The 138,927-nt window shown below is 45.7% G+C and overlaps 4 protein-coding genes and 1 long non-coding RNA gene across 5 annotated transcripts in view; 3 read left to right on the top strand and 2 right to left on the bottom strand.

Annotated features, from left to right (window-relative positions):
• Positions 1-43,661: 43,661 nt before the first annotated feature.
• On the bottom strand, positions 43,662-46,617 carry LOC140723953 (zinc-binding protein A33-like). Its single transcript, XM_073038490.1, has 5 exons — positions 46,587-46,617; positions 45,527-45,858; positions 44,770-44,865; positions 44,111-44,344; positions 43,662-43,756 (listed from the first exon to the last, which is right to left on the bottom strand). Exons 1-5 carry the CDS (start codon positions 46,615-46,617, stop codon positions 43,730-43,732), a joined length of 720 nt encoding a protein of 239 aa, XP_072894591.1. The 3' UTR covers positions 43,662-43,729.
• A 24,349-nt stretch (positions 46,618-70,966) lies between these two features.
• LOC140723952 (uncharacterized) lies at positions 70,967-76,747 on the top strand. Its single transcript, XM_073038489.1, has 3 exons — positions 70,967-71,199; positions 71,481-72,286; positions 76,715-76,747. The coding sequence occupies exons 2-3, from the start codon at positions 71,648-71,650 to the stop codon at positions 76,745-76,747; spliced, it is 672 nt and encodes a 223-aa protein (XP_072894590.1). The 5' UTR covers positions 70,967-71,199; positions 71,481-71,647.
• Positions 76,748-77,650: 903 nt separating this feature from the next.
• Positions 77,651-83,023, top strand: LOC140723960 (uncharacterized). The gene is made up of 2 exons (XR_012098016.1): positions 77,651-77,740; positions 82,810-83,023. It is a non-coding gene; the product is annotated as an uncharacterized lncRNA (long non-coding RNA).
• An 11,297-nt stretch (positions 83,024-94,320) lies between these two features.
• LOC140723951 (nuclear factor 7, ovary-like) lies at positions 94,321-124,403 on the bottom strand. Its single transcript, XM_073038488.1, has 6 exons — positions 124,380-124,403; positions 118,114-118,347; positions 113,063-113,085; positions 112,857-112,975; positions 105,675-106,046; positions 94,321-94,349 (listed from the first exon to the last, which is right to left on the bottom strand). The coding sequence occupies exons 1-6, from the start codon at positions 124,401-124,403 to the stop codon at positions 94,321-94,323; spliced, it is 801 nt and encodes a 266-aa protein (XP_072894589.1).
• Positions 124,404-138,384: 13,981 nt separating this feature from the next.
• The window catches only part of LOC140723943 (E3 ubiquitin-protein ligase TRIM39-like), a 9,792-nt gene continuing 9,249 nt past the window's right edge, over positions 138,385-138,927 (top strand). Inside the window, exon 1 of the mRNA XM_073038485.1 lies at positions 138,385-138,472. Within this exon, the coding sequence (XP_072894586.1) occupies positions 138,398-138,472 (75 nt within the window). The 5' untranslated portion in view covers positions 138,385-138,397. The remainder of the gene's footprint in view (positions 138,473-138,927) is intronic.

The following is a 138,927-nucleotide window of genomic DNA, read 5'->3' as shown; positions in this document are numbered from 1 at the left end:
GGGAGTGTGTTCCCTTTTCCAGACCATGCCCGGGGACTTGTGCCACTCCTCAGGGTTATATGTGGAACCTCTCGGACAGGGACAGGGAGTGTGTTCCCCTTTCCAGACCATGCCCGGGGACTTGTGCCACTCCTCAGGGTTATATATGGAACCTCTCGGACAGGGACAGGGAGTGGGATCCCCTTTCCAGACCCTGCCCGGGGACTTGTGCCAAACCTCAGGGTTATATATGGAACCTCTTGGACAGGAACAGGGAGTGGGTTCCCCATCCCAGACCCTAACCGAGGACTTGCCTGCACTCCTCAGGGTTATATATGGAACCTCTCGGACAGGGACAGGGAGTGGGTTCCCCTTTCCAGACATTGCCGAAGACTTGTGCCACTCCTCAGGGTTATATATGGAACCTCTCGGACAGGGACAGGGAGTGTGTTCCCCTTTACAGGCCCTGCCCGGGGACCTGCCTGCACTCCTCAGGGTTATATATGGAACCTCTCAGGCAGGGACAGGGAGTGGGTTCCCCTTTCCAGACCCTGCCCGGGGACTTATGCCACTCCTCAGGGTTATATATGGAACCTCTCGGGCAGGGACAGGGAGTGGGTTCCCCTTTCCAGACCATGCCCGGGGACTTGTGCCACTCCTCAGGGTTATATATGGAACCTCTTGGACAGGAACAGGGAGTGGGTTCCCCATCCCAGACCCTAACCGGGGACTTGCCTGCACTCCTCAGGGTTATGTATGGAACCTCTCGGACAGGGACAGGGAGTGGGTTCCCCTTTCCAGACCCTGCCCGGGGACTTGTGCCACTTCTCTGGGTTATATATGGAACCTCTTGGACAGGGACAGGGAGTGGGTTCCCCTTTCCAGACCCTGCCCGGGGACTTGTGCCACTTCTCTGGGTTATATATGGAACCTCTTGGACAGGGACAGGGAGTGGGTTCCCCTTTCCAGACCCTGCCCGGGGACTTGTGCCACTCCTCAGGGATATATATGGAACCTCTCGGGCAGGGACAGGGAGTGGGTTCTCGTTTCCAGACCCTGCCCTTGGACGTGCCACTCCACAGGGTTATATATGGAACCTCTCGGACAGGGACAGGGAGTGTGTTCCCTTTTCCAGACCATGCCCGGGGACTTGTGCCACTCCTCAGGGTTATATATAGAACCTCTTGGACAGGAACAGGGAGTGGGTTCCCCATCCCAGACCCTAACCGGGGAGTTGCCTGCACTCCTCAGGGTTATATATGGAACCTCTCGGACAGGGACAGGGAGTGGGTTCCCCTTTCCAGACCCTGCCCGGGGACTTGTGCCGCTCCTCAGGGTGAAATATTGAACCTCTCGGGCAGGGACAGGGAGTGGGTTCCCCTTTCCAGACCCTGCTCGGGGACTTGTGCCAATCCTCAGGGATATATATGGAACCTCTCGAACAGGGACAGGGAGTGGGTTCCCCTTTCCAGACCTTGCCCGGGGACTTGTGCCACTCCTCAGGGTTATATATGGAACCTCTCGGGCAGGGACAGGGAGGGGTTTCCCCTTTCCAGACCCTGCCCGGGGACTTGTGCCACTACTCAGGGTTATATATGGAACCTCTCAGACAGGGACAGGGAGTGGGTTCTCGTTTCCAGACCCTGCCCTTGGACGTGCCACTCCACAGGGTTATATATGGAACCTCTCGGACAGGGACAGGGAGTGTGTTCCCCTTTCCAGACCATGCCCGGGGACTTGTGCCACTCCTCAGGGTTATATATAGAACCTCTTGGACAGGAACAGGGAGTGGGTTCCCCATCCCAGACCCTAACCGGGGAGTTGCCTGCACTCCTCAGGGTTATATATGGAACCTCTCGGACAGGGACAGGGAGTGGGTTCCCCTTTCCAGACCCTGCCCGGGGACTTGTGCCGCTCCTCAGGGTGAAATATTGAACCTCTCGGGCAGGGACAGGGAGTGGGTTCCCCTTTCCAGACCCTGCTCGGGGACTTGTGCCAATCCTCAGGGATATATATGGAACCTCTCGAACAGGGACAGGGAGTGGGTTCCCCTTTCCAGACCTTGCCCGGGGACTTGTGCCACTCCTCAGGGTTATATATGGAACCTCTCGGGCAGGGACAGGGAGGGGTTTCCCCTTTCCAGACCCTGCCCGGGGACTTGTGCCACTACTCAGGGTTATATATGGAACCTCTCAGACAGGGACAGGGAGTGGGTTCCCCTTTCCAGACCCTGACCGGGGACTTGTGCCACTCCTCAGGGATATATATGGAACCTCTCGGGCAGGGACAGGGAGTGGGTTCTCGTTTCAAGACCCTGCCCTTGGACGTGCCACTCCTCAGGGTTATATATGGAACCTCTCGGACAGGGACAGGGAGTGTGTTCCCCTTTCCAGACCATGCCCGGGGACTTGTGCCACTCCTCAGGGTTATATATAGAACCTCTTGGACAGGAACAGGGAGTGGGTTCCCCATCCCAGACCCTAACCGGGGAGTTGCCTGCACTCCTCAGGGTTATATATGGAACCTCTCGGACAGGGACAGGGAGTGGGTTCCCCTTTCCAGACATTGCCCGAAGACTTGTGCCACTCCTCAGGGTTATATATGGAACCTCTCGGACAGGGACAGGGAGTGGGTTCCCCTTTCCAGACCCTGCCCGGGGACTTGTGCCGCTCCTCAGGGTGAAATATGGAACCTCTCGGGCAGGGACAGGGAGTGGGTTCCCCTTTTCAGACCCTGCTCGGGGACTTGTGCCAATCCTCAGGGATATATATGGAACCTCTCGAACAGGGACAGGGAGTGGGTTCCCCTTTCCAGACCTTGCCCGGGGACTTGTGCCACTCCTCAGGGTTATATATGGAACCTCTCGGGCAGGGACAGGGAGGGGTTTCCCCTTTCCAGACCCTGCCCGGGGACTTGTGCCACTACTCAGAGTTATATATGGAACCTCTCAGACAGTGACAGGGAGTGGGTTCCCCTTTCCAGACCCTGCCCGGGGACTTGTGCCACTCCTCAGGGATATATATGGAACCTCTCGGGCAGGGACAGGGAGTGGGTTCTCGTTTCAAGACCCTGCCCTTGGACGTGCCACTCCTCAGGGTTATATATGGAACCTCTCGGACAGGGACAGGTAGTGTGTTCCCCTTTCCAGACCATGCCCGGGGACTTGTGCCACTCCTCAGGGTTATATATAGAACCTCTTGGACAGGAACAGGGAGTGGGTTCCCCTTTCCAGACATTGCCCGAAGACTTGTGCCACTCCTCAGGGTTATATATGGAACCTCTCGGACAGGGACAGGGAGTGGGTTCCCCTTTCCAGACCCTGCCCGGGGACTTGTGCCGCTCCTCAGGGTGAAATATGGAACCTCTCGGGCAGGGACAGGGAGTGGGTTCCCCTTTCCAGACCCTGCTCGGGGACTTGTGCCAATCCTCAGGGATATATATGGAACCTCTCGAACAGGGACGGGGAGTGGGTTCACCTTTCCAGACCTTGCCCGGGGACTTGTGCCACTCCTCAGGGTTATATATGGAACCTCTCGGGCAGGGACAGGGAGGGGTTTCCCCTTTCCAGACCCTGCCCGGGGACTTGTGCCACTCCTCAGGGTTATATATGGAACCTCTCAGACAGGGACAGGGAGTGGATTCCCCTTTCCAGATCCTGCCCGGGGACTTGTGCCACTCCTCAGGGTTATATATGGAACCTCGCGGACAGGGACAGGGAGTGGGTTCTCGTTTCCAGACCCTGCCCTTGGACGTGTCACTCCTCAGGGTTTTATTAAGAATCTCTCGGGCAGGGACAGAGAGTGGGTTCCCCTTTGCAGACCCTGCCCGGGGACTTGTGCCACTCCTCAGGGTTATATATGGAACCTCTCGGGCAGGGACAGGGAGTGGGTTCCGCTTTCCAGACCCTGCCCAGGGACTTGTGCCACTCCTCAGGGATATATATGGAACCTCTCGGGCAGGGACAGGGAGTGGGTTCCCCTTTCCCAGGCAGATGCCCGAAGGTGACCGGGAGCCACCAGAGGGGCTGATGTAATACAAGCCATGGCCCGGTGTGTCGCTGAGGTAAGGGAACCCATTTGAATGACAGCCCGACTGCTTGCGGATGTTGGTGAATTTACTCGATAACTACAGAAAAAAGGAGAGTCCCTTGCGTACTTTATAGCTCGTTTTAAGGATACGTGAGAGTCCAATGCCGGCAAACCCCTGGACAGATCAGTGTGTCCAGCTGGCAGTACAGACTTTTCTAAACTGTCTCAGACCCAAGCCTGCCCACTCCTTTAAGTTTACTAATCTCAATTCGCTGTGTCAGACCTGACCCCAAGGTGACATAAATTCTAATGTATATGGAGCGCTATTGACTCTTTAAAGGGACTGGGGAAAAGCGAGAGTGTGCACAGAGAACCGGTAGTGAGGAGATGGAGTTCGGGTCCCGACGAAGAACCCAGAACTGGTGGCAGGATCGTGCGGACGGTGCAGATGAAGAGGACACTTGGCTCAGGACAGAAACGGGGTTTGTAGAAAGAGGGGACATTGGGCCAGAGATTGTCACACTGCAATCACAGACAAGAATAATAAGCTGCAGGATGAGAGCCCAGATCACAGTGATACTCGACAGAGTACCACATTTACTCTCCACAATCCCTTTGCTCCCAGATAGGGCAGGCCAGAGGGGACGGATCACAGTGATACTCGTCAGAGTACCACATTGACTCTCCACAATCCCTTTGGTCCCGGATAGGGCAGGCCAGAGGGGACGGATCACAGTGATACTCGACAGAGTACCATATTTACTCTCCACAATCCCTTTGGTCCCAGATAGGGCAGGCCAGAGGGGACGGATCACAGAGATACTCGTCAGAGTACCACATTTACTCTCCACAATCCCTTTGGTCCCAGAAAGGGCAGGACAGAGGGGACGGATCACAGTGATACTCGACAGAGTACCACATTTACTCTCCACAATCCCTTTGGTCCCGGATAGGCCAGGCCAGAGGGGACGGATCACCGTGATACTCGACAGAGTACCACATTTACTCTCCACAATCCCTTTGGTCCCGAATATGCCAGGCCAGAGGGTACGGATCACCGTGATACTCGACAGAGTACCACATTTACTCTCCACAATCCCTTTGGTCCCGGATAGGCCAGGCCAGAGGGGACGGATCACCGTGATACTCGACAGAGTACCACATTTACTCTCTACAATCCCTTTGGTCCCGGATAGGCCAGGCCAGAGGGGACGGATCACCGTGATACTCGACAGAGTACCACATTTGCTCTCCACATTCCCTTTGGTCCCGGATAGGGCATGCCAGAGGGGACGGTGATGCAGACGGCTGTGATCAGGCTCACCACACAAGCAGGCTCTTTTCTCACTGCTGTAATCAGGTAGAAGGTACAAGAGCCTCAGGACTCGCCCCACCTGGGTCAGAAACAGTTACTACACCTCAACCATCAGGCTGTGGAACAACACAGGATAACTGCACTCACTTGCTGTCCATAAAGGTGCTCCCACATCAAATCATCGTACTGGGACTGTCTCAAAATGAGTGAAATAAGAAGTGGATTGTCTGAGACAGATCACATTCCTGTCTCAGAATTAGAGAAATACAATCTCACAGGATATTTACAGCGGAAGGGCTGGAATGATGTTTCCCATAAGGTGTGGAACCAGCGCTCACAGACTCAAAATCCGAGGACAACTCAGCAGGACTGAGATGAGGAGAAATTTCCTCACCCAGAGTGCAGTGAATCATTGCAATTGTCTCCACAGGTTTTCTAAACTGAATCGACATATCCTGGGGCTCAGCGGTGATGGAAGTTTCAGGTAAGTGGTGCTGAGGTCAAAAGTCAAGCATGTTCTGAGTGAAGGGCAGAACAGGCGCAAGGGGCTGAACGGCCGCTCGTTCTCTATTTCAGATTTTCTGAAACACGAGTTTACCTTTGCGCCTCACTGTTTCTCGGTGTGTCAGATTGAACAGGGGAGCGCTGAGAGCACCGGACATCTATCGGCAGCCGCTGCGGTTATTTCATCTTCTCGTTGTTTATTTGCATTGGCGAAGTTTGTGGTCTTCTGCACTCTGCTTGATCTTTCAGTGATCCAGATATAGTTACCATTCTGTAGCTTTGCTCTGTATGCTTGTAGGAGTTGTAGGTGGTGACTTATATGTACTCTGTTAGTTTTTGGAATAGTCGCTTGGAGAATCTGAGGTGGAGGCTTATTTAAAATTATACTTAGATATTATCCAACCAATGTTTATTTGACAAGGGTTAATTCTGATATTGAAACTAACTGTTCTTTTTGTGGTTTATATCCAGAGGATTTATTTCATCTGTTTTGGGATTGTGAATATGTTAAAACATTTTGGGTTGATGTTTGTCAATTTATAGATCAATATATTAATGTGGATTTTACTTTTTGTTTTGAAAATGTCTTATTTGGGTTTACTAATAATACCAAATCTCACAGGCATCATTTCTTTATCATAAATCTTTTGTTAATTTACAGCAAATTTTATATCCATAAATGCAATCACAGCAATAAGAAACCTTCATTTATATTTTTACGTCAGACTTCAAGCTATACGTTTATACTCTGAAAACTTCCCATAACCAGAAAGCTGTAACGTCTGTACAAATCTGTCAACGTTTTGGGTTATCTCTGTAAATGTTCCTGTTTTGTGACTTTGAACTTTGAGCCTCGGGGAACTTGCTTTGATTCTGACATCAAACTGTGACTGACATCTCCAGCTACCGGCTGCAGCCCGCCCTCGGACACAGTGATAGCCAATCAGCGACCACTACAGTGAGAATCTTGCCTCCATTGGCTGAGTAGTGTCAGTGGGCGGGACGCTGTATGGACCGAAGTTTGGAATCGGGAACGAGTGGACCCGGTGAGAGACCCGAGATTGGGAGCAGCTCCCCGGGTAAAGGCTGCAACAGCGGCCGGAGTTTTGAATCCTTCCGATGGCGGAGATGAAGATTCGGGCGGAGATTCCGTGAGATGTTTCAGCCACACAGGGGGAGCCCGGTCTTTCCCCGCCGTGGATCGGGGCCTGTTGTCCAGAGTTTCCTCCCAGACCAGTCTCCTGCTGCTGGGATACGGGAGCTGTCCCGCAGCGGCTGCCGATGGATCTCCGGTGCTGTGAGCGCTCCCCTGTGCAAAAGGACAGGCTGAAGTTCAAGGGAGAACCAGGCGCAAAGGTAAACTCGGACTTTAGAAAATAACATACAGGAGCAGGCCTTTCGGCCTTTCGCTCAGAACATGCCTGATCTTTGACCTCATCGCCACTTTCGCGCAACGTTCCCAGTATCGCAGACCCCAAAACTTGTCCTTCAAATTTAGAAACCTTGTGGTGAAAATTCCAAAGATTCACTGCCCTCTGGGTGAGGAAATTTCTCCTCATCTCAGTTCTGCTCAGGTGAACTCGGATTCTGTGACACCCCATTCCTCACCACAGCCAAAGGAAACATCATTCCTGCCTCTACCCTGTCAATACCCTGTGAGACTGTGTCTGTCTCAGTCAGACGACCTTTTATTTCTCTAATTTTGAGTCAGGCCCGGTCAATATAATCTCTCCGAGGACACTACCTCACCTCCGAAATCAATCTGGGAAATCTCTTCATTCCCTTCATCCCACAGGCTGACTCCGGGAGGGAGACCAGACCTGTGCACAGTGTTCCATGTACGCTCTCACCAGGACCCCATCTACCTTCAGAGGAGTTATTTATTCTTCTATTCAAACCTTCCTTCCCATTCAATGCTCTTCATTTAATATCGAACTCAAACAGTGAACAGACACAACACAGCCTCAGCCATGAAATTAAAGGGCAGGTGTTGCAACAGTTTGAGCTTCATACCGGGGGCCACGGAGCAAGCAGGGTGTCACAAAGGGAGGAATGTGGGAGTGTTGTATGTCTGAGCCCAGCTGTGTGTGTTTGTGAATCAGAATCAGGTTAAATAATACTGGCGTATGTGCTGAAATTTGTCAGCAGTACATTGCAATATCTAGAAATAAAAAACACAAATTACAGTAGGTATTTATAAAATTATACTTAAAATGTAGAGCAAAAAGAGAAGGAATATCCTGAGTAAGTGTTTATCGGCTCATTGTCAATTCAGAAATCTGGTGGTGGGGATGAAGCTGTTCCTGAACCAGTGAGAGTGTCTCCAGGGTCCTGTACATCCTCCTTGAGGGTAGCAATGAGAAGAGGTCATGTCCTGGGTGATGGGAGTCCTGAATGATGGATGCCATCTTTTTGTGGCATCATCTTTTGAATGTGTCCTGGATGCTGTGGAGTCCAGTGCCCATGAAGGAGCTGGCTGAGTTTACTACTTCCTGCAGCAATTTCCGATCCTGTTCCGTGGCCTCTCTACACCAGGCAGTGATGCAACCAGTTAGAATGCTCTCCACAGTACATCTGTAGAAATTTGCAAGTGTCTTTAGTGACAGACCGATTCCCCTCAATCTCCGAATGAAATATAGCCGATGTTGTGCCTTCATTGTAACTGCATCAATATGTTGGGCCCAGGATAGTTCCTCAGAGATGTTGACAGGCAGGAAATGGAAACTGCTCACCCTTTTCACTTCTGATCCCACGATGAGGACTGGTGTGTGTTCCCTCGACTTCCCCTTCCTGAATCCACAATCAATTCCTTTGTCTTCATGATGTTGAGTGCAAGGTTGTTGCTGTGACACCACTCAACTTGTTGATCTCACTCCTGTATTCCTCCTCGTCACCGTCTGAAATTCCAGCAACAATAGTTGTGTCAACAGCAAGTTTATAGATGACCCTAGACACACAGACATGATGTAGAGAGAGTAGAGCAGTGGGCTAAGCACACATCGTTGAGGTGTGACAGTGTTGATTGTCAGCAAGGAGGAGATGTTATTTCTGATCCACACAGACTGTGGTCTCCTGGTGAGGATCCAGTTGCAGAAGTAGGTACAGAGGCCCAGGTTTTGGAGCTTGTTGATTACAATTGAGGGTCTGATTGTGTTGAACGCTGAGCTATAATCATCAGCCTGACTTGTGTATTGCTATTGTCCGGGTGATCTAAGCCTGAGTGGAGAGTCAGTGAGATTGCATCTGCTGTAGGTATATTGTGGTGATTGGCAAATTGCAGTGGGTCCAGGTCCATGCACAGACAGGAGTTGATTCTAGTCATGACCAAACCCTCAAAGCTCTTCATCACAGTAGATGTGAGCACCACTGGGTGATAGTCATGGAGGCAGCTCACCCTGTTCTTTTGTTTGTGTGTGTGTGTGTGTGTGTGTGTGTGTGTGTGTGTGTGTGTGTGTGTGTGTGTGTGTGTGTGTGTGTGTGAGAGAGAGAGAGAGAGAGAGAGAGAGAGAGAGAGAGAGAGAGAGAGAGAGAGAGAGAGAGAGAGAGAATACAGAAAAGATTTACGAGAATGTTCCCTTACTCCATGTAGATGTTTGTCAAAGTTTTCGATGTCATGCTGCAGCTTTGCAAACTTCAAAGGAAGGAGGGGCACTGCCGTGCTTTCTTCGTAATTGCACTTGCAGTGCTTATAAAAAGTATGCGGTCACCTTGGAAGTTTTCATCTTTTATTGTTTTACAACATTGACAGAGTGGATTTAGGCTTGTTTTATTCACACTGATTAGCAGAAATAAAAACTCTCTTGTGTCAAAGTGAAAATAGATCACCAAAAAGTGAGAAGAAAATAATAACAAATAGAAAATCTTTGAGTGCATCAGTATTCACCCCTACATGTCAGTATTCTAAACCTTGCAATCCCATTTCACCAGTTTGAAGATTTGATTTCATTTTTACATACAGAACCTCCCCACCCCTCTGCCTACCTGCCTGTCCATTCAGTACAATCTGTATCCTTGCACATGAAGCTCCCAGCTATAATCTTCCTTCAGCCACCATTCAGTGATGCCCACAATGCCAATCTGTAACTGTGACACAAGTTCATCTCCCTTACTCCATGTATTGCTCACATTCAAATATAAAACCTTCAGTTCTGTATTCATCACCTTTTTCATTTTCTCACCCTTTTGCATTGCAACTCATCCCGCCCACTGAAATGTTGCCCGATCGTCAGCCTCTCAATGGTGGCAGTCTCACTACACACTGCCGCTGTTTGAAAACTAACAACATTCTCCTCAGCCCTATCACTCCAGTTCAGATCTGCTGCCAAATTAGTTAAAAACCTCTCGGACAGCTGTAGCAATCCTACCCGCATGGATATCAGCAGACACTGACCCTCACCCCCCACCGCCCTGAGTTCTGGTGTAAACAGTCCCTATTGTACAGGTCCTATGTTCACTAATTATCCCGGACCCTGCCCCTCCGCACCAGTTTCACAGCCACACTGTCATCTGTCAATCATCCTGTTCTTACCTTCACTGGCACGTGGCTCAGGCAGAATCGAGGCATCACTACGCTTAAGGTCTCTTTTCAGTGTTCTACGTCACTCCCTAATACGTTTGTATATCTATTGAGGACCGCACCTTTCCTACCTATGCTATTGGTCCAATATGCACCAATATTTCTGGTGGCCACAGTTGCCGGCTCCTTCTGCTCCCCTCCCCTGTGTGATCAATTGGAGACGCCTCAGAGGTCATTGAAGTAGCTGCAGACGTCCAACAGCTGCCTCGGGCCGGCTCCCCGAATTAACACCTGTTAGCCGGGGACAGACACGGCAGATAACAAAATCAAAGGGAATAAGATCTGAGCCAGCAGATAGATCTATCGGGGAAATTTCAGACAGTTTCCCCGAATAATGGTGGATGGAATCTGAATTCCTTAGCACTGGACCCCAATGAGGTGTGGAGTATGATTACTGATGCTTCTGACCCGCTAGAACATATATGTCAAACTCAAGGCCCGCGGGCCAAATCCGGCCCGCGGTGGAATTATCTTTGGCCCGGGAGATAATATCTAATTACTATTAAAGCTGGCCCCAGTAATCGAAGCACCTATGGCGTATGATAAGGCTAACGCTGAGTTTATTCAGGTACCTGGTTTTCAGGGTTTTTAGTGTTTATTCGGCAGTCTTCTTCATAAGAAACGGAATTTGTAAAGTGAAACACTTTGTAGTTATAGCAGAGACTGAGACACATGAGAGCCGGCTGAAAAAACGGAGGCAACGAAAGCTGCGTTCGCACGCGTCCGACTGATCCGGCCCGCATGAAGCTGCATTTTGCTCAATCCGGCCCGTGACCTAAAATGAGTTTGACACCCCTGCGCTAGAAAACCCCATGGTGTTCCATAATTGGCTCACACAGACTTGCCAAACTCTCCAGACCCTGCCTGGGGACTTGTGCCACTCCTCAGGGTTATATTTGGAACCTCTCGGACAGGGACAGGGAGTGGGTTCTCCTTTCCAGACCCTGCCTGGGGACTTGTGCCACTCCTCAGGGTTATATATGGAACCTCTCGGGCAGCGACAGGTAGTGGGTTCCCCTTTCCAGACCCTGCCCGGGGTCTTGTGCCACTCCTCAGGGTTATATATGGAACCTCTCGGACAGGGACAGGGAGTGGGTTCCCCTTTCCAGACCCTGACCGGGGACTTGCCTGCACTCCTCAGGGTTATATATGGAACCTCTCGGACAGGGACAGGGAGTGGGTTCCCCTTTCCCAGGCAGATGCCCGAAGGTAACCGGGAGCCACCAGAGGGGCTGATGTAATACAAGCCATGGCACGGTGGGTCGCTGAGGTAAGGGAACCCATTTGAATGACAGCCCGACTGCATGCGGATTTTGGTGAATTTACACGATAACTACAGAAAAAAGGAGAATCGCTTGCGTACTTTATAGCTCATTTTAAGGATACGTGAGAGTCCAATGCCGGCAAACCCCTGGACAGATCAGTATGTCCAGCTGGCAGTGCAGACTTTTCTAAACTGTCTCAGACCCAAGCCTGCCCACTCCTTTAAGTTAACTAATCTCAATTCGCTGTGTCAGACCTGGCCCCAGGGTGACATCAATTCTGATGCATAGGGAGAGCAATTGACTCTTTAAAGGGACTGGGGAAAAGCGAGAGTGTGCACAGAGAACCGGTAGTGAGGAGATGGAGTTCGGGTCCCGACGAAGAACCCAGAATGGGTGGCAGGATCGTGCGGACGGTGCAGATGAAGAGGACACTTCACTAAGGACACAAACGGGGTTTGTAGAAAGAGGGGACATTGGGCCAGAGATTGCCGCACTGCAATCACAGACAAGAATAATAAGAGGCAGGAAGTGACCCGGGATCACAGTAATACTCGACAGAGTACCACATTTACTCTCCACGATCCCTTTGGTCCCGGATAGCGCAGGCCAGAGGGGACGGTGATACAGGCGGCTGTGATCAGGCTCACCACACAGGCAGGCTCTTTTCTCACTGCTGTAATCAGGTAGAAGGTACGAGGGCCTCAGGACTCGCCCCACCAGGGTCAGGAACAGTTACTACCCCTCAACCATCAGTCTGTGGAACAATATAGGATAACTGCACTCACTTGCTATCCATAGGGATGCTCCCACAACAAATCATCGTACTGGGACTGTCTCAAAATGAGTGAAATAAGAGGTGGTTTGACTGAGACAGATCGCATTCCTGTCTCAGAATTAGAGAAATACAATCTCACAGGATATTTACAGCGGAAGGGCTGGAATGATGTTTCCCATAAGGTGTGGAACCAGCACTCACAGACTCAAAATCCGAGGACAACTCAGCAGGACTGTGATGAAGAGAAATTTCCTCACCCAGAGTGCAGTGAATCATTGCAATTATCTCCACAAGGTTTCTAAATTGAATAGACATATCCTGGGGCTCAGCGGTGATGGGAAGTTGCAGGGAAGTGGTGCTGAGGTCAAAAGTCTAGCATGTTCTGAGTGAGGGGCAGAAGAGGCGCAGGGGACCGAACGGCCACGGCTGCTATATTTCTTTTTTTCTGAAACAAGAGTTTACCTTTGCGCCTTCCTGTTTCTTGGCCTTTCGGATTGAACGGGGCGAGCTAAGAGATGGTTCAGCCACACAGGGGGTGCCCGGTCTTTCACAGCCGTGGATGGGGCCTATTTTCCGGAGTTTTCTCCCAGTCCTGTCTCCTGCTGCTGGGATACGGGAGCTGGCCCGCAGCGGCTGCCGATGGATCTCCGGTGCTGTGAGCGCTCCCCTGTGCAAAAGGACAGACTGAAGGTCAAGGGAGAACCAGGCGCAAAGGTAAACTCGGGCTTTAGAAAAAAGAAACAGGAGCAGGCCATTCGGCCCTTTGTGTCTGTTCTGCCTTTCACTCAGAACATGCCTGATCTTTGACCTCAGCGCCACTTTCGCGCAACGTTCCCAGCATCGCAGAGTCCCAAAACTTGTCCTTCGAATTCAGAAACCTTGTGGAGAAAATTCCAAAGATTCGCTGCCCTCTGGGTGAGGAAATTTCTCCTCATCTCAGACGTGCTGAGGTGAACTCGGATTCTGTGACCCCCGTTCCTCACCACAGCCAAAGGAAACATCATTCCTGCCTCTACCCTGTCAATACCCTGTGAGACTGTGTCTGTCTCAGTCAGACGGCCTTTTATTTCTCTAATTTTGAGACAGGCCTTGCCAGTACAATCTCCGAGGACACTACCTCACCTCCTAAATCATTCTGGGAAATCTCTTCATTCCCTTCATCCCACAGGCTGACTCCGGGAGGGAGACCAGACCTGTGCACAGTGTTCCATGTACACTCTCACTAGGACCCCATATACCTTCAGAGGAGATCTTTATTCTTCTATTCAAACCTTCCTTCCCATTCAATGCTCTTCATTTAATATCGAACTCAAACAGTGAACAGACACAACACAGCCTCAGCCATGAATTTAAAGGGCAGGTGTTGCAACAGTTTGAGCTTCATACCGGGGGCCACGGAGCAAGCAGGGTGTCACAAAGGGAGGAATGTGGGAGTGTTGTATGTCTGAGCCCAGCTGTGAGTGTTTGTGTATCAGAATCAGGTTTAATATCACCCGCATATGTGGTGTAATTTGTTCCTTAGTGTCTGCAGTACATAGTAATAAAAACTATAAATTACAACAAGTATTTATAAAATTAAATTTGAAATGTCGTGCAAAACGTGAGGGAAAATACTGAGGAAATGTTCTTGAGTTCATTGTCCATTCGGAAATCTGATGGTGGAGGGAAGAAGCTGTTCCTGAACCAGTGATTGTGTCTCCAGGGTCCTGTACATCCTCCTTGATGGTAGCAATGAGACGAAGGCATGTCTTGGGTGATGGGGGTCCTTAATGATGGATGCCACCTTTTTGTGGCATCATCTTTTGAATGTGTCCTGGATGCTGTGGAGTCCAGTGCCCATGAAGGAGCTGGCTGAGTTTACAACTTTCTGCAGCATTTTCCGATCCTGTGCAGTGGCCTCTCCACACCAGGCAGTGATGCAACCAGTTAGAATGCTCTCCACAGTACATCTGTAGAAATTTGCTAGTGTCTTTAGTGACAGACCGATTCTCCTCAATCTCCGAATGAAATATAGCCGATGTTGTGCCTTCATTGTAACTGCATCAATATGTTGGGCCCAGGATAGTTCCTCAGAGATGTTGACAGGCAGGAAATGGAAACTGCTCACCCTTTTCACTTCTGATCCCACGATGAGGACTGGTGTGTGTTCCCTCGACTTCCCCTTCCTGTTTCCACAATCAATTCCTTTGTCTTCATGATGTTGAGTGGAAGGTTGTTGTTGTGTCACCACTCAACTTGCTGATCTATCTCAGTCCTGTACTCCTCCTCATCACCATCTGAAATTCCAGCAACAATAGTTGTGTCATTGGCAAGTTTATAGATGAGCCTAGACACACAGACGTGGTGTAGAGAGAGTAGAGCAGTGGGCTGAGCACGCATCGTTGAGGTGTGCCAGTGTTGATTGTCAGCAAGGAGGAGATGTTATTTCTGATCCACACAGACTGGGGTCTCCTGGTGAGGATCCAGTTGCAGAAGGAGGTACAGAGGCCCAGGTTTTGGAGCTTGTTGATTACAATTGAGGGTCTGATTGTGTTGAACGCTGAGCTGTAATCAGCAGCCTGACTTGTGTATTGCTATTGACCTGGTGATCGAAGGCCGAGTGTGAGCCAGTGAGAATTGTTGGCAGATTGTGGCGATTGTCAAATTGCAATGGGTCCCTGCACACAGACAGGAGTTGATTGACCATGACCAACCCCTCAAAGCACTTCATCACAGAAGTGAGCGACACTGGGCGATAGTCGTTGAGGCAGGTCTCCCTGGTAATTTTGGGCACTGGTATGATTGTCGACATTTTTAAGTGTGTTGGTGTGTGTGTGTCTGTGTCTGTGTGTGTGTGTCTACGTGTGTTCGCACGCTTGCGCAGAGAGACAGAGTATTTGAGGCTTTCCAGTTCAATTCAGTAATATTTCCAGTAATTGGTGTGCCTCGAAAGACGGGTCGCAGTGTTGGGCCGACCATTCAGATCAGAACAAAATAATTTACCCAGCAGAGTGAGCTCACAACCCGCTCTTGTGTTTCAGAGTTATTTACAAATTGAAATGTACAATTTAAAATGTGCAAAATAAATTTATTATCAAAGTATAGGCACATCACCATGTATAATCCGGGGATTTGATTATATTGTAAATTCTGTAATCTCAAGAACCATTATAAGATGAATGAAAGATCGCCCCCAACAGGACAAACAAAACAACCATGTGCAAAAGACAACAAAATTCAAATATAAAAGAAATAAAACTAATAAACAACCCAGAAATAAACATCAAGAACATGAGATGAAGAGCTGTTGATTGTGTCCATTGTTTGTGGGAATAGCAAAGTTTAAGGATCTGGTCTCAATTTAGAAAATTTTTTGGTTTAGCGAATTTTTTATCATCATCTCCCATTCTCCTTTAATTTTTGTTTTATCCCTTTCATGACTGACAAAGTCTTTAAGGATCCGGATGAACTACGTATTAAGTGTTTTTGGAACTTGTTTATCTCAGGATCTCTTGCATCATTTGAGCAATTGTCAAATAAATTTGCACTCCCAAAATCACATTTTTACAGATACCTTCAAATTAGAGATTTTCTACATTTCCAATTAGCTACTTTTCCTATAGGTCCTGATAACAATTTACTGGACGATCTTTTAAATTTAAAACCTTTTCTTAATGGTTCTATTACCGGTATCTATAACTTGTTGATTGATTCTAGACAAGACTTTTTAGATAAAATATAAAAGCTTGGGAGGATGACCTAAATTGACAGATTTCTGATGATAGATGGAATAAAATTCTTAAACGGGTTAATAAATCATCTTTCTGTGCTCGTCATTCTCTTCTACAATTTAAAGTGGTTCATAGAGCTTACATTTCTAAACAGAAGGTCTCCAGTTTTTACCCGAATGTTTCTCCACTTAGTAATAAATGCAACTCTGCTGATGCCTCTTTAATTCATATGTTTTGGTTTTGCCAAATTTTCATAATTGAAAAGTTTTGGTGGGAAGTATTTCATACCTTCTCTCAACTTTTTAGGGTCCAATTTGACCCAAATCCCCTTACTGCCTTGTTTGGTATTATTGCAAATGAAGTTAGAACTTTAAATACCCCTAACCTACAGGTTTTAGTTTCCACCTCTCTTTTAGCAAGAAGATCAATCTTGCTTAAATTGAAGGAGTCTACCCCTCCTACACATCTTCAATAGCTGCATGATATTATGTCGTATTTAAATTTAGAAAAGATCCGCTGCTCAGTCTTAAATTCGAAACAATCTTTTAATGATATTTGGGGACTTTTCCTAAATTACTTTTCCAATTTATAAATATTTTTATCTTCTCTTCTTAAGTGAATATGTTTTTTTTCCTAATTGTCATCCATCAGCTTTTTTCTTTGGTAGTTGGAAGGGGGTTGAATTTTTTTATATATAAAAAAAATCTTTTATGATGTCTGACCTATCTTTAAGTTTTTGATTACAGAGTGGTATACCTTTATGTGTTATGCTATAACATTTTGATCAATTTTATTACAATATATGAATGTACACAAATTATGTTGAGATGTATCTATGTGTTGCACTCTGTAAATCTTTTTTTTCTGAATAAAAATATTGTAAAAAGAAAGAAGGACCTGTTGGTTGAGTGTAATAACTGTTCCTGAACCTGGGGTTGAGGCTCCTGAGGCTCATGCACCTTCTTCCTGATGGCAGCATTGAGAAGAGAGCATGGCCTGGGTGGTGGGGGTCCTTGATGGTGGATGCTGATTTCCTGCGACAGCACTCCACAGCGATGTGCTCAGTTGTGAGGAGAGTTTTACCCGTGATGTGAAGGGCCATATCTACTATGATGAGCTGGGCCATACTACTGAGGACAGACAGTTCCTGCTTTCTTGTAATTGCACTTGTGTCCCGGGCTCGGGACAGATCCTCTGAAATGTTAACACTGTGGAATTTAAAGTTGCTGAACGTCTCCACCTTTGAGCCCCGATGAGGATTGCCTCATGGGTTCCTGTTTCCTCCTCCAAAGTCCAGAACCAGTTCATTGCTCTTGCTCTCATTGAATGAGAGGCTGCTCTTGGACCATAAGACCATGAGAGACAGAAGCAGAATTGGGCCATTTGGCCCATCAAAACTGCTCTGCCACTTCATCATGGTAAATCCATTTTTCCTCCCAGCCCCATTTTCCTGCCTTCGCCGCGTATCCTTTCATGCCCTGACCGATCTAAAGTCCATCAGCCTCTGCCTTAGCAAAAGGAAAAGCAGCATCCGTCATCAGGGCAAGATGAGGTGAGTCACCTCCCACTCCATACCATCCATTTCTGTCCCTCCCCCCTCCCCACTCTCTTGCCTACAAAGCTCACTTTCACTCCTTACCATTACCTACCCAGGACTGTATAAAGTGCACAAAACAGTGAAGGCATTACAATAAATAATAAACAGGTCAGTAGGGCAAGGTGTCAGTCCAGGCTCTGACTATTGAGGACTCTGATAGCTTGAGGGAAGAAACTGTTACATAGTCTGGTCGTGAGAGCCCGAATGCTTCGGAGCCTTTTCACAGACGGCAGGAAGGAGAAGAGTTTGTATGAGGGGTGCGTGGGGTCCTTCATGATGCTATTTGCTTTGCGGATGCAGCGTGTAGTATAAATGTCCGTAATGGCAGGAAGAGAGACCCCGATGATCTTCTCAGCTGACCTCATATCCGCTGCAGGGTCTTGCGATCCGAGATGGTGCAATTTCCGAACCAGGTCGTGATGCAGCTGCTCAGGATGCTCTCAATACAACCCCTGTAGAATGTGATGAGGATGGGGGGGTGGGGGGGGGGGGTGGGGGTGGGAGATGGACTTTCCTCAGCCTTCGCAGAAAGTAGAGACGCTACTGGGCTTTCTTTGCTATGGAGCTGGTGTTGAGGGACCAGGTGAGATTCTCCGCCAGGTGAAGAAATTTGGTGCTCTTAACGATCTCTACCGAGGAGCCGTCGATGTTCAGTGGGGAGTGGTCGCTCCGTGCCCTCCTGAAGTCAACAACCATCTCTTTCGTTTTGCTCACATTCAGAGACAGGTTGTTGGCTCTGCACCAGTCCGTTCGCTGCTGCACCTCCTCTCTGTAAGCTGACTCGTCGTTCTTGCTGATGAGACCCACCACGGTCGTGTCATCGGCGAACTGGATGATATGTTTCGAGCTGTGTGTTGCAGCACGGTCGTGGGACAGCAGAGTGAACAGCAGTGGACTCAGCACGCAGCCCTGAGGGGCCCCCGTGCTCAGTGTGATGGTGTTGGAGATGCTGCCTCCCGATTCGGACTGACTGAGGTCTCCCAGTCAGGAAGTCTAGGATCCAGTTGCAGAGTGAGGTGTTCAGGCCCAGCAGGCTCAGCTACTGTATGAGGTTAGTGGTGGTGCTGGGAAATCCCCAGAGTCAAAATGGTTGGTGATGGTGTGGGAGACGATGTCCTGGTGTTCCTTACTGGGGTCCTGTTCGAGGGGTAAGTAAAAGGAGGTGTCCGAGAGTGGGCGATAGGCCTCAGCAAGGTAGGGGTCAGTCCGACAGACTACTACAGCACCTCCCCTATCTGCGGGTTTGATGGTGAGGTTAAGATTAGAGCAGTGTGAGTGGAGAGTCCAACGTTCAGAAAGAGTGAGGCTGGAATTTGAGAGAGGACTGTTGAAGACGGTTGATGTCCCATAAACAGACTTTGTTGGATCCTGTTCAAATTCCTGTGGCTCCTTTGTGCCCCTTCCGAGGTCAGCACATCTTTTCTTGGATATGGGGCCGGAAACTGCTCACAATGCTCCAAGTGAGGCCTCTTTGTAAAGCCTCACCAATGCATCCTTGCTTTTCCTCTCGAAGTGAATGTCAACATCACAGAGAACTTCCTCAACATCGACTCAACCCACAAATTATCCTTCAGGGAATCCTACACGAGGATTCAGAAGGCCCTTTAATTTCTAATGTTTTTTAATTTTTTTTTCCAGTTACAAAACAGTCTACCCTTTTATTTCTTCTACCAAAGTACACGACTATGCCGTCCCGAAATTCATTCCTTCATCCATTGATGTCTTCTGTAAATCTTTCTACAGGAAAGAAACAGCAATTTGTGTCCGGGAATTCTCAAACACAACACACCTCTGTCCGGATATTTAAGGAGTGACCAGATATTTCCATTGAAACACCGATATATCAGTTGTTGATCCTTGGGGATGAAGTAGTGTCTCATCTCAGCCGGAAACGTGACTGAAATATTTTCGATGTCACTCAGTGAAATCCACTGGAACCGGGCGCTGAGAACACAAGTAACAGAAGTAAGGCTGTTTACAAGAAGGGGATGAGCGGTCTCCATTTTCTAAGGAAGCCGAAATCCTTGAATGTGTCAGGCAGGATGCTGGAGATGTTTTACCAGTCTGTTGTAGCGACTGCAGTTTTCTTTGCCGCTTTACGTTGGGGGAGCAGCATCGATGCAAAATAAACCCATCAGAAAGGTTGGAACCGTCCTTGGCCACAACCGGGGCTCTTTGGAGTGAGTGGTGGAGAGGAGTGGTGTCACTAAACAAATGGACACCCATTACGGACAATCGGGCACATCCTCTCCATGAGCAACTGCACAGGCAGCGGAGCACCCTTTCGAACAGACTCACTCAGCACCACTGTCACAAGGATCGTTACAGAAGCTCTTTCCTATCAGCTGTAATAACCACATACAACAGTCCATCTGCTAACCGGCCACCCACAGCTCCAATCTCTTCATTAAATTTGCCGACAGCACCACATTGATTGGCCCAATCTCAAACAATAATGAGGTGGCCTGCAGGGAAGAAGTCATCTCTCTGACACAATGGTGTCGAGAAAACAACCTCTCCTTCAATGTCGGAAAATCAAGGGAGCTGGTTGTGGATTACAGGAATGGAGACGGGCTAACCCCTAGTGACAACAATGGATCTGGGGTTGAGAGGGTAAACAGCTTTAAGTTCCTCGGGATCCTCATCACTGAGGACCTCACGTGGTCTGTACACTCAAGCTGTGCGGTGAAAAAGGCACAACAGCGCCTCTTACACCTCAAACGGTTGAGGAAGTTTGGTATGGGCCCTCAAATCCTAAGGGGCGCATGCGCATTCCTGGAACTTTCGATGGCGGACAGGGAGGTTTCTCTACGTGAGGGCTTCTGGGTAAAGAGGCAGCCATGGCCGTTAGTACCAGCGTTGCCCTGTACAGTCGAAGGAAGTGTGAGCGGATGTATCTCCCAAACACTATCGAGCTCGAACTATGTACATCCGAGGATTATGAACTCTGAACAAAAATATAGTTACCAGTTTATCTCAGTTGAAGAGTTTACCTTCCATTTAGATTCAGATTCAGATTCAGTTTATTGTCATTTAGAAACCACCAATGCAATGCAGTTAAAACATGAGACAACGTTTTGTGGGATATCACAAAAGCACATGACAAAACAGACTACACCAGAAAATCCACTTAACGTTTGGCAATCCCCAATCCAGAGTCCGGAGAGGCTGCTGCTTATTAATATCGCACTACGATTTTAACGAGTACCCCGGAAAGGAGCTCCAAAGCCACCAGACAAAACAAGACCAAAAACTAAAGCTTCAAGACCTGCAGAAAACCATATAATTACAACATATTACAACAGAGCAAACAATAGCATAATTGATTAAAAAAAAGACCATGGGCACAGCAAAAATAGTCCAAAGATGTTAAAAGACGATAAGATCGAAAAGAAACCACCACACAGTTTCCACAAGCCCTCAGGGTCCCGATAGACTTGTCATCCCACGCAGGCGGCAGATGGACGTCCACGGCACCGCCGGACCCAGCCTCGCAGACACAGCACACAGTGAAAGCGCCCCGACCGCTGCGGACTCCGAGTCCGTCGAACTAGTAAAAATGTCAATTAGTGCTGTATGGAATTAAAACCTTCCGTCAGATTTAGTTCTCTCTGGGTAAGTAACGATATGAAACACCTTTGCCTCGATGACAAGTGACTTTTGGCTCTCAGGTCACAAAGGTGCCGCACTCAAATGAGAATAACCACTGCCCTCCATTGGCATTGCCATCGATGGGTTCATCACTGTCAATCAGCAGGGGGTGGGGGGGGGGTGCGATCCAAGAAATTAGTAAATCTCCAGGATCACACATGCAGTAACAAGTGCTCTTTGTAGTATTGTGGAACATGACCAGAACTTGAAATAATGTCAAAGGACAGAGACAAATTGAGCCAAGTCATAGATTGATTGAAGTCAGAAACAGCCCATTCTCACACAGACAGGAATACAGTCAGAGAATTTGATGGTCAGTCAGAGTATCTGTTCCGTGCCTTGTTAGAAGATGAGTGCACATAGAAGCATAGAAATCTGCAATATATTACAGGCCCTTCGGCCCACAGTGTTGGGTCGTCCATGTAACCTGTTCTAGAAACTGCCTTGGATTTCCCAACCACATTACACTCAGTTTTTCTAAGCTCCATGTACATATCGAAGAGACTCTATGGTATCTGCCTCTACCATCATCGCTGGCAGTGCATTCCATGCACCGACTACCCTCCGTGTGAAAAACATACCTTTGACATTCCTATTGACTCTACTTCCAAGCACCTTAAAACTATGCCTCTCATGTAAACATGTAAAATTATGAAAGGATTAGATAAGATAGAGGCAGGAAAGTTGTTTCCAATGGTAGATGAGACTAGAACTAGAGGACGTTGCCTCAAGATTCGGGGGATGTGGGTTGGAGATGAGTAGTAACTGTTTTTCCTAGAGGGTGCTGAATCTGTGGATCTGTCCACTCCTTCATTGGACAGATTTACCTCAGTAAATATATTTCAGACAAGGTTGGGTAGATTTTGGCATAGTAGGGGAATTAAGGGTTATGGGGAAAAGGCAGGGAAGAGGAGATGAGTCCATTGCCAGATCAGCCATGATCTTATTAAATGGCGGAGCAGGATCGATGGACCAGATAGCCTACTCCTGCTCCTATTTCTTACGTTCTCACCACAGACTAAAATCTCTCCTGAAATATTGTCCTTCACCCATTGATGTATTTTGCAAATATTTTTACAGGTTTGAAATGACAGAACACTTGTGCACGGGAATCTCAAACACAACACATCAGTTTTGCTGACTCTGTCTGGATATTTAAGGAGTGACCAAATATTTTCTTTGCAACACCAACACATCTGTTGTCGTTCCATGGAGATGAAGAATTATCTCATACCGGCTGGTAATGTGTTCTGTCTCTGAAATCAAGATTTCTGTTTTAACTCAGTGAAATCCACTGGAACCGGGGTGCTGAAAACACACCAGCATTTGTTCACTGGAGATCAGTTCTTCAACTGCATTCAAAACTTCAAAACTACAAGGGATTCAAAACTTCTGACTTTCTGAATTGCCAGAGAATTGATCGTAGTCAGGTATCATTCTCCTTCTCTCAGTGTGGGAAGGGATTCACTCACAGCCTCGCTGCAGACACGCTAGTGAGTTCACCGTGGGGAGAGGCCATTCACCTGCTCTGTGTGTGGGAGGGGAACTACTCAGTCATCCAGCCTGAAGATACATCAGCAAGTTCACACCAGTGTGAGATGCTTCACCTGTTGTGCAAGCGGGAAGTCATTTTGTTATTAATGCTAAAGATATATCCTAAAATTTACCAGTGAGAGGACATTGACCTGCTCGGACAGTGGGAAGAGATTCACTCACTCGTCCACACTACATAGACAGAAGTGAGTTCACACTGGGGAGAGGCCATTCACCTGCTCAGACTGTGGGAAAGGATTCATGCAGTCAAATCACCTGCTACAACATCAACGTTCACACTGGGGAGAGACCATTCACCTGCTCAGACTGTGGGAGGGGATTCATTCAGAATTCTCAGCTACTGACACACCAGCTAGTTCACACTGGGGAGAAGCCGTTCACCTGCCCTGAATGTGGGAAGGTATTCAGTCGTTCATCTCAACTCTTGATACACCATCAAATTCACACTGGGGAGAAACCATTCACGTGCTCTGAATGTGGGAAGGGATTCACCCATTCAGCTCAACTGAAGGAACATGAGCGACTTCACGCTGGGGAATGGCCATCAGCTGCTCTGAATGTGGGAAGGGATTGATTGAGTCAGCTCAACTCAAGAAACATCAGCCTCTTCACACTGGGAAGAAGCCATTTACCTGTTCTGAATGTCAGAAGGTTTTCACTTGGCAATCTCAACTGATTGAACATCAGCGAGTTCACACTGGGGAGAAGCCATTCATCTGCGCTGAATGTGGTAAGGGATTCACTCGGTCATCTCATCTGAAGGAACATCAGAATCTTCACACTCGGTAGAGGCTGTTCACACACTCTGAATGTGGGAAAGGATTCGTTCGGTCATCTCAGCTGAAGGTACATCAGCGAGTTCACAATGGGGAGAAACCTTTCATCTGCTCTGAATGTGGGAAGGGATTCACTCGGTCATCTGACTTTAAAATACATCAGCGAATTCACACAGGGGTATGCCATTCACCTGTTCTGAATGTGGGGAAGGATTCTCTCAGACATCTCAGTTAAGACGATAAGATATAAGAGCAGAAATAGACCATTTGGCCTTTCAAATTTGGCCTGCTCCGCCATTCAATCATGGACTGATCCAATTCTTCCATTCATCCCCACTCCCCTGTCTTCTCCCCAAACCCTTTGATACCCTGGCTAATCAGGAACCTATCTCTCTCTGCCTTAAATGCACCCAATGACTTGGCCTCCACAGTTGCTTGTGGCAAGTATTTCCACAAATATACCACCCTCTGACTAAAGTAAGTTCTCCTCATCTCTATTCTAAATGGATGTCATTCAGTCCTGAAGTCGTGCCCTCTTGTCATAGACTCCCCTACCATGGGAAATAACTTCGCCATATCTAATCTGTTCAGGGCTTTCAACATTCGGAAAGGTTCAATGAGATCCCCCCCCCCCCGCCCCGACCCCCACCATTCTCCTGAACTCCAGGGAATACAGCTCAAGAGAAGCCAGATGCTCCTCAAATCATTCTTGTGAATCTTCTCTGAACCCTCTCCAATGTCATTATATCCTTTCCAAAATAAGGAGTCCGAAACTGCACACAATTGTCCAAACGTGATCTCGAGTGTCTTATAACCATATAACCATATAACAATCACAGCACGGAAACAGGCCATCTCGGCCCTCCTAGTCCGTGCCGAACTCTTAATCTCATCTAGTCCCACCTACCCACACTCAGCCCATCACCCTCCACTCCTTTCCTGTCCATATACCTATCCAATTTTACCTTAAATGACACAACTGAACTGGCCTCTACTACTTCTACAGGAAGCTCATTCCACACAGCTATCACTCTCTGAGTAAAGAAATACCCCCTCGTGTTTCCCTTAAACTTTTGCCCCCTAACTCTCAAATCATGTCCTCTCGTTTGAATCTCCCCTACTCTCAATGGAAACAGCCTATTCACGTCAATTCTATCTATCCCTCTCAAAATTTTAAATACCTCGATCAAATCCCCCCTCAACCTTCTACGCTCCAATGAATAGAGACCTAACTTGTTCAACCTTTCTCTGTAACTTAAGTGCTGAAACCCATGTAACATCCTAGTAAATCGTCTCTGCACTCTCTCTAATTTATTGATATCTTTCCTATAATTCGGTGACCAGAACTGTACACAATATTCCAAATTTGGCCTTACAAATGCCTTGTACAATTTTAACATTACATCCCAACTTCTGTACTCAATGTTCTGATTTATAAAGGCCAGCGTTCCAAAAGCCTTCTTCACCACCCTATCTACATGAGACTCCACCTTCAGGGAACTATGCACTGTTATTCCTAGATCTCTCTGTTCCACTGCATTCCTCAATGCCCTACCATTTACCCTGTATGTTCTATTTGGATTATTCCTGCCAAAATGTAGAACCTCACACTTCTCAGCATTAAACTCCATCTGCCAATGTTCAGCCCATTCTTCTAACCGGCATATATCTCCCTGCAAGCTTTGAAAACCCACCTCATTATCCACAACACCTCCTACCTCAGTATCATCGGCATACTTACTAATCCAATTTACCACCCCATCATCCAGATCATTTATGTATATTACAAACAACATTGGGCTCAAAACGGATCCCTGAGGCACCCCGCTAGTCACCGGCCTCCATCCCGATAAACAATTATCCACCACTACTCTCTGGCATCTCCCATCTAGCCACTGTTGAATCCATTTTATTACTCCAGCATTAATACCTAACGACTGAACCTTCTTAACTAACCTTCCATGTGGAACTTTGTCAAAGGCCTTGCTGAAGTCCATATAGACTACATCCACTGCCTTACCCTCGTCAACATTCAAAACTTCTTCAAAAAATTCAATAAGGTTTGTCAAACATGACCTTCCACGCACAAATCCATGCTGGCTACTCCTAATCAGATCCTGTCTATCCAGATTATTATAAATACTATCTCTAAGAATACTTTCCATTACTTTACCCACCAGGGATGTCAAACTGACAGGTCTATAATTGCTAGGCTTACTTCTAGAATCCTTTTTAAACAATAGAACCACATGAGCAATACGCCAATCCTCCGGCACAATCCCCGTTTCTAATGACATCTGAAAGATCTCCGTCAGAGCTCCTGCTATCTCTACACAAACTTCCCTCAAGGTCCTGGGGAAAGCGCCAGTACTTCCACCTCTTTAATTGTCATAGGTTCCATAACTTCCTTACTTGTTTCCCACACCTTACACAATTCAATATCCTTCTCCTTAGTGAATACCGAAGAGAAGAAATCGTTCAAAATCTCTCCCATCTCCCTCGGCTCCACACATAGCTGACCACCCTGATTCTCTAAGGGACCAATTTTATCCCTCACTATCCTCTTGCTTTTAATATAGAATTGTAGAAACCTTTCGAATTTACTTCCACCTTATTTGCCAAACCAAACTCGTATCTTCTTTTAGCTTTTCTAATCTCTTTCTTAGGATTCCTTTTACATTCTTTATATTCCTCGAGCAATTCCTTTACTCCATGCTGCCTATATCTATTGTAGACATCCCTCTTTTTCCGAACCAAGTTTCTAATATCCCTTGAAAACCATGGCGCTTTCAAACCTTTAACCTTTCCTTTCAACCTAACAGGAACATAAAGATTCTGTACCCTCATAATTTCACCCTTAAATGACCTCCATTTCTCTATTACATCCTTCCCATAAATCAACTTGATCCAATCCACTCTCTCTAAATCCCTTCGCATCTCCTCAAAGTTAGCCTTTCTCCAATCAAAAATCTCAACTCTAGGCCCAGTCCTGTCCTTCTCCATAATTATATTGAAGCTAATGCTATTGTGATCACTGGACCCGAAGTGCTCCCCAACACATACATCTGTCAGCTGACCTATCGCATTCCCTAACAGGAGATCCAACACTGCCCCATCTCTAGTCGGTACTTCTATGTATTGTTGCAAAAAACTATCCTGCACCCATTTCACAAACTCTAAACCATCCAGCCCTTTTACCTCAACAGGCCCTTATAGAACCTCAACATCACATCTGTGCTCTTATATTCTTTACTAATAGAAATGAATGCCACCATTGCATTCACCTTCTTCACCACCGACTCAACCTGGAGGTCAACCTGCAGAAGGACTTCCAAGTTCCTTTGCATCTCTGCATTTTGAATTCTCTCCCAATCTAAATAAACGTCTTCCCGTTTATTTCTTATACAAATATTCATGACCATACACTTTCCAACGTTGTATTTCATTAACTACTTCATTGCCCCTTCCCCGAAACTATCTAAACCTCTCTGCCGACACTCTGTTTCCTCAGCACTACCCGCTCCTGCACCTATCTTTGTATCGTCAGCAAATTTAGCCACAAATCCATTAATTCAATAGTCCAAGTCATTGACATACATCGTGAAAAGCAGTTGGCTAAACACCGACCACTGTGGAACTCCAGTGGTAACCGGCAGCCAGAATAGGATCCCTTTAATCCCACTCTGTTTTCTGTTGATCAGCCAATGCTCCACACATGCTCGTAACTTCCCTATAATTCCATGGCGTTTATCTTGCTAAGCAGCCTATGCAGCACCTTCCAAAGGCCCACTGAAAATCCAAGTATACTACATCTACTGCATCTGCTTTGTCTACCCAGTTGTAATCTCCTCAAACAATTGCAGTAGGTTAGTCAGGCAGGATTTTCCTTTCAGGAAACCCGCAGGCTTGTCATGTGCCTCCCGGTACTCAGTAATCTCATCCATAACAATCGATTCCAACAACTTCCGGACTCCGCCTTCCGCTTGCGGACATGTAAGACTCAGTTGCTTCTTGTCCGCCTTTAATCTCTCCCTTTTCCGATTTAAACTTTGAAATTTCAACTTTATTCAGTCGAATCTGTACAGCAATAGTTATAACTATGGCTACTTTGAAAACCACCAGGCGAAATCCGGACCCATCTAACGGAAAATCTAAAAAAGCTGACGAGTTCTCGGAAGAACCCTCTTGGGCTAAGAGATTAGAGTCTCGAAGCAGCAGTATCGGCACTGAAATAACTCAACTAAAAGAGAAATTTGAAGAAAGAATTGACTCTCTGAGCCTCGATCTTAAAGAAGTGAATCGAAATGCGGCTGACCTTTCTTCTCGTTTGGAAAAGGCTCAACAACGGAGCGTGGATTTAGAAGCTCGATCGCGTCGGAATAATATTCGAATTGTTGGATAAAAAGAGAAGTCAGAATCTGCCGACACACTGGATTATTTTGCTAAAATGTTTCAGTCTTTATTTCCGGAGGTTTATTCGCAACTCCCGGAGGTTGAATCGGCTCACAGAACCGGTGCTTTAAAATCTTTGAAGGTAAAAACAGGCATGTTGTTGTGCGTTATTTCCGTTTTAGAGACAAGGTCCGCATTGTTAAGCTTGCAAGAAGACAAAGATTATTTCAATTTCTAAGTTCAGAAGTTCGTTTTTTGAAGACTTTCCACGTGAAATTGTTAAGAAACGTGCTGCATTTGTTTCTTCTATGAAACTGGCGTATCAAAAAAAGTTCTTTCCATCGTTACAATATCCAGCCAAACTAAGACTTTTTTTGTTAAAAATTCTGGATCTTGTATTTTTGATGATGCATTGAATGCACTGTGTTATATTAACTGTTTGTCTGACGAGTCTGAAGCCTAAAGTTTGAATGATCTACAATAGTTTGATTGTCTCGTGGTGTAAAGTGGTGAGATTGGAAGACTTGATGTTTATAGAAAGTCTTTACCTTAAAATGTATTTTTATCTCTGAAAATGTCTCGTTTGGATGGTTTTAACCTCTGAAGATATAGCGGGAGAACTGTTGAAAGACTGTAGATAATTCTGAACCATCTAGAATTTTTTTCTGCAGCATTTAAATGAACCAACTGTTTTTTTCGTTCCGTATGCTTTTGTAAAGTTTTTTTAAAGTAATTACTTGGATTTTTTTTACGTTTTAGAGATAGATTGGATAACTTAAAGATGGCGATTATTTTTCTTTTGTGCAAATATTTCAATGACGACGAGTCTGAAGCCTGAAGTTTGAATGATTTATAATGGCTTGAGTGTCTCGCGGTGTAAAGACTGACGAGATTGGAAGATTTGATGGTTACATAAAATCTTTACCTTAAAATGTATTTTTATCTCTGAAAAAGACCGGTTTGCATGGTTTTAACCTCAGCAGACATAGCGGGAGAACTGTTGATAGACTGTAGATAAGTTTGAACCATCTAGAATTTTTTTCCTGCGGCATTGAAATGAATTAACTGTTTTTTTATTATTATTCTGTATGCATTAGTAAAGATCTTTTAAGTATTTATTTGGATTTCTTTATGTTTTAAAGATAGATTGGACAATTTAAAGATGGCAATTGTTTTTCTTTTGTGCAAATAATTCAAGAATTATTTTGAATGTGATTTTCTTCCTTTATCTAATATTATGAATGTTACTCTCAATTGAAGGTTGTTTGTTTTACAAGAAAAACACTATCCTTCCAAGTTAATTATGTTGAGATATATGTCGACTGTAATGAGTTTTATGGTCGGTAGAGGGAGACAGAGATGACTTTTAATTCATTTTTTTATTACTTAGGTAGGCGGAGTCTTTATCTGCATCTATCCCTTTCTTGGGGCTTGCGTCGATTGGGGCCTTGTAGTTTGGGTGGGACTTTTTTTCTTTTTTTTTCCCCATTATGGAATCCCGAAGCATACGCCAATTATTTTTTATTTTTGTTCATCTCCGCCATTTTCGACTATCCTATCCTGACATGCGTCTAACAATTGTTTTTAGATACAAAGTTCCATGATGATATCTAAACAGCTAAATGTTTTAACTTGAAATGTTCACGGTTGGAATCATCCTATTTAGCATAAGAAAACATTTCAAGTTATTAACCGATTCCAGCCTGATATAATCTTTGCTCAAGAGACGCATATTAGATTATGTGATAAAAATCGATTTTTTAAATTTTGAAAGGATCCTCAGTTTCACGCAAAATCCCAGGGTAAAACTAGAGGTGTCTCTATTTTTATTGATTCCAATATTTCTTTTAATCAAAAGGATATTATAGCTGATATTAATGGTAGATTTTTGATTGTTAAAGGAATAATTTGTAATAAAAAATGGTTTTGGTTAATATTTATGGACCAAATGTTGATGATCCCTCATTTTTAAAGCTGTTTTTGCTCTATTACCTGATTTAAATGAATATATGTTATTAATGGGTCATGATTTTAATACTTGTTTAAATCCTTTAATGGGTAAGTCATCATCCAAATACAACTCCCTAATTGTTCTGCATCACTTATTAATTCCTTTTTAATTGATTATGGTTTACTTGAGATCTGGAGGCATATGCACCCTAGTGATAGAGAATATTCTTTTTTTCTCACATGTTCATAAATTTTATTCGAGAATCGACTATTTTATAGTTGACCCTCGACTTCTATTCAATGTTCAGAAATGTGAGTATGATGCGATCACTATCTCTGATCATGCTCCTTTAAACTTAATATTTGAATTGAAAGATGTTGTTTCTACCAGACCATTTTGGCGTTTTCCAGAACATTTATTACAAAGTTCAGAATTTGTTGAGTTTATTGAAACTCAGATAAAAGAGTTTTTTTCTCTTCAATAATAAGGAAACGTCTCAGAGTGAGTAATTTGGGATACATTAAAAGCTAATTTACGTGGTCAAATTACATCGTATATAGCTAAATTGAAGAAACAAACAAGAAAGGAATTAGATAAAATCTCTAAACAAATCAAAGAATTAGATAACATCAATGCAATCTCTCCAAATGTTTCATTTAAAAGAGTAGAATTACAATCACAGTATAATTTATTACTAACATTTCCTATTGAAGGATATTTGCTTAAATTGGCAAGTCAATTTTATATTTTTGGGGATAAAAATAATAAGATCTTAGCTTCCCAATTAGGAACAGCGAGAGCTAAAATACAAATTTTAAAGATTCATAAAAATAATGGAGATATAGCAAGTAACCATGAGGATATTAATAATACTTTTCAAGATTTTTACTCTTATCTTTATAGATCTAAATTTCCTGCAGATTCCTCCAAAATGAAGGCTTTTTTTGCATAAGATTAAATTTCCACAAATTTCTTTTGAAGATCAACAGATTCCTGATGCTCCAATTACCGAGCATGAAATTGATAAAGCTATTTCATCAATGCAATCAGGTAAGGCTCCTGGAACTGATGGTTATTCGGTGGGATTTTACAAAAAAATTGAAAGATTACTTTCTCTGTATCTTTTGGAAATATTTCATGATTCCTTTGAGAAGGGTAATTTACCTTCTTTTTAATGAAGCATTTATTTCCTTAATTCTTAAAAAAGATAAAGATCCTGTTGAATGCTCATCACATAGACCTATTTCGCTATAAATGTGGATGCAAAAATTCTTTCTGAAATAATGGCTGATCACTTGGAAAATATTTTTACTAAAATCATCTCTATGGATCAAACGGGCTTTATTAAAGGCTGCTACTTTCTCTAATGTTCGGAGATCGATGAACATTATATATTCATCATTAACTAAGCAACCTTAATGTGTTATCTCTTTCTATGCAGAAAAGGCATTTGATAGAGTTGAGTGACCATATCTGATTACAGTATTAGAGGAATTTGGTTTTGGTAATAATTTTATAGATGGATTTGAATGACTTATAAGAACCCTATTGCCACGGTCATTACTAATAATTCCAGGTCTTCTTTTTTTTTTCACTTTCTCGTGGTACTAAACAGGGATGTCCATTAAGCCTTTTATTATTTAATTTTATATTGGAGCCTTTAGCCATAACATTACGTGAAGCTAAAAACATTCATAGTATCTGTATAAATGGACCCATACATAAGATTTCTCTCTATGCAGATAATCTTTTGATTTTTATTTCGAATGTTGAGGAATCAATTCCTAATCTTTTGGAAACACTTAAAGATTTTGGTAAACTTTCAGAATATAAACTTAACTTGAATAAAGTGAATTGTTTCCATTAAATGCCCTTGTTAGTTTATATAATGATATTCTTTTTATAATTGTTAATACATTTACATATTTAGGTATTATAATTACTTAAACTATAAAGATCTTTATAAAGCTAGTATAGTTCCTTTAATAGACACCGTGAAACAACTATTTTCTAGATGGAATCCACTTACACTTTCTTTAGTAAGTCGTATCCATGCTGTGAAAAAGATGATTTTACCTAGATTTTTATATATTTTCCAAAATATACCTATCTTTTTAACTAATTTTTTTTCCATCAATTTGATTCTCTTATTTCTTCCTTTATTTGGAACAAAAAGAGACCAAGAATTTAACAAGTATTATTTAGAAAAATCCAAAATAGATGGTGGACTTGCACTTCCCAATTTAAGACTATTATTGGGCTGTGAATATTAGACAATTATGTTTTTGGTTATACTTGCTCGATAACAGCCAAAAACCACTTTGAGTTGATTTGGAATTAGAAGTTGTTAAAGAATTTCATTTAACATCAATATTAGGAGCTCCATTACCTTTACAGCTCTCTAAAATTCCAAATTTAAATCTTTACCCGGTTATTAAACAATCCCGACGGATTTGGGTTCAGTTTCGGAATTTTTAAAATTTTAAACAATTTAAGTTGTCTAGTTTTTTATATCAAAACTCTTTTATTTAAACCTTCAATAACCAATACCATTTTTCTCCTATGGAGAAATAAAGCGATCTGTTATTTTACGGATTTATTTGGTGATGGTCGATTGATGACTTTTGAAGGGTTAATTAACAAATATCCTCCCGCTCATACACATTTTTTTGCAATATTTTCAGGTTAGACATTTTTTACAACAATATTTACCTAAATTTCCATATTTACAAGAATCTGATTTGTTGGATACCATTTTGAAAATGAATCCTTTAGTGAGAGGTTCCATTAGCAGAATTTATAATTACTTTTGTTACAAACAGAACCTACCACTAAAGATTAAACAAGATTGGGAGAGAGAACTTAATATGACCTTTGTTAATGAAGATTGGGTTCGAATTTTGAAAAACGTAAATTCATCTTCTATATGTGCCAACCACTGTTTAATTCAATTTAAAATGTTTCATCGTTATTATTTAACAAAGGAGAGACTATCTAAAATATTTCCTAGTATAGACAACTATTGTGATAGATGTAAAACTGAAGTAGCTACTTTGTCACATATGCTCTGGTCATGTTCTTTATTAAAATTGTTTCGGAAATCTTTATTTTCTGCAATTTCTGAAGCTCTGAAAATTAATTTACAACCTAATCAATTGACTGTTCTATTTGGATTAGTTCTACATCATATTCAGGGTATCTCATCTTCAGATCAACATGTAATTGCATTTGTTACACTACTGGCAAGAAGGGCTATTCTATTAAAATGGAAAGATATCTATCCCCCTACATTAATTGAATGGTTTTCTCAAGTAATGTTATGTCTCAGTTTGGAAAAGATTAGAAGTAGAACTTTTGAACCCCGATTCGATTTTGAGAGAAGATGGGGTTCTTTTGCCAAATATTATCAATTAATCTGAAATATTCTATATGGTTTCCTTCCAATTTTATATATATATATTATAAATATGAACAGGCGATTAATAACTATTTTTTCTTTATATATTTAGATGATGATCAAACGTATTGCTCCAGGGGGGTTGACTCCTAATGTTTTTTTTTTCTTTTTTTTTGTAATCAGTGGGGTATTTGTTTCTAGTTAGTCGGAGCACTTTTTTTCCCTTCATTTTCCTATATATAATTTTTTTCCCGTATTTATATATTATGATCAGCTTTTTTCTTCAGCTTTATTAATCGTAAACATAACCTGTTGAAGGTTTGTATCATTCTATAGCTGTAGAAGATTGTGTACTAATGAAAAGATTCTAAAAATGAAACCCACGCCCTCAGCTCATCTGCCTTACCTACAATACTCCGTGCATTGAAATAGATGCACCTGAGAAAATTTCTATCAGGTATTTTACTTTTGTCTATACATGCAGTCCTCGCATGACATTTATCCTCCTCCGCTTCACTATCTGCTCTAACACTCTGGTTCCCCTCCCTGTGCAAACGTAATTTAACCCAACACCCCCCCCCCCCCCCCCCGCCGCTCGGAGCAGCACTAGTAAATCTACCCGCAAGGACGTTAGCTCCCCTCCAGTTCAGGGGCAAACTGTCCCGTCGGAACAGGTCCCACCTTCCCGAGAACAAAGCCCAATTGTCCAGAAACATGAAGCCCTCCCTCCTGCACCATCTCCTTAGCCACATATTTAGCTGCACTCTCCGCACATTTATATTTACAGGGAATTTACTCCTGACGCCGGTCCCGGGACCCGACCCGTTTACAGACCCGGAGCGGAACCGGAGCAGATTCTCAGCCACAGGTTCACAACCCAAGTCGCGAAGAGAGGATAAAGTTTCCCCGTGAATTTATTCCCAGTGAAGGTGTGGAGATGGGTCCTGGTCTCCGCGTTGTAAAATGAAACCGTCCCGGACTCGTAACTGAGATAAACTCCCACCCTCCCGGGGATGGGACCGGCTGCAATACGGGACTCGGGGGAGGTGAGAACACGGAACACCTCACAATCCCGGTGTAACACGTCATTAACTCGCCTGATGACCCAGAATCCGGTCACCGGACACAGTCCGACCTCGCCCTTCCTCTCCACAGACTCTGCGGCGACTCCCAGACCCCAGACCCGATTCCCCGTCACCTCCACCTCCCAATAATGTCTCCCCGATGTGAATCCCTCCGATCCCAGCACACAAGCCCAGTATGAGAATCTCTTCCCGGTGTCAGGGAGATTCCTCAGGGTGCCGGTCCATCTCACACTCTTCCGATCCTCAGACACCTCGAGCCACGGATTCGCCGTTTCCACATCAAGGGTGACAGAGACTGGGGGGAGAAACAGAGAATTAGAGAGCACCCAGGGATCGAGGGCAGACTCGGACAGCGCGGCCCCGGGGACCGGGGTGGGGAGCCTCGAGCAGCGCGGCTCTGGGGATCGGGGGAAGTCCGCTGGGCCTCAGGCGCTTTGGGTGGCCGACACGAACCTTTCCCGTGGTTTTACCCCAGGAACGCGGATGGACATCTAATGTCTCCCCGTGGGTTTTCCGCTGGACGGAGAGCAGAGATTTCCCGATCAAACAGACACAAAATGCTGGAGGAACCGAGCGGGTCAGCCAGCATGTGTGGAGAGAGGTGGACAGTCTACGTTTCAGGTCGACATCTTCCCTCAAGAACAGAAATAAATAGAGGAGATAGACAGCAGAAACGAGCGCGGGAAAGGGGTGGATTAAGATGGGAAGGGGGTGAGTGAATGGATTTAAACAGCAGGTCGCAGACGCTCTTCGGCCCAACTTGTTCGTACTGACCAGCTTGCTTTAATGAGCTAGTCCTATTTGCCGATTATTCCTTTCCACCTTCTTATCCATATTCCTGCCAAGATGTATTTTCAAACATTGTTACTGTATCCACCTCTACAGTTGATCAAGGGTCCACTATACCATGAATTTTAGTGTCTCTCACAAACCTACTAACTTTGTCACTTACATTCTCATCCAATGAATGACAAACAACCCGGCCCCAGCACCGACCTCTGCAGGTCACAGGAATCCAGTCCTCTGTGTTTAAGAGACACTTGGACAGACACTTCAATAGGCAAGGCACAGAGGCAGACTGACCTAATGCCGGCCAATGGGATGAATGTAGATGGGTAAATAGGTCAGCTCAGAGGTGATGGGTCGAAGGGCACATTTCTATGCTGTACGGTGATGGCTCTGTGAACTGAATGGCTAAAAACCCCCCCAAACCTCCTCCTCCCCACGGGTGCTGAGAATTCCAAACAGAGACACCTGACCCTTGACTCCTCAGACAGGGGCAACATCGTCCCTGACTTGCCTGTTGACCCCTGGAAGAATTTTGTGTTTCCCTGAGATCCTCTCCCATTCTTCTAAACAGGGAACAGAGAACATAGAACAGTACAACACAGGAACAGGCCCTTCATTCAACGTTCACATTCATTTGTGAGTGTGAAGTGGGGGAGTGTGATGGTTTGAGACAGTAAAAGAGGTGATAATGGGAACCAGTATGGGAGAGATGAATGGCAGATTGAACCAGGAAGGGGGGAGGGGGTGGAAAGCCTGCGGGTGAACTGTGTGTGTAGACATAATGAGAAGCTGGAGGGGGACAAAGATCGGAGATGAGGATCACTTTGTCCCCTTTCCCACAACCCTGTCACCCGCAGCCCTTCATGGGGAAAGGGGATAAATTTGCAGGAACCCTTAAGCAATACAGGTCCTGATGAGGTGTTTCAGTCTGAAATGTCGACTGTTTACTCTTTTCCAGAGAAACTTTCTTGCCTGCTGTTTCCCCAACAATTGTGTGTGTTACCTCACCTTAAATATACTCAATTATTTGGCTTCCACAGCTGCCTGTGGAAGATTCACTATCCTGCGGATAAAGGAATTCCTCCTCTTCTCTGTCCTAAATGGTCATCCCTATAGTCGGAGTCTGTGCTTACCGTTCTCGACCACCCACATCCTCCCAACATCAACTCTCTCCAGACAGGTGTCAGAGAGATCTGGCGAGACCCTTCATCAGGACCTGTGTAGCTTGGATTACCAGCATCTGCAGATTTTCTCCTGTTTGATTCTTAAAGCAGAAGTTGACAAGTAAGCATCTTGATTAGTCAGAGTCTCAAAAGTTATGGGGAAGAGGCGGGAGAATAGGGTTGAGAGGGATAGTAAATAAGCCATTCTTCTAAACTCCAGTGAGTACAGGCCCAGAAACATCAAACACTCCTCATATGTTAACTCTTTCATTCCCAGTATCATTCTTGTGAACCTCCTGGACCCTCTCCAATGCCAGCACATCTTTTCCGATATAAGGGACCCATAACTGCTCACAATACTTCAAGTGTGGTCTGACCAATGCCTTACTAAAACCTCAGCATTACATCCTTGCTCTTGTATTCTAATCCTCCCGAAATGAAAGCAAACATTGAATTTGCCTGTCTTATCACTGACACAAACTGCAAGTTAACCTTGAGGGAATCCTGCACAAGGACACCCAAGTCTCTTTGCACTTCTGATTTTTGAATTTTCTCTCTGTTTACAAAATTGTCTGTGCCTTTATTCCTTCTACCTAAGAGCATGCACGACTTCCCTACTCGATAATCCATTTATTACTTATTTGCCCATTTCCTGATCTGCCTCTGTCCTTCCCCAGATTCCAAGCTTCTGCAGCACTACTTGGCTTTGCTTTCCTCAAAGAATTCCAACAGATTTGTCAGGTAAGATTTCGCTTTAAGGGAGAGGCATACTGTGTGTGTGTGTGTGTGTGTGTGTGTGTGTGTGTGTGTGTGTGTGTGTGTGTGTGTGTGTGTGTGTGTGTGTGTGTGTGTGTGTGTGTGTGTGTGTGTGTGTGTGTGTGTGTGTGTGTGTGTGTGTGTGTGTGTGTGTGTGTATGGTGTGTATACACATTGAAGGAGAGTGCACATTGAAGAATTTGTATGTTACATTGTGTCATCACATGTTGACAATGTGTCACACGTGATTGAGTTGTTTAAATGAATAAATGACTGTCTCTGAAGAGACTGGTTTCCAGGTTACTGGGGGAAATAACAACGTACATTGCTGAGACTCTGACTACAATCTGCCAATCCTTCCTGTGTATGTGTGTGAGGGAGCTTTGCCAGGCCGGGTATGCTGTGTGTGCTTCTCCTGAGATGAAATCTTGACCCATGTCAATGCTTGTTGGTGTGTCCGAGCTCATTCTCACAATGCTTCAATGTAGTGGTCTGATCACCATAAGACATAGGAGCAGAATTAGGCCATTTGCCTATCGAGTCTGCTCCACCATTCAATCATGGCTGATCCTTTTTTCCTTCCTCAGGCCCACTACCTGGTCTTCTCCCCGTAACCTGTGATGCTGTGTCCAATCTCAAACCTATCAAGCTCTGCCTTAAATACACAGAACAAGTTTTACAAATTCACCAGCCGCTGGCTCAAATTTCTTTGCATTTGTTTTAAATAGATGCCCCTCCAGCTTGAGGCTGTGCCCTCTTGTCCTAAATTCCACCACCATGGGAAACATCCTTTCCACATCTACTCTGTCTAGGACTTTCAACATTTGAAAGGTTTCAATTCCCCCTCATCTTTCTAAATTCCAGCGAGTACAGACACAGAGCTATATTTATATTTAATTATATAAGGAAATAATTATATTTATATTAAGGAAATTTATACTAGGCAAGAAACGGTGTTGGATAGACTGTTGAGTCTGAAGGCTGATAAGTCCCTGAGACGTGATGCTCTGCATCCCAGGGTACTTAAAGAGGTGGCTCTAGAAATCGTGGGCGCATTGGTAATCATTTTCCAATGTTCTGTAGATTCAGGAACAGTTCCTGCTGATTGGAGGTGGCTAATGTTGTTCCACTTTTCAAGAAAGGAGGGAGAGAGAAAACAGGGAATTATAGACTGGTTAGCCTGATGTCAGTGGTGGGAAAGATGCTGGAGTCAATTATAAAAGATGAAATTACAACACATTTGGATAGCAGTAGAAGGATCAGTGCGAGGCAGCATGGATTTATGAAGGGAAAATCATGCTTGACTAATCTTCTGGAGTTTTCTGAGGATGTAACTATGAAAATGGACAAGGGAAAGCCAATGGATGTTGTGTACTTGGACTTCCAGAAAGCTTCTGATAAAGTCCCACATAGGAGATTAGTGGGCAAAATTAGGGCACATGGTATTGGGACAGAGTACTGACATGGATCGAAAATTGGCTGACAGACAGGAAACAAAGTGTAGTGATTAACGGGTCCCTTTCGTAATGGCAGGTTGTGACCAGTGGGGTACCGCAAGGTTTGGTACTGGGACCGCAGCTGTTTACAAAATACTTTAATGATTTAGATGAAGGGATTAAAAGTAACATTAGCAAATTTGCTGATGACACAAAGCTGGATGGCAGTGTGAAATGTCAGGAAGATATTCTGAGAATGCAGGGTGACTTGGAGAGGTTGGGTGAGTGGCCAAATGTATGGCAGATGCAGTTTAATGTGGATAAATGTGAGGCTATCCATTTTGGTGGCAAGAACAGGAAGGCAGATTACTATCTAAATGGAGTCAAGTTAGGAAAAGGGGAAGCACAATGAGATCTAGGTGTTCTTGTATATCAGTCAATGAAAGCAAGCATGCAGATACAGCAGGCAGTGCAGAAAGCTAATGGCATGCTGGCCTTTATAACAAGAGGAATTAAGTATAGGAGTAAAGAGGTCCTTCTGCAGCTGTACAGGGCCCTGGTGAGACCCCACCTGGGGTATTGTGTGCAGTTTTGGTCTCCAAATTTGAGGAAGGACATTTTTGCTTTTGAGGGAGTGCAGCATAGGTTCACAAGGTTAATTCCCGGAATGGCGGGACTGTCATATGTTGAAAGATTGGAGCGACTGGGCTTGTATACACTGGAATTTAGAAGGATGAGAGGGGATCTGATTGAGACATATAAGATTATTAAGGGATTGGACACGCTGGAGGCAGGAAGCATGTTCCCACTGATAGGTGAGTCCAGAACTAGAGGCCACAGTTTAAGAATAAGGGGTAGGCCATTTAGAACTGAGATGCGGAAAAACTTTTTCACCCAGAGAGTGGTGGATATGTGGAATGCTCTGCCCCAGAAGGCAGTGGAGGCCAAGTCTCTGGATGCATTCAAGAGAGAGTTAGATAGAGCTCTTATAGATAGTGGGGTGAAGGGATATGGGGAGATGGCAGGAACCGGTTACTGTTTGTGTATGATCAGCCATCATCACAGGGAGTAGCGGTGCTGGCTAGAAGGTCCGAATGGCCTACTCCTGCACCTATTGTCTATTGTCTATTGTCTATGAAACGTACCCTGTATGATAACCCTTTCATTCCTGGAATCATCCTTATGAAATGAACCCTCTGCAATGCCTGCATGTGTAGCACCTTGTCAAAGGCCTTCTGAGATTCCAAATATACAACATCCACTGCATCCTCTTTATCTATCCTACTTGTAATCTCCTCAAAGACTCCCAACAGGTTTGTCAGGCAGGATATTCCCTTAACAAAGCCATAGAACCATAGAACACAATGGCACAGTACAGACCCTCCAGACCTCCATGTTGGGCCGACCCATATAATCCTTAAAAAAAGAACTAAACCCATACTACCCCATAACCCTCAATTTTTCTTTCATCCATGTGACTCTCCAAGAGGCTCTTAAATACCCCTAATGTTTTAGCCTCCACCACCATCTCTGGCAAGTCATTCCAGGCACTCACAACCCTCTGTGTAAAAAACTTACCCCTGATGTCACCCCTAAACTTCCATCCCTTAATTTTGTACATATGCCCTTTGGTATTTGCTATTGGTGCCCTGGGAAACAGGTACTTACTATCCACCCTATCTATGCTGACTTGTCCTATCTTGTGCAGTGTCACCAAGTATTCCATAACCTCATACTTAACAATTGACTCCAATTTCTTCCCAACCACAGAGGTGAGGCTAACTGGTCAATGATTTCCTTTCTGCTGCCTTCCTCCTTACTTAAAAAGTTAAGTGACATTTGCAATTTGCCAGTCCTCTGACACCATGCCAGGGTCCAATGATATTTGAAAGATCATTTGAAATGCCTCCACAATGTCTACCACAACCTCTTTCAGAACACTAGGGTGCAGTTCATCTGGTCCGGGTGACTTATGTACCTTTAGGTCTTTCAGCTCTTTGAGCACTTTCTCCCTTGTAACAGTAACTGCACTCACTTCTCTTCCCTCGCACCCTTCAATACCTGGCACACTGCTAGTGTCTTCCATTGGTAAAGATTAATGCAAAATATTTAGTTTGTCTGCCATCTCGTTATCCCGCATTATTATATATCCGGCCTCATTTTCCAGCAGTTCTATATACACCCTCATCTCTGTTTTATATTTTCACAATACTTGAAAAAATAATTTGATATTGTTTGCCAGCTTGTTTTACAGAGACAGGTGTGTAGAAAGGGCCTGAAGGATCTTGGGAGACCAGAGTCACCCCAACCACAAACTGTACCAGTTGCTACCATCTGGGATACGGTACTGTAGCATAAAGGCCAGGACTAACAGGCTCCGGGACAGCTTCTTCAGCCAGGCCATCAGACTGATTAATTCATGCTGACACAACTGCATTTCTATGTTATATTGACTAGCATGTTGTACATATTATTTATCACAAATTACTATAAATTGCACATTTCCTTAACTCTACTGAAATTGAGTAAGCATTTAGACGGAGAGATAATGTAAAAATTTTTAATTCTCATGTATATGAAAGAAGTAAGTAATAAGGTCAATTCAATTCAAATCAATTTCTTGTTTATTTTTCCCCTCCCAATCATTCTTTTAGTTTCTTTCTGTAGGTATTTAAAGGCTTCCCAATCCTCTGTCTTCCTACTAATTTTTGCTTAGTTGTATGTCCTCTCTTTTGCCCTTATAATAGCTTGTCTTCCCTTGTCAGCCACGGTTGTACTATTTTGCCATTTGAGTATTTATTTATATTTGGAATACATCTATCCTTCACCATTCTCATTTTCCCAGAAACTGACACCATTTCTGCTCTGCTCTCATCCCTGCCAGCATCTCCTTCCAATTTGCTTTGGCCAACTCCTCTCTCAGACCACTGGAATTTCCTTAACTCTACTGAAATTGAGTAAGCATTCGGCATGGACTAGAAGGGCCGAGATGGCCTGTTTTCGTGCTGTAATTGTTACATAGTTATATGAAATACTACAACGTCAGATTTTCCTTTCTCCTTATCAAATTTCAAGTTGAACTCAGTCATGTTATGAGCATTGTTTCCTAAGGTTTCTTTGAACTGCTCACCTCTGGTTCAATACATAGCACCCAATCCAGTAGAGCTGTTCCCCGAGTAGGCTCAACGACAAACTGCTCTAGAAAGCCATCACATTGCATTCAACAAACTCACTCTCTTCTTGAGATCCTTTACCAATGTTAAGATTATCATAACATTGTCCTTTTCATCAGCCTTTTCTATTTCCAGTTGTAATCTGTGGGCCTCAACCCACTGACTGTTGGGAGGCCTGTATATGACTGCTGTCAGAGTCATTTTTACTTTTGCAGTTCCTTACCTCAACCCACAAGGATTCAACATCTTCCAATCCTATGTCACATCTTGCTACTGATTTGAAAACAGAGCCACGTCACTCCATCAGCCTTCCTTCCTCCCCATACCACCGATACATTGTATAATGTTACCTTGGCCATTCAGCTCCCAACTACAACCATCCTTCAGCCACGATTACGTGATGGCACAACATCATACCTGACAATCGGTAATAGTGCAACAAGATCATCCACCTTATTTCTCATACTCCATGCATTGAGATATAACACTTTGTGTACTGTATCTGCTACCCCTTTTTAATTCTGTGTCCCTAATGCACTGATATTCACCCTGCTGGCTGCAATTTTATCCTCGTCTCTGTCCACCCTATCTACCAGTCTGACAGCACACTGTCTTTGCATTTTTACCATCAGTCCTATCCTTTCACTCCAATTCCAACCCCCACCATATTAGTTTAAATCCTCCCCAACAGCTCTATCAAACCTCACTTTGAGAATATTGTTCTCCCTCGGGTCCAGGTGCAACCCATCCGTTTTGAGCAGGTTATTCCTCCTCCGGAAGAGATCCGAATAATCCAAGAATCTGAAAACATGTCCCTAGCACCATCTTCTCAGCCATCTTTAATCTGCCAAATAAATTACCCTGTTTCTACCCTCACCAGCAAGTGGCAAACACAGCAATCCAGAAATTACAACCCTGGAGGCATTGCTTCTGAGCTTTCTAGCAAGCTCTCCAAATTCTAATTTCAGGGCCTCATTTCTTTTATTTCCTATGTAATTTGTCCCATCATTTACCAAGATAGCTGTCTGTTTTCCCTCGCTCTCTAAATTGCAGAGGGCACGATCGCAGTTTTCCCTGACACTGGCACCTGGGAGGCAACATCCCATTCGGGTGTCCCGTTCACGTCCACAGATTCTCCTGTCTTTTCCCCTGATGATTGAGTCCCCTGTTACTACAGCTCCCCACTTCTCCATCTAACATCAGTGAGGGTTGCAGGTTCAGGAGGGGGTGGAGCGAAGACCTGTGTCAGTCAGAGTCTGCACTCACAGCCCACGAAGGACTTGTGTATTTTTCTGACAATCCCGGTCACCACACTAATGCCCGCTTTTCTTCCCTACAATATCATCAAGTCAGTATTAAATTCCCAGCTCCTGTGGTAGGATTCAAATTCATGTCTTGGCGTGTTAGTACAGTGTGCCTGGGATCAGGACACAGTGGTTCATCTGCCAGTCCCGTGTATTGGTTGTTTTGTGACCCTGTGCTGGTTTGTTCAGGGGTCTGACATCTCCAGCTGACCATGTAACAGTGATGCCTCCCAGTCAGTGGGGTTGCTGTGCAATAACCTTCAGTTACCATTCTGCCAATTATTATAGACAATCTTTGTTTCAAATTAGAAATCAATTTATCAAGGAGAAATGAATCTTTGTAAGTTTTACCTCGATTAATGGCATCAAGTGTTTCTCTCAGCACTGTGTTCAACAAATAGAGGTGATCGAATTTTTCAACCGGTAGGGTCTCATCTGTCACTGACAATTCCTGGACATCATCACTAATTCTGTAAATATTAAACTGCTGGTGATAAACTGGAATTTTTAACTATTTTACAAATCCATACAGGGTTTCAGTAAAGAGCATGTCCTACCTCCTGTTCCGTCGAACCTCCTCCTGAAATTAATAAAAACACAAATCTGATTAGACTTGGACTTACTGTCCACATCTTGAATTCCATCCAAATCATCACAAGGTGTAAAATTCCCACTCCTACAGTCACAAACACACACCATAATCGATTCAAGATAGTATGTTGCTAACAAATAAGCGAATATATATCTTGGACATTTTGGAACATCATTATTGGAGTGATTGGAGGGCGCGTCATACAAGTCTATCAATCTGTGTGAGGTCACCAGCAGTGGCAATTGATTTGTTAGAATTGGCCTCGGTGCTGTGTTTATTTCGAATATACCACTGTTCATTTAGTGCCCTTTGACAGAAACAAACTGAAAAATAATCGCTCACCTTGAGAAGTATCGCACTATCTTTTTGATTCATCTGTTCCTTTAATTTTGAGATTTCTTCCTCAATAAACCTTATATTCTCTTGAATCTCACGAAGATTTTTCTCCATTGGATTTAGAATCCTCTCCTCTTCTTCCCTGAGATCCCTGAGTAAGCTCTGCTCTTTCTCAGTGATAATCTGGCGCAGTTCAGCAAACTGGGATGTGATGTGGGACTGAAGGCTGTGTGACTGTTCCTGTCGAATTAAAGGTGAAGAGTAATTTACTGTATTGCTATGTTGTATTTCCTTGCGACATTAAGGTGACCATTCGATCCTTTGAAGTACATGCTAGTATAGAGAGCATTCCTGTCAACAGCATTCTCTTTTCCTAAATTGATTTTCAAGAAACCTATTCTTCCTCACTGACCCATTGTCCCACCTGATTCACATACACCCTCCCCCAGCTTCACAGGCTTAATTGTAATTAACCATTCATCCAGCATGTCCTTGGAATGTGTCTGAAACTGTCGTCATCACAGGGAGAGCATGAAAACTCCACGAACACAGCACCAGAGGTCAAGATCGAACCCAGGTCACTGGATCTGCGATACTTTGTTATTCTGCATTAAATGGAGCAAAACTCGACAGTAATATCAGAAATTCCGCTCAGGAATCCTCACCCGAACTCTGGAAATATTCTCTTTCTGTTCCTGCTCCTTTTCCTGGAAGTCTGATTTCTTTTTTGTGAGAGAGTCTAAGGAAGATTTTAGCTGATCCTGGAAGTCAGAGAGTGAAGGAAATAGAAACAAGGATGCATCAAAATAAACAGGTGATCAAACCCGATTATCACACAAAATGCCAGAGGAACTCAGTGAGTCAGGCAGCATCTATTCAGGGGAAATAAACAGTCGGTGTTTCGGGATGAGACCCTTCATCAGGACTGGGAAGGAATGGGACAGAAGCCAGAATAAAAAGTTTGGGGATGAGAACCGCTGACAGGTGAGACAACGTGAGGGGGAACGTGGGGTAGGGTGATGAGGTGAGAAGCTGAGAGGGGACGGGTAGAAGAGGTAAAGGGATGGAGATGCAGGAATCTAATTGGAAAGCACAATCGACCATGGATGAAACGGGAGGAATTGGGCAGTTTTGGGTCCCGAATGGTGACGACGGTGGAGGTGTAGGACTCAGGTGTAGCGCTTGTCCCGCTTGCAGGTATAACAGTCAGGAGGGAGATCAGTGGAGAGGAGCGAGTGGATAAGGGAGTTACGTAGAGAGCGGAGAGTTCTCGGTGTGGGGTGGCGGTGGAATGTGGTAGGGAGAGATGTGTTTGGGTGTAGAATCCCGTTGGAGATGGCGAAAGATGCCAAGATATGTTGGATATGGAGGCTCGTGTTGACTTTGACGATGGGGTCAGTATCGAATTCGTGTTGGTTTTACCTTGTAGATTTTAACAGCTTCTTTAATCGGCTTGAACCGGTGATCTCTGTGTTCCTGCGCATCTCTACAAACCAGACAAATCAGTGTTTTGTCCGTTTCACAAAACAGCTTCAGTTCTTCCTCATGTTCCTCGCAGTGAAGTTTACTTTCCTTCCCTTTCGGATTCAGGTTTAGATTTCGAGTTTTTTCAGCCAGATTTGCTAAGGCCCGATTCACCCGGAGGGTGCGGTCAGCAAACACCTCTCTACATTCCGGGCAGGAGTTTCTCTCCTCCCTTTCCCAACACCGTGTGATACAAGAGCGATAGAAGTTGTGTCCACACTCCAGTATAACTGGATCGGTGAAGAAATCCAGGCAAACGGGACAAATTACCTCCTCGCTCAAACTCTCGACCGGTCCTTTCGAAGCCATGTTAACTCACGGCACTTCCTGATTCAGAATGCTTTTGCGTTCGGGGAGCTGCTGAACCCCTGCAGTACCGCGATTGTCCACTACACGCGCTGGGGAAACTGATGTGGGATCAGAAACATGTTAAACAGGTCGGTTCACGAGTGCTGATGTAATTATGGTTGTTGTAGAGAGCGAGCGAGCGAGATGTAACAGCTACAGTCAGGCAAACCTTCCTTTGCTTTCTTAATCCGTTGTATCGGTGGGGTCATTCAGTTATGACCTCTCCGTCCTTCTGTTAGACCGTTCTTCTGTGGTGGACTTGTCGCTCTGGCATGAGTGGACACACACACACAAGTCCCCACCGGCCCTGTTTTAACACTGTGAGCTTTACTGACCGACCTCCGAAGCCCCCACCTTTCTTGTGGGTTCCAACACTCAATCAGTGTCCACTGGCGTGTCTGGAGGGTGTCTCTCCAGACCTGTCTTTTATCCCTACTCACGGGGACTCAGCTATCCATCACTCCTGAATGACTGTGTCCATCAAATAAGGCCACTCCTTCAGTCCGCTGAGGAATGTTTATGAGCAAATTATTGTCCTTGCAGCGAAACAGTAAATAATTCAAAAAGGAGTCACAATACGGTTAATCAGCAATTTCCCCCTCTCTCTTACCTGTCGCCGATGTCTTTGCTTGTTTTTCCATCTCTCTTTCTCATGGTCAGCATAGCAACAGTAATAGTTCGTGTTTCTCAGGGGGGGGATGGTTAACTCTTCACCCCATTGTCCATCAGGTCTGTTCATCACCCATAACAATCTTGTACACCTCTCATCCTCCGTCGCTCCAAGGAGGAAAGGCCGTGTTCACTCAACCCTATTCTCATATGCAAAGCTCCCTTTTCATAAGGCATGCTCCCTTTTTAAAGGAAAACGAGAGGATCTGCAGATGCTGGAAGTCCAAGCGACACACACAAAATGCTGGAGGAACTCATCAGGCCAGGCAGCATCTATGGAAAAGAGTGCAGTCGATGTTTTGGGACTTCATTGGTGTATCAACTCCAGTACCACATTCAGTAACAGAAAGAGAAACAAGGATTGACCCAACATTGTCGGAAGTCTATGACATCACCATGCAAGGATGGCCAGCTCATAGGCAGCCATATGTTTCCAGCGCTCTCAGTGATATGAGACCAACTGTTGGTAAGTCAAAGAACGCTGATGTGCCTCGTGCCGTGTTTCCCTCTAAACTGTGCACCAGGGTGTTAGAAACTCTGCACGAAAGACAGCTGGATACAGTGAAGATGAAGAGTCTCGTCCGGAGTTACGTGTGTTGGCCAGGAATAGGAGATAGATTGCAGACTTGGGCAAAAGCTGTTTGGGATGCCACGAAGTTCAAAATGCACCCCTACAGGCACGTTACGCCTGTGGGAATGGCCGTCTTCATTGTGGATGGATGTGCATATTGACGTTGCTGGGCTTTTCATGGATTCCGTGTTTCTGGCTGCTGTGGATGCTCATTCGAAGTGGCAGAAGGTCATACCAGTGAACTCGATCACTCTGCTCTTTCTCCACTCTGACAACTTCCTTCTCCACAAGTTGCTGATGGTGAACAAATTATGTGTGACAATGGATCAGAATAGACGTCAGGGGAGTTTAGACTATTCATGCAGGAAAATGGCATCAGATATTTCAAATCAGCTCTCCACCACACAGAAATGAATGGGTTAGTTGAAAGTTTTATCCAAACCTTCAAGCATTCGAACAAAACTATGGACAAGGAGGACATTTCTCTGAAACACAAGGTGAACAGCTTTTTTCTTTTTGGTGCATTGGAACTCAGTCCATGCGACGACAAATCAAATACCTGCAATGATGTTCATGAACAGGAGTCTGAGATCTTGCCGAGATATCCTGAAACCAGATCTATGGAGGAAGTGCAGTTGAGCCAGTTTCCAGCAGATCGGCACGGAACTTCGAGATTGGAGAAAAGGTCCTAGCAGGTGATTACCGAGAGGACAAGTGGATGCTGGAGACTCTGTATGGAGACGGCACGTGGACCAGATATTGGATGTTCAGCTGAAAAACAAATCTGGGTCAATTGCATCCAACAAGACGGACACACTACAGACACTAGACTTACCTCACAATGATGATCACGTCACTAACAGCAATTTGACACCGGCAACCGAGAATGTTGGTGGTTACAGAAAGACTTAACGAAGTAACAGACTAGGTCCTGTTGGCTGAATAAAATGCTGATGCACAGGTCTAACAGCAAAGCCAGTTCTCTATGACAACAAGTGATACACACTATAATATCATCAGTGAAGTTCCTGAAACTTGGGTGTCGCCACTGCTCCAATCCATGTCTCTACTTCTAGACCTTGCCAGCAGTTTCCCTTCACATTAGCATCTTTTTTTTAAACACTGCAACACAGAACAGGCCATTTAGCCGGTCTGGACCTTGCCGAGCTATTACTCTGCCTGCTCCCACCGATCTGTACTGAACTCTCCCACACATGTAGTCATCCAAAACTCTAGTCAATGTTGAACTTCTGCTGGCAGCTCGTTCCACACACCCACCAGACTCTCAGTGAGAATGTTCCCTTAAAATTTTCACCTTTCACCCTTAACCGATCATCTCCACATGTAGTTCACCCAAGCTAACTGGAAAATTTTAGCCACCCTATCTATACCCTCGTAAAATATATACACCTATCAAATCACCTCTCCTTCGAACTGAAATTAACCCATTCAATTTTTCCCTATAACCAAGAGCTTCTGGTGTCAGTAACATCTTCGTAAACATCGTATTGAATTCCTTGAGGGTGTGATAAAGTGTATTGATGAAGTTAGAGCAGTGGATGTGGTGTATATGGATATTAACAAGGCATCAGTTCCTCATGGTAAGCTCATTCAGAGTCAGGAGGCACGGGATGTGTGGATACGGAATTGTCTTCTCCATAGAAGGTAGAGGGTGGTTCAGATAGAGGGTATTCTGCCTGGAGGTCAGTGACATGTGGTGTTCTGCAGGGATCCACTCTGGGATGTGTGGATACGGAATTGTCTTCTCTATAGAAGGTAGAGCTTGGGTGCAGATAGAGGGTATTCTGCCTGGAGGTCAGTGACATGTGGTGTTCTGCAGGGATCTGCACTGGACTGTGCAGATACAGAATTGTCTTCTCCATTGAAGGTAGAGTGTGGTTGCAGATAGAGAGTATTCTGCCTGGAGGTGGTGCTCTGCAGGGATTTTCTCTTTCCTATTTATATAACAGTGTAATACACACAAAATGCTAGAGGAACTCATCAGATCAGGCAGCATCTCTGGAGATGAATAATGAGTTACTGGTTCAGGTCGGGACCCTTCTTGCAGAGTAGAAAGGAAAGGGGCAGAAGGGAGAATAAGGGCGGTGTGGGAGTGGAAGGAGTTCAAGGGGGCAGGTGATAGATGAGGGGAAAGGTGAGTGGTTGGGGGAAAGGATGTGAAGTTGGAAACTGGGAGGTGATAGGGAGAAGAGATAAACAGCTGAAGAAGGAACCTGATGGAAGAGGAGTGTGGACCATGGGAAAATGATAAGGAGAAGAGGTACCAGATAAAGTTGCCGGAGATGTGGTGAGATGAGAGGGGAGCCAACATGGAGAATGGGGGGGGGGGGTGAGAAATTCTTGGAAGTTGGGAAATCTGTGTCCATGCTGTAAGGTCGGTAGGCAGCCAGGGTTTGATGTTACTCCTCCAACCTGAGAGTCATCTCATTGTGGCGGTAGGAAAGGCTATGGACAGGCATGTTGGAATGGGAATGGAAGAGGAATTACAATGAGCAGCCAACAGGAGGTGCTTTTCATAAGATCATATGACGTAGGAGAAGAATTAGGCCATTCAACCCATCGAGTCTGTTCCACTATCACTGCATGGCTGACTCCGGATCCCAAACAACTCCATATCTTTTCGCCATATGCTTTGACGTCCAGAGCAGACAGGAAACTGTCAACTTCCACTTTAAATCTACCCACGGACTTGACCTCCAGCACATTCCACAGATCCATTATTCTCTGGCTAAAAAATACCCTCAGTTTTGAGGCTCTGTCATGTAGTTCCCCCAACACAGGAAAAATTCTTTCAACATCGACCTTATTTAGTTTTTCAAACACTCGGTAGTTTTCAATGACCGCTCCCCCTCCCCCCGCATTCACCTAACTTCCAGGGAGTACAGGCCCAAATGCCAAACGCTCCTCATACGTTAACTTCTTCGTTCCCGGAATTATCCTCGTGAACACGGAATCACCCGGAAAGAAGAAAAGTAGTCAGAAGACTAGTGGTCAGATCTGGTCACTGCAGAGGGGACGGAGAACAGTTGGTTAAACTCACAAGCGAAGTGTTACCTCATCTGGGGGCATTGTTTAGGACCTAGAATATTGGTATGTGAGGAGGTGAATGGGCAGGTGTAGCAATTGTTGAGACGCAACGTAGATTATAAGCAGACACTGGACAAACTTGTATTCTCTGGAGCTGTGGAGGTTGAAGGAAGATTTAACTAATGTTTGTAAGATTACAGAGTCACAGACAGAATAGACAATTGGTTTTGTTGTCCCAAGATTGAAATATCACAGACTGGGCGGCAAGCATTTAGCTGAGATGGTTTAAGTTGAAAGGAGGTGTGCGGGGCAATTTTTTGTTGACACACTGTGGTGGGTGCACGAAATGTCCTTCCAGGAGTGATACTGGAGGCAAATATGGCAGGCGGGAACAAGAGGCTCTTAAATAGGTAGATGAATGTGCAGGGAATAGACAATTGGGGACATTATATTGGCAGACAGCAAATTTGGCTGATTGCATCTGTTCTTTTGAAACCGTGATCATCATTCAAACGCTTTTAGCAATAAATCAAGCCAACAATCCTTTCTTAGCAGTTCTAGGTAAATTTATTATCAAATCACATACTTCATGGAGAATCAATTTCTTGTTGCTGCTTATACTGTATGAAAAAAACACAACCAAATTTATTAAAACTACACAAGAAAAGACAAAGATAGAGAAACAACTGATGTGCAGTGAAAATAAAGGGTGCAAATAAAACAAAAATGACGATAACATTGAGTTGTAGAGGCTGTCATTTGAGGAATCAGTTGAGATTTGATGGTGAAGTGCAAAGGGAGTTAGGATTAAATGTCTGAAAGTCTAAAATTGCAAATGTCACTCCATGCTTCAAGAAGGGAAGGAGTGAGTAGCTGAGCTCAGAGGTTGGGAAGATGTTGGAGTCGATTAGTAAGGATGAGGGTTCGGGGTACTTGGAGCCAAATAAGAAAATAGGCCAGAGTCTGCAGAGTTCCCTGAAGAGAAACCCTTGCCTGACGAATCAGTTTGACTTCGTTGAGGACTTTAAAAAGCATGACAGGAAAAGTGGTAGGTATTGTGCACTTGGATTCTAAGAACCTTTGACAAGGTGAGGCTGCTAAAGAAAATAAGAGTGCAGGGTATTTCAGGAATGATAGTAGCATGGATAAAGCATTGGCTGATTGGCTGCAGCCAGAGGGTGGGAATAACAGAAACTTTTCTGACGCTGACTGGGTTAATACTCATAGTCTGGTAGCGCCAGCTGAACTGCTTCCTTATCTCGCTCGGCTAATCCACTCCCGAGGACACACTCGAGTGCAAAAGGTAATTGACAGATTTTTCCAGTGGAGGTGAAATCCATAGTTCATGATGCAAGCCCGACTGACAGTTGAGAGATGTATGAAACAGAAAACAGGCCTGGATCACCGGGGAAGCTACCTCAACCAAGCTCTGCTGCCCACCTGATGCATTTTTACATCTGCAAGTGGATGACATTACTTCACCAACGAGCCAAGGATATTGATATCTATTAGCAGTGGACACATTTGCAGGATGTGTAGAAGCCAGAACCACATCTAACTGGAAATATTTGTCAATAATTATGTAGAATGATGAATATTGAATTGGCTTTTCATTGTTCAGATCCACCAGAGTGATCAAGACAAGTTGATGGAATAAATGGGCATCATCAAACAACGGCTGACCAACTCTCACAAGGAAGACGTACCATGGCCCCTGTTTGATGAAATGGAGCATCAGGGCAGCCCCAACAATGAGAACGAAATGTAGGCAATTAGAAGTGGTGACGGGACGACCTCTAGGAAGCTCTGGATCTCAGAGAGGCTGATAGACATGTTATGGCAGATAGTTTAGTAGATAATTTAGCAAAATTGACAAATCTGTTCAGTCTGATTCTCAACAGGTTTCTGCTGCTTGAAGTGGTCCAATAGGAGAAGGACATACCTTGATTCATGGCGACTGGGTCCTGGTCAGGAAACCGCATAAGGAACCCCTGGAAGCTCGGCGGGAAGCTCCTTACCAAGTACGGATGATTACCAATTCAGCAGTTCAGGTAGAAGTTAAAAGTATGTGGATACACGCCAGCCACTGCAGGTGAGTTGAAATGACACCGGATGATGATGCCTGGGTATCATTGGACTAGATATGTCCCTGCATCATCCTTGATGAAGATGGCAGAGGTTGTCATCGGAATATCGTTTAAATCGATACCCGCACCCGGCTGGAAGCCTGGGAAGAGTTTAGTAGCCTATTAGTTAATAAATTGGTATCTTGTGAATAGTCTTTCATTATCAAAATAATAGACCTAAGAAGCACCAGCTTTTATTTCTTTGCCTTACAGTTCTTAGCATTAGCATCGTTTCTCAGCTCTGTATCTGGTTTCCTTACTATTTCTGAGCTTGTCCTCTAAGATAAGCTGAAGTCTTGAACATAAGGTCACACGTTATGTTTGACTCCCTATAGAACAGTAGGATGAGAAATTGAAGAGAGATCCGACAGGAGAAGAAATCAATCATGACGGAACGACAGGACAGATTCGATGGGCCGATTGGCCTAATCCTTTGTAACATGGTCTTTTGTCTACCAACTTCACCAGCTACTTTGAGGGATCTCTGACCATAGACCATAATATATCGGAGCAGAACTTGGCCACCTGGTTTGTGACAGAGAGCGTTCGGTATACACACTCCTTACACACTCGCCGTCCTGCTGTCGTTCGGCTGAATGTACTCAATTCAATGTGTTCATAAAAGGGTTTTAAACAGAGGGGACACGCTCGGGTTGGCTTTGTGGTGCGTTTCCCAACACACACGGTGGTATATTTAATGTCTCTGATGATGGGGACGGGTAAATGTGTAAATGTCGTTTGTATACTGGATACAGACAGATAATTCTGTTTATGCAAGAGCTCTTGCATAAAAGTGAGAAGCGATTTCAGCCTTTTTTTGTCGAAATGCTCAACGGGAAGGTGAGATGGGGAAACTTCACTCAGGTAGTAAGAGTGTGGAACGAGCTGCCAGCGCAAGTGGTGGAAACGGATTTGATTTCAACGTTAAAGATTAATTTGGGTTGGTAAATGGATACAATGAGTTTGGAGAGTTACGTACCGGGTCGATGGATCTCGGCAGTATGGTAGTTCGGCACCAGTTAGATGGGCCGAATGGTTTGTTTCGGTTCTATGATTCTATGTTCACCAGGGTCAGCAGCGGCTCTCTAACAGTGGATCCCGCATTTCTGCCCTCTCACGGTGATTTTCCCCGGTAAAGCGGATATGAACCAGTAACCGACATGCAGCACCGATTCAAATATATTTTAATTTGATTTTTACTTTGTGTTTTTGTCATTTAAACATGTTGTGTGGCTCCTACATCACGATGGTAGGAAGTCTGCCGCGGGAAGAGAAGGGTTAATGTAGAGCTGGCTGGTCTACAGTGAGGGATGTTTACATTCCAGCAGCCTTTCCCCGACCGCTTCAGGTTCAAGTTCCAGCTTGTCGTGATTCAGCCGTACACCAGCACACTGAGAAAACTAAACATGCCCCGGTAAAATCCCTCTGCCTCTGGAAAGACATCCAGGTCTTTCCTATCAGGAGGAGACGACACCCGACACAAAATTCTCAGTGTTGTCTAACTAGACTTTTGGAGAGCTGCAACATGGTTCTTGAGATAAATGCCACGTCTGATGGCCAACACACCATACGCATTCTGAAACACACCACCAGCTTCATGGTAAGGATGTGACGATGCGGCAGCGGGGAAATATCCCCCTTGTTTGTGACCTCCTGATGGATATACCGTATCCCTTCACCCTGCCACTTTGAATTGGCTCACGTCTTCATTATCCAGGCATCCCACGTGTTTTTATTGGGATCTTCCACCTCGTTAAACCCGTTTTAATGCTTAAAATTACGTGTATGCTCAGAATGGGGTTATTACTCGTGGACTAGGAGAGCCCCCACAGTTACACACTGTCAAGAAAATCTGCTTTTCGCCCCTCAGGTGGGCTCCGTGTAAACATGAGATTCTGTGCCTCCCCACCCCCCCCGGAGTGTTCTGCCTAAACTCCCCCTCAGGTGGGCTCCATGTAAACATGAGCTTCTGTGCCTGCCCACCCCCTCCCGGAGTGATCTGCCCAACCCCCCTCAGGTGGGCTCCGTGTAAACATGAGATTCTGTGTCTCTCCCCCCCTCCCGGAGTGTTCTGCCCAACCCCCCCTCAGGTGGGCTCCGTGTAAACATGAGCCTCTGTGCCCCCCCACCCCCGGAGTGTTCTGCCCAACCCCCCTCAGGTGGGCTCCGTGTAAACATGAGATTCTGTGTCTCTCCCCCCCTCCCGGAGTGTTCTGCCCAACCCCCCCTCAGGTGGGCTCCGTGTAAACATGAGCTTCTGTGTCTCTCCCCCCCTCCCGGAGTGTTCTGCCCAACCCCCCCCCCCTCAGGTGGGCTCCGTGTAAACATGAGATTCTTTGCCTCCCCCTCCCGGAGTGTTCTGCCTAAACTCCCCCTCAGGTGGACTCCATGTAAACATGAGCTTCTGTGCCTCCCCACCCCCTCCCGGAGTGTTCTGCCCAACCCCCCCTCAGGTGGGCTCCGAGTAAACATGAGATTCTGTGTCTCTCCCCCCCTCCCGGAGTGTTCTGCCCAACCCCCCTGTCAGAAACGAGCCACGCTCCCGAATAATGGCTTCAAGACAAATTCAAGGAAACAAAGTTTATTAACAGTTCTGCAGAGCTGGGCCCCTTCAGAGAAGGGAACCCTGAACCTTACAGGGCAGCAGGTTTTATCTTTCTTCCTTACCACCCCTCCTCCCTGACTCCATTCCATATTTGGAGTCGTTTTTTTTACACGTTTCTGTAAAACAATAGTCCATATCTCAGGACTTCAATGATTCCACAAACAGTTAATTTTGTCAAGGCTTCTGCATTCATAATTAGATCACACTTGTTTACAGACTTTAACCCAAACATAATTAAATCACAGTTGTCCCTAGACATAATTAAATCACATTTGTCCTTTGACTTTAACCCGGACCTGTCAGAAACACACATCTTAATTTTGAATCTTACAATAAATACCACCCTTTTTCTTTTTAAGATGTGCGTTTCAGCTAGCATTTCTCTCACTCCCAGGGGGCCCACCTTCTTCTTTAATAGCATAAGTTTTAGCTCGTTTGTCCCATGATGGGGTGTCGCTACTGCCTGGAGCTGGGACACGTTACGTCTGACCAGTGCCTGTATACAAGGAATCAAGCACGGCAGGATCAAGAGAATCATTAGACCCCCGCCTGCTACGAGGAGAGCGGTACGTCACCAGCTCCCTCCTAGTAGCCCGTCTAGCCAACTCGTGTTCCCCAGGGATCTCCAGGTTTGTACTGGCACGTGGGCCAGCTTCCGAATTTTGTCGGATATTTTTAACACAGCCTTTCCACTGTCGTCTATCTTAAGGCAACAGTTTGTAAGATTGAACTTCCCACATACCCCGCCTTCAGAGGCCAATAGGTAATCCACAGCCAGCCTGTTCTGGTATATTGCTGTTCGCATCTGGCTCTGCTGTTTTGCCAACAGCTCCAATGCCAGTGCCGTTTGATTGGTTATCACTTCCACCACCGCCTGCAGTCTAATAATACGGTTTAACATGTAGACAGGAGTGCGATACCTCCACGACCCATCCTGGGCCCAGGTCGCTGGCCCATAGTATTCAATGATGCGAGCCGGTGGCCACTCATCAACCCACTCGCCCACCTTTATCTCCCGTGTTTCTCTCCTTAATGAATCAAACAGCTTAATTCCCAGCTTCCGGTCACCCTCCTGAGGCAGGAGGAAGAACTCCGGTCTTATGAGACCCAGGAAGCAAACACCCGCCCAGTCCCACGGTAGTTTGGTATACGCCTGATTACCGCAGATCCAGAATAACCCCTCCGGGGCAAATCCTCCTTTCTTTGCTTCCTTCCATACTTCCCTGACCCTGGGGACCCCTTCGTACGGATCCGTTCCACTGCACTTCCAGAATTTAGAGCCGTTTCCTACGGCCTCGCAACTGCCATTCGGTTCTCTGGTTATGTACCATGCTGGCTCCTCTGGCCACCAGGTAACATTACCTTCCCTCTTTGCTAATTTAATGCTTCGGCAGGGACTTTCTCCCACCTTTACTTTCCCCTTTCTTTCAACACATACTTGTCCCTCCGGGTAATTGGTCAATTTCCACCTTTGCTTCTTCCGGTCTGGGACTTTTGTCCAATTGTGCGCAAGCAACTCCCACACACTCAAGCTCTCACCCCTCCACGGCCACTGTTCACTCATGTGCGGTCCCCCACAGACCCAACAACCACTCACATTTAGGCTCGTGGCAATCCGAGTCGCTAAGTCTATAAAGAGGTTCTCTTTAACATCGGGGAGGACTATATCTCTCTCTATCTCCTGATATATAGACGGGTCCGTGGAGACCACTGCCGCCTTCCTTTGCTCGCGCTCTTCCGCCTCCTTTTTCTTCTCATCCTGTATTATAATCTCCTTTACCTTATCTGCATGTTCCTTAACCAGTGTAGATGGGATGTCCCACTGCCCTCCCTTGTTTATACACAACCACCGGTCTTTCCTGGGACAGCTGAGACTTCTCATGGTCCCCCCCTGTCCCATGTATCCTTTATTATAGACTTGGTAATAAGGTTTACTATTCTCCCAACATGTTTCTCTCTTGCTTAGATCATAGCATCGATCATTCACATGCGAGTGGGACACAAATGATCCTGGGAACACCCTCTGCCCCACTCGTACCACGGTTCTGCACTTGTCACATTTCCCTTCAATTTCCCCGACATATAGAATCAAATATATTACAGTCAATAATGTTACAGTCCACATAGAGTTCATTTTTGCTGCCTTTTCAGCCTCACCACCAACGGTTCTTCACCGGGAACACAGGTCCACTCAGTGTGGCTTTCGGGCTTCACCGGTCCTTTTACCCTGGATGCGTGTGTCCACCCTTTTTCTTTTGTCCGTACAGCCACCTCTGTTGTTAGCAGGACCTGGAAAGGGCCTTCCCACTGTGGCTGTAACTTCTCCGGCTTCCAGGTCCTTACCAGAACCCAATCTCCAGGCACGATCTGATGTAAAGCAAAATCGAGCAGCGGAGTCTGGGCCAAGAGACCCTTTTTCCGCAGTTCTGCAAAGGAACAGGACAAGGCCAGTAAATTGTTCTTTACAAATAAATCACCCCCCTGTAGTGTGGGATACCCCTCTATTTTATTCCAATATGGCAGTCCAAAGAGCATCTCATAAGGAGATATTCCTATATCCTTGCGGGGTGCAGTTCGTATTCTCAGGAGAACGATCGGCAAACACTTGGTCCATGGTAGCTTGGTTTCCAACATCAACTTGGTTAGCTGTGCCTTCAGGGTGCTGTTCATTCGTTCTACTCTTCCCGAACTCTGGGGATGCCACGGGGTATGGTACTTCCATTCGAAATCAAGTGCATCGCAAATTAACTGGTGCGTATCTCCTTCTTGGTACGTGGTAGTGACATTCCCGTTATTCCAGCTATCCTTTCTGGGGTAATGCATCGCTGTCCTTTACTGACCCGGTGTCCCAGATACCTTACTTCCTTTTCTACAAATTGTAACTTTTTCTTTGAGACCCGTAGCCCCTGCTTCCCCAGGAAGTTCAGTAGTCTGATGGTGTCTTCCTGCACCCCTTCCTGTGTTGGCCCGGATAGTAATAGATCGTCCACATACTGTAGCAGTTGGCTCTCTGGAGCACATTGGAATTCTGCTAGTACTTGCTCCAAGACCTGCCCAAATAGGTTAGGTGATTCGGTGAACCCCTGTGGCAGGACCGTCCACTGGAGTTGTCTTTTCCGCCCCGTCGTAGGATTTTCCCATTCGAACGTAAACATGTCACGACTGCTCTCTTCTAGCGGGCAACTCCAGAAGGCGTCTTTTAGATCTATTACACTGAACCATTCATGGTCAGGGGAGATCTTACTCATCAGTGTGTAAGGGTTGGGCACTACCGGGTATCGGGTTTGGACTACTGCATTTAGGCCCCGCAGGTCTTGTACCATCCGATAAGTCCCATCTGGCTTGCGCACCGGGAGTATTGGGGTATTATACGGTGACATACATTCCTCCAGTAGTCCGTCAGCGATCAGTCCTTCAATCACCGGCTGCAGCCCTTTTCTTCCCTCCATCGCGATGGGATACTGCTTCCTCCTCACTGGGCGACCATCCGGTAGCAAGGTGATCTGTAAAGGGCTGATGTTCAATCCTCCCCTGTTTCCCTCTCTATACCATACCTCGGGCTTCTTCTTTTAATGCGAATAATTTTACTATTATTTCTCCATTGCTTGGCACGGTTCCAATACCCAATTGAACTTGCAGATCCCTTCCTAATAGGTTAAACCCCGCCGAGGGTAGCAGGAGAAGGTCTTGCCTTGTTGCCCTATCTTCATATCCGACTTCCACGTTGTCCACAATGGGCACTTGTATTGTCTTTCCTCCGATACCGGATACCCCCATTACTTTTGTTCCTGTCCGGGCGCCGGGGGGTATCTGGATTACGCTAGATCTTTCGGCACCCGAATCTACCATAAAGGTTGTGTCACACCCTTGGGGACCTAATTTCAAGTTTACCAGGGGTTCCTGTCGATAGTTTCTTTTCCCCAAGGGTAGGAACCCCCGACCTCCCTAGTCTTCATCTTCCATCATGGCATACGAGCGCACTTCCCGTCGGTATCTGGGGCACTCGCGCCTGAAGTGTCCCTCTTCGTTGCAGTGAAAACATCTTAAAGCCTTCCTTAGCCCTCCTCCTTGCTCCTGGCTACTACCTCGATCCAACCATGGTCCCTGTCTCTCTCTCTCTAACTATCTGCGGTTACTTGTCGCACTGTCTGGACCATTATCCTTGCCGTCTTCTGCTTCTCTTCATCACTTCTTACAAACACTTTCTGTGCCTCCCTAAGTAGTTCACTTAAGGGTTTAGTATTCCAATCTTCTAGTTTTTCCAGTTTTTTTTTTCTGGCCATGCTTTCGATACAAATTCAACACGAATCAGCTGTTGGCCAACCTCCGTCTCAGGGTCTTCGATTTGCGGAGCGGTAGGGGGCACATATGGGGCGGCAGGTGGTCGAGCACCTCCCATGTATTCTTTTTCTGTCCCCCTTCATTTATCATTTTCAATTTATAACTATTTGTCGTTGGTAACCAGCATAGGGCATAATCACTTTCTTTGGGTTTAACGTTAGGTTTTGAATTCACGTACAGATTAAGGGCTTTTTGTACCCAATCCTCGTTAGACCCGAACTTAGGCCATCACACAGCCGACCCTTGGATCGGCTGGCGGGACCAGAATTCACAGTACTGTATCATTTTTTCTTTGACTTCCCTTTTCGCCTCCCATAATCCCAATTTTCTAACATCCGTCCCAACGGACTATCAGGGGGTACCCCGGGGTATTTTTCATCAATGGCGCCTGGATTTCCTTTACCCTTTTCTCTCTTAGACCCCTCATATCCCATCTCGAGGACTTGCCCGGTTCCAATCCACCCGCAGGCTACCCCGTGGTTCCGCACTTCTTACGCACCACGTCACTGCAGGAATTTAATTTGAATGTGACCCACCTAGCGCGATCACTCCAGTCCAATTCCGGAACCTGTATTCCCGCGATCGCCCAGAAATCCACACGCAGGCTACCCCGTGGTTCCACAATTCTCGTGCACTACATCTCTGCAGGATCCACCTGCAGGGTAACCCCGTAGTTCCACATTTCCCGTGTACCACGTCACTGCAGGATCTCTTACCTGGGTCCTGTGCACAGAAATTAATCGATCGCTCACTGTCTCGACTGCCTCGACAACCCCTCTTTGTTTCCTTGAGTCCGCCGGATATCACTCGCTCAAGCCGCGCGGGGCGACGAGCAAGGAATCAGGGACTGCCGAACTCGGCAGGGTGCACCTTCTCCGATGTCCTTCCTTGCCCCCCTCACGGCTGGAGTGTGGATCCCGGACAAGCGCCCCAAGTTGTCAGAAACGAGCCACGCTCCCGAATAATGGCTTCAAGACAAATTCAAGGAAACAAAGTTTATTAACAGTTCTGCAGAGCTGGGCCCCTTCAGAGAAGGGAACCCTGAACCTTACAGGGCAGCAGGTTTTATCTTTCTTCCTTACCACCCCTCCTCCCTGACTCCATTCCATATTTGGAGTCGTTTTTTTTACACGTTTCTGTAAAACAATAGTCCATATCTCAGGACTTCAATGATTCCACAAACAGTTAATTTTGTCAAGGCTTCTGCATTCATAATTAGATCACACTTGTTTACAGACTTTAACCCAAACATAATTAAATCACAGTTGTCCCTAGACATAATTAAATCACATTTGTCCTTTGACTTTAACCCGGACCTGTCAGAAACACACATCTTAATTTTGAATCTTACAATAAATACCACCCTTTTTCTTTTTAAGATGTGCGTTTCAGCTAGCATTTCTCTCACTCCCAGGGGGCCCACCTTCTTCTTTAATAGCATAAGTTTTAGCTCGTTTGTCCCATGATGGGGTGTCGCTACTGCCTGGAGCTGGGACACGTTACGTCTGACCAGTGCCTGTATACAAGGAATCAAGCACGGCAGGATCAAGAGAATCATTAGACCCCCGCCTGCTACGAGGAGAGCGGTACGTCACCAGCTCCCTCCTAGTAGCCCGTCTAGCCAACTCGTGTTCCCCAGGGATCTCCAGGTTTGTACTGGCACGTGGGCCAGCTTCCGAATTTTGTCGGATATTTTTAACACAGCCTTTCCACTGTCGTCTATCTTAAGGCAACAGTTTGTAAGATTGAACTTCCCACATACCCCGCCTTCAGAGGCCAATAGGTAATCCACAGCCAGCCTGTTCTGGTATATTGCTGTTCGCATCTGGCTCTGCTGTTTTGCCAACAGCTCCAATGCCAGTGCCGTTTGATTGGTTATCACTTCCACCACCGCCTGCAGTCTAATAATACGGTTTAACATGTAGACAGGAGTGCGATACCTCCACGACCCATCCTGGGCCCAGGTCGCTGGCCCATAGTATTCAATGATGCGAGCCGGTGGCCACTCATCAACCCACTCGCCCACCTTTATCTCCCGTGTTTCTCTCCTTAATGAATCAAACAGCTTAATTCCCAGCTTCCGGTCACCCTCCTGAGGCAGGAGGAAGAACTCCGGTCTTATGAGACCCAGGAAGCAAACACCCGCCCAGTCCCACGGTAGTTTGGTATACGCCTGATTACCGCAGATCCAGAATAACCCCTCCGGGGCAAATCCTCCTTTCTTTGCTTCCTTCCATACTTCCCTGACCCTGGGGACCCCTTCGTACGGATCCGTTCCACTGCACTTCCAGAATTTAGAGCCGTTTCCTACGGCCTCGCAACTGCCATTCGGTTCTCTGGTTATGTACCATGCTGGCTCCTCTGGCCACCAGGTAACATTACCTTCCCTCTTTGCTAATTTAATGCTTCGGCAGGGACTTTCTCCCACCTTTACTTTCCCCTTTCTTTCAACACATACTTGTCCCTCCGGGTAATTGGTCAATTTCCACCTTTGCTTCTTCCGGTCTGGGACTTTTGTCCAATTGTGCGCAAGCAACTCCCACACACTCAAGCTCTCACCCCTCCACGGCCACTGTTCACTCATGTGCGGTCCTCCACAGACCCAACAACCACTCACATTTAGGCTCGTGGCAATCCGAGTCGCTAAGTCTATAAAGAGGTTCTCTTTAACATCGGGGAGGACTATATCTCTCTCTATCTCCTGATATATAGACGGGTCCGTGGAGACCACTGCCGCCTTCCTTTGCTCGCGCTCTTCCGCCTCCTTTTTCTTCTCATCCTGTATTATAATCTCCTTTACCTTATCTGCATGTTCCTTAACCAGTGTAGATGGGATGTCCCACTGCCCTCCCTTGTTTATACACAACCACCGGTCTTTCCTGGGACAGCTGAGACTTCTCATGGTCCCCCCGTGTCCCATGTATCCTTTATTATAGACTTGGTAATAAGGTTTACTATTCTCCCAACATGTCTCTCTCTTGCTTAGATCATAGCATCGATCATTCACATGCGAGTGGGACACAAATGATCCTGGGAACACCCTCTGCCCCACTCGTACCACGGTTCTGCACTTGTCACATTTCCCTTCAATTTCCCCGACATATAGAATCAAATATATTACAGTCAATAATGTTACAGTCCACATAGAGTTCATTTTTGCTGCCTTTTCAGCCTCACCACCAATGGTTCTTCACCGGGAACACAGGTCCACTCAGTGTGGCTTTCGGGCTTCACCGGTCCTTTTACCCTGGATGCGTGTGTCCACCCTTTTTCTTTTGTCCGTACAGCCACCTCTGTTGTTAGCAGGACCTGGAAAGGGCCTTCCCACTGTGGCTGTAACTTCTCCGGCTTCCAGGTCCTTACCAGAACCCAATCTCCAGGCACGATCTGATGTAAAGCAAAATCGAGCAGCGGAGTCTGGGCCAAGAGACCCTTTTTCCGCAGTTCTGCAAAGGAACAGGACAAGGCCAGTAAATTGTTCTTTACAAATAAATCACCCCCCTGTAGTGTGGGATACCCCTCTATTTTATTCCAATATGGCAGTCCAAAGAGCATCTCATAAGGAGATATTCCTATATCCTTGCGGGGTGCAGTTCGTATTCTCAGGAGAACGATCGGCAAACACTTGGTCCATGGTAGCTTGGTTTCCAACATCAACTTGGTTAGCTGTGCCTTCAGGGTGCTGTTCATTCGTTCTACTCTTCCCGAACTCTGGGGATGCCACGGGGTATGGTACTTCCATTCGAAATCAAGTGCATCGCAAATTAACTGGTGCGTATCTCCTTCTTGGTACGTGGTAGTGACATTCCCGTTATTCCAGCTATCCTTTCTGGGGTAATGCATCGCTGTCCTTTACTGACCCGGTGTCCCAGATACCTTACTTCCTTTTCTACAAATTGTAACTTTTTCTTTGAGACCCGTAGCCCCTGCTTCCCCAGGAAGTTCAGTAGTCTGATGGTGTCTTCCTGCACCCCTTCCTGTGTTGGCCCGGATAGTAATAGATCGTCCACATACTGTAGCAGTTGGCTCTCTGGAGCACATTGGAATTCTGCTAGTACTTGCTCCAAGACCTGCCCAAATAGGTTAGGTGATTCGGTGAACCCCTGTGGCAGGACCGTCCACCGGAGTTGTCTTTTCCGCCCCGTCGTAGGATTTTCCCATTCGAACGTAAACATGTCACGACTGCTCTCTTCTAGCGGGCAACTCCAGAAGGCGTCTTTTAGATCTATTACACTGAACCATTCATGGTCAGGGGAGATCTTACTCATCAGTGTGTAAGGGTTGGGCACTACCGGGTATCGGGTTTGGACTACTGCATTTAGGCCCCGCAGGTCTTGTACCATCCGATAAGTCCCATCTGGCTTGCGCACCGGGAGTATTGGGGTATTATACGGTGACATACATTCCTCCAGTAGTCCGTCAGCGATCAGTCCTTCAATCACCGGCTGCAGCCCTTTTCTTCCCTCCATCGCGATGGGATACTGCTTCCTCCTCACTGGGCGACCATCCGGTAGCAAGGTGATCTGTAAAGGGCTGATGTTCAATCCTCCCCTGTTTCCCTCTCTATACCATACCTCGGGCTTCTTCTTTTAATGCGAATAATTTTACTATTATTTCTCCATTGCTTGGCACGGTTCCAATACCCAATTGAACTTGCAGATCCCTTCCTAATAGGTTAAACCCCGCCGAGGGTAGCAGGAGAAGGTCTTGCCTTGTTGCCCTATCTTCATATCCGACTTCCACGTTGTCCACAATGGGCACTTGTATTGTCTTTCCTCCGATACCGGATACCCCCATTACTTTTGTTCCTGTCCGGGCGCCGGGGGGTATCTGGATTACGCTAGATCTTTCGGCACCCGAATCTACCATAAAGGTTGTGTCACACCCTTGGGGACCTAATTTCAAGTTTACCAGGGGTTCCTGTCGATAGTTTCTTTTCCCCAAGGGTAGGAACCCCCGACCTCCCTAGTCTTCATCTTCCATCATGGCATACGAGCGCACTTCCCGTCGGTATCTGGGGCACTCGCGCCTGAAGTGTCCCTCTTCGTTGCAGTGAAAACATCTTAAAGCCTTCCTTAGCCCTCCTCCTTGCTCCTGGCTACTACCTCGATCCAACCATGGTCCCTGTCTCTCTCTCTCTACTATCTGCGGTTACTTGTCGCACTGTCTGGACCATTATCCTTGCCGTCTTCTGCTTCTCTTCATCACTTCTTACAAACACTTTCTGTGCCTCCCTAAGTAGTTCACTTAAGGGTTTAGTATTCCAATCTTCTAGTTTTTCCAGTTTTTTTTTTCTGGCCATGCTTTCGATACAAATTCAACACGAATCAGCTGTTGGCCAACCTCCGTCTCAGGGTCTTCGATTTGCGGAGCGGTAGGGGGCACATATGGGGCGGCAGGTGGTCGAGCACCTCCCATGTATTCTTTTTCTGTCCCCCTTCATTTATCATTTTCAATTTATAACTATTTGTCGTTGGTAACCAGCATAGGGCATAATCACTTTCTTTGGGTTTAACGTTAGGTTTTGAATTCACGTACAGATTAAGGGCTTTTTGTACCCAATCCTCGCTAGACCCGAACTTAGGCCATCACACAGCCGACCCTTGGATCGGCTGGCGGGACCAGAATTCACAGTACTGTATCATTTTTTCTTTGACTTCCCTTTTCGCCTCCCATAATCCCAATTTTCTAACATCCGTCCCAACGGACTATCAGGGGGTACCCCGGGGTATTTTTCATCATTGGCGCCTGGATTTCCTTTACCCTTTTCTCTCTTAGACCCCTTATTTCCCATCTCGAGGACTTGCCCGGTTCCAATCCACCCGCAGGCTACCCCGTGGTTCCGCACTTCTTGCGCACCACGTCACTGCAGGAATTTAATTTGAATGTGACCCACCTAGCTCGATTACTCCTGTCCAATTCCGGAACCTGTATTCCCGCGATCGCCCAGAAATCCACACGCAGGCTACCCCGTGGTTCCATAATTCTCGTGCACTACGTCTCTGCAGGATTCACCTGCAGGGTAACCCCGTAGTTCCACAATTCTCGTGCACTACATCTCTGCAGGATCCACCTGCAGGGTAACCCCGTAGTTCCACATTTCTCGTGTACCACGTCACTGCAGGATCTCTTACCTGGGTGCTGTGCACAGAAGTTAATCGATCGCTCACTGTCTCGACAACCCCTCTTTGTTTCCTTGAGTCCGCCGGATATCACTCGCTCAAGCCGCGCGGGGCGACGAGCAAGGAATCAGGGACTGCCGAACACGGCAGGGTGCACCTTCTCTGATGTCCTTCCTTGCCCCCCTCACGGCTGGAGTGTGGATCCCGGACAAGCGCCCCAAGTTGTCAGAAACGAGCCACGCTCCCGAATAATGGCTTCAAGACAAATTCAAGGAAACAAAGTTTATTAACAGTTCTGCAGAGCTGGGCCCCTTCAGAGAAGGGAACCCTGAACCTTACAGGGCAGCAGGTTTTATCCTTCTTCCTTACCCCTCCTCCTCCCTGACTCCATTCCATATTTGGAGTCGTTTTTTTTTACACGTTTCTGTTAAACAATAGTCCATATCTCAGGACTTCAATGATTCCACAAACAGTTAATTTTGTCAAGGCTTCTGCATTCATAATTTGATCACACTTGTTTACAGACTTTAACCCGGACATAATTAAATCACAGTTGTCCCTAGACATAATTAAATCACATTTGTCCTTTGACTTTAACCCGGACCTGTCAGAAACGCACATCTTAATTTTGAATCTTACACCCCCTCAGGTGGGCTCCGTGTAAACATGAGATTCTTTGCCTCCCCCTCCCAGAGTGTTCTGCCCAATCCCACTCAGGTGGGCTCCGTGTAAACACGAGCCTCTGTGCTTCCCTCCCCTCCCCCCCCGGAGTGTTCTGCCCACCCCCCCCCCCCCTCAGGTGGGCTCCGTGTAAACATGAGCCTCTGTGTCTCCCCCCCCCCCCCCCCGGGAGTGTTCTGCCCAACCCCCCCTTCAGGTCTCGGCATTGTTTTACCAAACCTGTCTGTCTGCTTCGGCTGCAAGTCCTTACTGTTGCTGGGATACCGGCCTGTGTGTTGGTTTATTCCGCTCGAGGTATGTAAGGGGTTCGGGTTTAGAAATACAATCGGATCGGGTGCTGGTGAGGCGGATTCTTAATATTGATTTTGTTTCAGGACCCCCTGTCTCAGCAAGTGAACAGTACATTAACATTAAACACGCTCCAACAGAGATTCATTCTTTAGAAACAAAAACAACTAGAAAAATCTGCTCCAGATTCCTTGTGTCGTTTAGAAGAATGTTTTCCGGTTTTACCGAGCGGTACAAAATCCCACTGGGACGTGAGTGTGAGTAGACGGAGTGATTCAGGGGCAGAATGGACACAGTGGAAGCACACCCCTTTCCGAGTGATGGCGGCTACAGTCGATGATCCTCAAGTTCATCCTGAAGTGTAATTGCCATTCGACCGTACTCCGGTTTACGAGACAGCACGGTAGCGTAGTGGTGACAATCCTTTACAGTACAGAGTCCATACAGTACAGGGTTTCAGATAGGATATTAGTGGGTTTGTACATTCTCCCTGTGTCCGTGTGGATTCCTCCGGTTGCTCCGATCTCCTCCCACAGTCCAAAGGTGTACTGGTTGGTAAACGGAGTTCTGTGACAGTCTCGAAGATACCTCCTCATCCCTCAGTCTCTGGGGAACCTGGCCTTGGGAACCAAGGAACTGGCTCTTCCAGCCGTTTATAGACTTTGTTTCCACAGGTATTTTTTTTAGATCTGCGGGTGACCCGACCAGTAGGAGTACCAACCTTTAAGTTCGGTTACCCTTTGAGAGCCTCTGCACCTGACAAGCAACATCTTGAACCAGGAAACGTGTGTCATGTTTGATGGACCCTGAGGTTACCGATAGACCTCTCCTTATCTCTTCCCCTAAGGACAATCTCACCTGACGGTATCCGTGGTTTTCATAGCATGGTCCTGTTATGGTCCAATGGCAGCATCCTGGGCTGACTCCCAGAAGCTTACTGAGTTCCCGAGACTGTAATCCCTGTTTCCGAGTCTGCCTCTGACATTCCCAGGTTTTTGACCTATGATGATCCCAGGAAATTTCCCAAGACTATTCCAACTATTGTCACAAAACTGAACCTGAGGAACCCTTCTGACTGAATTCGCATTCATAAAGGGGATGAGTGGAAGACAGCTTTTAATACCCCGACAGGTCAGAATGAATATTTATGACTAACTATCGCAGATGTGAGGTATTGTATTCCTGGACGACCTCCTGTCATGTTTACTAAAGCAATCTAGTGAAGAGAAAGTGTAGAGAAAGGGGTGGATACAGCCCAGTCCATCACAGACAAACCCGTCCACACCATTGTATACATTCCCACGGAACACTGCCAAAAGACGCCCACTATTCAGGACATGCCCTCTTCTCGTCACTACATCTGGGAGAGGGATACTGGACCCTTATGGTCCGCCGCCACCAGGTTCAGGACCAGTTGTTCCCCTACAACCATCAGGCTCCTGAACCACTGTGGCTAACTTAAATCACCAACAAATCTCAACTCCTTCCACAACCTACAGACTCACATTCAAGGAGTTTACAACTCAATTTCATCATTTTTTTTATTTGCAAATTTATTTTCCCTGTACGTTGGTTGTTTCTCCATCTTTGACTCTCCCTGCGTAGTGTTTATTAAATCCTGTTGTGTTTATTTTTCTTCTAAGCAGCTATAAGAAATGGAATCTGCCATGAGGTATGTGGTAATGTATGCGGGTTTTGATAATGAATTTGCGTGGAACTGTCAAGAAAGTATGTAGGTTTGATTTATTGCTATGAGGGTGTGGATGGTGATGAAGATTTCACAAGAACTGATATAATCAGCCGGATTTGCTGTATCCAGTCCCAGTGTGGAACAACATTCCGATCAACATCGAACACGGAGCAATGCAGTCCAGAAACATATCATTAAAGTATCATTTAATGCCCGACTAAACTAATGCCATCGGCTGATATAATACCCTCACTTGTCCATTCCCTGCTCATTCAAACACCTATTTAAAAGGGACTTTATAGCCTCTGTCATACTTGCCTCGAGTATCAGCCCTGGAAGGGCATTTCATGCACCCACCAAAATATGTGAACAAAAACTTGCCCGGCATATTTCCATTCAGATTAACTCCCCTCAGTGTAAATGCATGCCTGCTAGTCTGTGATATTTCAGTCCTGGGACAACTACGCCAGTTGTCTATTCTATAACTCTGTGATCGTACAAAGATTTGTTAAATCTCCCTTCAGCCTCCACAACTCCAGAGAAAACAACATGTTTGGCCAAACTCTGTTTATAATCAACGTCAGATCTCAGCAAGTGCTACAAATGCCTATTCACCTACTCACACACCAATATTCAAGGTCAGAAACAGTACCCCCAGGAGAGGTGACCCTTCACCTGTGAGATTGATGGGGACAGGGACTCTTTCCAGACTCCTTTGCAGTGACCAGACATGATACCGAGTGGGGAAAATTTTGTTCTGTAACTTTGCTATATCCACCATGACATATGATTCTGGGTTCACAGGGATGATTATGGGGTAAACGTATGAGGAGCGTTTGGCAGCTTTGGGCTTCCACCCACTGGAATTGAGAAGAATTCGGGGTATCTCACTGAAACCTACTGAATGCTGAAACGTGATGGATGCAGAGAGATGGTGGGGGTATCCCGAACTAAAGGGCAGAGCTTCAAAATTGAGGTGAGACCGTTTACGACAGAGGGAAGGAAATTTTTTTTCTTTTTAGTCAAAGTAATGCATCTGTGGAATGTGGTGGAGACCAAGTCCATGGGTACATTTCAAGCGGAAATTGATATTTCCAGACTAGTCAGGACCTCGAAGGATATGACAAGCAAGCAGGCGTATTTTAGTTGGTTGGGATTTGGGATCAGCCATGAAGGACCGGCAGAGCAGCCTCGATGGACTGAATGGCCTAACGCTGCTCCTATGTCATGCGGTCTGATGGACAGCATCTCCTGTTGGCTACCCATTGTAATTCCACACCCCATTCCCATTCCAACATGCCTGTCCATGGCCGACCCTTCTGCCACAACGACCCTACTCCCCGGTTGGAGGAGCAACATCATACTCCGGCTGCCGATATTACAGCATGAATATTGATTTCCCCAACTTACAGAAAATTCTCCCCTCCTCCAGTTTGGCTCTCCTCTCGCCTCCTGTCTTCTCCTCACATCTCCAGCACCTTCCTCAGATACCTCTCCTCCTTACGGTTCTGCAATTGTCCGCACTCCTCTCCTCTCAGATTCCTTCTTCAGATGTTTATCTCTCCTCCCTATCACCTCCCATCTTCTTACTTCATTTCTCTTCCTTCACCCACTTATCTATTACCTGTCTGCTTGCATTCCTTCCCCTCCCAAACCATTCTCATTCTCTCTTCTGCCTCCTTCCTTTCCAGTCCGCAAGAAGGGTCTCGACCTGAACCGTAGATTTATTATTCATCTCCATAGATGATGCCTGATCTGATGAGTTCCTTCAGCATTTTGTGTGCATTTGACTGTTATAAATTCGCAAAGAACAATTGTTCTGCTCAGATCCCTGCAGAACACCACGTCCCTGACCTCTAGGCAAAATACCCTCTATATGCACCCACCCTCTACTTTCTATAAGTTAATTCTGGGAGACAAGCCAATTATGTATCCACACAGCCTTGTCTCCCTGCATCCCATGCCTCCTGACTCTCTGAATACACCCATCCACTGCTCTAACTTCAATACACTTTGTCACATCCTCAAAAAATTCAACATTTGAGATTAAGGGTGAAATGTGAAAAATTTAAAGGAACTGTTTCACTGGGAGTGTGGTGTGTGTGGAATGTGCTGCCAGCGGAAGATCAATTTAAACATTGATGAGAGGTTTGGATGACTACATGTGTCGCAGGGGTATGGGCCACTACAGGTCGGTGGGACCAGGCAAAATAATCGTTCAGTAAGGACTAGACGGGCTGAATGGCCTTTTGGTGCTGTAGTGCTCAAATAAATAGTACTAGAGTAATTTCAAAGAGTAAGTAACAGTATATTGGAACAGTGACGAAACACATGTTTCAGGAACTTCACTAATGACGTTATGGTGTACACCAGTTGGTTGTCATAGAGAATTTGTTGTACTGTTAGACATGTACATAAACATTTTATTCAATCATCAGGACCTAGATTATTATTTCATGAATTCTTTCTGTTATCAAAATTGAGCTCTACTGGTAATTTTGTCAAATGGGAATGCAAAAGCTGTACCAACTTCATGCTCAGGTACATCAGCTTTCACTGTTGTCCTGCTGTGCTAAGGTCTGCATGAGGGTCCGTTCCCATTCCCATAGTACTTCACAAGCTTCCTGTTTTCCACCAACACCATTCCTTACAGTGTCAGCAATTCCAGTTCCCCGCGCCTGTACCTCAAGTAAAGTTGGTTAGATAATTCATTTCCAGAATCAATTAGGTCACTAGACCATAAGATACAGGAGCAGAATTAGGTCATTTGCTCCATCACCTCCGCTCGGCCATTCCATCGTGGCTGATTTATTAGCCCTGTGCTGCCTTTATGGCAGTTATTTAGTTTATAATATTTTCGCGTAGTAATTTGTTAGCATTTTTTAGTTAAAGTTAGGATTGTTTAAATCAATTGATTTGTCTGTAATACATCGCGGCTGCGATGACGTCACATCCGGGTTCGCCGCGTCTTGTGGGGAATTACCGGTTTGAGATTCACGCAAGGGCGGGGGTCACTCACATGTGCGACCATAACGCTGACTAGGGTCTCTCTATGCACCAAAGACACAGTGAAAGCAACGCTGTAAGTCATTAGATAATCGGTATTTTGAGTTAAAATGTTAACGCCGATTCTGTTAAAAGTAACGACGGTCGGTAAGGTTTACCTTTTCGTCAGTTAAAGAGTCGGGATAGTTTGTATTGAAGTGTGTCTAAAGCAGCCAATGGAGCAGCTAGATTCTGACTGTATGCTGCACTTTAATGTAATGTAGTTATTGTAGTTTTACCTTTGCAAGTATTCACAATGTAAATGTGATATTTAGAAGGGAACAAACACTGTACCAATCTTGTATTGTTTTTCAACAGTTTTCACCATGCGTTAATGTGAAGAGTGAACAGTAAATGGTTAATCTTACTGCGGTCTCGTTTGCATTGATTCTGGTTTATCTCGACGTTTACCTCGGCGTTACTTCACACCCGAGCGAGAACGTTACAGTGAAAAAGCGGCATTATCAGGTGTTTAAGGTGCAGCCATGTCAACCCGATCCAGCATCAAGTCGTTGTCAAAGTCATCGTCATCCTGCGATAGGGGCAGTAGGGCATCAAGTAAGGCCACCCAAGCAAGAGCGAAAGCAGAAGCCGCCAAGGTGCGAGCGCGCTTCGCCAAAGAAGAATTAGAAGTAAAGATGAAAGCGGCTGCCAGAGAAGCCGAACACCAGAAGGAAGCGGCTGCCAGAGAAGCCGAAAACCAGAAGGAAGCGGCTGCCAGAGAAGCCGAAAACCAGAAGGAAGCGGCTGCCAGAGAAGCCGAAAACCAGAAGGAAAAGGCTGCCAGAGAAGCCGAAAACGAATTGGAAAGGAAAAGGGTAGAGGCACGGTTAGAAGCGCTGAAGCTAGAACGAGAAGCAGCAGCTGCCGAGGTGGAAGCAGAGTTAATAGAAGACGCCGAAGAAATGCACGATCCGAAGGACGGAAAATCTACCTCAGAAAAGATCGGATTGGAACGTACAAGGGACTATGTCCAATCTCAAATGAAATGGAAGACTCTTTCTTCCTCTCCTTACTTATTCGATAACGTCCCACTTCACGAGGAGTCTTGGAGAGGCCCGACGGCATCACGTCCATCCGAGGAAGATAATTTACCCTCGCCACTCCGCGATGAACCCAGGAATGCAAGGGCTCACGACAATTACTTCTCGACACCGAACTTACCGGATTTGGGGAGAAGAGAGGCAAAGACTGAGTCCAGACCAGCAAATCCCATAACAGATGTACGCCCTCAGTCATGTACCTGTGGACATGTTCCCTCAGCCCGCACGCCACCTGCAGATGAATCCGCAGCACGGTATTTCGCACGACGGGATCTCGTCACTTCAGGACTATACCGGTTTGACGATAAACCCGAAAATTACCGTGCATGGTACTCCACTTTCACCAACGCTATCGACGGATTCCAGCTCAGAGCAACCCAGGAGTTGGATCTTATGGCAAAATGGCTGGGAAAAGAATCCTGCGAACAGGTGAGACGCATGCGTTCAGTGTACATCAACAAACCCGAGCTAGCATTGAAGAAAGCATGGGAGAGACTTCAGGAGGGCTACGGAGCCCCCGAAATTATTGAGGCGGCGCTATGCCAACGTTTGGGAAATTTTCCTAAGGTGTCAGCCAAGGACCACACCAAGCTAAGAGAATTTGGAGATTTACTCATGGAGATTCAAGGCGCCAAAGAAGATGGCCACTCAGCTGGTCTAGTATACCTAGACACTCCAACCGGGATTAGACAACTCGTGGACAAACTTCCATTTGGGCTGCAGGACAGGTGGTTGTCCGTTGCCTCAGATTACAAGGAAGAACACGAAGGTCAATTCCCTCCCTTCGAGTATTTCACCAGGTTCGTGTGCAAGGAGGCGAAGAAGCGAAACGATCCTAGCCTCATAGGTCCAGGAAGCAGTACAATTTACACCAAGCCAGATAAATCCACTTCGAATAATTCCAACATTACTAAACCAGTCTCAGCGCTTAAGACCCAAGTCCTTACAACTAACAACGACCCTAGCAAGAATTGTCCATTGCATAACAAACCCCACCCTCTCAAAAGATGCAGAACGTTTAGGGAAAAACCCCTCGAAGAGAGGAAGGCCCTTCTCAAGGAGAAAGGAATATGTTTTAGATGCTGTTCCTCAACCTCTCACTGTGCGAGAGAGTGCACGATCGCCATGAAGTGCCTGGAATGTGATAGCACTAATCACGACTGGGCCATGCATCCTGGCCCGTTACCGCAAACCGACAACGCTCCTTCACCCCCACAACAGGACGGCGGGGAGGGAGAAGCTCACTCCAGGACAACTGTTGTCAGCTCGAGCTGTACGGAAGTTTGCGGTCAAGCTCAGGCAAGCCGTTCTTGTTCAAAGATCTGTCTCATTAAAGTGTACCCTAAGGGAGCAAAAGACAAGGCCACCAAAGCCTATGTAATTCTGGATGATCAGAGCAATCGCTCGCTAGCCCGTCCAGAGTTCTTTGACTTGTTCAACATCGAGAGCGAGCAGTTCCCATACTACCTTAGAACTTGCTCAGGCAACATGGAAACTTACGGAAGGAAGGCCGAAGGCTTCCAGATCGAGTCCCTGGATGGTAAAGTCGTCATCCGTCTCCCTCCGCTCTTAGAGTGCAATGAAATCTTGAACAACCGCACCGAGATCCCGACGCCAAGTGCGGTGCTACACCAGCCCCATCTCCACCACATCGCCAAACACATCCCAGAGCTGGATCCAGAAGCAGAAATACTCCTGCTATTAGGAAGAGATGTTCTCCAGGTGCACAAGGTTAGGCAGCAGGTCAATGGACCACACGACGCCCCCTTTGCGCAACGCCTGGATCTGGGCTGGGTGGTGATAGGAGAGGTGTGCCTCGGCGACGTACACAAACCAACAGTTAATACACTCAAGACCAATGTGCTAGAGAGTGGCCGCCATTCAATTTTTCAACCCTGCACAAGTTTCATGTGTATAAAGGAAGCACGACAAGGCTTTAACAAATGTAAAGTAACCGACAAGGCGCTGGGTCAGTCAGTCTTCGCTCAAACTGAGCATGATAATAAACTCGCTCCATCAGCTCAAGACACCATTTTCTTAAAAATAATGGACACGTCAGGGAAGTCGAGTTGAAAACTACCGACCAAGGCGATGGGAAAATTTACCAAAGGCCTGTTACAGAAGTCATTTTACTTCTACCTAACGACTGATTTAGAGACTGAAGTTTGTATTACGTTCATTGTGACCTTACGAAGGCCAAGCGGGGAGTGTGCTGCCTTTATGGCAGTTATTTAGTTTATAATATTTTCGCGTAGTAATTTGTTAGCATTTTTTAGTTAAAGTTAGGATTGTTTAAATCAATTGATTTGTCTGTAATACATCGCGGCTGCGATGACGTCACATCCGGGTTCGCCGCGTCTTGTGGGGAATTACCGGTTTGAGATTCACGCAAGGGCGGGGGTCACTCACATGTGCGACCATAACGCTGACTAGGGTCTCTCTATGCACCAAAGACACAGTGAAAGCAACGCTGTAAGTCATTAGATAATCGGTATTTTGAGTTAAAATGTTAACGCCGATTCTGTTAAAAGTAACGACGGTCGGTAAGGTTTACCTTTTCGTCAGTTAAAGAGTCGGGATAGTTTGTATTGAAGTGTGTCTAAAGCAGCCAATGGAGCAGCTAGATTCTGACTGTATGCTGCACTTTAATGTAATGTAGTTATTGTAGTTTTACCTTTGCAAGTATTCACAATGTAAATGTGATATTTAGAAGGGAACAAACACTGTACCAATCTTGTATTGTTTTTCAACAGTTTTCACCATGCGTTAATGTGAAGAGTGAACAGTAAATGGTTAATCTTACTGCGGTCTCGTTTGCATTGATTCTGGTTTATCTCGACGTTTACCTCGGCGTTACTTCACACCCGAGCGAGAACGTTACAAGCCCTCTCAACCACATCCTCCTGCCTTCTCCCCATAATGTTCACACATTGACCAAACCAGAAACGATCAACCTTTGCCTTAAATACACCGAGTGATGAGGCCTCCGCCACCGTCTGTAAAATGAAATTTCATAGATTCACCACACACTTCATAAATTCCTCCCCATTTTCATTCAAAGGGAATGTCCCTCTATTCTGAACCCGTGTCCTCTGGTCGTAGGCTGCAACACTACAAACGTCCACTCTACATCGACTTTAGGCCATTTTACTATTCAGTAGGTTTCAATTAGCACCCCTCATTCTTCTAAATTCCAGTGAATCCAGGCCCAGTGTGTTCAGCCACTCTTCATATAAGTCCTTCATTTCTGAATCAGTATTGTGTACCTTTATTGAACCCTCTCCATCGTTTCCTATATTATGGGTTTAAAACTACCTACAATTGTGCACTGATTCCTACTTTACTAATCTATCTAATTTCTTCTGCTATAACCCTGTTTCCTCAAAACGACCTGCACCCCCGCCCCCTTCCTGCTCTCGTATTGTCTGCAAACCTGACCACCAATCCATCACTCAAATCATTGAGATGCAATATGAAAATAAACGATCCCAACACAGACCCATGTGACAGCGAACCAGGAAGGGCTCCCACTATTCCCACACTCTGTCTGCTGCCAGTCAGCCAATACTTTATCCATGCTGGTATCGTTCCTGTAATACCCTGCACTATTCCCTTGTTTAGCAGCCTCACCTTGTCAAATCCCTTCTGAGAACCCAAATACACAACATCCACAGATACTACTTTGTCCATCTTGCTTGTTATTGGCTCAACGAATTCCAATAGATAAGTCAGGCAGGAATTTCCCTTACTCAAACTGTGCAGCTATTGGCTTATTTTATAATGGGCCTCCAAGTACCCCGAAACCTTTTCCTTATTAATCGACTCCAACACCTTCCCAACCACTGAGCTCAGGCTATTGGCAACACCTTCCCAAACACTGAGCTCAGTCTATTGGCAAAATCGCTTCTTGAAGAGTGGAGTGATATTTGCAATTATAGACTTTCAGACTTTTGAACAACTCCCAACTCCCTTTGCACATCTGATTCATCAATTTGTTCCACGTTCTGATATTCAGGGACAGCCTACAGTCATGTTTACTTCAGGAACCTGGTGAAGAGAATGTGATGGATAGAGGCCAGTCCATCACAGGCAAACCTCTCCACACCATTGAATACATTCAGAATGACCACTGCCTCAAGAAAGCACCATCCATCATCAAGGACGCCCAGCATTCAGGATATGCCCTCTTATCACCACCACATCTGGAGACCCTTACAGCAGTCAGGCTCCTGAAGCAGTGTGGATAATTTAAATCACCAACAAATCTCAACTGATTCCACAACCGACAGACTCACTTTCACAGAGTCCACAACTGATTCCACAACTGACTGACTCACTTTCACAGAGTCCACAACTGATTCCACAACCTACAGACTCACTTTCTCGATGTAGTCTCATTATTTTTATCTGCATCTTTTATTTTCCCTGCACATTGATTGTTTTGTCCGTCTCTGTCTCTTCCGGCATCGTTTTTCATACATTCCATGAGCTTTGATTTGTTTTGTGCAGAATCCTCCAATATCTTCACATTCAGAAGTGTAGGAATCTGCCGCGGGAGAAGGAGGGTTAATGTAGAGCTGGCTGGTCTACAGTGAGGGATGTTTACATTCCAGCAGCCTTTCCCCGACCGCTTCAAGTGATTCAGCACGCAGCTAAAACTAAAGAATAATTTTATATGCACCCACTCGAAAAACTGTCACGTCTGTCCATTCAGGATGAGGCCCGGACTGACACAAAATTCTCAGTTTTCCCTACCTAGACTTTTAGAGACCTGCGACGTAGTTCAGCCCCGACTAATGAAGGCCAGAATACCATCCGCTTTCTTCAACCCCCTACCAGCTTCGTTATAAGAATGTGATGATGCGTGGAGGGGGGAAAATACCACTCTAGGTTTGCCGATCTCCTAGTGGACATACCGCCTCCCTTGACCCTGCCACTTTGATTTGGACACCTCTTTATTGTGATCCGCCACTTGCCTTTATTGGATTCTTACTCCTCGTTAAATTCATTTTGAAGTTTAAAATTATCAGTGGTGGGGTTATTAGTTATGGACTGGGAGAGACTGCACTGTTTCGCTCTATCCTGTCGCTTTCTCAAGGGAATCTGCTGTTCGCCCCTCAGACGGGCTACGTTTAAAGTTGGGATTCTGTGCCTCCCCCTCCCGGAGTGTTCTGCCCAACCCCCAACAGTCCTCGGCTTTGTTTTACCAAACCTGTTTGACTACTTCGGCTGCAAGTCCTTACTGTTGCTGGGATACCGGCCTATGTGTTTGTTTAGTCCGCTCGGTGTGTAAGGGGTTCTGGTTTAGAAATACAATTGGACAGGGTGTTGTTGATGCGGCATTTTAAAATTGATTATGGCTCAGTACCCACTGTACATGAAATGAACAGTACATTAACATTAAACACGCTCCAACAGAGATTCATTCTTTATAAACAAAAACAACTAAAACAATCTGCTCCAGATTCGTTAGTCGTCCAGAAGAAGGTTTTGCCGATTTTAGCGAGCGGTACGAAATCCCACTGGGACGTGAGTGTGAGTAGACGGAGTGATTCAGGTGCAGAAATAGACAACGTGGAAATACCCCCCTGTCCGATTGATAGCGGGTGCTGTCAATAATCCTCAAGTTCATTTTGAAGTATAATTGTAATCCGGCCGTACTCCTGTGTACAAGACGGGACGGTAGCGTGGTGGTTCGCACAGTGCTTTACAGTACAGGTGATCATGGAGTACACGCTGACTGTAAAGAGTTTGTACTTTCTCCCCGACACCGTGTGGGTTTCCTCCCACAGTCCAAGGACTACTGGTTGTTGGATGGAGTTCCGTGACGGTCCCTAAGATCCCACATCCCTGGCCATTTATAGACTCCAGACCGACAGGTATTTTTTTACGATCTGCGGTTGACCGGACCAGTAGGAGTACCAGTGTCTGAGTTAGACCATCTCCTGAGTACCAGCGCTCTTGACGGGAGACCACTTGTGTCAGGACACGTTTGTCACGTCTCTGAGGTCCTGACAGATTTCACTTTATCTATTCCCTTGGGGTCCGCTTCTTCTGAGAGTTTCTGTGGTTTTCGTAGCATGGCCCCGTTATGGTCCTGGGAAACTTCCTGGGATCATCATAGGACAGAAACATGGGAATGGCTCTATCCTGGGCCGATTCCCAGAAGCTCACGGAGTTCCCGAGACTGTAACCCCTGTTTCCGTTCCTGCCTCTGACATTCCCAAGTTTTCGACCTATGACGATCCCAAGAGGTTTCCCAGGAGTATTCCGACCTCCTCGGGGTTTCCAGTAAACAGATTGCAAACGCACACACCGCCCCATCGGCGCTATGTTTGTGTCATGAAGTTATTTTAGGGGCCTGCCCAGCGCATGAACGACTCCTTCTCTCCCTCAGGACCCGAAATGCTGGTCAAGGACAAGTATATTCAAGAGGCTCTTTCCGCAGGGTTTTTCAGATCCTGCACTTCCCTAGCGGGAGCAGGGTTCTTTGTGTGATCAGAAAGATGGGCGTCTGACACCTTGCATCGATTATAGTGGCTTTAACAAAATAACAGTGTGAATCACTCCCACTTGTCAATAACTAACACAGTTTGAATCACTGCAAGGGGCAACTATTCTCGTAAAACTGAACCTGAGGAATGCCTCTAACCGATAGAGGTGTACAAGATAATGAGAGTAAATGGCTAGCACGAGAGGGTACAGTTTTAAGCTGCTTGGAAGTTGGTACAAAGGAGATGTCAGGAAATGTTTGTTAACGCAGATTGTGGGGAGTGCTTGGAATGGGGTGCCGGCGGCAGTGGTGGAGGCGGAAACAATAGGGTATTTTAAGAGACTCCTGGATGGGTATATGGAGCTTAGAAAAATAGAGCGCTATGGGTAAGCCGAGTTTCTTCTAAGGTAGGGACTTACTCGATACAGCTTTGTGGGGCGAAGAGCTTGTATCGAGCTGTAGGTTTTCTGTGTTTCTGTGTTACATACCTCGAGCAGAATAAGCAAACACACAGGCCGGTATCCCAGCAACAGTCAGGACTTGCAACCGAAGCAGACAAACAGGTTTGGTAAAACAATGCCGAGGACTGTTGGGGGTTGGGCAGAACACTGCGGGAGGGGGAGGCTCAGAATCCCAACTTTAAACGGAGCCCGTCTGAGGGTTGATCGGCCCTGTGGCTTCTTTTTTCACCACACGACTTCAAACGTCTTCCAAGGGGATGGTCCTTCTGATCCCGGGGATGAGGCCTTTGGAGATTCAGTTGACGTTTCTGTCGCACTGTTTTTTTGTCACAAGCCCAACCCTCCAACTTTCGCAGCCAGGCTTAGGCAGTCCAGGGCCACGTTTTCTTTACAGTTCCCACCTATTTAACATTTTTCTGATCCCACCCTGATATGGAAATAGCCACATTTTTCCCCAATGAACACATCCAGCAAATCCACGGTCAGTGCCCGACACTGCAGCGTGCAGGGGATCAGCAGCTCCCCGAAAGTGAAAGCATTCGGAATCAGGAAGTGCTGGGAGTTAACATGGCTTCGAAAGGACAGGTCGACAGTTGGAATGAGGAGGCAAATTGTCCTGTCTGTCTGGATTTCTTCATCGATCCGGTGTCACTGGAGTGTGGACACAACTTCTGCCGCTCTTGTATCACACGGTATTGGGAAAGGGAGGAGAGAAACTCCTGCCCGGAATGTAGAGAGGAGTTTGCTGACCGCACCCTCAGGGTGAATCGGGCCTCAGCAAATCTGGCTGAAAAAGCTCGAAATCTAAACCTGAATCCGAATGGGAAGGGAAGTAAACGTCACTGCGAGGAACATGAGGAAGAACTGAAGCTGTTTTGTAAAACGGACAAGACCTACACCCAGCCCATTACTTTGTATTATTTTGTATTACTTTGTATTATTCTGTTACTTTGTTAAGTCTTTCTGTAATCACCAACATTCTCGGTTGCCGGTGTCAAATTGCTGTTAGTGACATGATCATCATTGAGAGGTAAGTCTAGTGGCTGTAATGCGTCCATCTTGTTGGATGCAATTGACCCGGATTTGTTCTTCAGCTGAGCATCCAATATCTGGTCCACGTGACGTCCACATGTATGGTCTCCAGCATCCACTTGTCCTCTCGGTAATCACCTGCTAGGAATTTTTTTTACCAAACTCAAAGTTCCAAGCTGATCTGCTGGAAACCGGCTCAACTGCTCATCCTCCAACGATCTGGTTTCAGGATGACTCGGCAAGATCTCAGACTCCTGTTCATGAACATCATTGCAGGTGTTTGATGTGTCGTCGCATGGACTAAATGTCATCCAATGCACTAAAAAGAGAAAAAGCTGTTCACCTTGTGCTTCAGAGAAATGTCCTCCTTGTCCATAGTTTTGTTCGAATGTTTGAAGGTTTGGATAAAACTTTCAACTAACAGATTTGTTTCGGTGTGGTGGTGATCTGATTTGAAGTATTTGATGCCATTTTCCTGCATGAATAGTCTAAACTCCCCTGACGTCTATTGTGGTCCATTGTCACACATAATTTGTTCACCATCAGCAACTTGTGGAGAAGGAAGTTGTCAGAGTGGAGGAAGAGCAGAGTGAAGGTATGACCTTCTGCCACTTCAAATGAGCATCCACAGCAGCCAGAAACACAGATTCCAGGAAAAGCCCAGCAAAGTCAACATGCACAGATATCCATGATGAAGACGGCCATTTCCGCGGGTGTAACGGTGCCTGTAGGGGTGCATTTTGAACTTTGTAGCATCCCAAACAGCTTTTGTCAAAGTCTGCAATCTATCTATACCCGGCCAGCACACGTAACTCCGGACGAGACTCTTCATCTTCACTGTATCCACCTTTCTTTCGTGCAGAGTTTCTAACACCCTGGTGCAGAGTTTAAAGGGAAACTCATCATGAGGCTAACTCATCAGCGTTCTTTGACATACCAACAGTTGGTCTCATCTCACTGAGAGCACTGGAAACATAGGGCTGCCTATGAGCTGGCCATCCTTTTATGGTGATTTCATAGACTTCCGACAATGTTGAGTCATTCCTGTTTCTCTTTGTGTTACTGAATGTGTTACTGGAGTTGATCCACCAATGAAGTCCCAAAACGTTGACTGTACTCTTTTCCATAGATGTTGCCTGGCCTGATGAGTTCCTTCAGCTTTTTGTGTGTGTTGCTTGGACTTCCAGCATCTGCAGACTCTCGTTTTCCCTTAAAAAGGGAGCATGCCTTATTACAAGGGAGCATGCCATATGAGAATAGGTTTGAGTGAACACGGCCTTTCCTCCTTGGAGCGACAGAGGATGAGAAGTGACCTGATAGAGGTGTATAAGACAATGAGAGTCATTGATTGTGTGGATAGTCGGAGGCTTTTACCCCAAGGCTGAAATGTCTAGCACGAGAGGGCATAGTTTTAAGCTGCTTGATACAGAGGAGATGTCAGGGGTAAGTTTGTTTACCCAGATTGTGGTGAGTGCTTGGAATGGGCTGCCGGTGGCAGTGGTGGAGGCAGAAACAATAGGGTATTTTAAGAGACTCCTGGATGGGTATATGTAGCTTAGAAAAATAGAGCGCCTAGGTTGTTCTAAGGTAGGGACATGCTCGGCACAGCTTTGTGGGCCGAAGCGCTTGCATTGAGCTGTAGGTTTTCTGTGTTTCTATGTTACATACCTCGAGTAGACTAAGCAAACACACAGGCCGGTATCCTAGCAACAGTCAGGACTTGCAGCCGAAGCAGACAAACAGGTTTGGAAAAACAATGCCGAGGACTGTTGGGGGTTGGGCAGAACAGTCCGGGAGGGGGAGGCGAACAGCAGATTCCCTTGAGAAAGCCTGAGGTCAGGGCGACACTGTGCAGTCTCTCCCAGTCCATCAGTAATAACCCCACCAGCTCAACATACAGGTAACTTCCAACTTTTAAACGGGTTTAACGAGGAGAAAGATCCCAGTAAAGACACTTGGGGGACCTGGATAATGAAGACGTGGGCCATCTCAAAGTTGGGATAGTGAAGGGATACGGTGTATCTACGAGGAGGTTGACAAACCTAGAGGGATATTCTCCCCGCTGCCCACATCATCACATCCTTACATTGAAGCTGGTCGGCTCTTTAAGAATGTGTATGGTGTGTTGAACTTCATTAGTCGGGACATTAATCTCAACGGCCATGTTGAGCTCTGAAAGTCTAGTTAGACGACACTGAGAGTTTAGTGTCATTTCTGGTCTCCTCCTGAAAGGAAAGTCGTGGAGGTTTTAAAGAGGGAGAGTAGGAAATTTGCCCAGGGCATTGTTTTGTTTCAGCCAGTATGCGGGTGTACAGCTGAATCACGGCAAACTGGAACTTGAACCTGAAACGGTCGGGGAAAGGCTGCTGGAATGTAAACATCCCTCTCCGTAGACGAGCCAGTTCTACATTAACCCTCCATCTCCCTCGGCAGAGTCCAACACTTCTGAATGTGAGGATGTTGGAGGATTCCCTCAAAGCAGCTACACAAGTTGATAGACAGAAAGGCCATGATAGAAAGGATCACAATGGGAACATTAGGCCCATCGAGTCTGCCTGCCGTCCCACCATGACTAATTTCTTCTTCTGTGCAAATTCTGATTGATTTCTGATCCTCAGGGTTCTTCCGGGGCCGTGTCCGTATAGTGACGCAGTGGGCAGAAGCTTCTGGACTGATGAGCTCGATTGTTGTTACCTGTGAGACTGGCCACACTCAGGGTGGAGGACTGATCATCAGCAGACACCCTACCATCGTGATGTAGGAACCATGAGCCATATTTAAATGACAAAAACACAAATTAAAAAAACAACAAATAAAAATAGCCGAATCACACCGAATCGTTGGTCAATGATTCCTACCCGCTTTACCCTGGGCAAAGTAGCGTGAGGAGAGAAATGCGGGACACACGGTTAAAGAGTCGCTTCTGACCGTGAACATAGAATTATAGAACCAAAAACAGGCCATTCATCCCACCTATCAGACGCCAAACTACCGTGCTGCCTCGACCCATCGACCGGATGCGTCGCTCCCCAAATCCCAGCCCTCATTACCTGTGCAGATCACTCTGAAATGTGGAAACCGAAGCCGCATCCACCACTTGCGCTGGCAGCCCGTTCCACACTCTCACCCCCTGAGTGAATGTTCCCACCTCACCTTCCCCTTCGGCACTTCAATGAAAAAATGTCTGAAATAGCCTCTCACATTTTTGCAAGAGCAACCAGCCCCATTTAATGGGAACCAGGACACATCATCTTTAATTGCCCAGAAAGTTTATTGAAGACTGCACCTAAACTAGACCATGATGCACCCCACAATGTAGTTACAATCCTGTTTCAAAATAAACATAATTATCTATCTTGTCTCCAGTATACAAACAACATTTACACATCCCCATCACCAGAGACATTGATGCTGTGTATGTTCGGAAAGGGACCACTGAGCCAACCCGAGCGTATCAACCCGGTTTAAAACACTTTATTAAAAAATAACGTTAAAGACATTGAAGTGTGTACAGTCAGCTGAACGACAAGACAATGTTTGTGTGTGTAACGAGTGTGTTTATCGAGCGCTGCCCGTCACAAGCCGAATGGCCGAATCCTGCTCTTGTATCTTATAGTCTCCCATCGTCGTGCAGCCTCAAAAGTGCGCATTTGAGGATGCACGTGTTGATAGACCGAAGGGCCCTGAGATAAAGGAGCAAAATTAAAACATTCGGCCCTTCCAGTCTGCCTGCCATCCCATCATGACTGATTTACCCTCCTGTGGAAACTCTGTTTAATTTCTGATCCTTAGAGTTCTTCCAGGAGTTAAAAATAACTAGTGAGCTTAATTTCAAAATTCCAGTTTACCTTAGAGTACAAACGAACATACAAATCCTCAGCAAACTAAACAAAGAGCTGAGAACGATGGCAAGATGGGTAAGGCAAAAAACCCAGCTCTTCTGAAAAATCGATCACTTCTATAATAAGATAAAGGAACTCACTTCGATGATGATGAAATAATTAACAGGATAATAAATTTTCCTGCTTCCAGCTGGGTAAAGGTGTCAATTTTAACCGATGTTTCCATTACAAACTCTGCCATCTTCATCGGGGATGATGCCTGGGCATGTCTAGTCCAGTGGTATATATATTTCCGTCAGCCGCCCTGATTAGACATGCCCAGGCATCGTCCCTGACGAAGATGCAGAGTTTGGTAATGACATGTTGATTAAAATAGACACCTGTACCCGGTTGGAAGCCGGAGAAGAATTTAAACGTCCTCAACGCCGGGAAATCCCTGGGTCCTTTATTTTAAATTAATACGCTGCATAATTTTAGTAAATGCAGCACATGTGTAATGTGCTCATCCTTAAACAATGAAAAGTGAGAAAGGTGATATATCAGTATGGAGAGGCCACTGCACAGGATTGGAAAATGCTGCAGAAAGTTGTGAACTCAGCCAGCTCCTTCATGGGCACTGGACTCCACAGCATCCAGGACACATTCAAAAGATGATGCCACAAAAAGGTGGCATCCATCATTAAGGACCCCCATCACCCAGGACATGATTTCCTCTAATTGCTACCATCAAGGAGGACGTACAGGGTCCTAAAGAGCCACTCACTGTTTCAGGTACAGCTTTTTTTCCCTCTGCTATAAGATTTCTGAATGGACAATGAGCCCATGAACAGTTGCTCAGTATTTTTCCTCTCTTTTTAAATATAATGTTGTACATACGTTGTAATTTATACTTTTTATTACTATGTATTGCAATGTACTGCTGTCACAAAACAACAAATTTCACCACATATGCTGGTGATATTAAACCTGTTTCTGATACACAAACACACACAGCTGGGCTCAGACATACAACACTCCCACATTCCTCCCTTTGTGACACCCTGCTTGCTCCGTGGCCCCCGATGAAGCTCAAACTGTTGCAACACCTGCCCTTTAAATTCATGGCTGAGGCTGTGTTGCATCTGTTCACTGTTTGAGGTCAATATTAAATGAAGAGCATTGAATGGGAAGGAAGGTTTGAATACAAGAATAAAGATCTCCTCTGAAGGTATATGGGGTCCTGGTGAGAGCGTACAATGAAACACTGTGTACAGGTCTGGTCTCTCTCCCTGAGAGTCAGTCTGTGGAATGAAGGGAATGAAGAGAAGGTTTCCCAGATTGATTTGGGGGGAGGGAAGGATGAGGAGGTGTCCTTAGAGAGATTATACGGACAGGGTAGCGGTATAAAATTTGAGAGGGATAGATAGAGTTGACGTGAATAGGCTGTTTCCATTGAGAGTAGGGGAGATTCAAACGAGAGGACATGATTTGAGAGTTAGGGGGCAAAAGTTTAAGGGAAACACGAGGGGGTATTTCTTTACTCAGAGAGTGATAGCTGTGTGGAATGAGCTTCCTGTAGAAGTAGTAGAGGCCAGATCAGTTGTGTCATTTAAGGTAAAATTGGATAGGTATATGGACAGGAAAGGAGTGGAGGGTTATGGGCTGAGTGTGGGTAGGTGGGACTAGGTGAGATTAAGAGTTCGGCACAGACGAGGAGAGCCGGAATGGCCTGTTTCCGTGCTGTGATTGTTATATGGTTATATGGTTATAGGTATGATGTTTCCTGAATGTGGTTTGGAACCAGGGATCCAGACTCAAAATCAGAGGTCAGCTCAGCAGGACGGAGATGAGGAAAAAGTTTCTCACCCAGAGTGCGGCAAATATTTTAGAATTTTCCCCACAAGGTTTCTGAATTGAAAAGGCAAATTTGGTGTCTCGGCGATGTTGGGAACTTTGCATGAAAGTGGCGCTGAGGTGAAAGGTCAGGCATGTTCCGAATGGCGATGCATCCTCCTGTTTCTTATTTTCTAAAGCACAAGTTTGCCTTTGCGGTGAGAGCACCTCAGATCCATCAGCAGCCGCTGCAGTTATTTCACGTTCTCATTGTTTATTTCCCAAGAAAATTTAAAAAAAAACAAACCACTGGAGGAACTCAACGGGTCAGGCAGTAACTGCAGCGATCTGTGGAGGGAAGTGGACAATCGACATTCCAGATGAAGGATCTCGACCAGGAAGGGCGACTGTACATTTCTCACCAGGATTCTTCCAGGATCATGTTTCTTACTGCAGGTTCCAGCATGTGCAGTCTCTTGGGCCTCTTTTTTCAGAACCTGTCCCTTTCAGTCGGGCCTCAGACTGAACCAGACTCTTGTCTTCGGCTTCATTTCTGTTCTGCTTCTTCTTTAGCCCATCACGCCTACGGGTCGCCAACAGCAGCTCGCCAGAGACCCCAATCCAGGGCCTGGGTTGATCGGCCCTGTGGCTTCTTTTTTCACCACACGACTTCAAACGTCTTCCAAGGGGATGGTCCTTCTGATCCCGGGGATGAGGCCTTTGGAGATTCAGTTGACGTTTCTGTCGCACTGTTTTTTTGTCACAAGCCCAACCCTCCAACTTTCGCAGCCAGGCTTAGGCAGTCCAGGGCCACGTTTTCTTTACAGTTCCCACCTATTTAACATTTTTCTGATCCCACCCTGATATGGAAATAGCCACATTTTTCCCCAATGAACACATCCAGCAAATCCACGGTCAGTGCCCGACACTGCAGCGTGCAGGGGATCAGCAGCTCCCCGAAAGTGAAAGCATTCGGAATCAGGAAGTGCTGGGAGTTAACATGGCTTCGAAAGGACAGGTCGACAGTTGGAATGAGGAGGCAAATTGTCCTGTCTGTCTGGATTTCTTCATCGATCCGGTGTCACTGGAGTGTGGACACAACTTCTGCCGCTCTTGTATCACACGGTATTGGGAAAGGGAGGAGAGAAACTCCTGCCCGGAATGTAGAGAGGAGTTTGCTGACCGCACCCTCAGGGTGAATCGGGCCTCAGCAAATCTGGCTGAAAAAGCTCGAAATCTAAACCTGAATCCGAATGGGAAGGGAAGTAAACGTCACTGCGAGGAACATGAGGAAGAACTGAAGCTGTTTTGTAAAACGGACAAGACCTACACCCAGCCCATTACTTTGTATTATTTTGTATTACTTTGTATTATTCTGTTACTTTGTTAAGTCTTTCTGTAATCACCAACATTCTCGGTTGCCGGTGTCAAATTGCTGTTAGTGACATGATCATCATTGAGAGGTAAGTCTAGTGGCTGTAATGCGTCCATCTTGTTGGATGCAATTGACCCGGATTTGTTCTTCAGCTGAGCATCCAATATCTGGTCCACGTGACGTCCACATGTATGGTCTCCAGCATCCACTTGTCCTCTCGGTAATCACCTGCTAGGAATTTTTTTTACCAAACTCAAAGTTCCAAGCTGATCTGCTGGAAACCGGCTCAACTGCTCATCCTCCAACGATCTGGTTTCAGGATGACTCGGCAAGATCTCAGACTCCTGTTCATGAACATCATTGCAGGTGTTTGATGTGTCGTCGCATGGACTAAATGTCATCCAATGCACTAAAAAGAGAAAAAGCTGTTCACCTTGTGCTTCAGAGAAATGTCCTCCTTGTCCATAGTTTTGTTCGAATGTTTGAAGGTTTGGATAAAACTTTCAACTAACAGATTTGTTTCGGTGTGGTGGTGATCTGATTTGAAGTATTTGATGCCATTTTCCTGCATGAATAGTCTAAACTCCCCTGACGTCTATTGTGGTCCATTGTCACACATAATTTGTTCACCATCAGCAACTTGTGGAGAAGGAAGTTGTCAGAGTGGAGGAAGAGCAGAGTGAAGGTATGACCTTCTGCCACTTCAAATGAGCATCCACAGCAGCCAGAAACACAGATTCCAGGAAAAGCCCAGCAAAGTCAACATGCACAGATATCCATGATGAAGACGGCCATTTCCGCGGGTGTAACGGTGCCTGTAGGGGTGCATTTTGAACTTTGTAGCATCCCAAACAGCTTTTGTCAAAGTCTGCAATCTATCTATACCCGGCCAGCACACGTAACTCCGGACGAGACTCTTCATCTTCACTGTATCCACCTTTCTTTCGTGCAGAGTTTCTAACACCCTGGTGCAGAGTTTAAAGGGAAACTCATCATGAGGCTAACTCATCAGCGTTCTTTGACATACCAACAGTTGGTCTCATCTCACTGAGAGCACTGGAAACATAGGGCTGCCTATGAGCTGGCCATCCTTTTATGGTGATTTCATAGACTTCCGACAATGTTGAGTCATTCCTGTTTCTCTTTGTGTTACTGAATGTGTTACTGGAGTTGATCCACCAATGAAGTCCCAAAACGTTGACTGTACTCTTTTCCATAGATGTTGCCTGGCCTGATGAGTTCCTTCAGCTTTTTGTGTGTGTTGCTTGGACTTCCAGCATCTGCAGACTCTCGTTTTCCCTTAAAAAGGGAGCATGCCTTATTACAAGGGAGCATGCCATATGAGAATAGGTTTGAGTGAACACGGCCTTTCCTCCTTGGAGCGACAGAGGATGAGAAGTGACCTGATAGAGGTGTATAAGACAATGAGAGTCATTGATTGTGTGGATAGTCGGAGGCTTTTACCCCAAGGCTGAAATGTCTAGCACGAGAGGGCATAGTTTTAAGCTGCTTGATACAGAGGAGATGTCAGGGGTAAGTTTGTTTACCCAGATTGTGGTGAGTGCTTGGAATGGGCTGCCGGTGGCAGTGGTGGAGGCAGAAACAATAGGGTATTTTAAGAGACTCCTGGATGGGTATATGTAGCTTAGAAAAATAGAGCGCCTAGGTTGTTCTAAGGTAGGGACATGCTCGGCACAGCTTTGTGGGCCGAAGCGCTTGCATTGAGCTGTAGGTTTTCTGTGTTTCTATGTTACATACCTCGAGTAGACTAAGCAAACACACAGGCCGGTATCCTAGCAACAGTCAGGACTTGCAGCCGAAGCAGACAAACAGGTTTGGAAAAACAATGCCGAGGACTGTTGGGGGTTGGGCAGAACAGTCCGGGAGGGGGAGGCGAACAGCAGATTCCCTTGAGAAAGCCTGAGGTCAGGGCGACACTGTGCAGTCTCTCCCAGTCCATCAGTAATAACCCCACCAGCTCAACATACAGGTAACTTCCAACTTTTAAACGGGTTTAACGAGGAGAAAGATCCCAGTAAAGACACTTGGGGGACCTGGATAATGAAGACGTGGGCCATCTCAAAGTTGGGATAGTGAAGGGATACGGTGTATCTACGAGGAGGTTGACAAACCTAGAGGGATATTCTCCCCGCTGCCCACATCATCACATCCTTACATTGAAGCTGGTCGGCTCTTTAAGAATGTGTATGGTGTGTTGAACTTCATTAGTCGGGACATTAATCTCAAGGGCCATGTTGAGCTCTCTAAAAGTCTAGTTAGACGACACTGAGAATTTTGTGTCAGTTCTGGTCTCCTCCTGATAGGAAAGTAGTGGAGGTTTTAGAGAGGGAGAGTAGGAAATTTACCCAGGGCATTGTTACCCAGTATGCGGGTGTACAGCTGAATCGCGGCAAACTGGAACTTGAGCTTGAAACGGTCGGGGAAAGGCTGCTGGAATGTAAACATCCCTCACCGTAGACGAGCCAGTTCTACATTAACCCTCCATCTCCCTCGGCAGATTCCAACACTTCTGAATGTGAAGACGTTGGAGGATTCCCTCAAAGCAGCTGCACAGGTTGATAGACCGAAAGGACATGATAGAAAGGATCACAATGGGAACATTAGGCCCATCGAGTCTGCCTGCCATCCCACCATGACTGATTTCTTCTTCTGTGCAAATTCTGTTTGATTTCTGATCCTCAGGGTTCTTCTGCACCGTGTCCATATAGTGACGCAGTGGGCAGAAGCTTCTGGAATAATGAGCTCGATTGTTGTTACCTGTGAGACTGGCCACACACAGTGGGGAGGACTGATCATCAGCAGACACCCTCCCATTGTGATGTAGGAACCACGAGTCATATTTAAATGACAGAAACACAAATTTTAAACAAACAAATAAAAATAGCCGAATCACATCCAATCGTTGGTCACTGATTCCTACCCGCTTTACCCTGGGCAAAGCAGCGTGAGGGGAGAGAAATGTGGGACACACCGTTAAAGAGTTGCTTCTGACCGTGAACATAGAATTATAGAACCAAAAACAGGCCATTCATCCCACCTATCAGACGCCAAACTACCGTGCTGCCTCGACCCATCGACCGGATGTGTCGCTCCCCAAATCCCAGCCCTCATTACCTGTGCAGATCACTCTTAAATGTGGAAACCGAAGCCGCATCCACCACTTGCACTGGCAGCCCGTTCCACACTCTCACCCCCTGAGTGAATGTTCCCACCTCACCTTCCCCTTCGGCACTTCAATGAAAAAACGTCTGAAGTAGCCTCTCACAAGAGCGACCAGCCCCATTTATTGGGAACCAGGACACACCATCTTTAATTACCTACAAAGTTTATTGAAGACTGCACCTAAATCAGTCCATGATGTACCCCACAATTTAGTTACAATCATGTTACAAAATAAACATAATTATCTATCTGTATCCAGTATACAAACAACATATACACATTTACACATCCCCATCACCAGAGACATTGAATATTCCACCGTGTATGTTCGGAAAAGCACCACAAAGCCAACCCAAGTGTATCAACCCGGTTTAAAACACTTTATTAAAAATAACAGGGAAGACATTGAAGTGCATGCATTCAGCCAAATGACAACAGAACGAAAAGACAATATTTGCGTGTGTAAGGAGTGTGTTGATCGAGCGCTGCCTGTCACAAGCCGAATGGCCGAATCCTGCTCTGTATCTTATGGTCTCCCATCGTCGTGGAGCCTCAAATGCAGCTGCACAAGTTCAAAGACGGAAGGGCCATCAGATAAAGAAGCAAAATTAGAACATTAGGCCCTTCCAGTCTGCCTGCCATCCCATCATGACTGATTTTTTCTCCTGTGGAAACTCTGTTTAATTTCTGATGCTTAGAGTTCTTCCAGGAGTTAAAAATAACCAATGACCTTAATTTCAAAATTTCAGTTTATCTTGGAGTGCAAACAAACATACAAATCCTCAGCAAACTAAACAAAGAGCTGAGAACGATGGCAAGAATTGTAAGACAAAAAAGTCAGCGCTTCTGATAAATCTATCACTTCTGTAATAAGATAAAGGAACTTACTTCGATGATGATGAAATAATTAACAGGATAATAAATTCTTCTCCTGCTTCCAGCCGGGTACAGGTATCAATTTTAACCGATGTTTCCATTACAAACTCTGCCAAGTGGTGTCCAACTAAGCCCACAACCCTATGTTGAAATATAGCTTCAACATCACCTCACAGCTCTTGAACTCAATCCCACGGTTGATGAAGGCCATCACACCAGATGCCTTCCTAACAACACTGCCAACCTCCACAGCAGCTTTGAATGTCATATGGACATGAACCCCAAGATCTCTCTGACCGTCCACACTGCCAAGAGATTAAAGTCTGATTCTGATTCTGATTATATTCTGTGTTCAAATTTGACCTGCAGAAATGAATCTCTTCATCTGTGTTGAACTACATCTGCCACTTCCGAGTTCTGCATCTGAGGAGAGGAAATAGATTGCTGAGCCTCTGGCTAGGATCATTATGTCCTCATTGTCCAGGTGAATGGTACCAGAGGATTGGAGGGAGGCAAATGTTGTCCCCTTGTTCAAAAAGGGCAGTACGGATAGTCCGGATAATTATAGACCATTGAGCCTTACATCTGTGGTGGGAAAGCTGTTGGAAAAGATTCACAAAGATAGGATTTATTGGCATTTAGAGAATCATGTTCTGATCAGTGACAGTCAGCATGTCTTTCTGAAGGGCAGATCGTGTCTAATAAGCCTGCTGGAGTTCTTTATGGAGGTGACCAGGTATATAGATGAGGGTCGTGCAGTGGATGTAATCTACATGGATTTTAGTAATGCATTTGATAAGGTTCCACACAGTAGGCTTATTCAGAAAGTCATAAGGCATGGGATCCAGGGATGTTTGACCAGGTGGATTCAGAATTGGCTTGCCTGCAGAAAGCAGGGAGTTGTGGTGGAGGGAGTACATTTGGATTGGAGGGTTGTGACTAGTGGTATCCCACAAGGATCAGTTCTGGGACCCCTACTTTTCGTGATTTTTATTAACGACCTGGATGAGGGTAGAAGGATGGGTTGGCAAGTTTGTAGAAGACACAAAGGTTGGTGGTGTTGTGGATACTGCAGAGGATTGTCAAAGATTGCAGAGAGACATTGATAGGATGCAGGAGTGGGCTGAGAAGTGGCAGATAGAGTTCAACCTGGAGAAGTGTGAGGTGGTACACTTTGGAAGGACAAACTCCAAGGCAGAGTACAAAGTAAATGGCAGAACACTTGGAAGTGTGGAGGAGAAGAGGGATCTGGGGCTACGTGTCCACAGATCCCTGAAAGTTGCCTCACAGGTAGACGGCGTAGTTAAGAAAGCTTATGGGGTGTTAGCTTTCATAAGTCGAGGGATAGAGTTTAAGAGTCGCGATGTAATGATGCAGCTTTATAAAACTCTGGTTGGGCCACACTTGGAGTACTCTGTCCAGTTCTGGTCACCTCACTACAAGAAGGATGTGGAAGCATTGGAAGGGTACAGAGGAGATTTACCAGAATGCTGCCTGGTTTAGAGAGTGTGGATTATGATCAGAGATTAAGGGAGCTAGGGCGTTAATCTCTGGAGAGACGGAGGATGAGAGGACAAATGATAGATGTATAGCTGATTTTAAGGGGAATAGATAGAGTGGACAGTCAGCGCCTCTTCCCCAGGGCACCACTGCTCAATACAAGAGGACATGGCTTTAAGGTAAGGGGAGGGAAGTTCAAGGGGGATATTAGAGGAAGATTTTCTACTCAGAGAGTGGTTGGTGCGTGGAATGCACTGCCCGAGTCACTGGTGGAGGCAGATACAACAGTGAAGTTGAAGGGACTACTAGACAGGTATATGGAGGAATTTAAGCTTAGGGAGGCAGAGTTTAAGGGTCGGCACAACATTGTGGGCCGAAGGGGCTGTACTGTGCTGTATTGTTCTATGTTCTATCTAATTCTCGCTGGAATCTCTCTTTTAATTTATTTTTTTATTGAAGGCACGACACAGTACAGAAAACGTAATGCATTACATTTTCCTCCATTTTGCTTTTATACCTTACCCCGAAACAACACCACAATGTCATCACTGGGACCTTCTGGAAGTTGTAGTCATTTGTCATCGCTCGCTGCCTGTCAAAGCATGTTACGTCAGCCACCACAGACGTCACCGAAACAGACCCACCGAGGCGCGAAGGGGAATCACACCCGTCCTGGTGGGCGCTGAGGCCGGCGACAGCGACAGAAGCGAATCGCTGATCTCCACCATGGCGATGGAGCGGAAGAGGAGGGGCTGATCATGGACCGATTTCCTCTAGCCTATCGTAGCTCAGACGTAACACTGACCCCTGCTGTCAGTGGCTGTAGTGACTGTCACTCAAATGGGAACTCAGAGGGTGATTAGTTTATGTGAACGTCAGTCAGCCTTCCTGGCTCTATGAGTTTGGATTTGGATTTATAACGGGACAGGAAGCAAATTGGGAGAAATGTGAGTTTTTATGTGATGGTGCATCAGTCTCCGAGTTACATTATTAACAATAAAAGGGCAAAGGCCGTGGTGAGGAAGGAGGTGATTTACTGGAGGTTATATGGAGATAATATTGGAAGGGATATCAAACATGGAATTGTTTGGGATATGATTTAGAAAATGGGGGGATTTGTGGGGATCATAATATTCCAGTGTTGATTAATGAGGGCAAAATGATTGTTACTGAAACAGGGAAGGTTGTGTTACTGGCTGGGTCATTTGCTGAGATTTACAATCAGGATAATTTAAGTGAAGAAGTTAAACAATGTAGGGATATGTTTTTCAGTGAATACCCTGATGTGTTGGAAGTCAGCTGTAGCAATGATAGTATCACTGATGGAGAGATTTCTTTTTATGAATTTAAGAAGTTTATTAATAATGCAGGTCAGGTGTCCCCAGGAAAGAGTGATATTTGAAATTGTAATTGTATATAATTCTCTTTTGTGAAAATATTAAATGTTTGAATTGTGCATCTACTTTCCTCATGGAAAATGGCAGCAGTAGCGCCTATTCTAAAACCTGGCAGATCCCCATTTGATCCTTCTAGTTAAGGGCCTATATCGTGAATGTGTCATTTATGTGAACTGATGGAATGTATGGTAATCAAGCGCTTGAGTTATATTTTGGAAAGAGTGGTGATAAAGTGTTTTAATAGAGTGGATTTTGGAAGGGTAAAATGACATTAGATTCAGTTTTAGGTTTGGAAGATGATATTCGGAAAGCACAATTAAATAAAGATGTTGTAATAGAAGTATTTTTGTTACTGAAAAGGGAAATGATATGGAAGGACTTGATTAAATTATGAAAATTAGGAGTGAGGGGAGATTGTATAATTTTTCTGAGTTTTTTATTTGGACGGACTGTGCAAGTACCGGTCGGCATGTTATGTTTGTGTTTCTATGAGATAGAGAATGGGATCCCACAAGGCAGTATTTGTAGCCCTTCATTATTTAATATTATGATCAATGATATTTTCTCTGAAGTGGGAAAATGGGATACTCTGGGTAAAACACAATATACAGATGATGTAGCTTTATAGATTAGAGGTATTAATTGCAATTTACAATTAATAGGTCAAACAGTGGGCAAATTGATGAGGACTTTAAGCTTTCAGTTGCTAAAACACATTGCGTGTATTACAAATAGGATTAGTAGACATCCACTTGATTTTAAATTATATGATTAATATCTTGAGGAAGTGTCAGTGGTAAGATTTCTCAGTATCTGGATGGATAATAAGCTGACATGGAAGCACCTGTCAGTAAAATAATTGATAAATGTAAAGGAGCTTTAAATCTCCTCAGACATCTATGTGGGTATTGTTGGGTGCAACATGAAAATCTTTGTTGACTATATTTGTTTAATTTGATCTGTTCTTGATTATGTCTGTGTGGCTAATGGATCAGCTTCAGCTTCAAATTAAAAATGTTTGTATGTGATACAATTACAGACTTTAAGATTGTGTTGTGGTACAGTAATGTTGTCTCCTGTTTTAGCTTTACTGATTGCAATGGGACAATTGCCCTCAAAGTAACAGAGGCTCAAGGTCAAACACGAGGAAATCTGCAGATGCTGGAAATTCAAGCAACACATACAAAATGCTGGTGGAACGCAACAGGCCAGGCAGCATCTGTCCTGACGAAGGGTCTCGGCCCGAAACGTTAACAGTGCTTATCCCTACAGATGCTGCCTGGCCTGCTGCATTCCACCAGCATTTTGTGTGTGTTGCTAGAGGTTGAAGTTGACGTTAACATACTGGATTAATTTCAGTGGGCAAAGAAATGATCATCCTGTTAAAGGTGTGCTGGAGGACGGTTGTGAACATCACAAGAAGAGTGTTTTTTGTTTTGGGTGGCTGGGTTCTTATCACACTGGGAATATGGGTGTATTTGACATAATATGTCCCACTGTAGCTTTCTCTGTAACCCCACCTTGTTTTTTCCAATGACTTCAGTTGATTTTAGGTTACACGATCGGATTCACTTCTGCCTGAGAGTCTGTTGGTACATCAGTATATTAATAAAAGTTATTATCATACAGTAACCATTTGTACAGATGAATCAAAAGGTAATTTAACTGGCAATGTTGGCGTGGTTGTTTTTGTATGCCTGAATTGCAGGTAAATGATAAAGAAATGACTTACCATACATTTATCAGCATAGGAAGTAGAATTCTTTGCCAACAGTTTAGCTTACAGAGGGTGGAGGAAGTTAGTCCTTATAATTTGTTCAGAATACATTTTGGTTTTGATGAGTCTTAAACAGGTCATTCTGGCAGTAGGTCAATGATGCACCATCAATAACTCTCCGAGACGTGAGGCAAGATATAGGCTTTTATTGGCTGGAAGAAAGAACAAGGAGCAATTGACCACCACACTAAATCCTGGAGACTGAGGCCAGGGCTCAGTCTCCAATTGCCTCTATACCGGGGTCCGTGGGAGTAGCCACGGTCAGTGGGAGGAGCCACAGGAGCAGTCATCGGGGGCAGCGTGTCCAGACAGGTATATGTGTGGTTCACCACATTCACCCTCCCCCCTTTGTTTTAACAGAGAGTCCCCATGGGGCGAAGTTTCTTACAAGATAATTACAGGTTAAGTCTATCAGGTGGTCGAATCTGTCGCTGGCTGTGATTGCACCGGAGACGGAGGTTGTGCTGGTTCCGGCCGAACTGGAGGTGTCAGCCCACTAGGCGTCAGTGATCCTTCTTGCGTGTGCAAGGTGCCTGGTATATGCGCGTGCGAGACGCCTGGTATAGGAGTGTCGTGAGGAGTCTGTGTAGGGCTCGGTGTGCGCGGTGACACCTCGGGTACTAGGTTCATAGTTACCGTGGAGTGTTCGGGGTAGTGGTCTGGTTCTCCTGCGGGCACCAGGTCGCGGACGGAGAGCTTGTCCTCCCGCCCATCAGGTAAGGTAAGACCACGTAGGCATACTGGGGGTTCGCATGTAGAAGGTGAACCCTCTCGACCAGCAGGGAGCATTTATTGCTCCTCACATGTTTCCGGAGCAGCACTGGCCCTGGGGATGTCAGCCAAGCCGGTAGGGTGGTCCCAGTGGCAGACTTCCTGGGAAAAGAGAATAGGCACTCGTGAGGGGTGGCATTGGTGGACATACATAACAGGGAGCGGATAGAGTGGAGTGCCTCAGGGAGGACCTCCTGCCATCGAGAGACCGGCAACCCTTTTGACTTCAGGGCTAAAAGTGTGGCCTACCACACTGTGGCATTCTCCCTCTCCACCTCTCCATTTCCCCGGGGATTATAGCTCGAGGTCCTACTAGTAGCAATGCCCCTAGCCAGCAGGTACTGGCGCAGCTCGTCACTCATAAAGGAGGACCCTCTATCACTGTGGATATAGCAGGGATCTCCGAACAGAGTGAAGAGCTGGCACAGGGCTTTTATGACGGACGTGGTAGTGGTGTCGGGGCAGGGAATGGCAAAGGGGAACCGCGAGTACTCGTCGATTATGTTGAGAAAGTAGACATTGCGGTCAGTGGAGGGAAGAGGGCCCTTAAAGTCAACACTCAGTCGCTCATAGGGGCGGGTGGCCTTGATAAGTTGCGCCTTTTCAGGACGGTAGAAGTGCGGTTTTCACTCAGCGCAGACTTGGCAGTCCTTGGTCATCGTCCTGATGTCCTCAAGGGAGTATGGCAGGTTCCGGGCTTTCACGAAATGGTAAAATCGGGTGACCCTCAGGTGGCAAAGATCTGCATGGAGGGCGTATAGCTGGTCGAGCTGCGCGCTGGCACATGCTCCCCGGGATAGGGCATCAGGGGGCTCATTGAGCATTCCAGGCCCGTACAGGATATCATAGTTGTAGGTTGAGAATAGAATTTTATCATTTTTGATTTTGCCCCGCTGTTGGTTGCTGAACATGAACGCAACTGAGCGCTGGTCGGTCAGCAAGGTGAACCTTTTGCCTGCGAGATAGTGCCTCCAGAGCCTAATAGCTTCCACTATGGCCTGGGCTTCTTACTCCACCGCGGAGTGCCGAATTTCAGGGCCTTGAAGGGTACGAGAAAAGCATGCTACTGGCCTGCCTGTCTGATTGAGGGTAGCAGCCAGTGTGAAATCGGAGGCGTCACTCTCTACTTGGAAGGGAATGGTCTTGTCCACCGCATGCATCGTTGCTTTGGCAATGTCCCCTTTAATGCAGCTGAAGGCCGCGCAGGCTTCGGCAGAGAGGGGAAATGTGGTAGACTTGACCAGGGGGCGGGCCTTGTCTGCGTAATGGGGGACCCATTGGGCGTAATAGGAAAAGAATCCCAGGCACCATCTGAGGGCTTTGAGGGTGGTGGGAAGAGGGAGTTCTAACAGGGGGTGCATACAGTTGGGATCTGGGCCAATGACCCCATTCTCCACGACATACCCAAGGATAGAGAGTCGGGTGTTTCCGAACACACACTTGTCCCTGTTATAAGTAAGGTTCAGGGCTTTGGCCACTTGGAAAAATCGTTGGAGGTTGGTGTTCTGATCTGACCAGTCGTGACCTCAGATGGTGATATTATCCAGATAGGGAAATGTGGCCTTCAGTTGGCACTGGTCCACCATCCGGTCCAATTCCCTCTGGAAGACAGAGACACCATTTGTGACACCGAACGGGACGCACAGGAAGTGATAGAGCATGCCGCCCACCTCGAAGGCAGTGTAGGGGCGGTCCTCTGGGCGGATGGGGAGCTGGTGATAAACGGATTTCAGATCTATTGTTGAATACTCCTTGTACTGAGGTATCTGATTGACCATATCTGCGTTGCGGGGTAGGGGGTACGCATCAAGCTGTGTGAACTTATTGATGGTCTGGCTGCAGTCCACGACCATTCTATTTTTCTGCCCAGTCTGAACAACAACCACCTGGGCCCTCCAAGTACTTGTGCTTGGCTCAATGATCCCGCCCTGAGCAGCCGCTGCACCTCCGACTGAATAAAGGCCCTGTCCCCCGCGCTGTACCTCCTGCTCTTAGTTGCCACAGGTTTACAGTCGGGGGTCAGGTTGGCGAACAGCGGTGGGGGAGGGATCTTGAGGGTGGAGAGGCTGCAAGTGGTGTCAGTAGCACAGCTGTCGGCATGGTGCTGGGTGGGATGTGTGGGTCGGTGTGTGTGTGTGGTCAGTAGCGGGGTATATGACAAAGTCCCACAAAACTGAGGATTCCTGACATCGAGTGGTGGGAGGGACCCGTCATATGCCATAGTCACATTTTCGAGGTGGCTCTGGAAGTCCAGCCCCAATAGCACAGGCGCGCACAGTTGAGGCATGACCAGTAGCGCAAAGTTCCGATATTCAGTGCCCTGCACCACCAATGTCGCTACACAACCCACCCGGATGTCTGTGGAATGCGACCCAGAAGCCATGGTGACCCTCTGGCTTACCGGCTGTGTCACGAGTCCGCAGCGTTGCACCATCTCCGGGTGAATAAAACTCTCAGTGCTGCCCGTGTCACACAGGCAGCTAGTCCTGTGCCCCTCCACCAGGATGTCCATCATTGACCTTGCAAGCTGGTGTGGGACGCTTTGGTCGAGGATTACGGAGGCCAGAGTTGAACCGCCGTCTTGGTGCCCGGTAAGCACCGGTGGGTCGGGGGCGGGGCGATGTGGCGCCGACAGAGATGGCCGCCCCCATGCCTCGCACGAGGCGGGCAGGCAAGATGGCAACGACCAAGATGGCGACCCCCATTCCTCACACGCAGCGCTGCCCGACCCCGCTCGCGGTTCAGACTTACAGACCTTGGCGAAGTGGCCCTTCTTCCCGCAGCTGGAGCAGGTCGCTTCTCGGGCCGGGCAGCGTTTTCGGAAGTGCTTTTCGAGTCTACAGAAGTAACACTGCGCGGACTTACGACTGGCAGCGACTGTGGTCGGTTTCGGGGAGTTCGTGGGGATCGCGTGGCTGGACAGCGTCAGCATTGTGCAGAGCAGCCTCCAGCGTGTCGGCCGACTCGATCGCCGAGCGTAAGGTAAGATCGCCATTTTTCAGCAGCCGCTGGCGCACGTACACTGACCTGATCCCCGTAACGAAGGCGTCTCGTACTAGCAGCTCCGCATGTTGTTCCGCCGTCAGTCCTCTGCAGTCGCAAGTTCGCACGAGTGTCTGTAGGGCTCGGAGAAACTGCCCGCTCGACTCGTCGGGTCGCTGTCGCCGTGCCGCTAAGCGATGTCTTGCGTGGACAGTGTTCACCGGCCGTAGGTACTGTCTTTTGAGGGCGTCCAGTGCCCTTTGGTAGGTCGGCAGGTCTCTGATAAGGGAGAATACTTTTGGACTTTTTCTGGATAGTAGTATTTTGTACATTGTGGCAGGCTCAGTCACTGGAATCGCTTCCAAGTATGATTGGAAGCATGCAAGCCAGAGTTCAAAGGCAAGAGCTGCTTCTGGGGCTTGGGGGTCCAAGTCTAATTTTTCCGGACATAAAATACTTTCCAGGTTTTAAAACTTCCAGCCAATAAAATTGATGCACCATCAATAACTCTCGGAGACGTGAGGCGAGATATAGGCTTTTATTGGCTGGAAGAAAGATCAAGCAACAATTGACCACCACACTCAATCCTGGAGACTGAGGCCAGGGCTCAGTCTCCAATCGCCTTTATACCGGGGTCCGTGGGAGGAGCCACAGGAGCAGCCAGCGGGGGGGGGGGGGGGGTGTAGTTCACCACAGTCAAATTGACTGTTGGAAACTCGTCAAATGGTATTTCATATATAAAGTTTGACTTATGTCTGCACATTATGGGCCCTGCACATCACACTGTTGAGGGAAATGATGGGGTTGACTGTTTAGCAACAAAAGCTGTTAAATGTTAAGCTGTGGATATAGACCTTCCACTTAGCAAATTAGAAGCTAAAGGGTTGGTAGTGTTAAGAATTAGGGGCTTATGACAAGACGTAGGATAATGGACATAAGGACAGACACCTTTACAGAATACATAAACCTGTTGGGTTTATAGAAGAAGGGCTTAAAACAAGGGAAGGAATGATATTGACATGACATAGAAATACCCACACTATGCTTAATTATGCCTTGTATTGTCGTGGTTTTTCGTGCTTTACAAATGACCAGGAGACGCAGAAGATTCTTCAAGAAGGGTTAAACTTTAATTTGCAAATCAAAGCTGAGACAGTCATTGAGCTAGCCGCTGATTGTCTACCGATTCTCCGACACAGCAGCTTTTTAAAGCAATCTCCTGGTTTAGTTGCATTAACATATCCAAGCGGTCTATAGGTGCATATCACAAGTACATCCGCCACTATTGTTTTTACCTATTGACTTATTCATGTTCTAGTCTACATCTCTTAGCTACCTTTTATTAACACATATTGTCGTCTACATTCAATTGGATACATGCAGAGCCCATAGCAAACTTCAAAGCTGACTACCTCTCATTAGCATATATTAACACACCATTGTCTTTTAGCATTTCACACAGTTTTTGGTTACACAGCAAATAATACAAGTTTAGCACATAGCCAACTTCAAAGCTGACGACCTCTCCCAGCCACCTCTCACTAGCATATACCAACACACCATTGTCTCTAGCATTGCACATAGTTTTTAGCATTTCACATTTTATACTCCATAATATTTTATACTCCAATAGTATCTAATTGGAAAACATTCTCTGTCATGTACATTTTGTCATTATGAAACTGTCGAAACACATACTATTTCAATATGAAGCGTATAAGGCTGAAGAAAATCAAATGCAGTATTCAGTACAATCTTTGCGAGGGTAGATAGTTTTCAGATAAAAACTTTATTAAATTATGGGACTGACTTTAAATTAATTCACAGTTTGAGCTGGAAAAGACATGTAATAATTGTGTTAAACCTAAGGAAATGGCATATAGGGTAGCAAAGGTGAGTGGGATGTTGGATTATTGGGATGCTCTTAAAATCCAACAAAAGGCAACGAAGAAAACCATTAAGAATGGTAATGACAAAATATGAGGGCAAACTGTCCAATAATATAAATCAGGATACTAAAAGTTTAGTTTTCAGTTACATGAAGAGTGAAAGGGAGATGAGAGTTGATACTGGACCACTGGAAAATGATGCTGGTGAAGTAGTAATGGGGGACAAAGAAATGGCAGATGAACTTAATGAACAATCTTCACTGTCTTTTCCGGTCAGCACCGCCCCCACTTGTCCCATTTAATCTGTCTCATTACGAGTGGACTTTAGGACCCGGGGGAGCTCAGGACCCGCCGCCCGCAGCTGCTGCTTAATCCCCGGTGTTTCTGTTCGGTTGACAGATGCGGTGAACGAGTTAAAATTAATCGATCGACAATTCTCATGTCGTGTTTATTTCACTCCATCGAACCATAGAACACTATAGCACAGAAAACAGGCCATTTGGCGCTTCTAGTCTGTGCGGAAACTTATATTCCGCTCGTCCCATTGACCTGCACCCAGTCCGTAACCCTCCAGACCTCTCCCATCCAGGTATCTATCCAATTTATTCTTAAAACTTAAGAGTGAGCCCGCATTTACCACGTCAGATGGCAGCTCATTCCACACTCCCACCACTTTCTGAGTGAAGAAGTTCCTCCTAATGTTCCCCCTAAAGCTTTCCCCTTTCACCCTAAAGCCATGTCCTCTCATATTTATCATTCCTAATCTAAATGGAAAGAACCTGCTCGCATTTACTGTCTTTACCCCCCGTAATTTTGTAAACCTCTATCAAATCTCCCCTCATTCTTCTATGCTTCAAGGAATAAAGTCCTAACCTGTTCAATCTTTCCCTGTAACTCAAATCCTGAAGACCTGGCAACATCCTAGTAAATCTCTGCACTCTTTCAATCTCTCCAACCTCTCCATGGATACCTCATGTCTGAACTTTCTGAACTAACCTCCCATGTGGGACCTTGTCAAAGGCCTTACAAAAGTTCATGTAGACAACATCCTCAGCCTTTCCTTCACCTACTTTGTTGGTAACCTCTTCGAAAAACTCTTCAAGATTCATTAAACACGATCTACCATGCACAAAGCCATACTGAATATCCTTAATCAGCCCTCGGCTGTCCAAATACGTGTAAATCTGATCTCTCAGAACATCTTCCAATAATTTACCTACTACTGATGTCAGGCTCACTGGCCTGTAATTACCTGGTTTACTATTGGAGCCTTTTTTAAACAATGGAATAACAAGAGCTACCCTCCAATCCTCCGGCACTGCACCCGTGGCTGAGGACATTTTAAATATTTCTGCCAGGGCCCCTGCAATTTCTACTCTAGTCTCTCTCAAGGTCCGAGGACATATCAAGTCAGGCCCGGGGGATTTATCTACCTTTATTCACTGTAAGGCAGCAAGCACCTCCTCCTCTTTAATCTACAAATGCTCCATGACACTACTGCTTGTTTCCCTTCCTTCCATATACACTATGCCAGTTTCCTGAGTAAATACCGATGCAAAAAAACTGTTTAAGATCTCCCCCATCTCGTGAGGCCCCACACATAGACGACCACTCTGATCTTCTAGGGGACCAATTTTGTCCCTTACTATCCTTTTACTCTTAATATACTTGTAGAAACCCATTCAGGTTTTCTTTCACAATATCTGCCAAAGCCACCTCATGTCTTCTTTTTTTCTTCCTGATTTTCTTCTTTAGTATTTTCTTACGTTTTCTATACTCTTTAAGGAACTCATTTGCTCTTTGTTGCTTCTACCTGCTATACACTTCTCTCTTATTCTTTACCAGATCGCCAAAATCCCTTGAAAACCAAGGTTCCCTATACCTGTTAACTTTGTCTTTAATCCTGGCAGGAAAATGCAAACACTGCACCCTCAAAATTTCACATTTGGAGGCCTTCCACTTAGTGAACACATCCTTGTCAGGAAAAAAAACTTATCCCAATCCACTCTTCCTAGATCTTTTTTCATTTCCACAAAATTAGCCCTTCTGCTATTTAGAACGTCAACTCGAGGACCAGGCCTATCTTTATCCATCATTAACTTGAAACTAATGACATTATGGTCACTGGACACAAAATGTTCACCTACACATACTTCTGTCACCTGACCTGTCTGGTTTCCTAATAGGAGATCAAGTATTGCATCCTTTCTCGTAGGTACCTCTATATATTGATTTAGAAAACTTTCCTGAAAACCTTTCACACAATCCAAGCCCTTTTACAGTTTGGGAGTCCCATTTAATATGAAGAAAGTTAAAATCCCCTACTATTACAACTTCCTGTTTCTTACATTGGTCTACTATCTTTATACAGGTTTGCTACTCCAACTCTCCTTGACTATTGGGCGGTCTGTAATACACCCCTGTTAGTGTGGTCACACCTTTCCCGTTCCTCAGCTACACCCATATGTGCTCTGTAGATAAGCCCTCCGGGCTGTCCTGTCTACGCACAGCTGTGATATTTTCCCTGACTAGTAATGCCACTCCTCCCCCTTTCATCCCTCCCCCTCTATCACGTCTGAAACAACGAATATTTCTATCATGTATAAACCTTAGGTGGGAGGTTATCTTTTTGTATTAATGTATTAAAAATAAATTATACATTCTACCAATGCAACCTCTTACTAAAGGATTCTTATTCACGTCTTAATAAGCTGGTAAGGAAGGCGGGCTCTGTCGTGGGCAAAGTACTGGAGAGTTTAACATCGGTAGCTGAGCGAAGGGCGCTGAGTAGACTATGGTCAATTATGGATAACTCTGAACATCCTCTACATAGCACCATCCAGAGACAGAGAAGCAGTTTCAGAGAAGCAGTTTCAGCGACAGGTTACTATCGATGCAATGCTCCTCAGACAGGATGAAGAGGTCAATACTCCCCAATGCCATTAGGCTTTACAATTCTACCGCCAGGCCTTAAGAACTTTTTAAAAGCTATTATTAATGCTTTTTGAGATAGTGATTTAGATGCATATCATATTTTTTACTGAGTTAAGTATTGTATGTAATTAGTTTTGCTACAACAAGTGTATGGGACATTGGAAAAAAGTTGAATTTCCCCATGGGGATGAATAAAGTATCTATCTATCTATCAAATCAGATTCTTGCATATATGGAAATTTAGATAATTATTTTTGTAAAAAATGTCTAACCTGAAGATATTGCAGAAAGTGTGTATGAGAGAATATTTGCTAATTAACTCTTCAAAAGTCATCAATCGACCATTGCAAAATAACTGAAAATAAATCTGCAAAAAAATCTTCTTTGATATGTGCCAATCAATGTTTAATTCAATTTAAAATTGTTCACTGTTACTATTTAACAAAGGAGAGACTGTCCAAAATATTTCCTAACATAGACAATTATTGCGATAGGTGTAAAACTGAAGTAGCCACTTTTTCACATATGTTCTGGTTATGCTCTTCTTTATTTTCTTTTGGAAATCTTTGTTTTCTACAATTTCTAAAGTTCTGAAAATTAATTTACAACCTAATGTATAAACCTTTGATTTCTGTCTACACATGCAATCCTCGCATGACCTTTATCCTCCTCCACCCCACTATCTGCTCTAACACTCTGGTTCCCCTCCCTCTGCAAATTTAGATTAAATTCCCTGGAGCAGCACGAGCAAATCTACCAGCAAGGATGTTAGTCCCCCTCCAGTTCAGGGGCAAACCGTCCCGTCGGAACAGGTCCCACCTTCCCGGGAACAAAGGCCAATTGTCCAGAAACATGAAACCCTCCCTCCTGCACCATCTCATTAGCCACGTTTTAGCTGCACTCTCCGCACATTTATATTTACAGGGACTTTACTCCTGACGCCGGTCCCGGGACCCGACCCGTTTACAGACCCGGAGCGGAACCGGAGCAGACTCTCAGCCACTGGTTTCCATCCCAGGTCGCGGAGAAAGGATAAAGTTTCCCTGTGAATTTATTCCCAGTGAAGGTGTAGAGATGGGACTTGGTCTCCGCGTTGTAAGATGAAACTGTCCCGGACTCGTAACTGAGATAAACTCCCACCCTACCGGGGATGGGACCGGCAGGGAGACGGGCCCCGGGGGAGGTGAGAACACGGAACACGTCATAATCCCGATGTAACACGTCACCATACAGCCCGATGACCCAGAATCCTGTCTCCGGTCTCAGGCTGACCCATCCCTTCCTCTCCACAGACTCTGCGGCGACTCCCAGCCACCAGTCCCTATTCCCCGTCACCTCCACCTCCCAGTAATGTCTCCCCGATGTGAATCCCTCCGATCCCAGCACACATTCCCAGTGTGTGAATCTTTTCCCGGTGTCAGGGAGATTTCTCCAGGACCCGGTCCATCTCACACTCTTCCGATCCTCAGACACCTCGAGCCGCGGATTCGCCGTTTCCACATCCAGGGTGACAGAGACTGGGGGGAGAAGCAGAGAATTAGAGAGTCCCCGGGGATCGGGGGGAGACTCGGGCAGCGCGGCCCCGGGGATCGGGAGGAGACTCGGGTAGCGCGACCCCGGGGATCGGGGGGAGACTCGGGCAGTGCGGCCCCGGGGATCGGGGGGAGACTCGGGCAGCGCGGCCCCGGGGATCGGGGGGAGACTCGGGCAGTGCGGCCCCGGGGATCGGGGGGAGACTTGGGCAGGGCGGCCCCGGGACCGGGAGAAAGGCCGCTGGGCCTCAGGCGCGGTCGGGTGGCCGACACGAACCTTTGATTCGACAAAAGCGGTTGGACAACTAATGTCTCCCCAAGGGTTTTCCGCTGGACAGGGGAAACATCCTCCCTCATTCATGCCTGTTGACCCATGAAAGAATTTTGTGTTTCCATAAGATCTACCCTCATTCTTTCAAACAGGGAACAGAGAACATAGAGCAGTACAGCACAGGAACAGGCCCGTCATACAATGCTCACATTCATTTGTGAGTGTGAAGTGGGGGAGTTTGATGGTTTGAGACAGTAAAGGAGGTGATAATGGGAACTAGTAGGGGAGAGATGAATGGCAGATTGAACCAGGAGGGGGAGGGGTGGAAAACCTGTGGGTGAACTGTGTGTGTAGACGTAATGAGAAGGTGCAGGGGGCAAAGATGGCAGATGAGGATCCCTTTGTCCCCTTTCCCACAACCCCATCACGTACAGCCCCTCATGAGGAAAGGGGATGAATTTTCAGGGAACCTTTAAGCAACACAAGTCCTGATGAAGAGTTTCAGTCTGAAAAGTCGAATGTTTACTCCTTTCCATAGAAACTTCCTGGCCTGCTGTTTCCGCAACAATTTGTGTGTGTGTTACTCTGCTTTAAATATACTCAATTATTTGGCCTCCACAGCTGCCTGAGGCAGATTCACTATCCTGTGGATAAAGGAATTCCTCTTCATCTCTGTCCTAAATAGACATCCCTATAGTCGCAGGCTGTGCTTACCGTTCTCGACCCACCCACATCCCCCCAACATCAACTCTCTCCAGACAGGTGTCAGAGAGATCTGGCGAGACCCTTCATCAGGACCTGTGCAGCTTGGATTACCAGCATCTGCAGGTTTCCTCCTGTTTGATTTTTAAAGCAGAAGTTGATAAGTAAACTTCTTGATTAGTCGGAGTCTCAAAAGTTACGGGGAGGAGGCGAGAGAATAGAGTTGAGGGGGATAATAATTCAGCCATTCTTCTAAACTCCAGTGAGTACAGGCACAGAACCATCAAACACTCCTTATATGTGAACTCTTTCATTCCTGGAGTAATTCCTGTGAACCTCCTGGACCCTTTCCAATGCCAGCACATCTTTTCCAATAGGAGGGACCCAAAACTGCACACAATACTCTAAGTGTGGTCTGACCAATGCCTTATAAAACCTCAGCATTACATCCTTGCTCTTGTATTCTAGTCCTCTCGAAATGAATTCTGATATTGAATTTGCCGATCTTATCACTGACACAAACTGCAAGTTAACCTTCAGCCTGCACAAGGACACCCAAGTCTCTTTGCACTTCTGATTTTTGAATTTTCTCTCTGTTTAGAAAATTGTCTATGCCTTTATTCCTTCTACCAAAGTGCATGCACGACTTCCCTACCCGATAATCCATCTATCACTTATTTGCCCATTTCCTGATCTGTCTCTGTCCTTCCCCAGATTCCGAGCTTCTGCAGCACTACTTGCCCCTTCACCTATCTTCATATCATCTGCAAGCTTGGCCACAAAGGCAACAATTCTGTCATCCAAATCGTTCTTTGTCTATCTTGGCTTTGTGTTCCTCGAAGAATTCCAACAGATTTGTCAGGCAAGATTTCCCCTTAAGGGAAGGCATGTTGTATTTGCCCTATTTTATCATGAACTTCCATGTACCCAAAAGCTTGTCCTTAATAGTGGATTCCATTATCTTCCCAAGCACACCACATCCAGACTAACTCACGTATAATGTTTCCTCAGCTGCTCTCCCTTCTTAAAGTCTGAGGTGACCTTTCCAATTTCTAATCTTGAATGACCAAGTATCAAGTGATTCTTGAAAGATCATTACTAATGACCCCATATTCTCTTCAGTTAACTCTTTCTGAACACTGGGATGTAGTCTGTCTGGTCCAGGTACCTTCAGATCTTCAATCGTCCCATGCACTTTCTCTTCAGTAACAGCAACAACACTCATTTCTGTCCCCTGACACTCTCACACTTCTGACATTCATCTAATATCATTCACAGTGAGGATTGACACAAAATATTAAATAAGTACCTCTGCCATATCTTTTGTCATATTTCTCCTCTCCGGTGTCATTTTCTAGGGGTCCAATATCCACTCTTGCCTCTCTTTTACTCTTTACATTTTTGTGTCCTCTTGAGTATTGTTGGTAAGCTTTCTCTCATATCTCATTTTCTCTCCTTATGGATTTGTAATTCCTATCTGTTGATGATCAAAATCTTCTCGATACTCCGACATCCTGCTGATTTCTGCTCTATTGTAAGCCCTCTCTTTCACTTCTATGCTGTCTCTGACTTCCCTGTCAAACACGGTTACCTCATCCTTCCTGTATAATAATACTTCATCTTTCCGAATTGCCCCTGGAACTCCAGTCTTTGTTGTTCTGCAATCATCCCTGCTCATGTCCCCTTCCAATCTACTTTGGTCAGCTCCTCCCTCATGCCTCTGCAATTAACATTCCTCCACTCTAATACTGATACATCTGACTTTATCTCACACTGTGGGGTTAATTCTATCATTTTATGATCACTGCTTCCTGAAGGTTCTTTGAACTGAATCTCCCAAATCATATCTGGTTCATTATACAAATCCTTCTCTGGAATTCTCTTTCTCCCATTGGGCTCAACCACAAGCTGTTCTAAAAAGCCATCTCGGGAGGCATTCTACAAATTCTCCCTCATGGAATACAGCACCATCACAATCTACCTCTTGAAATCCCCCATTCAGATCGTCACCTTGCCTTCTTTCCATCTCGTGGTGTAATTTGTATCCCATCTCTAACCTGGCTACTATTTGGATTTCTGTATATGGGGGGGGGGGGGGGCTTGGGATAAAAGCAGAGAGTGGATAAACTTGGACTATTCAGCTGTAGTGTAGGATGTTCAGGTATGGCCCGTTATTGAGGTAAATAATTCATAAGGGGCTTAAATATTTTTTTTTACAAGAAATGGGAGTACAGAACCAGAGGGCTCAGATTGAAAGTGAGATGGGAAATTTTTATGTGGTCTATGGGGTAACATTCTCAGAGAGAGGGAGGTTGGTAAATGGAATTTGCCATCAGACGCTGTAGAAACAGGTAAGAATAAAATATTTTAAAATAAATTTGGGCAGGTACACACATAGGAAATGGTTAGAGGGATAGAGGGGCAAACAGAGGCCAATGAGACATGTCCTAGAAGACATCTTAGTCTTTCAGATTGATGAAGTGGGCCGTGGGTTAAACATCCATAAAACCCTCCGAGATCATCCTCCTGAGGAATCTCACCCCGGAGTCTGTCTGTGAAGTGTTGATGTGACGTCACGTCAGAGGGCAGCTCAGTGCCACAGAACAGACAGACTGGGTAAGGATGGCAGATTTCAATCCTAAATGGGAATTAGTGCCTATTTCTGTGGCCGTGTGTCACACTCTAATAGTATGTATGGGTTGTGTTACTGTGTGTGTGTGTGTGTGTGTGTGTGTGTGTGTGTGTGTGTGTGTGTGTGTGTGTGTGTGTGTGTGTGTGTGTGTGTGTGTGTGTGTGTGTGTGTGTGTGTGTGTGTGTGTGTGTTGATTGTGGTAAATATCTGTGTGGTAAGTATACATTGCTGAGGCTCTGACTACAATCTGCCAATCCTTCCTGTGTGTGTGTGTGAGAGAGCTTTGCCAGGCCGGTTATGCTGTGTGTGCTTCTCCCGAGATGAAATCTTGACCCATGTCAATGCTTGTTGCTGTGTTCGAGCTCATTCTCACAATGCTTCCGTGTAGTGGTCTGATAACCATAAGACACAGGAGCAGAATTAGGCCATTTGCCTATCGAGTCTGCTCCGCCATTCAATCATGTCTGAACGTTTTTTCCCTCCTCAGCCCCAGTACCTGGCCTTCTCCCCGTAACCTTTGATACTGTGTCCAATCTAGAACCTATCAATCTCTGCTTTAAATACACACAACAAGTTCCACAAATTCACCAGCCGCTGGCTCAAATTTCTTTGTATCTGTTTTAAATAGACACCCCTCCATCTTGAGGCTGTGCCCTCTTGTCCTAAACTCCACCACCATGTGAAACATCCTTTCCACATCTACTCTGTCTAGGACTTTCAACATTCGAAAGGTTTCAATGAGATCCCCCCCTCATCTTTCTAAATTCCAGCGAGTACAGACACAGAGCTATCAAACGTTCCTCATATGAGAACCCTTTCATTCCTGGAATCATCCTTATGAAATGAACCTTCTCCAATGCCAGCACATCTTCTCTTAGATGAGGAGTCCAAAATTGTTCACAATACTCAAGGTGAGGCTTCACCAGTGCCTTATAAAGCCTCAGCATCACATCCCTGCTCTTGAATTGAATGCTATCTAAACCCCTTGAATTGAACGCTAACATTGGATTTGCCTTCCTCACCACTGACTACCTGCAAGTTAACCTTTAGTGTGTTCTGTAGAATGACTGCTAAGTCCATTTTCATCTCAGCTTTTTGGATTTTCTCCCCATTTGAAACAAAAAATCCGCACATTATTTCTACTACCGGAGTGCATGACCATGCATTTTCCAACATTGTATATCAATTATGGAAAACCCTGAACATCCTCTACATAGCACCATCCAGAGACAGAGAAGCAGTTTCAGTGACAGGTTACTATCGATGCAATGCTCCTCAGACAGGATGAAGAGGTCAATACTCCCCAATGCCATTAGGCTTTACAATTCTACCGCCAGGACTTAAGAACTTTTTAAAAGCTGTTATTAATGCTTTTTGAGACGGTGATTTAGATGCATATCATATTTTTTTACTGAGTTAAGTATTGTATGTAATTAGTTTTGCTACAACAAGTGTATGGGACATTGGAAAAAAAGTTGAATTTCCCCATGGGGATGAATAAAGTATCTATCTATCTATCTATCTATCTATCTATCTATCATTTCCCACTTTCTCTCCCACACTCCTCATCCAAGTCCTTGTCCAGCCTAACTGTATCCTCAACACTACCAGCCCCTCCACCAATCTCTGTATCGTATGCAAACTTGGAAACAAAGCCATCTATTCTCGGACAAGAGGGTATGAATTCAGGATTGAAGGACGTCCTTTTAGAACTGAGATGCGGAGAAATTACTTTAGTCAATGTGTGGAAAATCCGTGGTATTTGTGGCCACAAGTGGCTGTTGAGGCCAAGTCATATTTAAGGCAGAGATAGATAGGTTCTTGATTAGCCAGGGCATCAAAGGGTATGGGATGAAAACAGCGATTGGGGATGACTGGAAGAATTGGATCTGCCCATGATTGAATGGTGGAGCAGACTCAATGGGCCGAATGGCTTACTTCTGCTCCTATATCTTAAGGTCTATTCCATCAGCTAAACCTTGATATACAGCGTAAAATGAAGGTGTCCTGACACTGAACCCTGTGGAACACGAGTCACTGGCAGCCAACCAGAAAAGGATCCCTTTACTCTCATTCGCTGTTTCCTACCAATCAGCCAATGTTCTAACCATGCCTGTAACTTTCCTGTATTACCATGGCCACTGAACTTGGTTCTGAGATTCCAAATATACAACACGCACTGCATCCTCTTTACCTATCCTACTTGTAATCTCCTCAAAGAATCCCAACAGGTTTGTCAGGCAGGATATTCCCTTAACGAAGCCATGCTGACTTGTCCTATCTTGTCCAGTGTCACCAAGTATTCCATCACCTCATACTTAACAACTGACTCCGATTTCTTCCCAACCACAGAGGTGAGGCTAACTGGTCTATAATTTCCTTTCTGCTGTCTTCCTCCTTACTTAAAGAGTTAAGTGACATTTGCCATTTTCCAGTCCTCTGACACCATGCCAGGGTCCAACAGTTTTGAAAGATCTTTTCCAATGTCTCCACAATGTCTACTGCAACCTCTTTCAGAACACTAGGGTGCAGTTCATGTGGTCCAAGTGACTTATGTACATTTAGGTCTTTCAGCTTTTTGAGCAGCTTCTCCCTTGTAACAGTAACTGCACTCACTTCTCTCCTTCGCACTCTTCAACAGCGGGCACAGTGCTCGTGCCTTCCACGGTGAAGACTGGTGCAAAATATTTAGTTTATCTGCCATCTCTTTATCCCGCATTATTATATATTCTGCCTCATTTTCTAGCAGTGCTATATCCACTCTCATCTCTGTTTTATTTGTTTACAAAACTTGAAAAACTATTTGATATTGTTTGCCAGCTTGTTTTACAAAGACAGGTGTGTATAAAGGGCCTGAAGAATCTTGGGAGACCAGAGTCACTCCAACCACAAACTGTAGCACTTGCTACCATCCGGGATACGGTACCACAGCGTAAAAGCCAGGAGCAACAGGCTCCAGGGTCAGCTTCTTCAACCAGGCCATCAGACTGATTAACTCATGCTGAGACAACTGTATTTCTACGTTATATTGACTGGCATGTTGTGTGACAGTGATGGCTCCCGGTCGGTGGGGTTGATGTGGAATAAACTTCAAGTCCCCTTCAGCCCTGTATTACAGACAATCTTTGCCTCAAATTATAACTGAATTGTGTCTCATAAACAAGGAAAAATGAATCTTTGTAAGTTTTACCTCGCTTAATAGCATCAAGTTTTTCTCTCAGCACTGTGTCCAACAAATAGGGATGATAGAATTTTTCAACCGGTAGGGCCTCATCTGTCACTGACAATTCCTGGACATCGTCACTGATTCTGTAAATGTTAAACTGCTGGTGATAAACTGGAATTTGGAAGTATTTTACAAATCCATACAGGGTGTCAGTAAATATCATGTCCTACCTTCTGTTCCGACGAGCTTCCTCCTGAAATAAATAAAACACAAATCTGATTCGACTTGGACTTACTGTCCACATCATGAATTTAATCCAAATCATTACAAGGTGTTGAAAATTCTGACTCCCACAGTCACAAACACACACCAGCAATACAGAACCATGGGGTAAATTACAGGGAATGCTTCTGAAAGTTAGACCATTACTGAGAGGATGAAGCTTACAGGAAAGACAGGACAGGCTGTGCATTTTCATCTGGAAAGATGTCAGAATAATAAAATGGAACAATTTAAGATTAGTGATGGATTTCATTGAGCGAAGGTGGAAGAAGTACCTCAGTAATGGCTAACACGAGAAGACACAGGTGCTTGGAAGTAGTATGATGGAGATGTCCGGGCTAAGTGTTTTGGATTGGGTGGAATAAGCTGCTGGCAGCGAAGGTGGAGTCGGATGCGATAGGGTCTTTCAAGAGATTCTACGTAGGTACATGGAGCTTTGAAAAATAGAGAGCTATGGGTAACTGGAGGTAATTTCTAAAGTAAGAAGATGTTCAGCACAGCATTGTGGGCCAAAGAGACTGTATTGTGCTGTAGGTTTTCTTTGTTTCTATGTTTCTATTTATGGGGAGACCTTCAGTCAAAGATAAAATGCCAGGAGGTTTTTAACAAATCCCACAAAAAATTTAGTGAAGAGAATGTGAAACTCAGTGCCACAGGAGTGGTTGAAATGGAACAGCAGAGATTGAATGTAATGGGGAGGCTGGATAAACACGTGAGGGACCAGGGAGCTCGGGGCATTGTTGCTGGGTGCGGTGAGTAACCATATAACCATACAACAATCAGAGCACGGAAACAGGCCATTCCGGCCCTCCTAGTCCGTGCTGAACTCTTAATCTCACCTAGTCCCACCTACCCGCACTCAGCCCATAACCCTCCTCTCCTTTCCTGTCCATATACCTATCCAATTTTACCTTAAATGACACAACTGAACTGGCCTCTACTACTTCTACAGGAAGCTCATTCCACACAGCTATCACTCTCTGAGTAAAGAAATACCCCCTCGTGTTTCCCTTAAACCTTTGCCCCCTAACTCTCAAATCATGTCCTCTCGTTTGAATCTCCCCTACTCTCAATGGAAACAGCCTATTAACGTCAACTCTTTCTATCCCTCTAAACATTTTAAATACCTCGATCAAATCCCCCCTCAACCTTCTACGCTCCAATGAATAGAGACCTAACTTGTTCAACCTTTCTCTGTAACTTAAGTGCTGAAACCCAGGTAAAATCCTAGTAAATCGTCTCTGCACTCTCTCTAATTTATTGATATCTTTCCTATAATTCGGTGACCAGAACTGCACAATATTCCAAATTTGGCCTTACCAATGCCTTGTACAATTTTAACATTACATCCCAACTTCTGTACTCAATGCTCTGATTTATAAAGGCCAGCGTTCCAAAAGCTTTCTTCACCACCCTATCTACATGAGACTCCACCTTCAGGGAACTATGCACTGTTATTCCTAGATCTCTCTGTTCCACTGCATTCCTCAATGCCCTACCATTTACCCTGTATGTTCTATTTGGATTATTCCTGCCAAAATGTAGAACCTCACACTTCTCAGCATTAAACTCCATCTGTCAACGTTCAGCCCATTCTGCTAACCGGCATAAATCTCCCTGCAAGCTTTGAAAACCCACCTCATTATCCACAACACCTCCTACCTTAGTATCATCAGCATACTTACTAATCCAATTTACCACCCCATCATCCAGATCATTATGTATAATACAAACAACATTGAGCCCAAAACAGATCCCTGAGGCACCCCGCTAGTCACCGGCCTCCATCCCGATAAACAATTATCCACCACTACTCTCTGGCATCTCCCATCTAGCCACTGTTGAATCCATTTTATACTCCAGCATTAATACCTAACGACTGAACCTTCTTAACTAACCCTCCATGTGGAACTTTGTCAAAGGCCTTGCTGAAGTCCATATAGACTACATCCACTGCCTTACCCTCGTCAACATTCCTCATAACTACTTCAAAAAATTCAATAAGGTTTGTCAAACATGACCTTCCACGCACAAATCCATGCTGGCTACTCCTAATCAGATCCTGTCTATCCAGATAATTATAAATACTATCTCTAAGAATACTTCCCATTAATTTACCCACCACTGATGTCAAACTGACAGGTCTACAATTGCCAGGCTTACTTCTAGAACCCTTGTTAAACAATGGAACCACATGAGCAATACGCTAATCCTCCGGCACAATCGCCGTTTCTAATGACATCTGAAAGATCTCCGTCAGAGCTCCTGCTATCTCTACAAAAACTTCCCTCAAGGTCCTGGGGAATATCCGGTCAGGACCCGGAGATTTATCCACTTTTAAATTTCTTAAAAGCGCCAGTACTTCCACCTCTTTAATTGTCATAGGTTCCATAACTTCCTTACTTGTTTCCCACACCTTACACCATTCAATATCCTTCTCCTTAGTGAATACCGAAGAGAAGAAATCGTTCAAAATCTCTCCCATCTCCCTCGGCTCCACACATAGCTGACCACCCTGATTCTCTAAGGCACCAATTTTATCCCTCACTATCCTCTTGCTTTTAATATAACTGTAGAAGCCTTTCGGATTTACTTCCACCTTATTTGCCAAACCAAACTCGTAACTTATTTTAGCTTTTCTAATCTCTTTCTTAAGTTTACTTTTACATTCTTTATATTCCTCGAGCAATTCCTTTACTCCATGCTGCCTATATCTATTGTAGACATCCCTCTTTTTTCGAACCAAGTTTCTAATATCCCTTGAAAACCATGGCGCTTTCAAACCTTTAACCTTTCCTTTCAACCGAACAGGAACATAAAGATCTGTACCCTCATAATTTCATCCTTAAATGACCTCCATTTCTCTATTACATCCTTCCCATAAAACAACTTGACCCAATCCACTCTTTCTAAATCCCTGCGCATCTCCTCAAAGTTAGCCTTTCTCCAATCAAACATCTCAACTCTAGATCCAGTCCTGTCCTTCTCCATAATTATATTGAAGCTAATGCTATTGTGATCACTGGACCTGAAGTGCTCCCCAACACATACATCTGTCAGCTGACCTATCGCATTCCCTAACAGGAGATCCAACACTGCCCCATCTCTAGTCGGTACTTCTATGTATTGTTGCAAAAAACTATCCTGCACACATTTCACAAACTCTAAACCATCCAGCCCTTTTCCAGAATGAGCTTCCCAATCTATGTGTGGAAAATTAAAATCTCCCACAATCACCACCTTGTGTTTACTACAAATATCTGCTATCTCCTTACACATTTGCTCTTCCAACTCACGCTCCCCATTAGGTGGCCTATAATACACTCCTATCAGTGTTACTGCACCTTTCCCATTCCTCAATTCCACCCAAATAGCCTCCCTAGAGGAGCTCTCTAATCTATCCTTCCAAAGCACCGCCATAATATTTTCTCGGACAAGCAATGCAACACCTCCTCCTCTGCCCCCACCTACTCTATCACACCTGAAGCAACTAAATGCAGGAATATTTAGTTGCCAATCACACCCTTCCTGCAACCATGTTTCATTAATAGCTTCAACATCATAATTCCAGGTATCAATCCACGCTTTAAGCTCATCCACCTTTCTTACAATGCTCCTAGCATTAAAATAGATACATTTAAGATACTCTCCACCACCTCCTCTCTTTTCATCCCTAGCAATGCATTCAAATTTATTATCCTTTTCTTTCTTCTCCCCTACATCTTCGGGCTGAGTGCATCCCTTCTCCATGACCTGCCTTTCCTCCCTAACACACTGTCTACTTACTTGCTCTACTGGTGAACTAACCTCCTCTCCCATAGTTTCCTCAAATTGATTTCCGCCCCCCCCCCCCCATCTTACTAGTTTAAAGTCTGCCCTGTAGCCCTAGCAAACCTCCCCGCTAGGATATTGGTCCCCCCAGGATTCAAGTGTAACCCGTCCTTCTTGAACAGGTCACGCCTGCCCCAGAAGAGGTCCCAATGATCCAGAAACTTGAATCCCTGCCCCCTGCTCCAATCCCTCAACCACGCATTCATCCTCCACCTAATTCCATTCCTACTCTCACTGTCGCGTTGCACAGGGAGTAATCCCGAGAAGGTGGCAGGGGGTTTGTGCAGAGGGGAAATTGATAGAAGATGGACCCAATGGCCTGCTAGTGACGGAGAATGGGACACAATCCCATGTAAAACTTATCCGACAAAGTAGAGACAGTGAAAGTTTCCGTAATCTGATGGAAACCGGCTATAGAGGATAGGTCTGATGTGTGGGTCACATTCTTTGTTCTCACTAACTGAGAGAGAGATCCCCACACCCACCACACCAGATACCCTCACAGCCTGTGACTGGAACTGGGTGTTAATAGGAGTTTTAGAGGATATTTAATGCGGTAATTAAGGACACAATCAGCAGCTCTGTGTTATGATCAGGGTAAATCATTTCAGAAAAGATTACATTCTGTCCTGGGATGTACAGAATTTGTGGAATTTCAGTTTTGGGACAAAAACAACCCTGAATAGTTACATCAATTGTCTGGCGAGAAACAGTTTACTGCCATTTTTAAATGCTGTGTGTAGGAGCAACACGTCTGTTTTACGTATTTATCATGATAATCCGTCACGTGAGTGGGGACGTGGTAAAAGCGAAGGGAATAAGTTACGTATTCGTGCTTTGTTCTGGGCTGTTTTGATCCTGGGAGTGGCAGATGCCATATCTTTTGTTGACTGATTCACTGCAGTTTAATTTACGAAGAATTATGCTGAAATTTTATCGTTTAAATATTGTATGTTGCTGATAAAGGATTGAATATCAATCTCCGACATTTTAGAATGTCATTAGCGGAGTGATTGGAGGTTCGTCATGCAAGGAGAATACTCTGTGTGAGGACACCAGCAGCGGCAATTGATTTGTTGGAATTGGCCTTTGTGCTGTGTTTAGTTCAAGTATACCACTGTTCATTTAGTTCAATTTAACAGAAATAAATTGAAATGTAATCCCTCACCTTGAGAAATATCACACTGTCTTCCTGATCCATCTGTTCCTTTAACTTTGAGATTTTCTCTTGAATAATCCTCATATTCTCTTGAATCTCTCGAAGATTTTTCTCCATTGAATTTAGAATCCTCACCTCTTCCTTCCTGAGGTCCCTGAGTAAGCTCTGCTCTTTCTCAGTGATAATCTGGCGCAGTTCAGCAAACTGGGATGTGACGTGGGTCTGAACGCTCTGTGACTGTTTCTGTTGAATGAAAGGTGAAGATTAGTTTACTGCGTTGCTGTGTTGTATTTCCTTTTGATATGAAGGTGACCATTCGGTCCATTGGGGTCCATACTACATCTGAGACATTCCCGTCAACCCCATTCCCTCACGCTTTCCTGAAACCTATTCTCCCTCATTGACCCATTAACTCCCTCCTGATTCACATCCACCCTCCCCCCACATTCACAGGGTTAATTGATAATTAACCATTCATCCAGCATGTCCTTGGAAAGTGTCTGAAACTGTCATGGCCACAGGGAGAGCATGCAAACTCCACACAGACAGCAGCAGAGGTCAGGATCGAACCCAGGTCACTGGAACTGTGATACTCTGCTATTCTGCATTAAATGGAGCAAAACTCGACAGTAATATCAGAAATTCCGCTCAGGAAGCCTCACCCGAACTCCGGAAATCTTCTCTTTCTGTTGCTGCTCCTTTTCCTGGAAGTCTGATTTCTTTTTTGTGAGAGAGTCTAAGGAAGATTTTAGCTGATCCTGGAAGTCAGAGAGTGAAGGAAATAGAAATAAAGATGCATCAAAAGAAACAGGTGATCAAACCCGATTATAACACAAAATGCCGGAGGAACACAGTGAGTCAGGCAGCATCTATTCTGGGGAAATAAACAGTCGGTGTTTCGGTATGAGACCCTTCATTAGGACTGGGAAGGAATGGGGCAGAAGCCAGAATAAAAAGGTTTGGGGATGAGAACCAGCTGACAGGTGACGGGTGAGACAACATGAGGGGGAACGTGGGGGAGAGTGATGAAGTGAGAAGCTGAGAGGGGACAGGTGGAAGTGGTAAAGGGCTGGAGATGAAGGAATCTAATACGAGAGGGCAATCGACCATGGAAGAAACGGGAAGAACTGGGCTGTTTGCGGCTCTGAACGGCGACGAGGGAGGAGGTTAGGAGTCAGGTGTAGCACTTGTCCAGTTTGCAGGTGTCAGTGCCTGGAGGGAGATCAGTGGGGAGGAGCGAGTGGATCAGGGCGATACAGTACGGCGAGCGATTCCTACAGAGAGCGGAGAGTTGCGGGGTGCGGAGGTGGGCTGTGGGACGGAGAGGCGGTAGAATCCCATCGGATATGGCGGAAATTGCAGAGAGTGATGTGTTCGTTTTGGAGGCTCATGTGATGTTTTGTAGGACAAGACAAAATAGGTTGAGTATCAAATTAACGTTACTTTTACCTTGTAGATTTTAACAGCTTCTTTAATCGGCATGAAGCGGTGTTCTCTGTGTTCCTGCGCATCTCTACAGATCAGACAGATCAGTGTCTTGTCCGTTTCACAAAACAGCTTCAGTTCTTCCTCATGTTCCTCGCAGTGAAGTTTACTTTCCTTCCCTTTCGGATCCAGGTTTAGATTTTGAGCTTCTTCAGCCAGATTTGCTAAGGCCCGACTGGCCCTGAGGGTGCGGCCAGCAAGCACCTCTCTACATTTCGGGCAGGAGTTCCTCTCCTCCCTTTCCCAATACTGTGTGATACAAGAGCGACAGAAGTTGTGTCCACACTCCAGTGGCACTGGATCGGTGAAGAAATCCAGGCAGATGGGACAAGTTACCTCCTCGCTCAAACTCTCGGCCTGTCCTTTCGAAGCCATGTTAACTCCGGCACTTCCTGATTCAGAATGCTTTCACGTTCGGGGAGCAGCTGATCCCCTGCAGTACCGCGATTGTCCACTACCCGCTCTGCAGACTCGTGGAATGAACAGGGTTTTGCTGGTTGTGTTCAGTGGAAAATCTAGCCATTTCTAAGTTTAATGTGGGATCGAAAACACATTAAAGACAAAAACACATTTAACACATTAAACGGGCAACAGATAAGAAAACTAGGCCATGGACTGTCTAAGCCCGGCTACGAGCGGAGGAGGGTTGGCCGAATGGCTAGCAACCCCATCTCTTAAAAACCCAGTGCGACAAAAACGTCAGCTGAATCTCCAAAGGCCTCATCCCTGCGGTCGGAAGGACCTTCCCCTGGAAGACGATTGAAGACCTGCGCTGAAAGGAGAAGCCATGTGCCCCCCTGGGGTGGTTCACTACTACAATAACTGTGAGGCTTCCTCAGCCAGCCCGGCCACTCCCTGTCCAGTGTAGAGGATCCCTGCAGTTCCAGTGGTGTCCCTGTAGTCTGGAATGCGCCAGTCGGCAGCATTCCTGTACGACAGGGGTTCCCAAACTTTTTTTTATGCCAAGGACCAATACCAGTAACCGTGGTCCCCAGGTTGGGAACCCCTGCTCTCCGGACATCTCGATTTAATGGCAGGCCAACAAGTTTCGGGCGTCTTTCCCCGAGTTGATGATCTTCCAGCAGCACTCGCTGTCGGTTTTCCTGCGCGTCCTGGGAACAGCCCGAGGATCAGTGAGCCTTCTGTCACGCAGCTGCTGTGGCACAGGCCCTTGCATCTTTCTCCACAGATCTTCGCCAGCCCACAGTCCGCAAAGAGGTGAGTGACCGTCTCGTCTCCACTGCAGTAATCTCGGGGCAGCGCGCTGTGGGAGTGATCTCTGGGCATGCAGCAACGATCAGACTGGGAGGGGCCCTCTCGTCTCCACGGCAGTAATCCCGGGGCAGCGCGCCGTGGGAGTGAACTCCGGGCATGCAGCAAGGATCAGACTGGGAGGGGCCCTCTCGTCTCCACGGCAGTAATCTCGGGGCAGCGCGCTGTGGGAGTGATCTCCGGGCATGCAACAAGGATCAGACTGGGAGGGGCCCTCTCGCCGCCAGACAGGCGAGGTCTTGCTGCCTGTCGGTGAGATCTGGTGATGAGGCATTCTGCCAGATGGTCTGGACTGTCTGCTCAGGGAACCACTCCACTGTGTCCATCCAGTCCTTCTCCTGCAGTAACTGCAGGACATTCCGTGCTGACCACTGTCTGGTGTTCTTGTGGTCAAAGCCGCTGGTCTGAAAGAACTGTCACCAATTTCATTAACACAAGGTTCACATGGAGAAGCTTCCTGACTGAGACAGACATAGTCTCACAGGGTATTTACAGGGTAGGGGCAGGAATGATGCTTCCCCTGGCTGGGCAGTGGAACCAGGGATCACAGACTCAAAATCCGAGATCACCTCAGTAGGACTGAGATGAGGAGAAATTTCCCCACCCACAGTGCAGTGAAAATTTGGAGTTTTCTTCACGTTTTCTAAATTAAACGGACATATTTACGGGCTTGCCGATGTTCGGAACGTTGCAGGAAAGTGGCGCTGAGGGCAAAAATCAGATATGTTCTGAGTGAGAAGCAGAACAGCTCATCATGAATGGCCACGCCTGCTCCTGTTTCTTATTTTCTAAATCACGAGTTTACCTTTGCGCCTTGTTCTCCCTTGGCCTTCAGCCTGTCGGATTGCACAGGGGAGCGGTGAGAGCTCCGGAGATCCATCAGCAGCCGCTGCGGTTATTTCATGCTCCTGTTATTTATCCTGTTTCTGTAAGAAATCCTCTTTATCTCCATGAATTTCCAAAGTCATGAATCACTCGGAAAGCATATCAAGGATCCGTGTAAATATTTGATTATTTCCTTCTGCTAGCTTACAGGCTTCAACTAAAGCTTTCAGCTCTGCCTGTTGTGCCAAGGTACCAGGAGCCATCTGTCCTGATGGCATTACTTTTCTGTGACAACAGGCCGACCAGCCATTCAAATTCCTACCTAACAAAGCAGCTCCCCAATGGGTGTCAGGCCTGGTCACTGCATAGGAGACTGGAAACAGTCAGTGACACCGAAACACGCACAGGCGAAGTGTCATTTCCCCTAGGGGTGACTGTTCGGGACCTTGAATAGTGCTGTGTGAGTACATGAACAGGTGTAGCACCTGTTGAGATCAGACATAGATTGAAAGCAGAGATTGGACAAACCTGCGCTGTTTTCTTTCGAGCTGCGGCACCTGAAGGGATATTTAACAAATGTTTGCAGGATTACAGAGTCATAGATAGACTAGACACAGGACTGAACAATCACAGACTAGGTGGCATACGATTACACTGAGTGGGGTTAAGTTGTAAGTAGATATGTGGGGCAAGTTTTTGTTGGCATATTGTGGTGGATGCATGAAATGCCCTTCCAGGGGTGTTACTCGAGGTAAGTATGACAGAGGGAATCAAATGTCTCTTAAATAAATACATGAGTATGCAGGGAATGGACACGTGGGGACATTATTTTGGCTGATTGCGTTAGTATAGTGGGGCATTAAATGATAAATTAATGGCATGTTTCTGGACAGTTTTTTAATGAGTTCGATGTTGATAGGAATGTTGTTCCACCCTTGGACTAGATACAGTAAATCCGGCTGATCACATCAGTTCTTCTGCAATCTCCATCACTATTCTCACCCTTACAGCAATAAATCAAACCTACAATCCTTGCCTGACAGTTCAATGTAAATTTATTGTCAATACCCGCATGTTACCACACACTTCATGTAGATTAAATTTCTTGTTGCTGCTTAGATGAAAACACGCACTATTAAATTTTATTAAAAACTACACAAGACACAAAGACGGAGAAACAGCCAATATGTAGGAAAAAGAAAATTTGAAAGAAAAAAAAGACGAAATCAGTGAGTTGTAAACTCCTTGAAAGTAAGCATGTAGGTTGTGGAAAGAGCGGAGATTTCTTGGTGGTTTAGGTTATCCACAATGGTTCAGGAGCATGATGGTTGTAGGGTAACAGCCTCTACCAATAGGATTCCTAAATGGTCATTGAATCTTTGGACACTACCTCACATATTTTAACCCAGGCAATCCATTCATATTCTATATCTTCACAGTATAACCATATAACTATATAACAATTACAGCAGACCATTGGTAACAGACCATCTCAGCACTTTTAGTCCATGCCGAATGCTTACTCTCACCTAGTCCCACCTATCTGCACTCAGCCCATAACCCTTCCTTTCCTGTCCATATACCTACCTCATCTTCTTTAATGACAAAATCTAACTTGCTTCAACCAGTTCTACTGGAAGCTCGTTCCACACAGCTACCACTCTCTGAGTAAAGAAGTTCCCCCTTGTGTTACCCCTAAACTTTTGCCACCTGACTCTCAACCCATGTACTCTTGTTTGAATCTCCCCTACTCTCAATGGAAAAAGCCTATCCACGTCAACTCTATCTATCCTCCTCATAATTTAAATACCTCTATCAAGTCCCCCCTCAAACTTCTACGTTCCAAAGAATAAAGATCTAACTTGTTCAACATTTCTCTGTAACTTAGGTGCTGAAACACAGGTAACATTCCAGTAAATCTCTTCTGTACTCTCTCTATTTTGTTGACATCTTTCCTATAATTCGGTGACCAGAACTATACACAATACTTGAAATTTGGCCTTACCAATGCCTTGTACAATTTTAACATTACATCCCAACAATGCTCTGATTTATAAAGGCCAGCATAACAAAAGCTTACTTCACCAACCTATATACATGAGATTCCACCTTCAGGGAACTATGCACCATTATTCCTAGATCACTCTGTTCTACTGCTTTCCTCAATGCCCTACCATTTACCATGTATGTCCTATTTTGATTAGTCCTGACAGAATGTAGCACCTGACACTTATCAGCATTAAACTCCATCCACCATCTTTCAGCCCACTCTTCAAACTGGCCTAAATCTCTCTGTAAGCTTTGAAAACCTTCTTCATTATCCACATCGCCACCTACCTTAGTATCATCCTCATACCTGCTAATACAATTTACCATCCCATCATCCAGATCATTAATGTATATGACAAACAACATTGGACCCAGTACAAATCCCTGAGACACACCACTAGTCACCGACCTCCAACCTGAAAAACAGTTATCCACCACTACTCTCTGGCATCTCCCATCCAGCCACTGTTGAATTAATTTTACTACTTCAATATTAATACCAAACGACTGAACATTCCTAACTAATCTTCCATGTGGAACCTTGTCAAAGGCCTTACTGAAGTCCATATAGACAACATCCACTGCTTTACACTCGTCAACCTTCCTAGTAACCTTTTCAAAAAATTCAGTAAGCTTTGTCAAACCTGACCTTCCACGCACAAATCCATGTCGACTGTTCCTTATCAGACCCTGTCTATCCAGCTAATTATATATACCGTCTCTAAGAAATCTTCCCATTAATTTACCCACCACTGACGATAAACTTACAACTTACTGATAATTGCTAGGTTTACTCTTAGAACCTTTTTTAAACAATGGAACCACAAGAGCAATACACCAATCCTCTGGCACCATCCCTGTCTCTAATACATTTGAAGTATTTCTGTCAGAGCCCCTGCTATTTCTACACCAACTTCCCTCAAGGTCCTAGGGAATATCCTGTCAGGCACCGGAGACTTATCCACTTTTATATTCTTTAAACGCGTCAGTACTTCCTCTTCTTTAATCATCACAGTTTCCATAACTACCCTACTTACACAATTCAATATGTTTCTCCTTAGTGAATACCGAAGAAAAGGAATTGTTCAAAATCTCCCCCATCTCTTTTGGCTCCACACATAACTGTCCACTCTGATTCTCTAAGGGACCAATTTTATCCCTCACTATCCTTTTGCTAATAATATAACTGTATAAACAATTTTGACCCAGCCCAAAAATCCCCTCATAACAAGTGTCTATATCAAATTTTGAACCAAAAATCTATTTAGAATGTATAAACAGCCTATCTGACAGTAATAAATGGGTGATTAGTCCTTAATTAATGTCTCAGAGATCTAAAATCCATTTCAATAGATACGGGTCAAATTTGACCCGGTACAGCCTCAATGTACAAAAAAATTGTAGCACGTGTACAAAAGTATAAAATTTAAAGTAGTTTCATTTTGGCTCATTTTCGGTCACTTTAGGAAAATCATAAAATTTCGGCTAAAAATGGCATTTAGGGTGTTTTTATCCTGCTGTCAAATTTCAAAACCGGTCAAATTTGATCTGAACGGTATGTAAGGGTTAATATACAGTGTTTCTATTTTTTTAATCTACCCAGTATAAGTATATCATAATTGACTTACTTATCTATTATTACAATTTTTAAATGTTATTATTTATTATTATTATCTCTGCTAGATTATGTAAAAGAGATCATTGTTGACTTCAGGAGGGCACGGAGCGACCACTCCCTGCTGAACATCGACGGCTCCTCGGTAGAGATCACCAAATTTGTTGGTGTTCACCTGGCGGAGAATCTCACCTCAACACCAGCTCCATAGCAAAGAAAGCCCAGCAGCATCTCTACTTCCTGCGAAGGCTGAGGGAAGTCCACCTCCCACTCCCCCCCATCCTCATCACATTCTACAGGGGTTGTATTGAGAGCATCCTGAGCAGCTGCATCACTGCCTGGTTCAAAAATTACACCATTTCAGATCGCAAGACCCTGCAGTGGATAGTGAGATCAGCTGAGAAGATCATCGGGGGTCTCTCTTCCCGCCATCACGGACATTTACACCACACACTGCATCCGCAAAGCAAACAGCATTATGAATGACCCCACGCACCCCTCATACAATTTCTTCTCCTGCCTGCCATCTCGGAAAAGGCTCCGAAGCATTCGGGCTCACACGACCAGACTATGTAACGGTTTCTTCCCCCAAGCTATCAGACTCCTCAATACCCAGAGCCTGGACTGACACCTGACTGCCCTATTGTCTTGTTTATTATTTATTGAAATGCCTGCACTGTTTTGTGCACTTTATGCAGTCCTAGGTAGGTCTGTAGTCTAGTGTAGTTCTCCCTGTGTTGTTTTTTACGTCGTTCAGTCTAGTTTTTGTACTGTTTCATGTAGCAGCATGGTCCTGATAAACGTTGTCTCGTTTTTACTGTGTACTGCACCAGCAGTTATGGTCGAAATGACAATAAAAAGTGACTTGAGTTTTGTTTCAGAAATAAAAGGTTTGACTAAAAGGGAAAGTGACAGAAGAAGAGAGCAGTAGTGATAGGGGATTCGACAGTGAGGGAACAGACAGGAGATTCTGTGGACATGGACGGGACACCTGGATGGTATGTTGCCTCCCAGGTGCCAGGGTCAGGGATGTCTCAAATCGCATCCACAACATTTCGGAGAGGGAGGGGTAGCAGCCAGTTGTCTTGGTACATATTGGTACCAATGACATAGGAAGGAAAAGCAATGAGGTCCTGAAAAGTGAATTTCAAGAGCTCGGTAGAAAGTTGAGAAGCAGGAACTCCCAGGTAGTAATTTCTGGATTGCTACCTGTGCCACGCATCAATGAGGGCAGAAACAGGATGATCTGGCAGGTAAATACATGGCTGAGAAGCTGGTGCAGAAGGCAGGGCTTCAGGTTCTTCGATAACTGGGATCTCTTCTGAGGGGATGACCTGTTCAAAAGTGACGGGTTGCACCTGCAACCGAGGGGGACCAATAGTATCACAGGCAGGTTTGTTAAGAGCCGTTGGGGAGGGTGTAAACTAACCTGTCAGGGCGGGGTGGGAATCGGAGTGAAGGGACTCAGAATAGGATGGATGGTAAAAAAGTAAAGATAGCATGCAGTCAGATTGTCAGGAAGGGCAGGCAGGTGATGGGACTTAGTATCAAATCATCAGGGATGCAAAATCAGAAAGGACAGCAAACACAGAGCTCAAGGTGTTGTATCTAAATGTGCGTAATATAAGAAATAAGGTGGATGATCTTGTTGCAATATTACAGATTGTCAGGTATGATGTTGTGGCCATCACTGAATCGTGGCTGAAGGATGGTTGTAGTTGGGAGTGGAGTGTCCAAGTTTACACGTTATATTGGAAGGTAGGCAGAGGGTGTGATGTGGCCCTACCGGAAATGAATGGCATCAAATCAGGGGAAAGATGTGACATAGAGTCAGAAGATGTTAAATCACTGTGGGTTGAGTTTAGAAACTGCAAAGGTAACAGAACGTTGATGGCAGTTATACACAGGACGCCTAGCTAGTGAGGCTAGAAATAGGAAGATAACGCAGCTAAATACGTGGCTAAGGAGTTGGTGCAGAAGGGAGGGCTTCATGTTTCTGGACAATTGGGTCTTGTTCCAGGGAAGGTGGGACCTTTTCCAACGGGATGGTTTGCACCTGAACTGGAGGGGGACTAACATCCTTGCGGGAAGGATTGTTAGTGCTGCTCGGTGGGGGGGGAGGGGGGATGGGGGGTTTAAACTCGATTTGTAGGGGGAGGGGAACCAGAGTGTTAGAGCAGATAGTGAGGTGGAGGAGGATAAAGGTCATGCGAGAGCTGCAAATATAGTGCATGGACTAAAGCCAGATCTAACATATAAAGAGGCTTTGAGAAAAGAGAAACAGAATAAAGGGTGTAAAGGTAGTAAGGTTGAAGGGCTAAAGTGTATGTACTTCAAGGCAAGAAGCATCAGGGACAAAGGTGATGAACTGAGAGCTTGGATACATACATGGAATTATAATATAGTGGCCATTACAGAAAACTTGGCTGGCACCAGGGCACGAATGGATTCTCAATATTCCTGGATGTCAGTGCTTTAAAAGGGATGGGGTGGGGGGGGGGGGGGGAGAGGAGAAGGGGTGGTGTTACTGATCAGGGATACTATTACAGTTACAGAAAGGGTAGGTAATGTATCAGGATCCTCTTTTGAGTCAGTATGGGTAGAAGTCAAGAACAGGAAGGGAGCAGTTACTCTACTGGGGGTATTCTATAGGCCCCCTGGTAGCAGCAGAGATACCGAGGAGCACATTGGGAGGCAGATTTTGGAAAGGTGCTAAAATAACAGGGTGGCTTTAACTTCCCTAATATTGATTGGCATCTTATTAGTTCCAATGGTTTAGACAGGGCAGAGTTTGTTAAGTGTGTCCAGGATGGATTCCTGTCACAGTATGTTGACAGGCCGACTAGGGGGAATGCCATACTAGATCTAGTATTAGGTAACAAACCGGGTCAGGTCACAGATCTCTCAGTGGGTGAGCATCTGGAGGACAGCGACCATCGCTCCCTGGCCTTTAATGTTATCATAGAAAAAGATAGAATCAGAGAGGACAGGAACATTTTTAATTGGGGAAGGGCAAATTATGAGGCTATAAGGCTAAAAATGGGGGTGTGAATTGGGATGATGTTTTTGCAGGGAAATGTACTATGAACATGTGGTCGATGTTTAAGGATCTCTTGCAGGATGTTAGGGATACATTTGTCCCGGTGAGGAAGATAAAGAATGGTAGGGTGAAGGAACCTTGGGTGACAAGTGAGGTGGATGGAAGAAGGCAGCATACGTGATTTTTAGGAAGCAAGGATCAGGTGGGTCGATTGAGGAATATAGGGTAGCAAGAAAGGAGTTTAAGAAGGGGCTGAGGAGAGCAAGAAGGGGGCATGAGAAGGCCTTGGTGAGTAGGATAAAGGAAAACCCCAAGGCATTCTTCAATTATGTGAAGAACAAAAGGTTGACAGGAATGAAGGTAGGACCGATTAGAGATAAAGGTGGGAAGATGTGCCTGGTGGCTGTGGAAGTGAGCGAGGTCCTCAATGAATACTTCTCTTCGGTATTCATCAATGACAGGAAACTTGAAGATGGTGAGGACAATATCAGTAAGGTTGATGTTCTGGAGCATGTTGATATTAAGGGTGAAGAGGTGTTGGAGTTGTTAAAATATATTAGGACGGATAAGTCACCGGGGCCTGATGGAATATTCCCCCGGCTACTGGGGAATAGGGTAGTTACAAAACCTTATGGGGAAAGAGTTTAAGAGTCGCGATGCTCTATAAAACACCGGTCAGGCCACTCTTGGAGTACTGTGTCCAGTTCTGGTCGCCTCACTATAAGAAGGATGTGGAAGCATTGGAAAGGATACAGAGGAGATTTACCAGAATGCTGCCTGGTTTAGAGAGTATGGATTATGATCAGAGATTAAGGGAGCTAGGGCTTTAGTCTTTGGAGAGAAGGAGGATGAGAGGAGACACGATAGAGTTGTACAAGATATTAAGAGGAATAGGTAAACTGGATAGCCATCGCCTCTCCCCCAGTCCACCACTGCTCAGTACAAGAGGACATGGCTTTAAGGGAAGGGGCGGGAAGTTCAAGGGGGATATTAGAGGAAGGTTTTTCACTCAGAGAGTGGTTGGTGCGCGGAATACACTTCCTGAGTCAGTAGTGGAGGCAGATACACTGGTGAAGTTTAAGAGACTACTAGACAGGTATATGGAGGAATTTAAATTGGGGGGTTATATGTGAGGCAGGGTTTGAGGGTCGGTGCAACATTGTGGGCCGAAAGGCCTGTAATGTGCTGTACTATTCTATGTTCTATGTTCTGTTCCACGAGGCGAGGTAAGAGATTGCTGAACCTCTGGATAGGATCTTTATGTCCTCGTTGTCCACGAGAATGGTACCAGAGATTTAGAGGGAGGCGAATGTTGTCTCCTTATTCAAAAAAGGTATTAGGGATAGTACGGGTAATTATAGACCAGTGCGCCTTACGTCAGTGGTGGGAAAGCTGTTGGAAAAGACTTTTAAAGATAGAATCAATGGACATTTAGAAATCATGGTCTGATCAGGGACAGTCAGCATGGCTTTGTGAAGGGCAGATTGTGTCTAACAAGCCTGATAGAGTTCTTTGAGGAGGTGACCAGGCATATAGATGAGGGTAGTTCAGTGTATTGAACTAGTTGAATATTAGTAAGGCATTTGACAAGGTACCACACTGTAGGCTTATTCAGAAAGTCAGAAGGCATGGGATCCAAGGAAATATGGCCAGGTGGATTCAGAATTGGCTTGCCTGCAGAAAGCAGAGGATCGTGGTGGAGGGAGTACATTCGGAAAGAAGGGTTGTGTCCCACTAAGATCGGTTCTGGGACCTTTAACTTTTCGTGATTTTTATTAACGACCTGGATGTGGGGGTAGAAGGGTGGATTGGCAGTTTGCAGATGACACAAAGTTGGTGGTGTTGTGGATAGTGTAGAGGATTGTCGAGGATTGCAGAGAGACATTGATAGGATGCAGGAGTGGGCTGAGAAGTGGCAGATGGAGTTCAACCCAGAGAAGTGTGAGGTGGTACACTTTGGAAAGGACAAACTCCAAGGCAGAGTACAAAGTAAATGGCAGGATACTTGGGAGTGTGGAGGAGCAGAGGGATCTGGGAGTACATGAACACAGATCCCTGAAAGTTGTTTCACAGGTAGATAGGGTAGTTAAGAAAGCTTATGGAGTGTTAGCTTTCATAAGTCGAGGGATAGAGTTTAAGAGTCGTGGGGTAATGATGCAGCTCTATAAAACTCTGGTTAGGCCACACTTGGAGAACCATGTCCAGTTCTGGTCACCTCACGAAAGGAAGGATGTGGAAGCATTGGAAAGGGTACAGAGGAGATTTACCAGGATGCTGCCTAGTTTAGAGAGTATGGATTATGATCAGAGATTGAGGGAGCGTGGGCTTTACTCTCTGGAGAGAAGGAGGATGAGAGGAGACATGATAGAGATTTACAAGATATTAAGAGGAATAGAAGAGTGTACAGCCAGCGCCTCTTCCCCAGGGCACCACTGCTCAATACAAGAGGACATGGCTTTAAGGTAAGGGGTGGAATGTTCAAGGGGGATATTAGAGGAAGGTTTTTTGACTCAGAGAGTGGTTGGTGCGTGGAATGCACTGCCCGAGTCAGTGGGGGAGGCACATACACTACTGAAATTTAAGAGACAACTAGACAGGTATATGGAGAAATTTAAGTTGCGGGTTTTCTGACAGGCAGGGTTTAAGGGTCGGCACAACATTGTGGGCTGAAGGGCCTGTACTGTGCTGTATTGTTCTATGTTCTATGTTCAAAGCAAAGATTAGTGGGAAGATGGACGATTGGAACATTTTTAACAACCTATAGAGAGCAACTAAAAAAGGCAAAAGATGAAATCTGAAACCAAACTAGAAAATGATATTGACGTGGATAGTAACAGTTTTCTCAAGTATGTTAAAAATGAAAGAGAAATGACAGTGGATATAGGACCGCTAGAAAATGAGGCAGGGAAAATAATAACAGGGGACAAGGAGATGGCTGATGAACTAAATGAGTACTTTGTGTCAGTTTTCACTGTGGAAGACACTAGCAGTATGCCTGATGGTGTAATGTGTGAAGGAAGATAAGTGGGTGCAGTTACTGTTACAAGAGAAAAGGTGCTCAAAAAGATGAAAGACCTGAAGGTACACAAGTCACCCGGACCAGAGGAACTGCACCCTAGGGTTCTGAAAGAGGAGGCATCAGAGATTGTTGTGGAATTAGAAATGATGTTTCAAAAATCAATGGACTATGCCAGATGACTGGAAAATTGCAAATGACACTCCACTCTTTAAGAAAGGAGGAAAGCAGCAGAAAGGAAATTATAGACCAGTTAGCCTGACCTCAGGGGTTGGGAAGATGTTAGAGTCAATTGTTAAGGATGTGGTGATGGAGTACTTGGTGACATAGGACAAGATAGTACAAAGTCAGAATTGTTTCCTTTAGGTAAATCTTACCTGATGAATCTGTTGGAATTCTTTGAGGAGATTACAAGCAGGATAGATAAAAGGGATGCTGTGGATGTTGTGTACTTGGACTTTCAGAAGGACTTTGACAAGGTGCCACACATGAGGCTGCTTACCAAGTTAAGAGCCTATGGTATTACAGGAAAATTACTAACCTGGTTGCAACATTGGCTGATTGGTAAGAGGCAGTGAGTGGGAATAAAAGGATTGTTTTCTGGTTGGCTGCCAGTGACTAGTGGTGTTCCACGGGGGTCGGGATTGGGACCGGTTCTTTTTATGGTCTATATTAATGATTTAGATGATGGAATAGATGGCTTTGTTTCCAAGTTTGCAGATGATACGAAATTGGTGGAGGGGCTGGTACTGTTGAGGAATCAGGTAGGATGCAGAAGGATTTAGACAGATTAGGAGAATGGGCAAGAGAGTGGCAAATTAAATACAATGTTGGGAAAGACCTGGTCAGTCACTTTGGTGGTAGAAATAAATGTGTGGAATATTTTCTAAATGGGGAGAAAATCCAGGGATCTGAGATGCAGAGGGACTTGGGGGTCCTTGTGCAGAACACCCTGAAGGTTAACTTGCAGGTTGAGTCAGTTTGTTGGTGAGGAAGGTAAATGCATGTTAGCATTCATTTCAAGAGGTCTAGAACACAAGAGCAAGTAGGTGATGCTGAGCATTGATAAGGCATTGGTGAGGCCTCACCTTGAGTATTGTGAGCAGTTTTGGCCCCCTCATCTGAGAAAAGATGTGCTGGCATTGGAAAGGGTCCAGAGGAGGTTCACAGGGATGACTCCAGGAATGAAAGGGTTATCATACGAGGAACATTTGATGGCTCTGTGTCTGTACTCACTGGAATTCCGAAGGATGAAGGAGGATCCCATTGAAACCTTGTGAATGTTGAAAGGCCGAACAGTGTAGATCCAGAAAGGATGTTTCCCATGGTCGGAGAGTCTAGGACAAGAGGGCACAGCCTCAGAATAGAGGGGCGTCCTTTCAAAACAGAGATGCAAGGAAATTTCTTCAGCAAAAGGGTGCTGAGTTTGTGGAATTTGTTGCCACATGAAGCTGTGGAGGCCAGGTCGTTGGGTGTATTTAATGCAGAGATTGACAGCTTCTTGTTTGGACATGACATCAAAGGTTACAGGGAGAACGCCGGGATCTGGGGTTGAGGAGGAGATTTTAAAAGAAGGATCAGCCATGATTGATGGTGGAGTAGACTCGATGGGCCAGATGGCCTCATTCTACTCTTATGTCTTACGGTTCTTATGGTCTTATGGACTATTTTCTAAATGGAGAGAAATTTCAAAAACTGAGATGCAGAGGGATTTGGGAGTCCTTGAGCAGGATTCCCTGAAGGTTAATTTGCAGGAGTCTGTGGTGAGGAAGGCATATGCGATGTCACCATTCATTTGAAGAGGACAAGACAATAAACGCAAAGATGTTGAGTATTTATAAAGCACTGGTGAGGCCTCACTGGGAGTATTGAGAGCAGTTTTGTGCCCCTTATCTTGGAGAGGGTGTGCTGAAACTGGAAAGGGTTCAAATGTGTTTCATGAAAATGATTCCAGGATTAAAGGGCTTGTTATATAAAAATCGTTTGATGGCTCAGGGTCTGAATTCACTGGAATTCAGAAGTATGAGGGGTGACCTAATTGAAACCTATAGAATACTGAGAGAGCTTGATGGAGTGAACGTGGAGAAGGTGTTTCCTCTGGTGGGCATGTCTAAGGACACAGCCTCAAAATAGAAGGGTGTCCTTTTGGAACAGAGATGAGAAGATTTTCTGTAGCAGAGAGAACTGAATCTGTGGAAATCTTTGCCTCAGGCAGCTTGCGAGGCCAATTCATTATGTATTTTTAAGTAGAGGTTGATTGATTCTTGATTGGTCAGCGCATGACGGGATACGGGGGGGGAAGACAGGCGATTGCTGCAGAGAGGAAAAATGGATCGGCCATGATGAAATGGCTGAGCAGACATGATAGGGAAAATGGTCTTATGGTCTAATACAAGAATAAAAAGCTCCTCTGAAGGCATATGGGGTCCTGTGGAGAGCCTGCATGGAACACTGTGCACAGGCCTGGTCCCCGTCCCAGAGGCCGTCTATCGGATAAAGGAATGAAGAAGTTTCCCAGATTGATTTTGGGTTGTGGTAGTGTCCTCAGAGAGATTACAATGATTGGGCCTGTCCTAAAACTACCGAAATACGAGGTCACCTCAGCAGGGCTGAGATCGGAAGAAATTTCCTCACTCAGATTGTGGTGAATATTTGGAAGTTTTCTAAATTTAAAGTCAAACTTTGGGGCTCAGCGATGATGGGAACGTTGCAGGAAAGTGGCGCTGATGTCGAAGATCAGGACTATTGTGAGGAAAGGGTAGAATAGGCGCAACGGGCTTCCTATTTTCTAAAGCACGAGTTTACCTTTGCGCCTTGTTCTCCCTTGGTTTTCAGCCGTTCGGATTGCACAGGGGAGCGGTGAGAGCTCCGGAGATCCATCGGCAGCCGCTGCGGGGCAGCTCCCGTCTCCCAGCAGGAAGGGACGGTTCTGGGAGATAACTCCAGACAATAGGCCCCGATCCTCGGCGGAGAAAGGCCAGGCGCCCTCCGTGTAGCTGAAACATCTCACGGAGTCTCCGCCAGTCTCTACAGCTCTGCCTTCGAAAGGATTCACGACCCGCTGGTGGTGCAGCTGAAACCCGAGGCGCAGCTCCCGGTCTCCGGCCTCACTCGGTCCCGGTTCCAAACTCCAGCCCGGCCGGGCGCTCAGCGTCCCGCCCACTGACACCCCTCAGCCAATGCGAGCAACCTTCTCCCAGCATTGGTCGCTAATTGGCTGTGACTGTCTGAGGACGGGCTGCTGCTGGGAGCTGGGGATGTCAGTCACAGTTTGTTCTCAGGATCAAAGGAAGTTCCCCGAAACTCATATTTCAAAATAAATTTTATTACCAGAGTACAGTTAAGTCACCACATACAACCCCGAGAAGCATTTTCCTGCGGACATACTTAGAAAAAGTATAGAAGAGTAACGATAACTGAAGCAGGCAGTGAAAGATCAGCCAGAGTGCTGAAGGCAACAAACTGTGCAAAAGCAAATATGGAGAAACAGGATAAATAACAAGAGCCTGAAATAACCGCAGCGGCTACTGATGGATCTCCGGAGCTCTCACCGCTCCCCTGTGCAATCCGACAGGCTGAAGGCGAAGGGAGAACAAGGCGCAAAGGTAAACTCGTGATTTATAAAATAAGAATCAGGAGCAGGCGTGGCTGTTCGGCCCGTTGCGCTGTTCTGCCCCTCAGAATATATCTGATCTTTGACCTCAGCGCCACTTTCCTGCAACGTTCCCAACATTGCCGAGCCCCAAAAAATGTCCGTTTAATTTAGAAAACTTGTGGAGAAAACTCCAAATATTCACTGCACTGTGGGTGGGGAAATTTCTCCTCATCTCAGTCCTGCTGAGGTGATCTCGGATTTTGAGTCTGTGATCACTGGTTCCACTGCCCAGCCAGGAGAAACATCAGTCCTGCCACTACCCTGTAAATACCCTGTGAGACTGCGTCTGTCTCAATCAGGAATCATGTGAACCTTGTGTTAATGAAATTGGTGACAGTTCTTTCAGACCAGCAGCTTTGACCACAAGAACACCAGACAGTGGTCAGCACGGAATGTCCTGCAGTTACTGCAGGAGAAGGACTGGATGGACACAGTGGAGTGGTTCCCTGATCAGACTGTCCAGACGATCTGGCAGAATGCCTCATAACCAGATCTCACCAACAGGCAGCAAGACCTCACCTGTCTGGCGGCGAGAGGGTCCCTCCCAGTCTGATCCTTGCTGCATGCCCGGAGATCACTCCCACAGCGCGCTGCCCTGAGATTACTGCAGTGGAGACGAGAGGGCCCCTCCCAGTCTGATCCTTGCTGCATGCCCGGAGATCACTCCCACAGCGCGCTGCCCCGAGATTACTGCAGTGGAGACGAGACGGTCACTCACCTCTTTGCGGACTGTGGGCTGGCGAAGATCTGTGGAGAAAGATGCAAGGGTCTGTGTCACAGCAGCTGCGTGACAGAAGGCTCACTGATCCTCGGGCTGTTCCCAGGACGCGCAGGAAAACGGACAGCGAGTGCTGCTGGAAGATCATCAACTCGGGGAAACACGCCCGAAACTTGTTGGCCTGCCATTAAATCGAGATGTCCGGAGAGCAGGGGTTCCCAACCTGGGGACCACGGTTACTGGTATTGGTCCCTGGCATAAAAAAATGTTTGGGAACCCCTGTCGTACAGGAATGCTGCCGACTGGCACATTCCAGTCTACAGGGACACCATTGGTACTACAGGGATCCTCTACACCGGACAGGGCGAGGCCGGGTTGGCTGAGGAAGCCTCACAGTTATTGTAGTAGTGAACCACCCCAGGGGGGCACATGGCTTCTCCTTTCAGCGCAGGACTTCAATCATCTTCCAGGGGAAGGTCCTTCCGACCGCAGGGATGAGGCCTTTGGAGATTCAGCTGACGTTTTTGTCGCACTGGGTTTATAAGAGATGGCCATATGCCATATGGCCAATCCTCCTCCGCTCGTAGCCGGGCTTAGACAGTCCATGGCCTAGTTTTCTTATCTGTTGCCCGTTTAATGTGTTAAATGTGTTTTTGTCTTTAATGTGTTTTTGATCCCACACTAAACATAGAAATGGCCAGAATGTCCACTGAACACAACCAGCAAAACCCTGTTCATTCCCCGAGTCCGCAGCGCGAATAGTGGACAATTGCGATACTGCAGGGGATCAGTAGCTCCCCGAAAGTGAAAGCATTCTGAATCAGGAAGTGCTGGGAGTTAACATGGCTTCGAAAGGACCGGCCGAGAGTTTGAGCGAGGAGGTAACTTGTCCCATTTGCCTGGATTTCTTCACCGATCCGGTGCCACTGGAGTGCGGACACAACTTCTGTCGCTCTTGTATCGCACGGTGTTGGGAAAGGGAGGAGAGAAACTCCTGCCCGGAATGTAGAGAGGTGTTTGCTGACCGCACCCTCAGGGTGAATCGGGCCATAGCAAATCTGGCTGAAGAAGCTCGAAATCTAAACCTGGATCTGAAAGGGAAGGAAAGTAAACTTCACTGCGAAGAACATGAGGAAGAACTGAAGCTGTTTTGTGAAACGGACAAGACACTGATCTGTCTGATCTGTAGAGATGCGCAGGAACACAGAGAACACCACTTCATGCCGATTAAAGAAGCTGTTAAAATCTACAAGGTAAAAGTAACGTTAATTTGATATTCAACCTATTTTCTCTTGCCCTACAAAACATCACATGAGCCTCCAAAACGAACACATCACTCTCTGCAACTTCCGCCATATCCGATGGGATTCTACCGTCTCTCCGTCCCACAGCCCATCTCCGCAACCCGCAACTCTCCGCTCTCCGTAGGAATCGCACCCCGTACTGTATCGCCCTGATCCACTCGCTCCTCCCCACTGATCTCCCTCCAGGCACTGACACCTGCAAACGGGACAAGTGCTACACCTGACTCCTAACCTCCTCCCTCGTCGCCATTCAGGGCCGCAAACAGCCCCGTTCCTCCCGTTTCTTCCATGGTCGATTGTCCTCTCGTATTAGGTTCCTTCATCTCCAGCCCTTTACCTCTTCCACCTGTCCCCTCTCAGCTTCTCACTTCATCACCCTCCCCCACGTTCCCCCTCATGTTGTCTCATCCGTCACCTATCAGCTGGTTCTCATCCCCAAACCTTTTTATTCTGGCTTCTGCCCCATTCCTTCCCAGTCCTAATGAAGGGTCTCATCCCGAAACACCGACTGTTTATTTCCCCCGAATAGATGCTGCCTGACTCACTGAGTTCCTCCGGCATTTTGTGTAATAATCGGGTTTGATCACCTGTTTCTTTTGATGCATCTTTGTTTCTATTTCCTTCACTCTCTGACTTCCAGGATCAGCTAAAATCTTCCTTAGACTCTCTCACAAAAAAGAAATCAGACTTCCAGGAAAAGGAGCAGCAACAGAAAGAGAACATTTCCGGAGTTCGGGTGAGGCTTCCTGAGCGGAATTTCTGATATTACTGTCGAGTTTTGCTCCATTTAATGCAGAATAGCCGAGTATCGCAGCTCCAGTGACCTGGGTTCGATCCTGACCTCTGCTGCTGTCTGTGTGGAGTTTGCATGCTCTCCCTGTGGACATGACAGTTTCAGACACCTTCCAAGGACATGCTGGATGAATGGTTAATTATCAATTAACCCTGTGAATGTGTGGGGAGGGTGTATGTGAATCAGGAGGGAGTTAATGGGTCAATGAGGGAGAATAGATTTCAGGAAAGCGTGAGGGAATGGGGTTGACGGGAATGTCACAGATGTAGTATGGACCCCAATGGACTGAATGGTCACCTTCATATCAAAAGGAAATACAACACAGCAATGCAGTAAACTAATCTTCACCTTTCATTCGACAGAAACAGTCACACAGCGTTCAGACCCACGTCACATCCCAGTTTGCTGAACTGCGCCAGATTATCACTGAGAAAGAGCAGAGCTTACTCAGGGATATCAGGAAGGAAGAGGCGAGGATTCTCAATCCAATGGAGAAAAATCTTCGAGAGATTCAAAAGAATATGAGGATTATTCAGGAGAAAATCTCAAAGTTAAAGGAACAGATGGATCAGGAAGACAGTGTGATATTTCTCAAGGTGAGGGATTACATTTCAATTTATTTCTGTTAAATTGAACTAAATGAACAGTGGTATACTTGAACTAAACACAGCACAGAGGCCAATTCCAACAATTCAATTGCCGCTGCTGGTGTCCTCACACAGAGTGTTCTCCTTGCATGAGGCACCTCCAATCACTCCGCTAATGACATTCTAAAATGTCGGAGATTGATATTCGATCCTTTATCAGCAACATACAGTATTTAAACGATAAAATTTCAGCATAATTCATCGTAAATTAAACTGCAGTGAATCGGTCAACAAAAGATATGGCATTTGCCAGTCCCAGGATCAAAACAGCCCAGAACAAAGTACGAATACGTAACTTATTCCCTTCGCTTTTACCATGTCCCCACTCACCTGACTGATTATCGTGATAAATACGTAAAACAGACGTGTTGCTCCTACACACAGCATTTAAAAATGGCAGTAAA

Source organism: Hemitrygon akajei, unplaced genomic scaffold (assembly GCF_048418815.1).
Source record: "Hemitrygon akajei unplaced genomic scaffold, sHemAka1.3 Scf000149, whole genome shotgun sequence".
Taxonomy (NCBI): Eukaryota; Metazoa; Chordata; class Chondrichthyes; order Myliobatiformes; family Dasyatidae; genus Hemitrygon; species Hemitrygon akajei.
The sequence above is the reverse complement of the archived record's forward strand: the minus strand, read 5'-3'. Positions and strand labels throughout refer to the sequence as shown.

Excerpts from the sequence above, each read along its gene's own strand:
- LOC140723951 (XM_073038488.1), bottom strand. The coding sequence starts at position 124,403 with ATGGATTTGTGCGTGGAAGGTCAG. Across the intron at positions 113,086-118,113 it reads ACAGTGTGATATTTCTCAAG|GAGGAAGCTCGTCGGAACAG; the intron begins GTGAGGGATTAC and ends TATTTATTTCAG. Across the intron at positions 106,047-112,856 it reads ACTTGATGCTATTAAGCGAG|TCTCTGTCACCCTGGATGTG; the intron begins GTAAAACTTACA and ends TTCTCCCCCCAG.
- LOC140723953 (XM_073038490.1), bottom strand. The coding sequence starts at position 46,617 with ATGGAAAAACAAGCAAAGACATCGGCGACAG. Across the intron at positions 45,859-46,586 it reads AGCAAAGACATCGGCGACAG|TTATACTGGAGTGTGGACAC; the intron begins GTAAGAGAGAGG and ends TCACCGATCCAG. Across the intron at positions 44,345-44,769 it reads AGAATATTTCCAGAGTTCGG|GAACAGTCACACAGCCTTCA; the intron begins GTGAGGATTCCT and ends TTAATTCGACAG.
- LOC140723952 (XM_073038489.1), top strand. The coding sequence starts at position 71,648 with ATGTCAACCCGATCCAGCATCAAGTCGTTGTCAAAGTCATCGTCATCC. Across the intron at positions 72,287-76,714 it reads TCCGCGATGAACCCAGGAAT|AATCCTCCAATATCTTCACA; the intron begins GCAAGGGCTCAC and ends TGTTTTGTGCAG.